The sequence below is a fragment of the Poecile atricapillus genome, chromosome 1, assembly GCF_030490865.1.
Source record: "Poecile atricapillus isolate bPoeAtr1 chromosome 1, bPoeAtr1.hap1, whole genome shotgun sequence".
NCBI lineage: Eukaryota > Metazoa > Chordata > Aves > Passeriformes > Paridae > Poecile > Poecile atricapillus.
In genome coordinates this window covers 119,932,979-120,077,157 of record NC_081249.1, presented here as the reverse complement: position 1 = coordinate 120,077,157, position 144,179 = coordinate 119,932,979, and the positions used below count along the sequence as shown (strand labels likewise).

The window sequence follows — 144,179 nt, the reverse complement described above, 5'->3', positions numbered from 1 at the left end:
CCCCATCCCCATCCCCATCCCCGTCCCCGTCCCCATCCCCATCCCCATCCCCATTCCCATTCCCATTCCCATTCCCATTCCCATTCCCATTCCCATTCCCATTCCCATTCCCATTCCCATTCTATTGCCCTCCCATTCCCATTCTACTGCCCTCCCATTCCCATTCCCATTCCCATCCCCATCCCCATTCGCATTCCATTCCCATTCCCATTCCCATTCCCATCCCCATCCCCATTCCCATTCCATTCCCATTCCCATTCCCATTCCCATCCCCATTCCCATCCCCATTCCCATCCCCATCCCCATTCCATTCCCATCCCCATCCCCATCCCCATCCCCGTCCCCATCCCCATCCCCATCCCCATTCCCATTCCCATTCCCATTCCCATTCCCATTCCCATTCCCATTCCCATTCCCATTCCCATTCCCATTCCCACTCTTCTGCCCTCCCATTCCATCCCTCTCCGCCCCAGAGCAGCTCTGCAGGACACACCTGGGAGAAGGGCACACAGCAAACTGTGCTGAACACCTCTGGCACCTCAGATCCCAACATTCCTCCCGTTTCCTGAGATCCTGGTGCAGCTGAATCCCTCAGTGGAGCTTTCCAGGCAGGGGAGAGGAGAAGCAGGTGCTGAAGGAGATTTTCAGGAAATGTGACATTCCTGTGCTCTCCCAGCACCCTGTGATGTGGAGCTCAGGCAGATTTTGAGGCAGAGAAGATCTTTGTGTTTAGCCCCCAGAGAGTTCCTCGCCCATTCATTTCTTTGATCTGCTCTTGCAAGCTGTGTAAGCTTTCAGAATTTGTGTCATCTTATTTGAAAGGTTTCCACTGCCTGATAACACTGGGTGAAGAACACAGAAGTGAAAATGAACATTAATTTTCTACTGTGGGCTTCTTTTCTCTGAGTGTTCCTTCTACACCTTGATCATCTCCCAGCCTTACCCTCTAGCTTCTTAATTCTGATGTATTTGAAAAAAAATCCATTTATTATTCACCTTTTTACCCCCCTTCCCTCTCTTGTTCTTTTACATTTAACCTGCTGGAGTCCACCAGCCGTTGTATCTTCCCTTTGAAGACAGTTTCACCTCTTGGCAGGGTATTTTCCTGCTTCTTAGAGCCCCCTCCTTCTGCTCTTTAACAATGACACTTTATTTCTGGGGTTGGCTTCTCAAAACATTTTGATAAGTAGGTTAACTCTGTTTTTCTGGTTCAGCATCCTTGGATAGTCCCCATTCTGCCTACAAGATATTTACTTTGGCTTAAAAAACGATTCCACATCCTTTTAAAGTGTTAAGTGTCAGCATTTTAATCACTTTTTAGAGCTCAGCTAAGCCTGTCCCTCCTGTGCAGACTCCCCCTCCTGCAGACAGCTCTCTAACCTTGATGAGATGCTCCCCTCGTGGGCTCTCTCCCACATTCCCACATTCCCAAATTTCCCACATTCCCAGCTCACATGGAGCTTCTGCCATCTCATCTCCTTACCTGTGCTCACTTCCTAAGGGAACCACAGGCTGGACTCTGCAGGAAAAAGCCAAGCACAGTTTGAAAAATCTCATTTCAGCCCTCCAGAGGCCTGGGGTTATGAGGGATAATCCCGGATTTACCACCCCAGTGCAGAATTAATGCAATTCCGGTGAGTTTGTCCAAGCCATGACACCAAGAACTGTGACCTGTCAGTGCCAAGTTTTGCCTGCCTTTGGAAGCAAATCTTAATCCCTTTTTATTTCAACTACCAAGCCACAAGATTCATCTCAAAGGACTGCTAATGACTTGTGTTCCACCAAACATGACCCTGCCAACATCTCAACCTACCAGTTTTATGGGGAAAAATGAAATAAAATAAAATATAGTAAAATAAAATAAAATCATTAAAATAAAATAAAAATAAAAATAAAATTTAAATAAAATAATTTCAAATAAAATAAAATAAAAATAAAATAAAATAAAAAATATAATAAAAATAAAATTAAAATAAAAATAAAATTAAAATAAAATAAATTAAAATAATATTAAATAAAAATAAAATAAAATAAAAATAAAATAAAATAAATTGAAATTGAAATTGAAATAAAAATAAAAATAAAAATAAAAATAAAAATAAAAATAAAAATAAAAATAAAAATAAAAATAAAAATAAAAATAAAAATAAAAATAAAAATAAAAATAAAATAAATAAATAAAAATAAAATAATTAAATTAAAAGAAAGTAAAAATAAAAATTAAATTAAATTAAATTAAAATAAAATAAAATAAAATAAAATAAAATAAAAATAAAATAATTAAATTAAAAGAAAGTAAAAATAAAATTAAAATAAAAATAAAATAAAAATAATAAAATAAATAAAATAAAATAAAATAAAATAAAATAAAATAAAATAAAATAAAATAAAATAAAATAAAATAAAATAAAATAAAATAAAATAAAATAAAATAAAATAAAATAAAATAAAATAAAATAAAATAAAATAGAGTAAAGAGCAGTTTGATGCCTATTGCAAACAAATCATGCTCTGAACTACAGTTTGTACAAAGAATTTAACCAGCAGGGAACATGGTGGCAAATAATAAATAATAAAATTAAGCCCTACATTAATAAATATTAAGCAATCTTCCATTTGTTTCAAAACAGTGGCTTTGCCATCGCTTTCATAGAAGCAGATCATTATTAAAAATATTGCTCTGTATTTAAAACTCTAAAAACACACAGTGCCAGAGGAGGGGTCTAAAGAATACATTCTCCCCCCACCACACCTCTGGATTTGAGACATCCTTATCGACACTTTGTGCTGATTGAACTCTTCCTAAAGCGGAAACTATCCCAAACTCCTCCTGCTGCTTTGGACAGAGCTGGTTTCACATTCATTCCAAATGTGCTTTCCTGAAGCAATCATTACAACATCAAATGAAGAAAAAGGTGGAAGAAAAGTTCAAGCTCTTGTTGATTTTTTGATTTAATGTGCTAGAAAGTCTCTCATGATACATCCAATGTGTGAGCAGAGATTGGATTAGAGCTGGAGTGAATTCTCCCAGCCAAATGCAACATTTGGTAGATACTGAAATGTCATTTGTGAGGCAGCACTATCAGAACAAAACACACACAAAGGAAAAAATTGGGGGGGAAATACGTCAGAGTCTCTGCACACAAAGTAATTCAATATATTGTCCTCTCCATCTGCTTTATTACAGCAACAAGTAGCTGAGGAGGCAGAACTGTGCTTTGCTACTCTTATCCTATTGTATTTTATATTTTATTTTATTTATTTTGCTGTGATTTAAAGGTCTGAGTTAGTGGGCACAAGTAGCAGCACTTCCTGCCTAAGTTTTATCCCACAAATGATTACAGTGAGTGCTCCAGATTTCCCAGACATTAAATGATGCTGAATCTGTGCCTTTCCCTCCATCCTCTCATGGGTTTCACATTTTACTTGCATTTTTCTTACTATCAGGAGATTTACCTTATTTTTTCAAGCACAAATTCTACCAAGCACTCTTTCTCCCACTGCAGGTGCTTCAGTGTCCTGGAAAAACACAACTGGGAATGTGTGGGGTCCTGTCAGGACAAAGCTGGGAGCTGAACACCTGGGTGCTCACCAAAACATCAATACTCCCAAAAATCTCCCGAAATCAAGACAGCAGTCAGATGGATTTCTCCCATCTTTGACTTTGTTTTAGGAGTAATGTCTGAAATACTCCAATAATGCACGAAGAATTTAAAATATTCCAAACTCAAGAGGATTTCTACAGCCCTCAAATTCCACTTCCTAAAATTTTCTTGGGCATTTCTCAAAAAAAAACACCATGAAAAGAATATAAAGGAAGTGGATGCTGTGCTAGGGCCAAGTGGCTCCTGCAGAGCTTGTGCTGTGTGGTTTTCTAGGGTTCTGCAATAAATACAAGCTAAAATGCCCAAAAAAAAGCAAAGATTAGATAATGTACAGCAAAATGCACTACAGAAATAAGGACTTTCCAAAATTAGAACAAAAGAGTAATCTTTGATCTATCAACCCCCTTGCCTTGATGACGAGTCTACTTTCTTGTTTTGAATTTTTTTCCTAAACAGAAGTCCTGTTCCCCCAATAAATCAAATGCTCTTCAGTCTGTTTTAATTCTGAACATTTTTTGCCTATTTTTTGGATTCACACCTCAAGTAAACAGGCTTGTTTTCCCCATGAGTGCTAACAGTCCCCATTAACACAGCCTTTCATGGACTAAATACAACCCTCCGCTGCCATTCAATATTATTTCTTCATTTTAAATAATTAACCTAATTTAAATAATTTACCTAATGTTGAACAACCTTAAAATGCTTTATTACTCTGAAGAGCTTCGCAATGCACTTAGGAAAAATTATCAGAGTGTTTAAAAATATTTATATATTTATATTTATTTATATATTTTATATGTATTTATTTATTTATTTATATAAAAATTTATATTTATATAAAAGTGTGATGCTGCTTTCAGTATGTATTTTTATTTATTTATATTTTTATTTTATATATATATTTATTTAATTTTATTTATAATTAATTTTAAATATCATTATTAATTATATATTTATTATTATTTATTATTATGAAATATAATTAAATATTTATTATAGTTATTTATATATTTTTATTTATTTATATTTATATTTATTTTATATTTATATTTATTTATTTAGATAAAAATATTTATATAAAAGTGTGATGCTGCTTTCAGTATGTATTTTTATTTAACAATTCCAATACTTCTAGCAACAGAAGCCCACGATTATTTAATTAATAATGACTCAGAAAGCCAAAGTATTTTTAGATGATGATATGTGCCTATTCCACGCTGAAAAAATGGTTAAGAAATGATGTCTCTTGCTCACCATAATGGTTTGCATTGAGTATTCAGTCACATCTGCAAGTATTTTATTTATTTATAGAAAATAGCAGCATTGCAGATAAAGTGCAGGTACAAAGGGGTGAAATTAGAGGGGTTTTAGAGTCCTAAAGATGAATAAAAGTAGAGTTATGCCAGCTTAAAAGAATGCAACTGCTTCAGTGCAGGGCTTCTTAACAACCTGGTTTTCATTTATTGATGGGTCTGCAGGGAAAAACTCCCCAAAAAAACATTTGTGAGGCCTAAACTCGGCTTGGCAAGGATTGGCAGACAAAGCAGCACATTTATTTCTCCCTTAATTTTGGCAGCTCATCCTGCCACACGGGGAGTGGTTTTGGCACCCTGACCTTTGGGAAAGCACCAATCCTTTAGAGAGCCTTCCCATCCTGACAGAACACCCAATTCCAAGAGAAAATCCATTCATGTAGCACTCAACAATCAAATATTCTTGCTATATATTTATTTTTTTTTCCCCCACATTTAGAGTGGCTCTGCCAGAAGGCACCAAAGAGGCTCCTCTTTTCTTCCTCTCTTCCAGAAAAATCAAGATTAAAGATTCCTCCTGGACCTTTACCTTCTCCCTCTTCAGCTCTCCAACTCCCTGTGATTTTAATATCAGGTTATTTTCACAGCTCACACCACAAACAAGGTTTAAATGCTTTTCACCCAAACATTTAGAAAGCGAAACAATTTGTGAACAAAAGGTTGAAGCATTTTTATGAGACCAGATAACTAATATTCTTGAAGATTGCTAATATTTGAGGCATAGGTATGCTGCAATATATCTGCTCCTGTCTGCTTCGAGTTAATAAAACAGAGGGAACCAGATGTCTTTGAGATTATTGCAGATTTTCACTGCCAGTAACAATTAAGCCACAGCAGGGAACTCGTGGGGTAGGAGAAAACTGTAAAATTAAATTTCAAGTGCCTACAAACTAATCATACATTTAAAGCATACCCCACCGACATAGTTTGGAAATCATTGTTCGGGTGTATTATTATTTTTTCAAAGAAAATACAGATATCTGATGAAGAGAGTTTTACTTAAATCTTGGCAAGACACCAAGGTTTAGTCCTTCAAAAGAGTATTCTTTTAAAGCTCAGGCTCAGGCCAAAAGTGCCACCCCAGGAGGAAAAGAAGATGCAAAGCTCTTAACATTTTAGGGACAATCTGAGAGCCTATGGGCAAAACTGGGGGGATTTTTAAAAAGCCCAAATTCAAAACGTGTTGTTTACAAGAGAGAAGCAGCCAGCAGTTCTCATACCCAGAGACCATTCAAATATTCTACATTTAGTGTGCTCTTTCCTTGGAAAAATCCATGCAAACTGTCCAATATTCAACAACCTAATAATTCTGGATATTTTTTCCCATTTTCAACCATTTCTTGTAGAAAAAACCCATCAGGCACTTTCCACCTGGCGTGGGTCTGCTCTGCACTCAGAGCTCGAGGGTGGAGTTAAAAGCAGCGCTGTCAGTGGTGCTGAAATAATTTCCCCAAAGGCTGCTCTGGATCCCTGTCTCCAGTCAAAATTAACTTGTCTCAACAGATAAAATGTCCTCAGAACGTGTTGTCTCTCGTGTCAGATGCTGGGAATGTGTTAAGAGATGGATTCCTTCTATAGTAATGGTCTTTCATCAGCAGAATTATGGAAAATTATAATGAATGACAGAAAAAAGTTATGGATTTTACTAATTATAGAAAAAAAAAAAGTCATATGGAGAACCACAACAGCCTTCTGTAAATCCAGCATTTTAAGGATCACAAAGCCATGCAGCACTTCCATCAGATATCTCCAGGAATTCTTTTTGGAAAGAGATAATTTAGCTAATGCAGTTATAGTCTACAAGTACAGGAATTGGAATAACTGCATTTTACTCTAATGTTCCATTTTGGATGCCATTCTTAAAGGGAAAACTGTCTTAGGAACAATTCTGAAATGAATTGAAGATAAAAGTTCACCAAATAAGCTTTGTTGATATTCCTAAAAGAATTCCTCAAGTGCCCAAAAGAAATCCCCCAATGACCTCTCTCACCAAATGTGTAAAGAGCAATAAGAAAGGTGATTTTACCTGAATTAAAACCCAATACCTCCATAGAGAGCAGCACAGTCCTTCCCAAAGGTTTTTTGGCACATTCCCCTGTCCCTGCCTTCATAATACATTGATTAACACAGTGGCTACTTTTATATCTCTGATTAAAGCAAAAACCTTTGGACAGTTTAAACAAATGAGGCTCTACCTGAGCAGCAGGATTTGTTGCAGTGACAATAATTGCTCCTGCCATTGAAATGAATCACGCTCAGCTGGTGCTTTCTATTAAACTGTTACAAAAGAAAACCTTTTTCCCATTTAAATTTTAGCTCTTAAGGCACAGTCAAATTCATTTCTTAGCCAGATCTTTTAAGGAAATGGGATTCACGCATTGAAACCGCATGACTTACAAATCCATCTGCAATTTTTCCTTAAATGCAATGGAGATGTGAAAATCCCCAGGTATTGGAAGTGTTTATAAACTCCATAACATGCTCAGGGAGAGGCTTTTTCAGTCCTCACTGATGGCAGGGCAGGCTGCAGAACAAACTCCCTCTCCAAAACAAAAAACACGAGTTTATTTTTCAGACGTACATTCTACCTATTTAGAAATAAATTGTGTTTTTAAACTTTCTGACCCTACAAACTTTCATCACCAGATGAGGGCTTAGGGACCATCACATGTTTTGCCACTCAGCCAGCAACTGAAATGCATTCTTCATTATTAATTCCAGGTATTTCCTGGAAGCAGTTATCCAAAAGCTGGATACCTGAGCAGCACTCGTGATTTCAGTTCAGCTCGCAGATTGCACATTTCTGTCCTCAATTACATGTCAAGCATCAACAATTTCCTTTCAGAGCTGCAGAGGTGAGCCAAATAAACTCTCAGGTTTTGTTAAGCCCTCCAGATCAAATTGTATAAGGATCACCAAGGACTTAGACTGCACCCACCAAACCAAAAGCTTCTGGACAACTTTTGCTCCCAAGCTCCTCATCCACCCCATCCATGAGCTCTGGATGTGTTTCAATGTTATTTCATAGGAAGGTTCACCCCTGCACCTTTGCAAACAGCCCAAGCTAAAACTTGAACTGTGGAGCAGCACTGACATTTGATGGAATTTCATCACAAGGAAGAAGATAAATGTTTAGTTGAATCAGGAATCCAGGGACCTAAAACATCACTGGAAAGAAAATGACTGTATCTCATAAACCGCTGGATGTATTCTTCACCAAAGAATTTATTTGCATTTTTTTTAAAGAATATAACTGAAAGGCTAATTTTTCTTTAAATTTATCCTTGAGTAGAGTGGAAAAATTCTGTCACAGACTGTACAAACAAAAATCCCTCCAGTTTGCCCCCAAAAGTGAGAGGAAGAAGCATGTGTTCTCATATGTGCACATAAAATGGGAAAATGAAGACAAAACTGATAAAGCAGCTCTTTAAACTTGCTTTAATTGCAGCCCATGTTAATTCATGGATGTTTGCTAGAGGAGAAGGCCAGTTCAGATCAGCCTCTCAGGATCCAGAGATCTGAGCCTAAACATGATGCTAAAACCTGCTATCAAACCCCCTCTGCTGCACACCGCAGCCAAAATGCAAAGAAGGCGGCAAAGTGACATCCAGAATGGTCATTTTCCCCAAAAAAAATGCTGTACCAAGCCAAAATGCCTTTGGAAAAGGAATTTAATATCCATATTGAGATTTTCAAAGTGTTTCTTATCCATTTCAACCAGTAAGGAATAGATTTCAGAGTAAAGAGTTCTAGTTGTGAGCATAATGAGGCCAATGAAAATCACTATTTTTGACCCGTTCCCATACAATGTCTCATATTGCAATAGAGACTAAAATTGTGTGAACCCTTAGCTTCAGGAACCTCTACCTCAATGCAAATCTGCCTCCCAGAGCTATCAGTATCAATATTCAAGTTACTAAAAAATGTTCACAAGCTTCTGCTGACTTCTGATTGCCCAGGATCCCTGGTGGTGATGGCAGCTCTGCATCCACAGGTTTGGGATAAAGCATATTCAGCCCCAAATTAAGCAAATATTTCTGCATCCCAGGGCAAAATCCTCCACAAAAAGTAGTTTTTGTTCTCAAGTAGCCTAGCACAGAAATAGAGGAAGTGTGAGGCGTTAACTTCAAACATTTAAGAGCTTTTCCTGTGCCAGCAGCAGTTCTAGATGCTAACCAATATTTAGTTAATAAATAAAACTCAGGGGTCATCTATAAACAGACTGCAAATGACAGAGTGCAAATACATTAAAATGGTTAAAGTTTCTTATGAATTGACCAAATTCCAAGAACTATAATTTGCTCTTTTTTTTTAATTTAATAACAAAAACATTTGTGCACCAGCAGCAGCAAGGAGTCAATGGCTTAATAGAGAAAAAAATAAAAGTCCTGATATACTATAAAAAATAAAGTAGAAATAACTATACTATATAACTATAACTATAACTATAACTATAACTATAACTATAACTATAAATATAATATAACTATACTATAAAATAGATATAGTAAATAAATATGCTATAAAAAATAAAGTAGAAAATAGAGAAAAAATAAAAGTCCTGATATACTATAAAAAATAAAGTGGAAATAACTATACTATATAAATAAAAATAAAAATAAAAATAAAAATAAAAATAAAAATAAAAATAAAAATAAAAATATAAATATAAATATAAATATAAATAAAACTATAACTAAAACTATAACTATAACTATAACTATAACTATAACTATAACTATAACTATAACTATAAATATAATATAAATATACTATAAAATAGATATAGTAAATAAATATGCTATAAAAAATAAAGTAGAAAATAGAGAAAAAATAAAAGTCCTGATATACTATAAAAAATAAAGTGGAAATAACTATACTATATAAATAAAAATAAAAATAAAAATAAAAATAAAAATAAAAATAAAAATATAAATATAAATATAAATATAAATATAAATAAAACTATAACTAAAACTATAACTATAACTATAACTATAACTATAACTATAACTATAACTATAAATATAAATATAAATATAATATAAATATACTATAAAATAGATATAGTAAATAAATATGCTATAAAAAATAAAGTAGAAAATAGAGAAAAAATAAAAGTCCTGATATACTATAAAAAATAAAGTGGAAATAACCATACAATATAAATATAAATATAAATATAAATATAAATATAAATATAAATATAAATATAAATATAAATATAAATATAAATATAAATATAAATATAAATATAAATATAAATATAAATATAAATATAAATATAAATATAAATATACTATAAAATAAATATAATAAAAAATATACTATAAAAAATAAAGTAGAAAATAGAGAAAAAATAAAAGTACTGATATACTATAAAAAATAAAGTAGAAATAACTATACTATATAAATATACTATAAAATAAATATAGTAAATAAATATACTATAAAAAATAAAGTAGAAAATAGAGAAAAAATAACAGTAGCCAGGAACATTTCCTGCAGGGTTGTTCAGAATACAAAGAAAAAAATGTATTCCTTGCAGCATTCCTCTAAGCCTAGACACTGTAATTTGCTCACTTTCTCCCTCACACAATTAACCTGAGAAAACATTAGTGGTTTTGCAATCCTGCAGGGTTTCTTTATGTACCAATCCATTTCCTGCTATTGGCAGGGTGTGAGGCCAGTAATGCACGTTCAAAGGAATAAAAGCTATATTTAGAAGCCAAAAAGGAACAAACTGACAAGGGGAAAAACTGCAGCTCCAACAGAACTCACGAGAACATGTGCAGTGTGGGACAGCAGAGGTCATCCTTGCTGGGGTGGATGCTAAACAGGAGAGCATTAAGCAGGAAAATATAAGAATATAAGAAAATACATAAGGAAATATATAAGGAAAATATAAGAATATATAAGAATATAAGAAATATAAGAATATAAGAAATGGGGCCACTTGTTCCACGAAGACTGAGCTGCAAGACACCCATTTTTCGCTTCTCAAAGTTTTATATGCATCACAGGATTTTTTCTATTTTATTTTTTTTAATTCATTCCCTCATTTTAAGCTGCTCCCTACAGCTCATTTGGATTCCTGACAGCACCACCTTTCTTTAGCTTTCTTTTCCCAGTTTTCAGGTGATTTTTTTAAACACCCTCTGTTTGATTTAATTTGATTTCTGCTTTATATTCTCATCGTTTTCATACTAATACCACATCTCTGTATTTGCTCTTCCCCCAGATGCCTACATTTTCTCTTTTATCATGGAATTCATCTTTTCATCCTTAAATCCACTGATTTTCTCTCCAGTCTAATTTCTTTTTCTTTCAGTGATGCAGCCTGACCTTTTTATCAGCTATGCCATCACTTTTCTATCATTCTTCTCTCTCTAAAATGACTCCTGAGAGATTGCAGACCTGAAACAGAGACCCCCTGAAGATCATCAGTGTCTGGAGAAGAGATATTACAGTTTTTGACACCAAAAAACACCCAATTCCAAGGCTCTTCCCTCTTAGAGAACCAAAAATTTCACAGCACCAGGAGAGTGCATTTGATATTTTTTTGGGGGATGCCAGGACTCAAAAACTCCTCTGTGAGCTGAAAATCGAAGTATCTGAATGCTGAGAGGTGACTCATTAACCTCTCACAGGACACAGGAGAATCCCAGGAGGCTGGAAGGAGGAGGAAGAGCTAAAAGAGAGAATTCTTGTCTGCCAGCCTCAAAATCCAGGATGTGTGGAAGGCTGCCAGTCAGATGGGAATGAAGAATGTTATAAATGACCTGAGAATGGAATTTCAGGCTACAGGTATGTGAAATGTGCTGCCAGCTTTTAGCCCAAACTCAATAACAAGCCTCAGAAGTGTCTTTAAAGAGAGCAGATGTTTGAGATTACAGTGAGTTATGGCTATAACCAAAGTACAAAGAGAACCTCTTCTGATGACTGAAGGTACACATTAAATGATAAATTTATGGATGTCAATGAATATTTTCAGAAAATACCTTCTATATCAATCAAAGCAGCGCTACCACCCTGAAGAGATGTTATTTCTCAGCACTGAGAACAAAATCACTCCTAATCCTCGCCATAGCTTCCACAACTCAGCTGTTAATCACTGTGTTGTGACATGTATCTCTCTATATGAAAGGCTGAAGTGTTGAAAGAAAACAAAATAAAAATCATAGTTAAATGCATAGCTGAGCAGAGATCTGCTTTGAAATATCCCCACTTGAGGTCTAAACACAACTGCACTTGTCAGTCAGCTTTTCTTCTCTTATTTCACGGCACATAATGGCTAAGAATCCAATCCTTTCAGTTTCTCATCTGGCTGCTCAGTGTAAAATCTTTTTAAATGTCTCCCACAGCAAACTAGGGGTACCAAGATATCACTTGCAGGACCCAAAATACCATTTGGCAATTTTTAACTTCAAACAGAGCAAATCAGATCCACCTTGAGCTCTGGGAACTCTTGCCAAAAGAGCCAGGAACCACTGTTAAGTTTTATAGAACCAAGAAACCTAAAAATAAAGTGAAATGTTCACCCTGCCCCTACCACCCAAATGTGCTGGGGAGAACGAGGCTGTCCCAGTGTGCCCCAAAGCCAGAGCTTGCCAAGGAGCCTCACCTCCCACCAAAGGAAATACCTTCAAAATAAAACCTCAGGCTTTGTTTGACATCCTGGAGTCTGGAGCATCAGAGGGGAAAAAGAGAATTCCTCAGAGAGGTTCAGTGCCACTTGTGGCTCCACAGTCTGAAACATCATCCCAAAACATTGACCCCATCTACACCAAAAGTGATTTTAAATTTAAATTCCGCCAAAGGGCGTAAATTATAATGGTGCTCACACACACATCTACTTCTTCACATAATTAAACAGCCTTCAAATAAAAACCCCATTAACACTTTCTCAAATCCACTTGTGAGGATGAACAGTTGCTAATATTTCTTTCATTCCATAAACATCATCCTCAGTTTCTTCATTTTGCAAGGACTGACCCAGACCTTTCAGGCTGTACCACGATGGAATAAGGCAAACCATCCACAGCACGTTATGTTGACATCAAGTTGTCACTGTTAATACCACTGACACTACACTGATGGTATTGTTACATTAATAAAAAATGAATATAAAATTATTTTTAATTATAAAATTATTTAATCATAATTATATATAATTTATAGATAAATATATAAGATGTATTTTATGTAAAATATAGAAAATATTATATAAATATTTTATAATTTAATAAAAATATTAATCATTGAATGAGAATTGAGAAAATGCATGGATTTAATAGTATGTGGTAAATGTTTACTTTAAAGAAATGTTTTAGTATTGAGTGTTTCAGAAAACATAATGGGGATTATTTTAGGATATGGGATTAATATCTTACCTAGAAAAAAGCCTTATTTCAGGACTTTTTTGCAGTAATTTCTGTCCCCAGGATCCATACCACGGTTCTGGTTATGTCTCTGAGGCTGCAGTGTGCTTTTAAATATCCTGTGAATTGAGAGAAAAGGCTTTCCTGAATATTCTTTCAGAAAGAATAAAAAGAATTCATGTTAGAAGACAATTTTTGATCTATGAATAATTACCCACAGAACTCCCAAGGGGCTGAGTCTCATATTCTAACAACAAAATGACATCTGTTTACTGATATTGATTAAGAGCATACATTGATTTTTGGGTTGATTAACTGGCTGGCAAACTGTTGGGTTAGACAGTGAAGTCACACAATGTGGAGAAAAACACATTCCACACGCTGCAGCTATTTTTCCACAACAATTACTTCCAGGTGAGCAATTACAACCCTTTAAGTTCCAGCCATAAATTTATTAGGATTAGGAAAAATTACTTTGTAATATCTTGACACAACTTCCCCCCACTGTGAAAATAATCTTGCAGCTAAACATCCTTTTTAACCTGGACTTCTGCATTAGCACCTGTTTTGCAGCTAAACCAAGGAAAATGGTTATTTTTATAATAATATATTTATATTTATATTTACATATAAATATATAAATATTTAAAGATTTCCTTATATAGATGTGCAATATTTTATTTACCAATATAAATATATATATTATATTATATTATATTATATTTTTATAATATATTATAAAATAATATAATAAAGATATTATATTTTTATATAAATATATAGATTATTTATATATTATATATAATAATATATAAATATATTATATAAATTTAAATTCAAATATAAATATAAAAATATAAAAATGTAAAAATATATTTATATATAAATATATTTTATATACATATATAAATATGTAAATATATACTAAATATATATAATATAAATATATATTAAATAGATATTAATGTATATTAACATATATTTATTTATATAATGTAAAAATATATTTATATATTTATATAATATATAAAAATATCTATAATATAATGTATAGATAAATAGATAAATAGATAAATAAATAAATAAATAAATAAATAAGTATATAAATATATAAGTATATAATTATATAAGTATATAAATATATAAATATCAATGTAAATGTAAATATAAATATATTTGTATGAAAAGCTTCTTTTGAAGCTTCCTTGAAGTTTCATGAAAAATAAACAACTTTTTGTCCTCTTTGCATTCAAACTCCTTGAAGTATCGTGGTTTTCAACCTTTGGTTGGGGTTCATTGTTGCTGCTGCCCGCTGGATTTTCCAATTCTCTCAAAACATTCTATTTACTATTGTAAAATATAAAATATTCTATTTTCTGTAGATTATTGCATCCTCTAAACACCCAGGGCACGCTCCTGCCCCAGAGATCAGCACGAGAGCTCCCTGTGAAGCTGCCTGATCACGGCACTGGCTCCTGAGAGTGCAATAAAGATTCCTTTGCTGCTGTAAAATGAGCAGTGAGCTCTAGGAACGGGATCTGTGCCTGCTGCAAGGGATGAAGCTGCTCCAGACAGCAGCCAAACCACAGCAGGAGGAAACTACACCAGGTGCTGGCAGGGACAACACCACCAGATGAAGGAGAGGAGGAGGAAACACAACCTCAAAGTGGAATAATCATCATCTTGTCTTCTACACCATCACCCAACGTCCCTGGGCACGCTCTGAAGAGCGGTTTCTGGTCATGGATCCCTGTCACCATGAAAAATAAATCTTCTGATCTTGTTTTTCGTAGTTCCAGCCACTTCCCCAGGAAAGTAGCTGTAAACACAGATGTTCATACATTCCTGTCAGAGTCTGAGGCACAGAGTGTGTGCCCTTATCTCTGATACTGGCTCTGACATCCAAGAAAACACTGAATTTCATACAACATCCTGAAAACAACTGTTAAATAGAAAAGCTGAGAGTGTGAGTGTGTAAATTAGAGAGTTTTCTTGAGTCACTGAGTGAAAAAATTAACATTTGGAGTTTAAACCAGTTTAGAGAACAGGAGACAAGATGGAGGATTTAGGGTGTTGTCTCTTGTCCTTCTTCTTTCTTCTTCTTCTTCCAGAGGTTTTTGGGTAGCAGTTGGTGATTGGATGGAAAATGCCACAGTGCAGCACACAGGTGTTGGGTCATTGGGTCACTAAAAAAAATAATTTACATGTCTATTGTTAATTGGGTGAAAATAAGTATAAAGATAAAAGAACTGCATAGTTTGAGGCCATTTTTTGCTATTAAAGCCAACTTGAGCCAGGCCATGGGGGGTTGAACTTGTGCAAAAAATCTGGGGAGGATTGCCAAATCTTTTAATTATATATGAATAAACATGAGAAACAAGGAGCAAAGGAGCCTTTGGAGAATCTTTCCTGAAACAGAACTGAGATAAGGGAAACTTCCCCGTGGGGGAATATCCAGAGAGAACATGGCCCTGAAGAAACCAAAATACCACAGCAACAAGTAGCGTTACAATTCCTTCTAAGAAATGTCTTTTGATGGACATTTCACATGCCCAGTGGGATTGGGAAGGTGGTAACTTAATTATCCAATCTCTGGTCATTGTCAAGAATCCATAAATACTGGAGTCAGGAAAATAAAGTTCTTTTTTTTCCTATCATCCCACTGAGACGTGTTTGTGTGAATCATTCCTTTAGTGACAGATCCCTTCAGGTGACCATTGCTCCCTGCCAGGTGGTCAGCACTGAGAGCTGTGGAGCTCACGGCAGAGCTCCATCCTGGAGGAGAATCTCCAGGTGGAACCTTGTGGTGGGTAAAATGGACTAACAGGAGTCATCATTTCAACTGCAGAGCTTAAAAATCACCAGCCAAAAAGAAAGAGAAATCGAAAATCTGCCTCCACCTTTCTTCTGGGGAAAATAGGAAAGGGGAAGAGTTAAGGGTAGGGATACAGAAATGCACTTGGTCTGGGATTGAAGGCAGGCAGTGCACCCAGGGAAGGATCTGCCTGAGGCAGAGGAGGAGGAACCACTGCCTTTTAACTAAGAACAAGTAGTTGTAACACAGAGAATTGAGTGGCACAAACACAGGGCTCCCACAGACCCAGCTCCATGAAGCAAACACACCAATGGTCCTTTTCACCCCTCAACCACCTCCTCAAGCAACACTTCTGAGGAAGAGGCAGCTTCAGCCCCTGTTTTTAATGTAATGCACGGGGATTTCACAGCCAGCAAGAGGTTTATTACACAGCAATAAACTTAATTCACAAATGCTTTCTGTCTTTTTCTAGAATTGCTGCACATACATTCTATTTTCATCAGGCGTAAAGAGCTTTTAGGAAAAGTTCACACCCCACGTGCCACTCAGGGGGAACCTGTGCAATCAGCATTTCACCAGGGCTAATTTCTTTCTTCTTTTTGGAACAATATCAGATAACAATTAGACCTCTCTTTCTCCCAGATAAGAGCTTCTTCCAAAGTTTATACCTGACCGGTTTTCCTTGGCAGAAGTGACACGAAACAACAAGAACCTAAGTTATTTTAGCTGTATTCTTTCTTGCCTACAGCACTAAACCACTTATCCAGTATAAAACCATGCTGCAGCTTGGAATATGTTTTTTTTCCTGTTTTTGAATATCAACCTCCCAAAGAAAGAAGCAAAATTTAACTGAAAGCACGGTCTTTGTACCATCACAAAACAGAAAGAAGTGCTTGCTACCCTTGGGGGTGCCAAGAGAATTCAAATGTAGAGTATTTCTTTCACTTCATCTGAAGCATTTGATAGCATTACCTGTTTCCACAGTGTATCTTAAAGACATTTCAGTTTCAGCACGCTTTGCAACAGCCAGATGAGAGCTTAGCAGAGGATTCCCTGTTTTCCTCTGCTGGTTATTCCTCCTCCCCACACCAAGGGCTATTACTGGCAGTGCTGTACAAGCATTACCCATCCTTTTTCTGCTCCCATGGAGTAGCCCCAGCTCTGGAAATCACAGGCAGAAATTCCTCCTGGAGGATTCCCCAGGGGCTGGGCACAGCATCCTGAATCCCAGAGCCATCAGGACGAGGCAGTGGCTGCACAGCACGCTCCGGAGCTGCGGCTCCCACCCAGCACAGCCCTGGCATCACGGAGCAGCACAGCCAGGGGAATGTCTGGCACAGCACAGCTGCTCCTGACAGACCTCCCGGACTCATCTGACACAGAAATTAAAGCAGTGCAGTGCAGAATAATGCAGAAAGCCATATGCCTCTTTCCAGCCCTAAACAAAGGATGTGATCATTTTCAAAAAGCCCCTGTCCAAATCTGCCTGGCTGCTGGATTCACGAGCGACTTCTGGATGCTCACAGGTAGTGCAAAAGCTTTACGGAGAGCTGCAGAGTTCTGTGTGAAGCCCATAATTAAGCAAGCTAATGATCTGAGATGATGGTCCATGGCAGAACTGGTTTGGGTTTATTTTGAATTGCCTTTAGAATTCTCAAAGAAATGTTTTGCATTAGTGGATAAAAGGCCCTGGAAAGCCATTTGTGCTTGCTGATAGATGCTAAATGCCTCTCAGAAAGCAAATAAGTCCCTGAAATGCTACAAATTATTACAGCCAGCATTTCTTCCAGCTAACACATCCAACCAACAGCAAAAAACAGAGAATAATTGTAAGGTTGAAAGGGACCTTTGGGCTTTATCTGATCAAACCCCTTACTTTAAAGCAAACTAAAGTTTGTAAATCAGGACCCTGGAGCAGTCTTTTCAGTCCAACCTCTTGCAGGACTGGAAACAACGATATGCACAAGCCTCAGACATGGCTTTAAAGGCAGAAGATTTCCAAAGGCAAAAAGGGGTTTATTTTACATGGCATCAGCCACAGCAGCTCTAGCCCTTACAAAAACCAGGATGTGGAGAACCGCTGACATTTTGCTCGCACAGACTGCGTCACCCGGCACTCCCAAAACTCTTGAATGGCCTGATTTGAAACTCCCCAGCTGTTCCTCATGGCAGAGAGGGCTCAGCTTCCCCCTGGGCTCCCCTTTTCTCTGGGCCACCTCGGGGGGTGACATTTCCAGCAGCTCATCCTCCCTGGACGGGCGAGCGTTGCACGCCACGCGCATCCACGCAAGCCCTGACCCAGAAAGGGAGAAGGGGCTGAGGAGATGAACCGTGCCTGTCCTGAGTCAAACACCAACACAGCCACGCTGCACTCACAGCATACCCAGAAAAAAAAGATCTCTTCCTTCTGAGGATTTATTTTTGTGCAGCGTTTCCGCAGCAAACAAACGCTCCTGATGGAAACTGCGTCGATGGTGCTGTTGACAAATGTTAGATCAGACACCCTGATCACATTTTCTAACTCCTTTATGTTCCTTTTTCTACAAAAAAATAATGAAAAAGAAGCTTTCAGGATTTATTTCCCATCTGATTGTTACCTCTGTGTTAATTTTTATTTATTATTTGGCTGAGTTTTAAATTTTTATTGAAATCTATTCGAGGTGGAAACATTGTGCTTTGAATAGTTATAATCATGAGGCAGAGTATAAAAGAATGTTTTATCCCACATCTCCCTTTCCCACCCGGATGCTCATAAGCAGGCTTTACTTCCATTAGAATATTCATGGGGTATAAATAATAAAAAGAGCATGAAAGCTGCTGGAGTGTAGGTAGAAAATTTACTCTCCTTGCTGGCTCTTAACTTGCACCTAACTTCCTTCCAACTGGTACAATAACCTGAAGCAAAATCTGTCCTTTGAGAGAAACTCCTAAGCAGTTCACAATGTACTCCATCTTTTAAATCCACACACTGCCACAGGATATTCATGGAACAATCCCATCTCTGATAATGTACACTGCTGCCTGTTAAGAGCAGGAGCTGGGGAAGCTATAGGAATGTTTTTCAAAATTAAGCAAAGGAAAAATTTTTTGTGCTTAAGCAGACATTATGCACAGAAAATTTTAAAACAAACTTATTTCCAGTCTCTCCCAGGACAGGTCTCTCCCCACCAAACAGAGCCTATTTTCCAAAACATTGTTCTCATTTACCTTTCATTAACTGAGTAGTTTTCCACAGGCTCTTGAATTTCCTTTGAGCAGATATTGTGCATATAGTAGACAAAATCTTGAGTTAAAAAAACCCAAAACCACAACAGCAAGAAATGAATATTTATGTTCTAAAAGTTACGGCTCATTATTAGACAGCATTTCCCCCCAAAGTGCTGAGGTTTATTTTAGTAACTAATCAGCAGATATATATTGCCTTATAAAGCATTACTACTCCATCTGCATAATTAATAGTATATACATTTTGTGAATCATTTAAGTATGAACCCTTTTATTTGCATTGTAGGTTTGCTATTTATAGAAACAGGAGCTGAACTAACACAGCTTTGTTTGGAGTTTAATGGCTATGCCTCCTTTACTAACAGAATCTTCAAAGCAGCTACCAAACACTTTAATGAAGACTTGAAAGAACTGGACTATTTCAAAATTCCTCTTTATAAACTTCTTTTGCTCCATGAAACTTTGATTGATGTACCCTCCTCACAGTCCCAGAGCCTATCTTCCAGAAGGAGCTGTCAGCAGTTTAGTGAGGTTATCCATGCTGTGGATATTCTTTCTGGGAGATTTCAGAAGTTGACTGTTGTCTAATTCACAAAGCTTCTTTTGCCAGACTGCTGGTGGATGTTTTTGCCATGTTTGACTCTTCCCTGGCAGACCCAGCACAACAGGACGTGCTGTTTAGTAAGTTAGTCATCTTGAACATCTTTGCCTTTCAGCACAGAACATTAAGCTGAACTAAGCTTGCACTGAAAAAGATGCCAGGGTTTCACCAAAAGAGTTTTACAAGATGCAGTCAACACTTTACATTATTTCTCCTTTTTTCAACTCATGTTTTGACATTATATTGCTACAACAGAATCAGTCACCCACACCCATTTTTAATCTATCCAGGTTTAGAACCAAATGATTCTTCCATTTCTATAAATCAGACTTTTAAACATGGCAACAAGCAAGTGTATTATTAATTCATTCTAATAAAACAAATCTGCTTTCAAAGCAGTGACCCCAATTAATTGGGCAAATGGAAGAGAATGGTATAAAAAACAACCAGACAAACAAAAAACCAAAACCACAAGAAAGATTTGCAATGGGTTTGCCATTAATTATCCAATCCCTTTGGGTTAAATGCTTTGGATCAGCCAGGAGGCCTTGTCTGACCCAACTCAGCTGATTAAAGTCCCCAAGGCATTGAGTTTAACAGACTAAAGTGCACACTTAGAATGATTCTGACAGTTCTCCTGTGCCCCAAATTCAGGATAATATTCAACTGGAAAGCACTATCAGCTATCCTGCTCCATGCTATCCAAGAAAGGAAGGCAACAAACTCCAACTATCTTTTTTTTGCAGGGCTTTGTGTTGTATTTAAGTTTTAGAGCTAAAATATTTCAGACTGCTTTGTAGAATGACAGGGCCTCAAACCCATCACTTATTTTGGAGTGGTTTGGGCTGGCAAGGCCAACATCTCCTCAAAGAGCAGGGATGTCTTCAGCTAGACCAGGTTACTCAGGGCCCCTTCTCCTTGTTCCTGTGTTTCACCACCCTCGTTGTACAAAATTTCTCCTTTATGTCTAATTTTAATTAACCTCTTTCAGTTTGAAACCACCACCCCTTGTCCCATCACAGCACACAATCCTAAAATGTCTGTGACCACCTTCCAGCTGCCCCTCAGGTACTGAAAAGCCACAATGAGGTCTCCCCAGAGCCTTCTTCTCCTCTCCTCTCCTCTCCTCTCCTCTCCTCTCCTCTCCTCTCCTCTCCTCTCCTCTCCTCTCCTCTCCTCTCCTCTCCTCTCCTCTCCTCTCCTCTCCTCTCCTCTCCTCTCCTCTCCTCTCCTCTCCTCTCCTCTCCTCTCCTCTCCTCTCCTCTCCTCTCCTCTCCTCTCCTCTCCTCTCCTCTCCTCTCCTCTCCTCTCCTCTCCTCTCCTCTCCTCTCCTCTCCTCTCCTCTCCTCTCCTCTCCTCTCCTCTCCTCTCCTCTCCTCTCCTCTCCTCTCCTCTCCTCTCCTCTCCTCTCCTCTCCTCTCCTCTCCTCTCCTCTCCTCTCCTCTCTTCTCATGACACAGGGACTGTTCTCTTCTCCCCTGGCTCAATCCCACTCCCCAGCCCCAAACTGGTTACTGTCATCCACATCTTGCAAGCCCTGGACAGCAGGAAGGGTGGGAAGGGTGTCAGCCTCACTCTGATTTACACCAGGTCACAGCTGAGCAGCAGGAAGAAACCAGAACATCCTTTAGGATCCTACATTTGTACTACATTGCAAACACACATCGTTGCTAAACCTTCAAAAAGACATTATTTGAAATAAAGCTATGGCTTGTAATTAATATGAGCAGTTACATTAACAAAAACACATGGAAGGCAAGGGAAAAAAAATGCAACAGACAAAAGGCTGAGCAGCTTTTTCCTCTTGGGCATAGTCCTTAATAAGAGAATCAGTCAATCATTCTTTGAAATTCTGCTATCAGGACAAACAGAACATGTCTCCAGGAAATTTAGGATGATGGTGTCTGGAAAACAAATAAAAAAAAGAGCATTTCCAAAGCATTCATATCTCCATCCAGCATTTAGCAGATGCCTTTATAAGCCTTGAGCTGCAAGGACTGGAACAAGATGCTCTGTGCATTGTTCCCTCACCTCCCCTGTTGAAATCCCTGCCTGTGTTAATATAGGGAAGAGATTTTATGTTCTCACACTGAATCAAAGAGGTTTGAAATACAAGGGTGGTCTTTGCACTGCTTATCCAGCCTAATGGGAATTCACACACACCCCAGAGGAAGTTTTACTACCTTAAGACAGGAGCAGCGTAGAATGTGGTTTAACAACGTTTAGTATTTCCTAAATTTAATTTGATCATTAAAACATTCATCCCCACCACAACAAACTCACATTTTAGACACAGGTGAGCCCAGTGTCCTCACCAGTTTCAGTACCAAAAGTGGCCTGCACACAAGCCAAGGAAAGATGTACAGAAAATAGGAATTACTAAATTATTCTTCATCACATAATAAAGCATTGCCCACCTGCAGGCATGTTTTGATGGTTTTTGATGGTCCAGCAGGTCACAGTTGGACTCTAAAGACACTGAAGATTCCTGGGCAAGTCAGAATCAAAGGTAGATATTCACCAAATCTTTCTTGCACATGCAAGAGAAAATAGTGAGGGGTAAGAAGAGACAGAAGCTTTCAATGTAGAATAAAGGGGGAAAAAAAACAAAACAGCTGGGTTTTTCTTTTTTCCCTTAACAAGACTCCATTACATACTTCTAATTATATTTACTCAGAAATAATGTAGGTATTGAGAATGATAATAAAATTACAAAGGCAGTACATTGCAAAAAGCGTTTCCATAGCTATTGCAGCGTTCTTTCCCGAGATGAATTATTAACATTGGTGTCACTGCATTTTTGAAGTCAGGAATGTGGAATCATGAATTCATCACTGACAAGACAGAGATGCTGCACACATTTGCAAGGAACAGTCTTAAAATGGTGGCCAAAAAAGCAACAGCATCTCTGGTTTGCTGTCATGGAGAGTTTCACCTCATCCTATCAAGTAGGAGCAACTCGTGATTTTGTTTCTTTCTAATGCAGGTAGTTGAAATTCGCAGCGAGAAATACTGTCACCAGCTATTTACAAGTGGCTTGCACAGAATTTCCCTTGCCAAAAAATTGTTCAGCAGATATGTGAATAATTTTGAAAAGCATCTGGCTCAGAGTTAGCAGGTTTTGCACGCGGATGTCACTGGTTGCAAATCACCCCGTAAACACGTCGGTGTGTTTCAAAATAAGACAGAGCAATGGACAAACTGTTCTAACTCAACCAGTTGTGGCAGGATCCAGGATGTCTGGAGCCTGCCAGATCCATGGCTTCATCTGGAGAGGACCACGTGACTGGTATTTCCTTCCCCCCACCATCCTTTTCTCTTTATACCTTCCACATCCAAATCCAGGGAGGGTTAAAAAAGATTAAGGTATGAAAAAAGGATATTTAGATCCAGCCAGGCAGTCCAGCTAAGGACAGGTAAATGACTTAGCAGAGTTATAATTTATATTTTCATCAGATGCTCTCCGACACCAAGAGCGTCTTTGAAGAAAAAAAAATAAAATTAGAAAAACCAAAGTGGGTTTTCTTGACTAGGTTAACTTGCTTCTGGCAATCTGCTGTTTGGATGCCTCTTGAACCTCAGCCTGGGGTTTTTTTTCTCTATAACTGTATCAAATATACTTTCTGAACTCTTAGTTTTGTTCTCTATTGCATCCTGTAAAAGTAAATCTCACAGCTTAACTATAAAAAATAAAATAGCTTAACTAACTATTTTAGGGGAAAACCAGAACAAAACATCCTCAAGAGCTCAAAATTTTTGTTGTGGCAGTATTGGCCAGGAATTTTTACATCGAAGCCCCAGGAAAAGCAGCATTGCCAAACAAAATAAAACAAAACAAAATTAAAAATTAAAAATTAACATAGGATATCTCAAATTAGAAGGGTTCTATAAGGATCATCAAGCCCAACTCCCTGCTGCTCTCAGGACTACAAAAAACTAAAGCATAAAACTAAGAGCAGTCCAGACACTCTGAATTCTGACAAGCCTGGTTAAATTCCACATTTACACTGCACATCTATACAGAACTACTTCAGCATAGCCTTGTGCAGAGCACAAAAAAAACCTCTAAATATTGACTCCAGAGATAGAAACCTTGTAGTTACGGCCCAAAAGTTATGCTCTTTTTCAATTTTAATTGTATTTTTTTCCCCCCATGTATTCAAATGATGTCTATTTCCAAAATACATACCAGAAGAGTCTAGCACAGAGCACTGGCATATTAAGAAAACCCTGCCACTTCGAAGTGGAAGCCTAAAAACTTCGAAGGAGCCTTGCAATGCTTCTCATTCCATGGTTCAATATATTGCAGTACAGATTAAAAATTATAGAATTAAGAGCAAAATAAAGAAACAAAAGAATTCAGTTAGCATTGAGTAGTTATCTCCCTAGTTTTTCAGCTTGCATCTCACACAGCTGGTGCCAAAAGCTCAAGAGGGAGTTGGGCAAGATGAATTTTTTTTCCAAGGACTTTGTGTACTTTGAAGTCAACATAGCTATCATATTCCATTTCTTAATTCCTGCCTTCTGAATGTCTGGGAGCAGCCACTTCTGTTTGATTCCCAAATTGCCTTAAAGGAAGGGGAAAAAAATAGAAAGAGAAAAAAGAGACCAATTTCATTGTAATGGAGAGCAGCACTTTAATCTGATGACTTTCAACTTTTACTACTTTTAGTGCACACTCCATCCAAATGTCTGCATGGGGAGGTTTGATCTTGATATTACAGCATATCTTATGAATTTCCTTTTATATTCATTAAAAAAAAGGAAATTGTCCAAGTATTTTAGATATTTCTCCTGACTCTTCAGCAAATATTCTAGTATTTGATTATTTTTCATATTTATGCTTGCCTAAAGGTGGTTTATGGGCATATAAGAGCTCTGCTGGAGGTCTTGTATCACATTTCGGGAGTGCACTGCTCAGATTTGGTCTAAGTAAAATCCAAATAACATTATCCAAATAAAACTTCTTATCTAATGATTCCTGACTAGTCATGATAAATTATAAAAAGCCACAAGCAAACTTACTCCAGGAGATTGGTGTTAAACAGCAAAAATAACTGCACTTGTTGCCACATTTATTTCCACATGGCAAGGCAAAAGAAGAAGCTGGATGCTATGTTAATGCACTGGCTGTTTCCCAACATCCTCTCAAACATCTGTTGTATCTTTCCCCTATAAAAATGCAAGTAGAATCAGCACTTCCACTGCCTCTTACATTGCAACTTAATCTAGCACTTCTCTTACCCAAAAATGGATTTTAGCAAACAGCCCCAATATCCTAATGCAGCCAAAGTCCTTCCCTGCTCTTTTTAAACCAACAAGAAAGATAAATCTAATATTTCTGAGAACTAGAATATTTCCTACGTTTCTGTAAAACTTACAGAGTCAATAGGTCAATAGGATATGCAACAGTTATTATCTGTTATATATATATAAAATATATAAAATATATATATATAAAATATATTATATATAGTATATTATATATAATATAATATAATATACACTATATATTAATTATATATACTATATATAAATTATATTTTTATCTATAAAATATAAAAATTATATATAAAATATACTATATTATATACATTATATTATATATAATATAATAACACTATATATATTAATTATATCTACTATATATAAATTATATTTTAGCTATAAAATATATAAATTATATTTTATATATATAAAATACATAAATTATATTTTTATATACAAAACACACAAATTATATTTTATGTGTATATAAATTATATTTTATATATAAATATAGAAATTATACATATATGTATATATATATAATATAAATTATCTTCTGGTACTACATTAGCAACAACAAATAAACTGAAAGAACTATAAAATCAGTGGTTTTGTTTGGAAAACAACCCCAATGGAGTCCTGGTTTCCCCAGTAATCTAACAAAATACTATTTGTACAAAGAGATTGTTTTAAAAAATCAGAAGTTTTGTAACGGACTGGTTGGCTTAGAATTTAACAGGCTGCAAGTGAGGATTTAACAGGCTGCAAGTGAGAATTTAACAGGCTGCAAGTGAGGATTTAACAGGCTGCAAGTGATGAAAATGAGTAAGAGGGGATGACTGAAATAATATTATTTCTTTCAGACAATATTAAAACTTCATACATATCCCTAAGGGCCATATTAAAAATGCACATATGCTCAGGAGACCTTTAATCTACGAATAGTTTATCAAAGTCACCAAGTTTTAACGGAGTAGAAGATTTTCCACAGAACCAGGGCTTCCCAATCTGCATTTCCTACACACTTTTATCTATTACATAGGAAATATGAGACATTCTGCATCGAGTTTTACATTCTAATTAATTTCAACTGTATTCACCTCGAGCATTTTGGAGAGCTCACTTGCAGTGTCCTGGAAAAGCTTCTCAGAGATATGCAAAATCTCTCAAAACCTAAGTGTTGGGCTAATCCAATAAAACCCCCAAAGCATCCCAACTGAACAAAAACAAGAGTTTCATGCTGAAAATGCCACCTTGCTGATAAATAACTTCTTGTAAACTTGACTCGTGTCAATAATTCACAGCATTGTGCAGGAAATTGTTTAAAAGTTCCAGGTTTTTTTATAAACTCCAAAGAAAACTATGCATTTGTATTAGAACAAAATGTTTGCTTTTATTTTTCAGCTTCTTTTTCCCAGTTCCCTCTGGGTGGGATAAAAATATTTCAAGCCAAGCTGCAGTTAGTCACTAATATAACTGTGCATACCAAAGGAAAACAGATTCATTAAAATACATCTAGCTGTAGAGATCCTCCACAAAGCAAAGATCTAGTCAAACAGTCCTGACTTCAAAATGAAAGCATTACCCAAACTTTATCTTCAGCTGAAAGTCAAACTATCATTTCAGTACTCTCCTAATACAGAACACTTCCTAATTTTATTATTATTATTATTTAATGCTGCTTGCTTTATGCTGTTGAACACTCACACCATGGACACAAATGGAAAATTTTGCTAAAAATCATAGATGCATAAGGCTGGAGCTTTGTCTGGAAGTGAAGGAACGTCACACCACCTAAAAATAAAATAAAATAAAGCCAGTAAAGGCTTTATTAGCCCATCTCAGCTCCACTTAGTGCACCCATTCAGCTTTCAGGATTATTCCCAACAGGCTAAAATCCTGATGGTATTAGTCAGAAAAATTAAATTAGTCTTTACCAAACCACTTTGATAAAAGTTATTCCAGGGCTCATTAGATCAATCCTGAACCATTAAAACACTTTAGTACTGACCGGGAAAGAGTGAGACAATTCACAATTGATTTCCATGGAAGCTAAATCACATTACATGGAGTTATATGGCTAGTTCAAAAAAGGGCAACAACAAGTCAATCCTGTGTGCTTTTAAAAGAAAAAAAATCTCTAATCTCCACTTGTTACAACAGTCTTTTCCAGTTCCCATAGAGAAAAATCCAACTGATCTAGGTGCCTTGATAGTAGTTTGATGAGATTTTTTTGGTTTTTTGGCAAATATTTAGTGGAAAACTCAGAGCTTTTGATCTTCCTTTCCAGAGAGGCCTAAAAAGATGAGACTCTATCTTGGGCCTTATCAATTCTGCACATAAGACTTTATCCGTGGCAACTTCAGCTTTATTTGGACCATATACAATTTACATGCAGTCTTTTGCTAATTATTGCTTTTTCATTGTTAGCTTCTGTGGCATTTTCCAGCAGCCGTGCACTTGGCTTCCTTTGGATTTTTTTTACTTTTGAAAATATCTCCCTGACAGTTCCTCAGAGTTGAGCACCAAAATTTGATCTAATAATCCACAAACATCATATTCCCTGTCCCTGATGGGGATCCCCAGAGCTCCATCCTTGGCCCTGTGCCCTGCAACATCCTGAGTGACTCGGACACGGGATTTCAGGAGACACTGAGTTTGGAGATGATAAAAAATTGGGAGGAGCTGTTGTCTCCCTTGAGCCAGGGGGGCCCTACAGAGAGACCTTGATAAATTAGAGAGCTGAATTAGAAAATTCAACAATTGTATGAGTTTTAACAAGGACAAGTGCTGGGTTCTGCACCTGTACAGACAGACTGGGGAAGGAGAGGCTGGAGAGCAGTGCCAGGGAAAGGGACCTGGGGGTCCTTGGCAGGCTGGATGGGAGCCAGCAGTGCCCTGAGCCAGCAGGGACATCCCTGGCCTGGGGACATCAGGCACAGCAGGGCCAGCAGGGCAAGGGAGGGGATGGTCCTGCTCTGCTCTGGGCTGGGGCAGCCTCACCTCCAGTGCTGGGGCAGGTTTGGGTGCCACAGTATAAAAAAGGTATAAAGGTACCAGAGAACATGCAGAGGCCTCAAGAATGGGGAAGGTTTTGGAGGAGAAGCCGTGTGAGGAGCAGCTGAGGGCACTGGGTCTGTTCTGCCTGGAGAGGAGGAGACTGGGGTCAGAGAGCAGTGACAATTTCCTGCTGAGGGGAAAAGGAGGGGCAGGCACTGATCTCTGCTCTGTGGTGACAGTGACAGGAACCGAGGGATGGCCTGAAGATGAGTCAGGGAGGTTTAGCTGGGATATGATAAAAAATTTGGGCACTGGAACAGGGTCCCCAGAGCAGTGGTCACGTCACAACACCAAACCTGCCAGAGCTCAGGAGAGGTTTGGACAACGCTCTCAGGCACAGGGTGTGATTTGTGCTTTCCTGTGTAGTCTCAGGAACCACTTCGGGGATACTTGTATGCCCCTTCCAACTCAGAATATTCTGTGAGAATAATAATTGGGAAATGTTTTAGGCATATCTTTCTACATTTAGTGCTACTCAATTTGTTATTCCTTGTTATATTAGAAGTCAGGAAGAACAAGTAGCAGTAACTTGTTCATATAAATGATAAAAGATCACCCCTGTGCAATTTAGTCATCATGCCCATTGCTGTCACTTTGAAACTCACTAACAGTTAACCACAGAAAAATACAGCAGAACATTAAATGCTAATAGAAACTCATGTCCATTTCTCCATGGATAAATTTATCTGAGGACACAGAAATCCCTTAACAAGCTTTGCTTTGCACAAAAAGACACCAAGTAGTTATTTCATATTTTTGTTTCAGATTACAAAAAGCTTCCCTTCAGGAGAATCAATGTAACACTGAAAGTTGAGATCCAGCCATTGTTTATCAGGACACATGAAAGTAACCAAAAATCAGCTGAGAAGGCAGAGAAAAAACACATATGCAAACTATTCCAATGCCAAATCAATTCCTTGCAATCTAACATGTGCCACAAAACTCGCCCAAATACCCAAATTCACTTTCAGATCCAGTTTTTTCTCAAACCATTCCCAGCTCCACAGCAACCTGCTCCAAGCAGAACACAGCAGCACAAAGTCTGAACTTGTAAAATTCAGTGGACACGGTCACAAGATGTTTGATGATATTCAGCACTTGTCCTTGCTAAAATTCAACTGCTGTTGGTGGCATGGGGACAGGAGAAAGTCTGCTGACCAGGAAAAATCAGGGAAGGAGAATCAGAATGCTGCTGGGAGCAGTGTGTCTCCAACTCTGTCATCACCAAGAGCCCAGTAAAAATAAGAGCATACGACCAGAGTGGAAAGGAAAAGCACACTGTATCAGCAAGGCAATTCTTCCTAATTTTTAGTAGCTCAGAAATTTAGCAGAACAGAGCAGCCTTGGAGACTGAATTTTCCACAAGAGACAATGTGGATTGCATGTTACACTAATCACAGAACTGTTATTAGTGCTGGAGAAATAATCTGCCAGTTGGATAGCCTGAGCCCACAATAAAGTGCAATGTGTGAAATAGTCAGCCCATGGGAAAGCACAAACATAGCTGCTGGTCTAGAATGGCGCAGCACACTCCTGGCAATTAAACTGGCTGCTGATAGAGAAAACATTCAGCAATCCATCTGAAGGAAAAAGAAACTATATCCTTTCCCACAGAGATGAACAGGTTCTGTGTGATTTTGTTCCACAGGAGGATTTTCAGACTGTCTTGGCATGTGATTCCTCTGAGCAGCTTCATTTGATACTAGATTTTTGATCACCTGGAATTTTCTCAGGCCAAAATCCATGCCCAACACACTGCTCTGCTCAGTCCCAAAAACGGATTTGTTCTAGTTCTCGTAATAGTCGAGTACAGAAGCAAACCTTGTGGTTCCCCCTCCATAGGCAAAGTAGGTTTAGAGGAAATTAGGAGTTAAGAAGCTCAGGCTTTTGCTGGAACCTGTGTGACACCCCATAAGAGTCACCTGGAAAGGAATCAGGGATGCATCACAAGAGGAAAAAGTGAATTTTTGACATAGCAGGAGCAATTCTATGCTTTAGAGTACATGCATTACACTGCATGTATATGTACATTTTATACTGGAGAAAGTTCCTGTTACACTCTCATCTTTCTAATGCCTGAAACCAAATCATAAGGTCAATTGCTGTGCTACAGATCAAACCCAATTAGGCTCCCTGCAGGTGCTCATTTTTCCCTGCATTAAACACTGCAATGTACAAGAAGTAGTCTAGCAAATAAAGATGCTTAGAGACTAAATCTCCTAAGAGCACATCTGTCTAGTTGCTGCTTTTTACTACAGCTCCCTTAAGTGAAAAATCACTTGTCACACCGTATCTATCGTTTAAAGCAAATACACTTCGTCTATTTTATCTGCTAAAAGTGTTTCTGACCTACAGCTGGTGGACTCTTAGCACCTTCCCATGTTCTTTCTTCTTGCAGTAACTCCATAATAACAGCTGCTTCAGTGACATGGATTATAAATGATCTCTTTACCAGCAGAAGTCGCAAGTTTTATGGAAAGACCATATTCCACAAAGCTTTTATTTAAAGCATTTGCATAGAAATGACCTTGCACTGAAGACTGGACAAAAGACAGAGGAGCTCCACAAACTGCCAGGAGTAAGAGGTGAGGGGAACAGCTTGCAATGCTTTGATTTCTAATTAGAATGCAAGATGCTTGAAGCAAATGGCACAACTGAGATGGTCAATTAAGAGTGCTGTTATTGTTCTTCCACTGTAAGACCCCCTCAACCTTGCAAAAGACAGAAAATCATTACAAAATTGTTAATGCTTCAGTGTTAGGGTAGCTATCCTTTGGAGAAGAAAAAGCTTATTTATATCAAAATACAGATACAAGTAGAGTAATTTTATCTCCTGGTTTCCAAGGAGACAAGTGACCTCTATAGACTTCTCCTAACAAGCGTATCAAAGTCATATCTTAGCAAGTAAAGCCATGAAAGCCGTAAGAAAGTAGCTCAATGCAGAGAAAATCTGCTGCTCAAACCTGAAGTTGAACAACTTGGGTAGCTTGCCAACACAGCTTCGCTATCGGTGTCACTTCCCGAGATTCCTTTCAACAGAGCGCTCTCTCTAACAGATACTGCCAATCTTTACTTCAAGGCAAAATAACAGGCAGGAAAGGCTCCAGGATGGAAGCACAGACAGTATATTACAACCAGCAGTAGTATATGATAATCTACAATAATCTAACTTCAGCACTCATGGGGCAAACCTTCCCGAGATCCAAAATCCGTCCTCTCACAGCCCATCAGCAACGCCTTCAATCCAGCATTAATGTTGTTTCAGCAATTCTCTATTTTAGCATTCTGGAATCTCAGGAGGGTTCTGCTTTCTTCCTCAGCCAAGTTCAGGAAGCCTACTGGAGCCCACAGTATGTATAATCACATTTTCAATGCCTTCCTAATCTACAAAAAGCAGATTTGTTTGGCCAAAGTGCGCAGCTAAAGAGATTCCTCGTCTTTCCCCACGTCCCCATTGAGTGTCACTCACATGTTCTCACAATAGGGAAACACTGAACCAGCCTTTTCTTGGAGAAAATACTTCAAGTTTCTCCAGCTGAAGTTTACCATCCATCCCTGCACACATTTTGGTTTCCTTGTGTGGCTCACCCTCCTTTTCCTGCTGTTGCTCCTCCTTTATTCACTTCATGCAGAATGCTGGAGAGCTGACATGGAGATGGTGAGCTGAAGGGCTGGGAGCAAAGAGCATATCTGGGGTAATTTATGATGAATTTCAGCCTGTCCTGATCTAGCTCAGCTGACAGCAACAATAGGAAGTTAAAAAATAAAAATAAATAAATAAATAATAATAAAAAAACATCATTAAGTGCAGCACTTAATGGGTTCTTTGTGGTATTTCCAAGATCAGCTTTAGATTATTGTACTGTATTGTATTACTTGTGGGGTAGGGCTGGGAAAGTGGCCTTGAGAGATTCACAACTGCGGATGGCAAGTTCCTGCATCCTAAACATCTACCTGGGCACAGGCTAACCAAAAAACATTGAGGAAAAGTGATGAGGGAAAGTTCCTGCATCCTAAACATCTACCTGGGCACAGGCTAACCAAAAAAAAACATTCAGGAAAAGTGATGAGGGAAAGTTTTGATTCGGGAGACAGAAAAAAATAAGGTGAAAGAAACTGTTATTTTAGACCTGCCTAATGAAGCGTTTGAGAATATAAATGTGTGAAGGTGTTTTGAATGAGATCATGAGAGACAGCGCCAATGATTCTGCAGGAAATAAGAAGTGAGAAAAGCTGAACAGGAGCAAGACAGCTCTAGGTCAGACTCACAGGTGCATCAGATGAGGCACAGTGCTGACAATCACGGGGAAAAAAAACCATCAGCATGTAATGCCAGAATTGGGGGTTGCAGTGTGAAATGGATTTTTGGAAAGACACAAATAGCAATAAGAAAGGTGAAAAAGTATACCTAGACAAATGCAAGTCCAGGATTTCTCCAGTAAGACAGACTGCAAGTACAAAACTCCCCAAACACTTTCAGTACCTGTTTTGCTTAAATCTTCAAAGATGACTAGGAGATCAGGTGTTGAGCACAGCTGGTGATAAAAGAAAACAAAATAAAGAAAAGAGTTTAAAATAAAACCAGCAAAATCCCAACACCACACAAAATTCCAACACACACAATGATAAGGGTTATCTTGCTGGAAAATAGATCTAGTTATTCTATCCCCCTTGATCGCACAGCTGAAAAAACACACAGAAGAGAAAGCAAGAGGAGAAAACCCACATGGCAGGGGCCCGGTGAGTGATCAGTGCTTTCATCCCCTACCAGACCAACAGCTGAATTGTCACTCAGGTTTTTTACTCACTGCTATTTGTGACGAGTTTTACAGGCAACCAGCTGCAATCCAGGCTTCTTTCTACTACAGAATTCTACATTTTCACATCCTTTTGTTGCCATATACCTACTGCTCCATCATATTCCACCCCCTGAGCAGTCAAGCATGTCTCACACTCCCATTTGGTTTGCAATCTCTCCTTTCCCACTCTTTGTAATAAAGGATGGTCCTTCACTTTGTTTAGGACAAATAGAATCAGTGCTCACAGGAATTTATTTTTAGAGAAAAAGTGCTGAAGTTACCACTTTTGTGCTTCCCTGTCTAAGAGGTTCTCTGAGAAATTTGCATCGCTCCTCCACAGAGCAACTCCGCGGTATGGCGAGCTCTCATTATGGGGATAGAAAATCAAATGAATCAGAAATCAAGAGTTGAGCATTCACAGCCCTGTGCTGGCTCTTCCTTCTCCTTGGAAGCACAGCCTCACCTAATTGCAAAGCCCCCAGCACTCCCAGCTGTGTGGTACAACGTGACACAGGCGCGCAGCATCGCTTCAGAAGCAAGATGAGAAACACGGGTAGCTCTGTGACAGGGCATTTTCCACAATTCCCCTGCTGATAAGCATCTGATGATGCAGAAGGTTACATAAATAGACAGAGGGATGAAGGTAGATAAGAACAGATGTGACAGAGATTGACAAGCACATTTCGGGGTACAGGTCTTACAGCACAGTCGGCAGAAGGCCCGAGGCAAAGTGGTATTTTATTAAAGTAAATCACATAGCGTGGAGAAAGGCTAAGCAGGGTTATCAAACCTTCTCCTTTCATCACACATAACAAGAAAAAAAAGACTGCTGCTTACAATTTAAAGAAAGGTCTGACTCTTATGAACCTTAGCCATGGAATTCTCACTAAAACCGCTGCTTTTACAAAAGGTCTTCTCTCTCCCACTGGCAAACAACAAAGCATCGGACTGTGCTCAAAAGTCCTCAAACTAAAAGCAAAGTAAGAGATTCAAAACCAAAATTCAAGCATGTCATAGAGCTAGAAATCAAGAAGCTGCGGTATAATTTGGCTGAGTGTATGGGATTTGGGTTTTTTTTTACTACAATCAAAGCTCTTCAGGTCCATGCCCTTTGTGATTTATTGATAAACAGGTGAGTTCTATTTGCAGCTGCTCAGTCGTAACTCAGGGGAAGTAAAGGACCTACTTTACCTGCCATAATGTAAATTTATTATGGAATTGCCTATTTTATATCTAATTTATCGTGGGAGAGCACAGGATCCCTGCAGCAGAAAGTCTTCCAGTGACTCACAGCTGCTGGGTGTAAGCACTGAGCTTAACATCACTGAACACCATGGTTTTCAACCAGCAGCCTGCTGATCTTCCAGGGATGCTGGCCAGACCTCAGCACTCAGAACATCTGGAGCACTCCAGGTATCTTAGGTGTTTCCAGACTTCTTCTGCTCTTCTCCTCATACCTTTTGGAAAAAGAGTTTAAAGCTGACAATAACCATGTGCACACAGTTAGCCGTGACATAAAAAGCATTCCCTGAAATCTCTTAATAAAACAAATATCAACCAACAGTTTGTCATTCAAGTCTGATAAGGTCCCATTCAGTCTGAAAACTCAAGATCTTGAAACAGACTCTGAAAATTCAAGACCTGAAAATGGATTTTGTGATAAACAGAGACCCTTTTGTTCGACTAAACATGTAGATATGATATTCTGTAATATTAAGTTCTGTAAAATCAAGATTGTTACTTACCCTGTACCTACTTACGATAGTTACTTACGTATGTATAGTATCTGATGCTTGTATAGCTACTGACGTTTATTATGTCCTTGCTAAGATTCCTTGAATTCAAAAAATTACTGAGCTAAGCCTTTACAGGGAATAGTGAAGAAAGGTTACAGGAAGATAAGGAAAAGACCGAACGAGCAGACCCATAGACCGATGAAGGAGCATGCGTAGAAAGACCCGAGGAAGGACACGTCATCGGGGAAGCCCGGAGAGCCGGACTGATTAAAAGGAGACACACGAAAAACGGAGGCACGGCCGTGGAAAAGCGGGATCGCTTTCCGGCTGTCCAGCGCTGTATTTTGCTTATTGCTTGCTTGCTATAATTAATAAAATTTCCCTTTATTAACTTTAAACACTCTCTCGAGTGAATTTATAACAATTTGGTGCCGTGACTCGGATGCAATTAGGAGGACGGATCGCGGCACTTCCGGGAAGGCGCCTCCGCTAAAGTTTAGCGGCCCGGGGGGGGGCCGGGTCCTCCCTCGATTGCACCGACGAACCTAAAGTTAAAGCAATAAGCAAAAGGAGACCGGTCGACCCCTTAAAATTCTGTGCACAGAGTCCGGACGAAGACGCGGGACGTGGGACGCGTGAGTAGTGTAACGGGGATCCGTCTGGGCGGGGTCGGGATCCCGGAGTGTGGTGAGTGTGTGTGAGTCTGAGAGGGGAACCGGTAGCCGGATTCCCCAGGCGAGAGCGGACCCCCTATTAGTGCGGTTCCCATTGGCCCGCGAGGACCTGGGCCACGAACGGGGGGAAGCGAAAGGAATTGTGTGATTGAAAACACTCCGGAAGAATGGGACTGGGGAGAAGCAAGCCCTCTGTACCTGTTAAACTCCCACCAATACCTAAGGATAGTCCGTTGGGCTTTATACTAGATAATTGGGAACATTTCCCGGGGACAGAAAATAAAGATAAGGCAAAAATGATTCACTATTGTGTAGTAGTATGGGGAGGAAAGGAAATTTCAAGGAAAATATTTTGGCCTATATTTGGATCATCTGAAGAGTGGGTTAAACAAAAGTTAAATTCCTGGGTAAAAACAAAGATCCCTTTTAACCCAGAGGAGAGTGCTTATGCAAAAATCTGGGTAGAAAATCCCGATGTTCATTTATTTGAATTAACAGAAAATTCAGAAAATTCGGGGGAAAGGAAAAGAAAGAAAAAGAAATCCCGAAAGGAAGATACTATGATAATGCCCCCTCCTCCATTTGTGCCACCACCACCTCCCCCTCGAGCACCTCCCCCTCCCCCTCGAGCACCTCCCCCTCCCCCTCGAGCCCCCTCCCCTCCCTCTCGAGCCCCTTCCCCTCCCCCTCAGAATTCTGAGGAGGAGGATTCAGACATGCCAGACCTGTCAGAAGTGGGGCCAGTCACCAGGAATAGAGCCAGAAGGAAACGGGAACATTTATTCCCACTAAGAGAAATGCCCATGGGTGGCCCCCAACCTGGAATAGGGTTTATATCTGTCCCTCTTAGTTCAGGGGATGTCAGAGACTTTAAAAAGGAGATGGGGCGTTTACTGGAAGATCCTTTGGGGGTTGCAGAAAGAGTTGATCAATTTTTAGGACCTAATATATACACATGGGAGGAATTACAATCTATCCTAAATATTCTATTTACTGCAGAAGAGAGGAACATGATTAGAAGGGAAGGCATGCGTATTTGGGATGCCCAGCATGCTCAGGGACCATTGGCAGATGTAAAATGGCCCCTCCAGAATCCCCATTGGGATCATCAGAATCCAGCCCACAGAGCAAATATGCAGGATTTGAGAACTATTATAATTCAAGGAATTAGGGAGGCAGTCCCAAGGGGTCATAATATTAATAAAGCATTCAATGAGAGGCAAAAGAAAGATGAAACTCCCACGGAATGGTTGGAAAGGTTAAGAAAAAATTTTCAACTATATTCCGGAATGGATCCAGATACACAATTGGGGCAAGCACTGCTTAAAGCACAATTTGTGGCAAAATCCTCGGAGGATATTCGGAGAAAGATAGAAAAATTAGATGGGTGGCAAGATAGGGGTTTGGATGAGCTTTTGAGGGAGGCCCAAAAAGTGTATGTCAGGAGAGAAGAAGAGGCTCAGAAGCGGCAATATAAAATGATGGTGGCTGCTGTAAGAGAAGGTGGAAATCAAACATGGAAAGAGAAACAACAGAGATCGATTAGAAATTCAAAGGAGGGACAGAACACTAAAACTTGTTTTTACTGTGGAAAGAAAGGACATATTAGGAGAGAATGTAGGGTGAGGATCCAGGATGAAAAGATGTTTAAAGAAGACTAGGGGTGTCAGGGGCTCTTTATATTTATAGGGGACAAAAAACATCAGAAAGAGCCCTTGATAAAGTTAAAAGTGGGTCCCCAACAAGAAGAAATAACCTTTTTGGTAGATACTGGAGCGGAAAAATCAACTATTCAGTTTTTACCTAAAGGATGTAGTCTATCCAAAGAAACTGCCACAGTAGTGGGGGCAAAGGGAGAACCCTTTAAGGTGGGGGTTATTAAAGATGTGATGATAGAATCAGATTCAAAAGTCGGGTTGGGAAATTTTTTGTTAGTGCCAGAAGCAGATTATAATTTGTTAGGACGGGATTTAATCATTGAATTGGGAATGCATTTAGATATAGTTGATAAGGAGTGGAAAATAAAGCTATGCCCTTTAAGAGTAGAAGATGAAGACAAAATAAATCCAGAAGTGTGGTATACCCCTGAGAGTGTGGGACAGTTGAAGATAACTCCATTCTCGGTCACTATTAAAAACCCAGAAATCCCAGTTAGAATAAAACAATATCCCCTGTCACTTGAGGGACGAAAAGGGTTGAAACCAGAAATTGATAGATTGTTAAGTAAGGGACTATTGGAACCATGTATGTCACCTTTTAACACACCCATATTACCAATAAAGAAACCAGATGGGACTTATCGCTTAGTGCAAGATTTAAGAGAAATTAATAAACGTACAGTGGCACGGTTCCCCGTAGTAGCAAATCCGTATACATTATTAAGCAAACTGGGACCTGACAGTCAGTGGTACAGTGTTATAGATTTAAAGGATGCATTCTGGGCCTGCCCTCTTGATGAGGCTAGCCGAAATTATTTTGCATTTGAATGGGAAGATCCAGACACAGGGAGGAGACAACAACTGAGATGGACAGTATTGCCCCAGGGATTTACAGAATCTCCCAATTTGTTTGGGCAAGCATTAGAACAAATTTTACAGGATTATCAGACGGACCCAGGAGTGACCTTGATACAATACGTGGATGATTTGCTTTTAGCTGGGAAAGAGGAAGAAGATGTAAGGAGAGAGAGTATTAAATTGTTAAATTTCCTGGGTCTAAAGGGATTGAAAGTATCCAAAGCAAAGCTTCAATTTGTAGAAGAAGAGGTGAAATATTTAGGTCATTATCTTAAAAGAGGGGAGAAAAGAATAGATCCTGAAAGAATACAGGGGATTTTATCACTACCAACTCCTAAAAATAAAAGACAGATACGTCAAATTTTGGGATTAACAGGGTATTGTAGACAGTGGATTGAAAATTATAGCAGTAAAGTTAAATTCTTATATCAGAAATTGACACAGGAAGGATTAATAAAATGGAGTTCAGAAGATACAGAAAAACTCCGGGAACTACAAGAGAGTTTAATTCATGCTCCTGTTTTGAGTCTCCCAGATTTGAGGAGACCCTTTTACTTGTTTGTAAATGTAGAAAATGGAATTGCCTTTGGAGTCCTAACTCAGGAGTGGGCAGGGAGGAAGAAGCCAATAGGGTATTTATCAAAGATTTTAGACCCTGTGAGTAAAGGTTGGCCAGCCTGTCTACAAGCAGTAGCAGGATGTGCCCTACTGGTGGAGAAAGCTAGAAAAATCACCTTTAATAGCAACTTGAAAGTAATATCCCCCCATAATATTCGAGGTGTGCTACAACAAAAGGCGGAAAAATGGATTTCCGATGCTAGACTTTTAAAATATGAAGGAATTTTAATTGAAGCCCCAAACTTAATATTAGAAACTACAACTGTACAAAATCCGGCTGCATTTTTGTATGGAGAACCTGAAAGTGAATCTTTGATACATGACTGTATAACTACAATTGAAGAACAAACCAAAATTAGACCTGATCTGGAAGAAGAGGAATTAGAAAGCGGAGAAAAATTGTTTGTGGATGGGTCCTCCAGAGTAATAGAAGGAAAAAGGAAAACAGGATATGCTGTAATAAGAGGACCAGATATGCGAGTTTTGGAATCAGGTCCATTAGACAAATCTTGGTCAGCCCAAGCCTGTGAATTGTATGCGGTATTAAGGGCATTGAAATTACTAGAAGGAAAGGAGGGGACAATATATACAGATTCCAGATATAGTTATGGGGTGGTGCATACGTTTGGTAAACTGTGGGAAGAAAGAGGTTTAATAAACTCTCAAGGGAAAGATCTGGTTCATCAAAAACTTATAATGGCAGTTTTAAAAGCCCTGAGAAAACCCAAGAGGTTAGCCGTGGTTTATTTAAAGGGACACCAGAAGGGAATAGACTTAAGGAGTAGAGGAAATAATGCTGCCGATCAAGAGGCAAAACAGGCAGCATTACGAATAATGGTCCTAAAAGAAAAAGGGGGGGAGGAAAAAACTTTAGAACATAAAGATAATGACTTGAGAATTAGATTTACTGAAGAAGAAAAGTTAAAACTCCCAGAGACAGGAGCAATAGAAAGCTCAGAGGGGAGATGGTTTCTCCCAGATGGCCGGGAAGTACTACCAAAAGCCATAGCACAAAGAATATTAGAAAAGATACATCAAAAAACACATTGGGGCACACAGGGGTTAATAGACTATTTTGCAGCAAAGTATATGAGCACAGGTATTCGAGATTTGGCTAAGCAAATTACTAGAAGTTGTCTCCCATGTTTAAAAACAAATAGGAAAAATCTTAGAAAATTACCTTATGGAGGGAGACCCTTAGCAAAAAGACCCTTTGCAAATATTCAGATTGATTTCACAGAACTACCAAAGGTAGGGAGATTTAAATACCTCCTAGTCTTAGTGGATCATCTCACTCATTTCGTGGAAGCTTTCCCAACATCTAGGGAAACTTCACGAACAGTTGTAAAAGTGTTACTAGAAGAAATAATTCCCAGATATGGGGTACCAGAGACAATAGATTCGGATAAAGGTCCCCATTTTACATCCAAAATAACTCAAGAAGTTTCAGAAGCATTAGGAATAAAGTGGGAACAACACACCCCTTGGCACCCTCAAAGTTCTGGAAGAGTAGAAAGGATGAATGGAGAAATAAAAAAACAACTCACTAAGCTAGTGATGGAAACAAAATTATCATGGGTTAAATGTGTTCCACTAGCCCTTCTGAATATTCGAACCCAGCCAAGGGCAGATTTAGGAATTTCCCCTTTTGAGATGTTATATGGTATGCCTTATAATATAGAGGAAGTCCAAACACATCCAAATGTAAGTGATCAATATATCAATAAGTATTTAATAAAATTAATGCAATTTAAAAAAGCATTGTGGGAAAAAGGAATGCTGGCTCAGAGACCACCATTGGATTTTATATTACACCAGGTACAACCTGGAGAGTGGGTGTTGATAAGAAGCTGGAAAGAAAATCCCTTAACACCGAAGTGGGAGGGACCGTATCAAGTCCTATTAACAACAGACTCTGCAGTTCGAACAGCTGAGAAGGGGTGGACACATGCCAGTCGGATAAAGGGACCTGTGAAGCCACCAGAAGATAAGGACTGAGAAGCAGTTAGCCCGGCTGGGAACTTGAGACTTAAAACAAAGTAACATCCAAGGACTATTAACCGGTTTAGAAGCTTATGAATAGTAACTTTTATAAAGGTTTTTATATAGAATATAAAATACCCTCATCTAGTGGTAGAGAAATATATAATAGAAGTGTTAAAATAGGCTGTGCTTTATGTCAGAACTGTTATCCTTTTGTTTGTTTTAAATGTATAGTATGTGAAGAATATTGGTGGACCCACTGTCATAGAGGCTACCCACCGAGAGGGGTGTGTAGATCTTGCTACATAGCCCAGAGAAAACTCACTAATTGGGCCTTAATAACTAGAATACAAGCAGGAGAATTTGAAAAAGGATCAGAGGAGTGGTGGACTATTTATGCAAAAGGAGTTAATCCCTTGTATTATTGTTATCATCCAAACGAACCTTCACTTTTTGTAACAAACATAGTAGCTGGGTTGTGTAGACAGAGGCTCCCGGAATTAAGATGTAATATCCCTTTAATAAAGCATAAAAGTTGGAAAAAATACATACAAAGAATTAATAAGAGAAGGAGTAATTTCCCTCCCGAAGAATACTCTTGCTGCCGAGAAGATGGTACACCCCGTGTCCCGCAGCAAACGGGTCGACGATGGGAGAGGCAGAGGAGTAATAAACTGTGGAGGGAAACACTCCAATATACATGGGACCAAAAGGTCATGGACCTGGAAATGCCACAAGAATGGGAATGATACAACCCAGCAAAATAATTTTTGGGAAATCCAAACTGACACTATACAAAAGAAAAGCCTCTATTATAGCAGGGGAAGCCAATACTCATTTAAGAAATCAATAATAGTTACAATCTTAATTAGCACATTTGACATTTGTATAGGCAAGACTCACGAACCCTTTAATTGGTCTATAATTCGATGGGAAGACCAGGCTATTATCCAATCACAGATCGTCTCTGGAGACCCTAGCTTTCAAGTTACACTGGACTCTCTTATTAAATGGAAGAGTACTAGTCATATCCCGCTCGGGAGAGTACTATATATGTGCCCAGCTTCTAATCCAGGCAGAGGATATTGTAATTACCCTGGGGAATTTTACTGTAGATATTGGGGCTGTGAAACAATTTCCATGGGGTGGAAAGTACAAAACCCAGATAAGTATCTAAAGGTTGAACGGGGTCCACATGGATGTATAAAGCCCTGGATAGGCCCCTCGGGAGAAGTAACATATACTGGGACTTGCAAATTTCATTACATCAATATTACACAGTCCCAAGACCCTGGGTGGTTATTGGGACGAACCTGGGGTCTCAGGATATGGGAACCTGGAAAAGATCGGGGAGTGCACATTCTTATAAAGAAAGAAATAGTTCTACATGATTCGGGATCTGTTGGGCCAAATCCAGTGGTATGGGGAGTAATAGACCCCAAAGTAAGAGATCAGAGTAATTATTCAGAAAAATTAGAAAATAACACACAAGTAACAACTACAGTAGAGACACCCCAAGAATATGGAAATGAAGTTCTTTGGAAAATATTGCAAGCTACCTTTAAAGTATTAAATGATACACACCCAAATTTAACTAGAGAATGTTGGTTATGCTATAACATTAACCCACCCTTTTATGAGGCCATAGGTTCCACAGCAGAACCAAAAAGAGTAAATGGCACTAATCCTGCTGCCTGTTTATGGAAATCGGGAAGAGAAAACACTCCAGGAATAACATTATCTAGAGTCACTGGAAAAGGTAAATGCGTGGGAAATGTGCCCCCAGATAAGAAACATTTATGTCAGACAAAATTACAGGTTAAAGATCCTCGTAAGCCAGCTCAGTGGCTGATTCCAGCACCTAATACTAAATGGGTTTGTAACACTTTAGGAGTAACCCCATGTGTTTCTGTAACAGTCTTTAATGAAACTTATGAATTTTGCATACAAGTTATAATAGTTCCCCGGATTATTTATCATCCTGAAGAATATATGTATACACAATACCAGAACACAGAACACCATTTGATGAAACGAGAACCCCTCACAGTATTAACAGTAGCCGTATTACTAGGTATAGGAGGGGCTGGATTAGGAACAGGTATAGCATCCTTAGTTCATCAACACCAGGGACTTAAAGAGCTTAGAATTTCAGTAGATGAGGATTTAAGGAGAATTGATGAATCCATAAAAGACCTCACAGACTCCCTAGACTCATTGGCAGAAGTGGCTTTGCAAAACAGAAGAGGATTAAACTTATTATTTTTACAACAAGGGGGCCTGTGTGCTGCACTTAAAGAAGAGTGTTGTGTATATGTAAACAAAAGTGGGATAGTAAGAGAAACCATGGCTAAATTACAGGAAGGACTGGAAAAGAGAAAGAAAGAACAAGAAATGCAACAGAGTTGGTACGAATCCTGGTTTAATTATTTTCCCTGGCAAACAACTTTACTATCTACTATAGCCGGACCACTGATTTTACTAATTTTAGGACTTACTTTTGGCCCTTGCATTCTTAATAAAGTTATTAACATCGTAAAAAGCAGGTTAGAGGCAGCTCATCTTATGTTAATACAGACCAAATATGAACCCTTAAATGGAGAAGAAACCGAAGATTATCTAGAACTAAGTAAAAGGGAATTGCAAAGATTTAACGAACAAAAGTAGGGAATAGAAAAAGGGGGGATTGTGATAAACAGAGACCCTTTTGTTCGACTAAACATGTAGATATGATATTCTGTAATATTAAGTTCTGTAAAATCAAGATTGTTACTTACCCTGTACCTACTTACGATAGTTACTTACGTATGTATAGTATCTGATGCTTGTATAGCTACTGACGTTTATTATGTCCTTGCTAAGATTCCTTGAATTCAAAAAATTACTGAGCTAAGCCTTTACAGGGAATAGTGAAGAAAGGTTACAGGAAGATAAGGAAAAGACCGAACGAGCAGACCCATAGACCGATGAAGGAGCATGCGTAGAAAGACCCGAGGAAGGACACGTCATCGGGGAAGCCCGGAGAGCCGGACTGATTAAAAGGAGACACACGAAAAACGGAGGCACGGCCGTGGAAAAGCGGGATCGCTTTCCGGCTGTCCAGCGCTGTATTTTGCTTATTGCTTGCTTGCTATAATTAATAAAATTTCCCTTTATTAACTTTAAACACTCTCTCGAGTGAATTTATAACAGATTTCCCACTACTGATGTTGCATTAGCAAACTGTGTTTATAGATTCACTCTAATCTGGGTTTTCTGCTCCCAGTTTACTCTGAGAACATCAACCTTCCAACCTAAATTCTGCTATTTGCAGGTAGGATATTGCATTAAATTCACTATGATTCCTTTGTGAAATTGATAAACTTTGTTTTTTCAAGAGAGAATAGCTTTTATAAATATCCCTCATCATCAAAAGGGATAAATAATTTTAAAAATTCTGCCCTTCAAGTGGTTGGAGATACACACCTGGGTAGCTGCCTAGAAACATCCCTTCCTGGGAAGTGTTTGAATGCATGTGGTGAAAGCGTGCTTGGACTGAATTTAATCCCTCTGAAGAGTCATGTGTACAGCTTTTTTTGATGAGCTGATGGTGAGGAAGGCTTCACCACACACTTCCATGCTGGCTCACTTGGATGGGAGCCAGGCTTTCCAAGAGATCTGCTGCCATGGAGAGAGATCATAGCAGGTTGACACATTTTCCAAGAGAGCACAGCACACAAAGTACTCCCTGTGCTTCTAAAGAGAGGCTTTCCTTGGAAAAATCCAGCCCAAAGGGAAGGGTGGGGGTGGATGGAGAGCTTGAGCCTTTCTCCTTACACTCTGAAAATGTAATTTCACAGGGAAAGGCTACACACAATCACAGTGCCATTAGTGAATAGGTCAGCTTTCTGTGAAATAATAGCCATCCCTGAGAGACAAAATGTGTGTATGTATATCGAGCTGCTTATGTAAATGCATTATTTCAACAGCCTTTCCAATCAAAATTCTAGTTAGGATTTGTCCTGCTTAGGTATAAACTCGATTTATCTACCAAAGTAAACACAGCATAGAAATTATGTTATAGATTTCTAGGCTAGAGGTGTCAAGCAGAAAGTCTGAAGTGCATAAAACAGAATAAAGAATTAAATTCAGTAATCCATACACAACTGCCTGAAGGTTGGGAAGAGCAGGTGGACTAAACAGTACTAAGGATCACGCTAGGGAGGCCTGTAAAGCTGGAATTGTTTCTGGATTAGATCTCTATTTTGGATAAAAATGACTTGACTGGCTACACTAGAGGATCAGGTTGGTATCACTTGGCTAGGTTTACTACTTGCAGTAAGGCTCAGACTATGAGCAGGGATCAGGAAAGCAGCGGCTAAAGCCCTAAGATGATTCTGGATTCTAGTGATGATAAATGAGAAAAAAAAATATCTCTTTATACAGGAATTCAGAGCATATTTAATCTGGACCCATTGCTCCAGATGGACATTTTACAGAGGATGGTATTCCTAAATGTAACTCAAATTCCTCAAAATCCAACCTGAGTAAGATATATCTTAGTTCCATCTGATACATTTATGGCACAAGCACAAGTTAACGATTTATTAATGATTTATAATTTAAATGGGAATTGTGAGTCACATGGCCAGGGATATATTAAGGGATGAGGGGAAAAACCTCCTCAGGACTAGACCCTAAAAGAGTTTCTAGCATGGGAAGACAAATGACAGCCCAATGGTCACAGCTGAGACTGTAGTCAGGGGTGGCTCAAGAGAGGAGAACTCATGAAGCTGAAGCAGGCACTAAATCATAAAAGACACGCAAGACCACAGGTAAAAACATGATAAAAACATATAAGTAAGGTAGATACCTGAAATACATCTTGTACCAGCCCTGTAGGTCTTAGAAAGTCCAGCAGGCATTTTTGCCTCTCCCAAAGCCTGCAGAATGGACTGTGCCCTCCTGTCCACAGCACTCTCTCCACCCCTGCCAGCCCTTCGAGAGTCAGCCCTGCTCTCGGCTGGGCAGATGCTCCCAAAATGAGAGCTGGAGGAAGCAGGGCTAAACCAGCTGTCACTCCAGCTCAGGCAAGCACCAAGCAGCCCCACAACTGGGATGCAGCTTTCAGGAGAGCAGGGAAGCAGGAGTGAGATGAGTGCTGCAGGCTGAGAGCCTTCCAGGTGACCTGGGGACTGCGGACAGAGGTGGAAACAAGCAAGTCCCACTGCCAGGCTGAAAGATGGAATTTAGGTTAAGGCTAGAGCTTGGAAAAGGAGAGCATATGCAGCTGAGTGATAGAGCTTGACATGCTCACACAGCTAAAATAAGAGCTGGAAGAAGCAGGAAGGAGTGTAATGTCACTCCTTCTAAAGCTGGTATGAGACTCGTGGGTGCAGCTTGGGCTGTGGCTGGCCAGGTGAAGAGAAACTCCAGAGGTGAAAATAGCCATGGGCTGTCAGAGATGGGAAATCAAGACACAGGAATGAAACCATAGAGGAATTACTACTCCTGCTACAGCAGGTACAGAGCCCCTGGCAATAATCCAGAGGAGAGGTTAGGCTGGTTTAAAGTTAGGAATGCAGAGCTGGGAAGCTGAAATTGATGGTGATTGTTTAAAACCTCACATGGTAAAAATGAAGACTGCGGGGAGGAGAGGGAATTAATCTATCACTCTGTTTAAGACAGATACCAATTTATGGTAGCAAAAAGGCTGGATTTAGAAATAAGAGCCCCCAGAAGGCTGCTATTGCTCTTTGAGTGCTGAGCACAGCTAATTCAGTTTGCATTTGTCCAACAGCACAGGCTCTGCCTTCCCAAAAACCAAGCACAGTGGGAAAGGTCTAAAGGCCCGACAGAAATATCTGCCATAGACGACTAAACTTCAGACTCAAGTAATTCTCCACACAAATATCACACAAAATCAATGCTTCCTAAAAAAGCAAGTAATCACCAGCAGTCTCCAATAAAGTGCTCTTCTTTTTACCAGCTAACAGAGGTCTTCATCCATCATAAGTAGTGCAGATGGTAAAAAAACACTGGCTTCAGATTTCAAGTACTACCTCTCTGGAATTTTTAAGCATCTCTCAAAAGGTTGACCTTGTGAGGTTGAAGTAGTTAAAGGCTTGGACTGAGAAGAAAGAAGGGAACTGCTCGCCTTGGAAGGGAAAACCCTCAAATTCTCTCCCAAAAGAGCTCTGAACCATCCTCATTTTAGGCAGGGGACACTGCTAAAGGCTGTCTGCTACTGAGATCTGCAGGTGGACACAGCACCAGAGCTGCCTGTAACCTCAGGCTTCTGTGAACTCACCAAGATGAGTGATAAAATGCTTTTCTTTAGTTAGAGACTGAACAGTAAGTTAGCTGCAGTTTGGCTAAAATTAGGTTAATTATGGTTACCTCCCTCATGATTTGGTAAGGTTAACAGTAAGAAAACATACTGTAATAGCCAGATGTTCTCTCTAAATGCAGGGTTTTTTGTGCTTGGCAATGAGAAAGAAAAACTCATGGTATTCGTAGCACCTTACATTTCAGAAAGAAAATTTCTACGATTATTAGTGGGAAAAAAAGAAGGAATTACAGAATTGCCTTAAAAAGAAGGCTGTCAGAACCCTTTAGATTTCCACACACAGAAGCAGACACACAGATGACAATCCCATTCTAAAGTTTCACTCGTTAATCTGACACCACATGAGGATATTATGGTATTATGATGTTTTAGTCCTTTCTGTTGGCATTTTCAGCTCTCCTGATTATCCACCCACCTTCTCTTCCCCCAAGCCCCTGAGTACCAGTGTTCACATTGGTTTATAATCCAGTCTGCTGTAGTGTAGTTAAATACATCTCGCTGTTTTTAATTTCACAACAGTTTCTTTCATAGTTCCAATGCTCTTAGACTCACAGTGCTTCCTCTGTGTCGCCCTGCACACTCCCTGTCCCTACTGATTTTACTCAGAGTTGATGCTCAGCATCTTTCAGAACATAATCTTATTTTATAGACACAGGCTGTAATACCTCCTTGGGGTTGGTCTGGTTATTTCTGTTTGCTATGAGATGAGCAGGCAGCGCTCACAAAGGCTGCTGTGGAACCACAGGGTCTCTCCTGCAGCAAGGAGGGATGAGAGGAACCAGAGCAGAGCAGCTTGTTCCCCCCTCCATCCCATGCCACAGAACATCTGCTGAACCTGCTGCACTGGACACAAATGGGAATTCAGCAGCTCCCAAAAGGAGACCACAAGACTTTTACAATTTACCCACACCTCTGGTTATCTTTGCTGTGTCCAAAGCAGCACTGTGCTGCCCCAGATAGCCCAGTCCCTCTCGAGTCCAGCTTGTTCTGAGTTTAGGAACCTCCCTCACCTTTACAAATCTCCCATAACAGCCAGAGTGCTATATTCCTAACCTCTCTTCATTAGGCTGTTGGCACCACTCTGGGAGATAGCAGAGATGGCTTTGAGAGAACAAATTTCAGTGTTAAAGGCAGGATTGTGCAGATTTGAGATGGAGGAGCACAATTTTGGTAACAAGAAGTACATTGCATAATCTCGATATCAAGTATTCTTTCTGATAAGTCTGAAACATCATCTGGCAGGGAGAAGAGAAGTCTATCCATCATTCCAATAATAATTTGAGATACAATAATTGGAGATACATTGCCACTGTTATGTTCACAGCATAACTGTAAGGAAACTGGTTTATGGCTGTCCACAGCCATACATAAAATGCATGAGCAGAGTCTGAAAATCTTAAGTGCAATCAGAGGAAGACAAAATACTGAAAGCCACCCATTTCCTGCAGCTATATGAAGATATTATGAGCAAGACAAAGAATACTAGAAACTATAAAAGTAGGGTGTAAAATGATATTTGAAACTGTTTCATTTGCAACCCTGCACCCTTTTAATTTTTTTTTTCCCTAGGGTAACAAATGCTATAACACTCCACGGCTTCAGTTTAAAACAAAGAAGTAAAATCTGCAAACTGCACAATATTTTGTTGCCTTAGATCTACAAGGCATATCAGAAAGCCACAAATTCCACGAGGAAATTAGAGTGTAAGTTGACATGGAGAGCTGAGAGGAACAGCAAGCACGATGGACGCTGAAATGAATCCTCATTTGTATTTGCTAGAGTAAAGCAAGGTGTACTGAAAGAAGCCTCCCTGTTATGTTCTGTTTCTCCCCCTGACAAAAAATAATGAAGGTGATCCTCTCCACGCATATGGAATTATAAAGAATTGGTCTGGATGGTGTCTTTGAATATTTAATCCCTTTACATCATCAAAGGGATTCGCTCCCAGAGAAAGCACGCAGCAGAGTAAACGCTGTAATCTTATTCTTTAAAAACATGGTTGGCACAGGAATTGTCCATTTCACTCAGGAGGATGCAATTACATTTCAGCTTTCACGTAAAGCTGCTTCATGAAATTGAAAAGCCTGCGCATGAACAGAAACAGAACAGCAGGGAAAAAACAAAGCCCGTGCCTGGCTATGGATCATTTCTCCTTTTCCACAGGGTTTGAGGGAAAAATAGCTGGCTGCACTGGGTGAAGATAACCTGCAGGAAGCAGGCTGGGACCAGGCTGATGACTTAATGGCAACAAGGAGTTTAGGACTGAAGAGTTCAGACCCCTGGGGAAAGCAGATAATCCAACCACTCGTGTCTGTGAGTAAAGACTTTATGAGCTACACAAGAGGAAAACAAAAACAAAACCAAAGAACAACCACAATAAAAAACCAGCAGAAGATACAGAGAAATGGGAAGTCATCTTAGGTCTCAAGGGAAGAAGAAGAATCTTGTTAGTCAACCCTAATCCAGATGCTGGGACAAAAATAGAGAAGTCCCACTCACTGCTCTCTGTGCCAAAGCCTTCGAGAGACGGCAACACAAACTGCCAGGAATGCTTTAACTGAACAGGTTTCTGTCAGGAAATGCCAGTGTGTTCATTTGCCTTAGGAATGCTCATAAGAAAAATAAACTTTCTGAAACAGTCAAGGAGAATTCCAAAGGTGGGGCTTTGTTCCTCCCTCCCAGCTGGATATGGGAATGGGAGGAAATTCCTATAGAAGGAGGAGGAATCAGGCATTTGCTTCAGGGTGCTCTCTTCCCACAGTCTTTGGTTTGATTAAGACAGTCCCACTTTTATCAGCAAAACCAAAAAACTGCAAAACACTCACAAAAAACGCCTATTTTCTGCCCATGCTGGGACAGGAGCTGTCATGGAAGTCCTCCAGATTTCTAAGACATTTCACATTCATCTCTGGTTGCATGATTATGAAAAAAAGGAAAGTTTAAATTCAGATACAAACTGTAAATATAACTTTCAGGTCAGAAACTCTCAGCTTAAGAAATTACACTCTGATTATGTAAAGCTACAGTAAGTTAATTAACGTTTATTAATCAATGTTAGTTTCAATGTGAAAAGCAGCAAATCCAGTCCTCAGAGACTGTTTCTGCATTCACACAAATATGGCTTATGTAAATCTAAATATATACAAATCTTGACCTGTTAATTATCAAGGTCTTCACTGTGCAGTTTTAGATACTTTGATCAAAGGTTAAAAAACTCCTGTGAGAGACAGATGAGCTTTTGGAAAAAAACACAGTGATTATATTTTATTATAATTTCTCCTTGTTTTCTGAGTGTCAAGTTGTTGGACAGAACAAAAAATTCAAATATCTTTTTGATGAATATCTTAAAAATGTCCTGTTGCCATCAATAATGAGATTAAACTCGTGTACCCTTGGCATGTCTGCCAAGGAAGAGCAAAGTTATTACCAATAACATCTTTGTTATGTAACCTAGAGAAATTTCAGTCATCATTGACAGTCCAGTGAGGAGAATTATAGATAAAAAATCCTATCACACATTCTTTAGTATGCTCACATTTGTACTTTGGTGAAGTATACACAGAGAGGTAGACATCCCTGACTGGTTCAATCATTTTGCATTTTTGGAGTAAAAATGAAAGAAGAGAAAGTGTGCAGAGTTCACTGTGTGGTTCAGAGGAGCTGTAAAGGTTTCACCTGCTAATCCTTTGGTTCTGTGCCACACTGCAGTGCTGAAGTGAACCCAGAGCTACAATGGAAACCCGAGATGTAGGGGACAAGATGAGATCCCTGGAGCTAAGGGATTTAGCTAATTGAACTAATTTAGCTTGATCTAAAACCCCCAGACCCCACACAGACAAATTTCAGAACTGAGTGCTGCACTGCACTGGAACACACCAAACAAAGGCACCCCACAGATCTCTTTGTTTTTACCCAAATTTGGGAGTAAAGGCCGCTGTACAGTGTGGAGAAAGTCACCTCAGTCTTCACTGCTCCTCAAGGAATTTGGTGGGAGTTGCACTGGATATTCAATTACCTGATGAGAGCTGCATTTGGGAGAATTAAGATGACCTTTTATGTTTTCTCTAAACTTAATACACATTCAACAGCAACTGCAAAGGCATGCTTATTTATTCGAGAAAAAAAGATTGTAAATCAAAATAAATTTTTGCTAAGCTAAACCACTTTTGGGACATCAATGTAAAATGCTTTTGCATGATTTTCATTCAAGACAAAAATGTGTTCTCACTTAAATTCTTTTCTTATCTGGTTAGATTACCTTCTATTGCATAGAAAACTGCTTTTACTCTGCTGTGTGTTGTGTTGATTATATTTTGCCCCATTTTTCTATGTAATCATACTCAATTTCTATTTGAAGAAGCCAGAAAACCTGGCCAGAAAACCAACAATTTTTTCCACAGTCATAACATCATTCTCTTTTAGAAAAGCTTGTGAAACCTATTTCTTTTAGCTTTTTCTCAATGCTTCCCAATCATTGTTTTGTAAGATTTTTTTTTTTTTTTTTTTTTTCTTCCTGGAGACTCTTCAGCTCATCTCTATCTGAAATTGCAATATCCAAAACTTGCATTAGATGAAGCGTCAGCAGTTTTGAAGCGGGATGATTACGTCCTTTGTCTTTCATGCAATATTCCTCCCCATAAACTGCAGAGTCACATTTGTCTCTTTTTGCAATAGCTTCACGTTGTCAGCTCACTGTTTGTTTTCCCCCACGAGCCCGTGCTTGTGCTCCAAGCCCTGCAGCAGCCAGCACAGCACGGGGTGGATAACGCATTCCTCACCTTCTATTTTCTATCATGGGGGCAAGAGGCCACTGATTTCCACACACAATCCATGGAGCCAGGCACATGCCTCAGCAAAATTCAAACTAAGGAGATTGCTGGCATCAACCCACTCCAAACACCGCTGCAGACACAGCCCAAGGGAATACTGGCACCATACTTTACATTTCCCCTCTTTCCCCCAGGCTGAAAGGTGGGCTCCATCCCTGGAATAGTGTTTAGAATCCTCTCCCAAAGGCAGGCACTGTTCCAGGGAGGTTAAAATCAAAAGCCATAGCAGGCAAAATGGCAGGATTTCGGTCTAACAGTACCTCACATAGATCACATTTGAAAAGGTGAGGCCAGGAGTTATTTCATCGCAGAAAATGTGTTTTTTCCCACAGGTTCTGGCTCACAGAACAACTTAACTTAGAGATGGCCTGTGCCCTCTGCCTTGCTAAAGCAACCTGAACTCTTCTGGCTGCAGAGATATTACTGTGGTAAAAAGAAATTAAAATCTCAGTGCCTAAAGAAGAATGAACACGACTCTGAAAGCTAACAGCAGCTGACATAGGCTGGAGAACATTTCTGTGACAGCTCCAACATTTTACCAGAGAAATATGGAACATGAATCTCAATTTCCTGTGTAGTGTTTTAGTGTGGACTTTAGTTCCTGGAGTAATTAATGGCAAGAGAAACCCTCACACAGGGTTTACTAGGTGCTTACCTAGCTCCTTTGCAAGCAACTCATGTTTTCCTGAGAGTAATCACTTGTCAGAATTTATTTTTACCATAAATTCTGCTGTAATATGAAAGTTCAACTGCTAACGATTGTCAGTTTTCCCTAGATTTAGGCAACAATGTATTTTGGGAGTATGACTCAGGAAAACATTCACATGACCGAGAAAAGCAGGTGGCCAGGACCTACCACATAGCATCAGCTTCATCAGAACATCCTCAGAGAAGGAAAAATAGCTCCTAGCTGTTTTTGGGAGATGATCACAGGGTGGAAGAAAGAACTGTCCTAAGGTATAGATTATAATTATTACAACAAATAAAGCAAACTGCAGGGACTTTTGCCTCAGCATCACAAAGACTTATATATATTTTAAAAGCACTACTCTGCTGATGGAAGTGTTTCTGTTGTGTTGTCATAAGTCTTGAAAAAACTCATTTACATAAGGGTCATAAGTTTAAATTATCCTGTGCCAAAGAAACAGCTTACCTGGTTCTCCCTCAAAAGTATCACAGCTCTGGGCATAAATGCCCATTGAAACTGCCCAGCTTTTATTTCAGCTGGAGAAAAGGGATTTCTTATTCCTGTCATCGCCTTGCCCAGAGAAAAGGCTGTGCCCAAGCCAGCTGAAATAAAAGCTGGGCAGTTTCAAGGTGGGTTTTTCACTCTTAGCCAGAGGTTTGAGGAAAGGATTCTGCCTCGGGATCAGCACTCCAGGAGCTCTCCATGGACAGTCCTGCCTCACACTGACAGCTGGGAAATATCTGACTTTAGGGCCATGGGCTGCTCCCTTTAACTACAACCAGAGGTGTTCTGGTGCTTGAAACTTTGTGCATGCACGTGCTTCAACCCTGATATGAATTCCTGCTCGTGGCAAAAGGGATTGCACACCCAACCTCTGCCTTGAGCCCAGAACAGACACCATTTCTACATTTCCTACCTCAAGAATACCTAGCAGAAAGCATATTCTTGACTATTTTTAACCAATTCTGTCCTCTGGATGGACTCTAGTTTATTTGATTATATGCTGATCAGATCTAAAAGGAATAAAAAATTTTCATCCATCCAAAAGGAGACTCATGGATGTGTTTTACTTCCAAGCAGAACCCATCTGACCTGTCACTTAATTTAAAGTTTTCTAGATTTAGCTATCTTTTCAAAGTTCATGACTACAGAAACACTAGTGACATCTTTAAGTTACAAAGCATTAACTTACATGAATCAAAATGAGGGTTTTTTTCCTTGGGTATTAAGAATTTGGTTTGGGTTTTGGGTTGGTTTGTTGTTTTTTTTCCTTTTTTAGGTTAAGGTTCTGTTATCTCTTAAAGTTCAAGGATAAGGGGCCATATCCCCCTCACTGAAAGTTACTCCCTTAGCATTCTCTTACAAATTCATCATAAAACCACCAAACATTTTTATTTCTTGCTTTTGGTTAGGAAATGTTAAATGTTAATATTCAAGCAGCTGAGTGGAAATACATTAGCAGAGCTTTCCTGCAGTCCACATGATGACTGAGCTCAGATATTTACTCATATGAACTCTTCCACTCAGTGAGGTTGTCAATAAGAGTTAATTAGATATAAAAGTTCTATTAGACAGTGTGAAAACAATTTTCAGACATTATATATATATATTTTTTTTTCTGGTTTTTGAATTAGGAAAAAAGTGTTTTAGAGGTAATAGCATTTACTTTATTCAGTGGTTTTAAGAAATGATGAGCATGGCTCAGGTTTTATAAAGAGTCCTGAATACTGGCTAGAGTCTTACAATTTTAATATTTTTCTGGGCAAGCTACTTTCAGTGACAGGTATTGCATCATCATTCCATCTTGCAAAAAAATGGGCTCTATATTTTATAAATATACAAATTCACAAATGATATTGTTTTTATATTATTTATTGGCTGCCAATGCATAAAATACAGGACCAGCTCCTGTTGTTATTGTCTGGCTCCCACTAGCATGGGATAAATAACAAATACATAAATAACAATAAATAACAAATAAATAACAAATTTCAGGGTAAGTTAAGACACCCCATTTTCCAGAGGTTGTTTTCTAATATCAAACTTTTATCTTCCTTAAGAATTTGGGTATTCCAGCAGGTGAGGGGAGGAGAGTAGGAAGAGTGTCTCACACTTAGCATGATGACTCCATCAACTTTCATTGGGCTATCTTCAACATTCAGGTCCAAAGTGAAATTCTGATTTATTAGTGCAGCAGTCTATCTATGGCTCCCCTTGGAAGCAGGAACGTCCTTCAATGGTTCTTGTGTGTTTATTTGCAAGAACAGAGAGCTGGGGCTCAGAGATGGAAAGCCAGACAAAATTGCAGAATCCAAAGGGGAGATAAAAACCACCGACTGCAGAGACAGGACTTTAAATCCATGTGAGCAGTCAATAACAAAAACCACAAACCACAGACTTGGGAATTCGACAATTCTCCTCAAGCTCAATTCACTCTCAAGGCTGAATTATTCAGTACATGTCTTTTTTTTCTCCCAGCAGAGTTTGCAAAAGCTGTCAAGGAAGAGATTGTCAAATTAGAAGGCAAATCAGAAGAGATGTGTTTTCCTCCCTCTTTCCCAAGTTTTAAGGAAGCTTTCTTAAGATAGATTAAAATTGCATGTGACAAGCTACAGCACCCAGAGTAGTCTCTATTAACAATGTGAATGGTATAAAGATCAAGGAAAAAATGGTAATCTGTTGTAAAGAGGTCATGAAAGCAGTCCATCATATTGAAGAGCTTGTGCTCATGTTAAGCTGTTTACAGTTTTCTGGGCAGTATCTCTTACTTTGAGCTTGCAGCTTTTCCTTAGGCAGTGAAGTTTTGTCCAATGCCCAAAAGAATGACAGAACAAGGGAAAAAAAATGAAACAAAAAAACTCCCTGATGAGCTGCAGTCTTGTTTTTGCTCATAACCTTCATTCAGACAACTCATCCATTATCCACACCCCTTCAGCTCACTCTGCACGACGTAGCTGAGTCCCAGTTGTACCAGGACATTGGCTGTCAGATGTACACTCCGAATCCTCTGCTACAGCACAGCTTCTAGTGACACTTGATGGCATCTCAGTGCTTTGACACACTTTTCCTCTGCTCAGGAGGGACACTCTGCTCTTCCTTCAGGACCTGCTGTCAGGAAGCTCCCTACCATCACTCAGAAAAGCCCAAAATGACATTTTACTCATTCTGACATGGGAACAGCTCACAGGCCTCCTGCAGAGGAAACTACAAAGATCAGTACTATCCTAGTACTTAACACTGTTTTATGCATTAAAAATCTGAACAGATGCCAATAAACGACATGTGAGTACAAATAAAAAGCCCCAAGATTTTATAAAAACCGTGATGAGGATACACTACTATCCCTTCCTTCGTCAGAGTATGTAATTCTGATCTCAAAATCTTCAAATGACTCCATTGTACTCAAGGACAGCTATTTTTTCATGTCAACATCATCAAAGTGATGATACCACCTTCCCTTTAGTTCACACTAACCTATTTCCATATGACCTCTAGAAGTCAGCGATGAGGGGAAGCCCAAATGGGGACATCCCTATTTTCTAACTAGCCTCCCTTTAAAAGCATCCCTAAAACCTTCTGTGAAGAATAACTAACTCATCTCAGGAATGACACTGCTCAGAAAAGCATCACTTAAAACAACTCAGTTGTAGTTACCCAGATTTCCATTTCTTGTATCTTTACCTAAGCATTTTCTACTTTTCAGCAGCAGCAGAAGATACATCCATTAAGAACAGAAGGGTAACTGTGTATGAGAGGGAGAGTGAGGCAGAAAGCCTGGCACAGCCAGTGACAGAAAGGTTTTTGATAGATGTATCAATCCTTGAACCTACCATGGCATTTCCCTTCTCCAGCTTGGACTACAGGTGAGGCCTTTGGTGAAACAGCCTCCTTTAACCACAGCAATGTTCTCCTTGTTTTCAATCATTTTGTCCTCCTATTTCACTACAGATTCACAAACTTTGATTTCTTGGGGTGGAAAAAAAAATAAATTGTGTTTGTTGTGCTCTGTTAGTGACTTAGTTGCTCTGTGTGTTTTCTTGATTTCCTGAAGTACCCCTGGCCTCCCTTCCTCCCTTTTTTTTTAAAGAAAAAGGTATTCCCATGATGAGCTATGCCCAAATGGGCAAATATATATCAAACAATTATAAATACTCAACACAAATGCTTGATAAGTTCTGCTTGCAGCATAGCCATAACAAATATTCTGATGCAAGCTGCCTTACTTGCTGCCAAAGATGCATTTGTTTCATGAATGCCTCAGCTTTGAAGGTGACTTCATTGCCAGCAATCTTTGTGTTGCCGCCAGAACACTGGGGAAAAGCTTCATTTCAAGAAAAGAAAGACGAACGTGTCAATTGATGATGACAGAACTGCTGTAGGTCAAACAGTTAAACTTATTCTGGCTATGTGTGTAGCAGGCTTGGGGAAATCTTTTTCTAACTTCTGAGTATTGTGTGAGGGCAGCTCTGAGCTAAACAGAAAAGAAATAGACTTACTGTGGTCAGTACAGGTTGTAGCTCTCGGGATAAGGTTAGTAAGAGCATCCCACTGCATCATTCAATGACCTTCTAGGACCAAAGTTAATTAGTGCAGCACTCATTAGGGATCTCAAACGTAACCTGGTCCCCTCGGCTGGGGAAATCTGCAGCTGACATAGGAGTGAACCAGGAGTGCCTGCAAGAACACAAACACACACTCAATGATGAGAAAATGGCAGATATAACCCTGTTCTCACAGGCAAGATCAGGAAGGAAATGTTGCACTTGCTTTGAGACACAGCTGATTACATTCACTGCTCTTGTCTCCAGAGACACGGGCATTTGCTCACATGGTGCACTTAGAGCTCAGAGCTTTGGACAATAGACGCTTTTATTTACAATCAGTGATGTCCAAATAGTTTCTCTCCTCCACCAGACTGAAAAATTTCCATCTCCCAGCACCTCTATTATCTCAGCACCTTCAAATTGCTGCTATTTAAAAAAATGAAGCAAGATTTTAGTTAGCAGAAGGATAAAGAAATTGTGGCTTCACCACCAGGCTGTCCAGAGCTCAGTCTGCAGCAAGCCCAGAACCCAAGCTAGCAATGAGCTTGTGGTCCCACAGGATAAAAACCACACTCTGGTAAATGCATTAATATCACTTTGTAGTTGATATATTTGTGTGTCCTGGACAGAGGTCAAGCTACAGAACAGCACAACCCTCTTGGTCAATGCCAAACTACCAAATTACAGCCAAATAATATGTAAAGTAATATAAAAATTATAGTCAAATTGTATACAGTAATTCAAAATGTGGTCACACGTGACCACTGGCCTTTGTGCTTTTCAGATCTCTGTCAGTGATCTTCGATAGCTCTTCTGTCCTCCCTCCTCTTGGACATATCACCAGCATTGGCCTGGACTTGATTTTGTGTTACAAATGAGAAAGTTTATATATGAGCCTCTAGAGAGTTTATATACATATGAATAATTTAATAACCCTCTTGAACCTGTCTTTTCCCTAAAAGACATTCTCTAGCTCTACCAAGTCCTTTAAAATTTGCCCCTTTTTCACTGCAGCAGGTTAAGCAGCAGGAGTGCTGAAGCCCGATCCTTGTGTTTCAAAGAGCTGTGACTGACAGTACCTCTTACCAATTGTCTTTCTCCCTGCATGCTTGGAGAAACAAACAAATGGCACTGTTTTTTCCAGCACCAAGACGAATATTTGTGTGGCATTTATTGAGACAAGTAGAGAGTTTCTTACAATTATGATGGGAAAACATACACTGATGTCATCAAAATCTCTGGCCCTCAAAAATATGATTACAATGGTAACAACTGCAACAGCTACACATTATTTTATTGTCTATTATTAATTCTTAACAACAACAAGCCAGCCTGAGCGAGCTGCCTGATTACTGGTGGAATTATGCCTGGCTTATACAATTGTGTTTTGCAAATATCATTTTTCTAATAAAAAGGGGGGGTGGAAGGGGGAATGCCTTTCAGACAAAAGCTATGTTGCCAAAGCAGTAGGAGGCAAGTTGTATTGGTAAATAACTTTTCTTATTAATACCCTCTCCTTTCCCAAAATGCATCTCATTTCGATGATACACTTTTTTTTCTTTAAGAAGGAAAAAAGCTTCTACTAGAAGACGATGCTATTTCTAGAACCGTTATCAGCAGTCTTTAAACAGGAGGCTGAACATCCACACCAGTCTGAACTTTCTGAGCTCACCGCGGCCTTTGATATTTGCCTAAACTATTATAAAAGGGAAAGAGAGGGGAAAAAAAAAGGAAGTTAAATGGAGCAGCCAGTTCTCAGCTTCTCCCCTCATGACACCCACCAGCCTCCCAGCCTACAAACCCAGAAAGCGAAGCAGCACCTTACGAATCTCCTACTTGTCAGGATAAACATGCCTAATGGCAGACATCTCCTCAGCCCCCACCTCCTCCGGGAGGGCTCTCCTGCCCTCCCCTCCAGCTATGCCTGGGTCCCAAGCGCCTGAGCTTTCCCAGCCATGCTTCCAACTCTTTTTCAACCCGTCAACATCAATCTGCTGAATGGAGACCGCCGTTCCGCCCGGGCTACACCCCTGACATCTTCCCCTCCCGCCTGCGAGGGCAAGCGTTCCGGATAGCGAGGGGTTCGGATAGCGAGGGGTTCGGATAGCGAGGGGTTCGGATAGCGAGGGGTTCGGATACCGAAAGGTTCGGATAGCGAGGGGTTCGGACAGCGAGAGGTTCGGATACCGAGGTGTACCGCAGCCCAGCGCCCGAGCCACCGCTCCCGAGCAGGAGCCGAAGCCGCAAGGGCGCCCGGCCCGGGACGAGCCGGCTGAGGGCCGGGCCTGCCCGCCGTGTGGAGGCGGGGGCCGGGGCGCTGCCCGTCAGGACCCGCTCCCCGCTCCGCTCTCCGCCAGCCGCCGCTCCGCCTCTGAAGTTTGGGAGCGTGTGCGCCCGAGCCGCGGGGCCGTCCTGCCCCCGGGGCGGAGAGGGGCGCGGCGGCCCCCGCCCGCTCCCCCTCAGGCAGCGCTGCGCCAGCGCGCCTGGGCGGCCGCGGCTCGGAGCTCCCCGCCCTCGCGTTCAACTGGTGGGACCCCCGTGCGGCCCCGGCCGCGGCAGCGGGAGAGCGGCCCTGCCCGGCCCTGCCCGGCCCGGCCCGGCCCGGCGGGGCGGGCGCCGCCGCTGAGGAGGATGCGGGCGGCGGCGCGGCGGCCGCAGGCGGGCGGCGGGCAGCGGCGCGGCGCCTGACCGCGGGGCTCCGCTCCGCTCCCGAGGATGCTGCGGGGCGATGCCCGGCGACAGGGAGGACGAGATCTGCCAGAAAGCGCTGCAGCTGCTGGCCGAGCTGTGCTCCGTCGGGGCGGTGGAGAACGAGAACTGCCGGGATTTCATCTACTACCTGCGGGACAGAGCCCGGCCCCGCCTCAGCGACTCAGGTACGGCCGCCGCCCTCGGGAGCGCGGGCAGCGGCGGCCTCCCTCCGGCCCCGGCCGCGGGAGGAGGGCGAGCTGCCCCGAGCATCCCCGGGCTGCCGGGAGCCGCGGGGAGAGGCCTGCCGGCAGCGGGCGGCCGCGCAGGGAAGGAGCTGGCGGGGGATGCTCGGGTGCCGTGGGGCTGGGGAGGAGGCTTTGCCTGGCGCGGCCCGGGGGAGCACGGCGCTCCGGGCTCGGTGCCGCCGGGCTCGGTTGTGGCCGGCCGAGATGCGGAGCCCGAGCCCGCGGCGGGTGCGGCAGCGCGGGGGGCGGGCGCGGAACTTCGCGCGGAGCTGCTCGGAGCCGCCCTGGCCGGAGCCGCCCTGGCCGTGCTGCAGTGCCGGGCAGCCGGGGCTGCCCCGCTGCCCCCCCGGCACCCGCGGAGCTCGGGGTGAAGCGCCCGGGAGCTTCGTAGCTCGGTTTAAGCGGAACGCGGTGTAACCCAGCTCCCCTGTTTCCCTATGTCGCGAGATAAAAAAACCCGTTCCTCGCAGTTCTGTCGCAGATATTGGGTTGTCGGTCTGACAGGATGCACACCGGGGTGGTTTCTGTGGGTTTGTCAGATTTATCGTGGCATAACGCTCTTACTTAAAAACTTTAACTTAAGGCAGCTTTCTCATAAGGAAGCTGAGCTCCAGCTGCACAGAAATGTGAAAAAAATTGAGGATCTGTCTCTGGACGCAAGGGAAAGGCAAATTGCAGTTTAGAGTCGGAGCTTATTGTATTTATTTTTGCATCATCGAGTTGAGTTTGCTCAGTGTGAGGAGAAATTTAGTGAGTTAAGGCAGAAGTTGATAGACATTTGCAGTGCTGGGAAGCCTTGCTGTTAGATCAGCCAGTCATCGCAGCACAGTGTTCACTGCTTCATTATTCTCTGAAATAAATCAGTCCCTTCAGCACAGGGCAGCCTAACGACACTCTGTTCTTAAATACTTTCCTGTAATTCGGTAGCCTGAAGTAACACTCAGAGTGCAACTTCCTGACAAATCCTCGGATATGCAGAAGGCCTGGAGAAAACAAGTACAACTAAGTGAAAAAAAAAAAAAATGTGGAGGAAAAAGATGTGCTGTCACAATAAATGAATAAGGAATTTTCCATCATTCAGTTTGCTTGTATCCATAGCTATTTGCAGCCGCTCTGGCTTTTCACTACTTAAAATATTCAAATTGGAGTGATTCATGCAATGTTTGATAGGGATTCTTTAAAAGTAGGCAAATTTAATTGTTTGGTTCATATAGGCAGATTTAATTACTTTGTTCATATAAGCAGTAATTTTTAAGACAGACACCTGTGATTTTCTGTAATTTTCATTTACTAAAGGATCAGGCACGTATTTTTATATCAGGTCATGATTCCAAAGCCGTCTGCTTAAGTCAGTGCTCACTTTGGATACGAAACTACTTGAGATGCATATGGAGACTTTAACCTCCGCCACTTGGATAACAGCTTTTCGGATTTCTTTCAGAAGCTACCTGCTTCTTTTTTTTTTTTTTTTTTTTTTTTCATCAGCCTCGGGCAAAAAGAGTACCTGGCATCTGTTTGGGAGTGATTTTAAAACACGGTGTGCTCAGTAAAAATTTATCACCTCTACCTAAAGACGAAGGGAAAAAAAAAAAAAAGATAAAAAAAAAAAGTGTGTTTATTTCTACCTGTTTTGCTTGAACTGTTATTATACAACAGCCTGCTGGTGTTGTTGTGAACCTGCTCGATTACACAGAGCATCAATCCCTAACCTTCAGCAGCCAACGTGCAACAGCAGTGAGCAATTCTGCTGCAGGCAGCATCTTCCCATTGGCCTCAATCTGGACCTTTTCATTTTTTTGCAGCTGCAGCCGCTCTCAGAGGGTCTTAGCAGGCAACGTGTTACCCATAAACCCTGACTTGGGAAATACTTCTGCCAGGCAGGAATTTGTTCATTTACCTAATCTCCTGTTTCTGTGGTTAGAATGTGTTTATTGTCCCGGTTTGGCTGTGCAGGTGGTTTGTTTAGCTGGTGCTTAGCTGTGGGCTGTAAGGAGACAGCGCACATGACTTCCAATGTCAAAATCTTCCAAAATGAAGCAACGCACAGTGAAAGGGCAGGAAATACGCTGAGCAAACCCAGCTTGCTTTTATGTAGTGAGTTTCATTGACTTAACAAGGGCAGAACGGCATTAAAAAGCCCTGACAGCTGATCCATTCCCTTTGCAGCCGCTAGAGGCTCAAACAGGGATGTGAGGAAAAGTGGTGCTGAAGGACAGCGTCTCCTTATTTCAGAACTGGGCAAAAGATGAGGCTGCCTGTCCTTGTTGCAGCTTCGTGCCCCGCTGGGTGGGAGGCTTTAGTCACACCGGGTAACTCTTAGGCCACCCAAAGCAGCAGCCTGAAAAGATCTGCAGCATCAGAGTGGAGAAAAGCACACGGTTAAGTGTCTGAAGAGGTGCACGACTGGGTATGGTATGGGGGTTAATGCATGGGGACACGCTTTGAAAAGTGTTGCTGAAATAAAGTCACCACTCACCTAAACCCAGGGACATGGTGGGTACAGACAGTTCTGCAACACCTTTGGCCGAAGCCAGCCGTGGATTTTGGCTCTGTGCCCTGCCAGGACCTGTTAGAAAAACGCACCCCTAACTGAGGGAATGAGGGAGCCGAGGGGCTGCTGAGCCTGGTACCAGCGCTGGTGTCCAGGCTCGGGCTCCTGGTGCCCCTCAGTCCCATCACAGAGCAGCCAGGTCCCGGGAGATGCTCTCCTCTCTTGCTGACATCTGATGCACTCTGTGCCTCCCTGGGTGGCTCGGCCAGGAGGGGACTGGATGCTCCTGGTGCGCGCCACATCTTTCTTTTTTGGTTTTTCAGTAGATTTCAGCAGTATTCCCCTGTTGTGGGGAGTGCTGTGCGTGCTTCGAGCTCCAGTTTAGGGGCTACTGAAATGTGGGTTTAACACTCTGGTCCACTGGATTTCAAGGGTGACACGAGTGAGTCAGATTTTAAAGCTTTCCAGAAAACTAAAGATGCAAATTAGGCATTTAGTGAAAAATCTTCAATTAGTTCAGTAAGACTTATATGTCAGAGCAACCTTGAAAATCCCAAAAGGCATCCTTAAGCATTTAGATACCTTAATAAGCTGACTCGTTTTCTGTTCCATTGTAAAATGTCAATAATATTTCTGTATCACAGAAGGGCTTTATGAGGGTAAATTGCAAAGTCTGAAAACATTAAGTGTGTAATACATTCATAAAGGAGAGTCAGATGGACCTCTCAGAGATACTCAAGTAAAAACAATGTTTGTCGTATGGGCATTTGAAAACAATCACTCAAGATCGTGGAATATCACCCCATGACACATGATAAAGCAAATATTGTAAAGGAGGAGTGAGCAGAAGAATTCCTTCAACGTGTAAAAAAAATGAAAAATCCAGTAAAACCAAAAGAGCAACAACAAAACCATGAAAGCAGAAAATCTTGATAGAGGGACTGACCATTAAAAGAAGAATTAAGACAAAAAAGCTGCTGATGAAGATGAGGGTTCTAACAAAAGTCCAGACCACTAATCGTAGTGAATTTTCATTAATTTTGTAGTGGAAAAATGAATATAAATACAAAGTAAAGTTTTCTGTTGCTTTGGATTGCATGTCTTGGCGATGAGCCATCAAGGTCTTACAATATTCTTAATTATGTTCTTTCAAATTGACTAATAGATGCTAAAGCAGAACACATGATGAATATTGTGGGCATAGTGATGGCCATTAGGCAGAAAGTGTTTTACACTTTACATGAGACCAATATTTCACAGTGACAGAAAGCCAGATTTTAGTACTTGATGGTGGTAAAGATAGTTGATAGTCAAGAAATAAAAACACATGGGAGTGGAAATGGGATGGATATTGAAGACAAAGTGTCGGAGAAACTGCAGTTACGGTCTTGCAGTAGAATTTAAGCATTTTTTGAATCAGTACTTTACTTTTTAATGTCTCCTTTCAACTTCAGGACAGAGAAAAAAAAAGCACAAAGAAACAAAAAGCCAAAGAGGCACAAAGGTGGACTCCCAGACCTTTTTGGAATGTGAGAGCCAAGGTTTTCTGTGGAGAGTGTTTTTCCAGTAGACTGCTCATTCCCTACAAAGCAATTAAATCGTACCCCAGAAGGTTTCCCTTCAATTCAGAACCGAGTTGAAAAGCAAAACCTGTCTTCAGAAAGTAGTTTGATTCCTTAAAAAGGTATTTTTAAATCTTCATACCTTAAATTACTTCCTGATTTATTCCCACCTCACCCCCCAAGTCTTCCAGGAGCATGTCAAGCTGCAGGGTTGCATCAAGACGCTAAGATTTGTCTAGATAAATGCAAAAAGCGTTTACAAGTTTTAAAGACATGAAGAACATTTGAGTGGGTGAAATAACTTCCAGTGTGTTTTTTCCTTTTATTTTCCTCACTGTCAGCCATTGCTTTCCATAGTTTTTAATTTCCTTTTCCTGATTGTATTCAATGTGTCCCACTAGTGCAAGACTTTGTAGGGTAGAGGACAAGTGAATGATATTTCCTCTCATGAGGTCAAATGAATGAACACATGTGAAGCCCAAGTTCCTTTGGGTTTTGAGAACCAAAGTGCTCTTTCCAGAGCTGAGAAAAATACAGCACTGTTATGTATTTTTGACTAAAAATAGGTATTCATTTTCTCTTTCAAAAGTCAGGTACAGGTCTCAAGAAGGTAAGAACAATTACTTCCTGTTGCTTGCATTCTAAAACGTTCTGCTAGTTTAATTCTCTCTAAAGAAGGAAGCTCTCAGAGACTTTCTTGACATACTGGAAGAGTTTAAAATAAGTTTTTTTTCCTTCAAATCTGTTTTAGAGAGCTAAATTCTGAAATAAATTATAGGAAAGAGAAAATCATGTTCAAAGTAAATGGGCTACCTGTGCACTTAATAATGTCTTGAAACTATAATTAAGGTAAATTAATTTAAAGAAAAGTAAAGATTTTAACTTATTGCAACCGCATGTAACATTTTCCTGGAATGCATTTTTGTTCTTTTTGTGGGTAACCTAAAGACTTAGAGGTGTTTATGTTATGATTTCCTCTTCAGAACCAGAGAAAAGAACGACTGTAAAGATTTTCCTCATGATAAAACCGAGCTTTGATCAGGCTGGAGCACACTCACGTTAAATACTCTTCAGATATGAAAGAGCCCTGCTCTGCTGAGATCACTTTATATTTTCCAGCCCTGCAAAGCACCTGCAGTAGCAGCACTTTAACCTGAGAGGCCAAACATGAGGAGGTTTTCTGTAGTCCCTGTGAGCAAACCTCCCTCCACTGCTGTCCTGTGGCTGCTCCTGGACACTGTGGGGAGCAGAAATGCTTCAGTCTACGAGAAAAAGGCAAAAAGAAGGCGGCTTCCAGCCCTCCTTGGCCTCCACATCCAGATTCAGTGCAGGTGTGGAAAGCAGGAGCTTTCTGGGGCTTCCATTTCCATTTTGGTTTTAGTCCTCCCTTGTGTGGGGACTTTACCAAATGTTTGTTGTTTACGGTCTGCCCTTACACCCCAAAACTTTACCAATGTGTGACACTGTGCTAAATCGACTGATGCCAGCTACACCTCTCTGTATTTAACAGAAAAAAATGTGTTTACTGCTAGAGGGCACATATATAAAAATAATACTGATTTCCTGAAGCCATTGCAAGCCCATTTTGTGGAGTAATGCTGCAAGTTAGAATAACATGCTAACTGAATCAGAAATCAGTTATCTCTACACAGTTTATGCAAGTCTCTTCCAAGTGTGCAGTGAACGTTAAGGAAAACGGGTTATTTGCGAGTAACAAAAATATCTATCACTGAAATCAGCCTGGAGAGTAATGACCTTCGAAAATCAGGATGCCTGGACAGCATCCAGTCTGTCTTACACCTGAATTCCCATCCTAAGTGCCGGTTTTGCTGATGAAGAGCAGGAGGTTAATCCAGCCCTTGGACATACAAACTGGTTTTGCCGCTAAATCTTGATTTGTCATAGCTCCTATTTCAATGGGATTTGTCCATTCCTCATAGATGGGGCTGGAGAGGAAGGAATTTTCTAATTATGCTTCCCTTTCGAGTTCCCCTTAATGTTTGGGCAGGCCACAGTTTACATTTGTCACAAAAAGCTCTGGTTGCTTAAGCAGAGGTGTTACTGGAACAGATTTATGGGTTATTAATCCCTAAAAACCCCATGAACTTGTGTTACAACAATGACACTTTTAGAATTTTATGATGGTAGAACACTGAATTGTTAGGTATTTGTGTGATCCATGCATTTAGTGACCCAACTACTAATGATCAGCCATGCATTCCCCCAGATAGCTTTCTGGAAAATTCCTTTCCAAACTAATTTGTGTGAGTTTAATTACACTGACAATTCAGAGACCTAGAAATGTAAGTCCAAAATTATTGCTGTCATAACAGCAGATCTGCTTCAACTCGGTCTCGAGGCTGTGCAGCTCTGTACCAACTTTGATGTGCAATATGTAGAGGCTGAGCACAAACTGCAATTTATGTATTTTTCTTTCAAACCACATTTCTAGGGTTTAGCTCTTCCCTCGCTGAAAATAATGATCATTGTTGATGTAGTGCAAATCTGTACTTAAGAACATTGCACTGTACATCTTTTGCTATATTTTGTCATTCATTTAAGCTCTTCTGTGGCTTTATTTAAACCAAAGAGATAAAGAGAGATTATTTTGACCTAAAGCTTTATGTCCCTTTCATATCGCTAACAAAATTTTAGCCCAAAGGATAAGAATTTATAATAATTAATTACAGATGCTGTCAGTTGCAACTGCAGCTCCTAAAGTTCATTATCTTACAAGATCAATCTTTTTTGCATGCTTTGTGGTACTGCTAAATAGAGAGTACTTGATCCATTTATTTGGGGAGTACAAAAAGAAGGTGCTATGTACAACAGGTGGCGTTTTGCACATTTCTTGCATTTGCTATTGTGATCACACTGGGTATTGTGTGGCTTAAGCTGCTCAAGACGTTCAGCTGCCTCTCTTTTTTGGGATTTAGGCATTCATTAGCCCAGTGAGATCACTTTGGCTTCCTCTGGCAGGATTTGATCCTGTGTATCTCCCAAGGTTAGCTGGAATTCAGAAATACAGTAAACACAGTTGAAACTGGCCTCTGTGTGTGTGTGTGTTTTAAGCCAATTTACAGTTGATGTGTGTCTACTAAAGATAAATGTCGGAAGAGTCTATAATCTGTCAGAAAAAGCTTTCAGATTATTGCTCTAAATCCACCATGCTAACAACAACAACAAAAAATCAGGCACTAATGAATTTGGAGTAAAAATTTTCAAAGGGCTTTTTTAAAAACCTTCCAAATTTCTTTTTAAAATAAGAAGAATGAGGATTTGAAATAGGATAAAATAAAAATAAGAAATAGGATATTTTCTAGAATAGGAAATAGGATAATTCCTGCCAGGTTACTTTCTCACGTCTTTTTTGTTTTAGATGCACATAAAAAGAAAGCTTTGCTGACTTCCCATGGATATATGGCTCTTTGTACACATGTCCATCAGGGAGTTTGTTTAGAGTATCCTAATTCTGTTTTACAATCTGTGAAACTCCCTAAATACTTCCTTTCCCCCTGTGATGGACCTTTCCTGTGTGTATACAAAACACTAAATATTTATCTTTGAAAATTTCCTCTGGACAGCCAGTCTTCATGGTTGCCATCCAGGTTACTTTGTGCCTGGCTTCTCCATCCCTGTCCCTAATTCTGGGTGTATGTACACCAGGGTTCCACCTGTTTGTCCATTGGGGTCTTCCCACTCCATTTCTCAAGCGGCATCTCATTTTTACTGCCCCATTTTTAATCTCTTTAATTCATCTCTGGTTTAGTTCTCTGGCTTCAGCAATATGGTTCATTTTCTTCTCACATTTAGCTAACTTTCAGAATTTAGTGAGAGTTTCAGTAGCTGTGCAATCAGTCAGTGTATAGAGTTTGAAGCATCTTGCACACTTATCTCAGCTATATAAAATCCCTTTAGAGTTCCCTTTTAAAACTTTCTGCTGCTTTTGTCTTTTGCGAGAGGTTCATGGCAATGGAGCTCATGGTTTCACCAGTACATATTAAGACATTCCAAAATCTAAGACTTTCTCACATCTATCCAATTTTATAAATAATTATGACTTGTAATTCCATACAAATTATCCTACTCTTAGAGAAGGGAATGTACAATGCAAATTAGAAAATGATCAATGAGACCGACAGTCTTACGGTCTTCTGTTGCTATTTGTAGCAGATGTTTTACCCATTTAAAAGTTTATTTTTTTCCCCTAGAGAAGTGAAACAGATAAGATTAATGCCGTGCTATTCCATCTCTTTTTGGGAAGCCCACCCTAAACAGGCTGATCTCAAGTATTCACTGTGCTAAGTTCTCTCTGCACAGCAGAAAGGAGAAGAGAGTTTCTGGAGGCTGGCTGCAGGGAAATGCAGCAGATATTGAGATGTTCTCGCTGAGCTCTGTCCTACTCCCTGTAGTAAGGCTGATCTAAGATGTGTGTAGCGGCAGCATTACCTGCTGTAAAGAGATTTTAGGTCCATTAGCAACTAAATACAAGAGAAAACAGATCTGGTATTGCTGCAAAAATATGTAAAGCTCTAAAGAGAAAATTCTCTTATCAATACAATTCCATTTTTTTAAAGCTATACCAATTTACTAGAGGTAATACAAGACGCAAATCTAAACCAGTTGCTCAGATTTTGCTTAATTATGTGACTGTGCTCTCTCCTGCAATAGCTCATGCCATCAAGAATGATTCCTAATTCTCCAGATGCCACTAAGGCATCCATGATAACAAAAAACTCCAATGGAAACTTTCCTTCCTTTTTAAGTTGAGAAATATTAAAGATGAGTGTAACGAGTTAAAAAATAAAAAAAATAGAGAAATTAGGCTTAGCAGGTAAAGGGGAGGTGCGGAGCTGAGCCGGTTTTGTCCATTTGGTTTGTTTGTTCCAAGTTTTGAGGTGTTCAACAAACCAAGAGTGGAGAAACCTCGAGGCGCAGCGGGCGCGCATAGGGAATGGAGCCGGTGCGAGGGGAAACACGGACTGGCTCACTCCCGGAGCACGGAATGGAGTCGGTAACTCGGAAAACACGGACTGGATTACTCGCGGAGTACAGAATGGAGTCAATTGGCGGGAAAACCCGGATTGGATCTTTCCCGGAGTACAGAATGGAGTCAGTTGGTAACTCAGAAAACACGGACTGGATTTCTCGCGGAGTACAGAATAGAGTCAGTCAGTAAACTTGGAAAACCCGGACTAGAGTTCTCCCGGGGTACAGAATGGGGTTGGTTGTAGGGAAAACCCAGACTGGATTTCTCCCGGGGTACAGAATGGAGTCGGCTGTAGGGAAAACCCGGACTGGATTTCTCCCGGGGTACAGAATGGAGTTGGTTGTAGGGAAAACCCAGACTAGATTTCTCCCGGAGTGCCAAATGGAGTCAGTAACTCAGAAAACCCGGACAGGATTTATCCCGGAGTACCGAATGGAGTCAGTAACTCAGAAAACATGGAGAGGATTTCTCCCGGAGTATGGAATTTGCAGAGCACGGTGCCTGTCACTTGTTCTGCTCAGGAGATGGACCCGAGGAGCAGAACAGGCAGCCAGGCCTCTGAAGGGAGACACAAAACTCATATTCCCGAGGGATCAAAGAGCACCGAGCACACTTGCTGTCACTTGGAAATTAGAGCAAGCCTGGGCTTCTGAGGACCTGCCTGTGGGGACATAGTGGACAGGAGAGGCTGTGGATATACCGTGTTATACCTCTGTTGGAAGAATTTCTATTTCTCTTTTATATTACACTAAAACTTGCCTTTTCTGTCCTGATTTTTGAAGCCTTTTGAGCTTCTGTATGGAGTTTGCTGTAGGAAAAAAAAAAAAATAGATAAAGCAGATCTGTCCAAATTCTTTGTCAGTCCTGGGGTCCCATCACTTGTTCGTTGACTGGTGTTTTTTTTGTGGGTTCAGCAGCTTTCTAAGGCAGCAGAGAAATCATGACTTGATGCTGACATTTGGGCCGTGGCTAATGAGGAAAGAGAAAGCTTGGCCATGGTGGCTTCCGCTAATATGGAAAAGCTGTCACCTTGACTCTTCCCTGTGCAGCAGCCCCACTGTTCCTGCCAGCTTCTCTTAGCTGCAGAAAGTGAAACATTTTTATATCTGCTCTCGTTCTCAAGTTAATGTCTTGTTCCTGCCTACCTTATTCGTTCTGTACCTGTCTCTTATTCTGTTGTCATTGTGTTATAAAGAGAGAATTGACTAGTCAAGATGATTTCTTCCCTGCTGCTGCCAGGAGCCAGTGATGATAAAATAGCTAAAAGCAGTTCCCAAAATAGCAGTGCACAGGTATAAGTTTGCCAGAGCGATTTGATAGCGATTACTCTATCGGTCCTTCTGTAGTGTTACAAGTCAGACCCAGCACTGTGAACAAAAAGTGCTCTTTCTTCCTTTGATGGATTTTTCTTCTTCCTCTTCTCTTTTTCTCCAGAGCTGAAAACCAGAACAGACCTTAATAGCAAAAGGACTGGCAGCATCTTCAGCCACTTCAACTTTTCTTTCCTTCACAGATTAGAGGGAAGCAATTTTTTCACCTTCAGGAACATCCAAAGTTCAGTCTCAGGACTCAGGTCTTGTCCTAAAGGCTCTTTAATTTTGTTAAAATGGAGGGCTTTGGATTTAACATTTTTAGTCATTTACCTCCCTGTTTTCTGTACCCCTCTCTGTGTGGAAGATTTCCAGTGGTAGTTGTTGCCATGGCACTAAGCAGGACGAGGTGTCTACTCCAGTCTCAAAACTGGATGTTTACAGCCGTATTGTGAAAAATTATCCCTTCTGACAACTCGGGGTTGTTTATGCGGAATTAACACACTGCTCCTCTTCTTCCAAAGTGGAGAGAGGCTCTTCAGGTCATTCCCTGTGTGTCAAGACAAATGTGAGCTTCAGCAGTGCTGGAAGAGCCTCAGAATTAGCTCTGTCCTTCCACTCCCTCGTTAGCTGTTCAAATGAACAACCGCTTCACGCCCTGCCGAGCAGCTGATTGGCCTTGGAGGGCAGAAGCATCTGAAGCAGTATTAATGTTTCATTCAAAATCCTGAGAGCCAGGGAGGAAGGGAATTAGGGAATTCAAAACCCCAAATCAGCACTGCCTTTTATTTCACCAGGTCCTGTTCTCTTGAGCAGCATCCCTAATTTTCTTCCACACTGGATTTCCTCTCAGGATGGTCTCTGCTGCCTTTGTGAGATGTTTTTGCCAAGAGAAAATTTAACAGCTCCCTTCTCTTTGTTTTCCTTTCTCCATTGTCTGCTCCTTCTCCCCAGCCCTGTTGACAGTATCTGCTATGACATATGCTGTACAGGAGATGGAGAGACAAAGAAACTGTGCAAGTCCCTTCATCCTCTCCTCTTTTCCTTTCTCAAGTCTTCACTGATGCATCAAGGCTGGTGAAATTCCCTTTTTATTTTCTCACCAAGCAAAGCAGATCAGAAAGCTGAAAAATTAGTGCCTTAAAATACTATCTCAAAGATATGTGAGCAAAGTGGATGTGATAAAGCAATCAGTAAAGGAGTGTAGAGGATTGCATGACAGCAAGAACAGCCAGCTGCATCTGGGAAATATGTAAGTCCTTGGACTTCAGCAGTATAAAACTTCCCAAGCTGTAAAAGAAGAGCAATTCCTTCTTTTTTTTGTGTGGCAGTCCCAGAGGTTTGAAACATGGTTGGCAACTAATAATTGCAACCATAGAGTCATTGACTTTAAAAGAAACATCTCCTCACAGTGGGCATTCACCTAAGATCTTGGATTAATTGTACATAGTATAGCACATTCTGGGGTTGTTAAATTTGCAGATGCTGCTAACAAATAAAAATAGTTTTATTAGGACAGGAATAGAAAAAATGTTAGATACAGAAGTGTTGCATAACCAACCTTGATGAGCAGGGAAGCACCCCTTTTGCAGCATTTCAGAAAGTACTGTTCCCAGTAAATGCCAGCAAATAGATCCTAAATCCCTAGGTCCATCCTGAGATGAATATTAATACTGTTGTTTTTAAAAACCCAAACGTTGCTTATTCTATTACCTGTTAGCCTTTGGGGAAGAAAAAAAAATCAGGGGAAAAAGCCAGCTTTGACAGAGTATTTCCTGACTCAGCAGTTGAATGAAGGTATCAAGGTTGAATCAAGGTAATGGAAGGACTTCACCCCAGCTGAGGAGGACTGTGAACACACAAAACAGCACAGGAGGTGCCTGCCTGTAAATCCTGCTAATCAAATATTACTCAACAGTGTGTCAAGACAAATGTGTTTGGCTCAGGGATGTTTTTTAGAGACAGGAATCGTGTTTTAGCTGGCTGCAATAGATTACTAGTTGAGGACTGTGAAAACTAAGGCTGTTTTTTTAATTGTGCCAGGCACTTGAGATGTGATCTTGTAGGAATCTATCAGTGCTGGTTTTCCCCGCCCTTTCAGCTGTTTTTTCAGTACTGATATGCAGTAAAAATTCCATCTAGTGCCCTGTCTGTAATCAGCAGAGAAAGCAGGGCATGTCTCAAGTGTGATGCCAGTAAAGCATTGAGCAGAAAATGGCCCAAAAAGCAGCCAAAACAGTGGGCCCAAGGATTTAGGTGGAAAGTAGCCTGTGTGAATATGGCTCACTCTATTTCCATAGCAAACACAAAATAACAGCCTAGGCTTTGTTGGGGCCTCTCAGCACTTTACTCTTATAAATAATAAACAGAATATATTTTCTCCTGTGTGGGTTAGCAAATAGAAATGTGCCTCTGTTATCAGCAAGGAAGCCATAATTGAGAGGCAGTGATTTTGTGGAATACACATTCAAAAATGGGACTAAATAAAAGCATGAGGAGGATTTCAAAACTTCCATTTCTGTGCTGGTTTTCATGTTTAGCTGTGGAATTTATTCATTATACTTTTTTGCAAGCTTGGATTTATGTTCTCAGACTCAAATCATGCCACTTACTTCAGCCTGTGTCTGACACAGCAACAGCTCTAACAGGGTAACTTTAGGTAATCTCTTGCATATCCCAGCATTTTGCCATTTACTGCCCCATTTTCAGCATGATTTCAGAGTTTTGAGCGTTTGCTTTCATGGCCTGGCTTGGATTGCAAGTGCACATCTTGGCGTGACACCATTTGAGACTGAAACTGAAAGGAATGTGGTCATGGTAATCCTCTTCACATTTTTGTAGCAGAAATGTAGAATAAAACATATTTTTCTTGGAGAGGGACACAATTCTAATGTGCCCCATTTCCATTTTGTGTCCCCCTCACATTTGGGATTAAAGAGTATATTTTTACTGGCTCTATTTACTTGTTCTTAAGGATATCTATTTCTTTATTCATTTCAGTGTACCTCAATGTATGTTGTGTTTCATGTTCAGGAAACTCACAGTATTAATTACCCTTGCTTCAAAGTCCTCTAGAGAAATTAAAATGGGTGAGTTTACTCAACAGCCCACTAACAGCACAACTTTCACAAGTCTGGAAGTTTGGAACATGCAATTCTTGGAAGTGCTTGATCTTTTTCTCTTCTTCTTCTTCTTTTTTGTCAGTTTTTTTCTTAATTAACGTAATCACATGCTTACAAGTGGAAAGTTTTCTGTTTTCTTAAAATTCACATTTAGTCATTCAAAAAAATTATTCTTTCTTTTCTTGCAATCACCTGAGTCAACCCAATGGTGGGAATCATTTTGATTTTAAGGACACGGGATCACAGGGACTTCCTGAGAAAAGGATGTGTACAAGTACCTGAGTCTAAAGAAAAACTTCAATGTTCATGTAATTCAGTTTTAGGTATGGTTTTTTTTTTTGTAATACATTCAAGCTATTAGACAAGTGATTTTATTTTATTCTTTCAACCTCATTTTCTTTATTTATTTTGAGGTGCCATGTGGAACCAGGATAAGAAGTAGATACTGGTGGGTGTCTTATCCACCTGTGTTGGATGACAAGGAGGAAAGTACGGAGTTCTCAAAAAAAAAAAAAATTATCCTAAAATCATTCCACTGAAGTGGCTGAAAAGTTAGCAGATCCCACCAGTGTATTCCAGCTAGCAAGAAAAGTGGGATGTAGCTGTCTCTGGAGAAATCAGAGCCCCATTACTATTTTTAGAGACCAGAAGATGAAAAAAAACTGTGGCTATAAATTTACAATCCATTCTGTTTGCTTTTCCCTTGGAAATAGCAGAACTTTGTAAGTTTTTCAAAGTCAAGGAATCCCCCAAATCTGAGAGCAAATCTTGGGGTAGGAGAGATGTGAAAGCTCAGTGTTTCCATGCTGTTCTCTTCAGCATCCTGCAGCAGTGCTCTGGTTTCTGGGAACAAGGGGCTGACACCAACATCTCCCTTGAACTCCCTGTAACTCTGGGAGGGAGATGATGAGAGCAGTGGTTCTCCCCTTGGAACAGGCCCAAGGAAGAGCAGCCATGGGTCTGCAAGAAGAAGATTTCAAGGCTGATGGTCCCTTCTCTACATCCCATTTGTTTGTGTGCATCCACCTGGAGAGAGCCTGCTGCGTGCATCATGTGAAAAGCATATCACTGATTGTAATTGAACTCATCTTGAAAAAACTCTGCCAAACCCCTGATCATAATTTCTCTCCCTGGTAAGGTTGTTTATCTTCTCTTCCTTGTTTATTGCTTGAGTGAAGCTAGCTAGGACATTTGAAATTCTGGTTTAGAAGAAGTAGGATACTGTGCAAGTGGTGGTGTTTCGCTGCAGAATAACCCCCAGAGGGATTTGTAATCCCCTGGTGCTATCATCCAGTGGGGAGCCAAACTGAATAATAAGCTCAGTGCTATGAATTCAGCCTCATACTCAGCCTCATTCTGCATTGGTTAGCATTGCCTAGAAATTAATTAGTGCTCTGTATTTATGCTATCAATGGCATCCAGAGGCTGGCCTAAACACGCTGGAGCTGCTGGCAGCAGCTATATGTACGTGCAGATATTTTTTTCTCCCTCTATAAATATGTGCTGTAGACTGTCTTTTAAAGGAGTTGTTACTTCAACTTCCCCACAGCTAAACACAACCAGACAGCACCTGCTGGACATCAGTCAAAGATGCACAATGACACATAGTTTTCTATTAATGTTTACAGGATTTGGAATGCTGTAATTGATTTTGGCACTGAAAGTGCAGTCTGGTAAATTGCTTGTCACCCTTGTTTCATCCCCGGTCTCATTGAGAATCTCATATACAATTAACCATAATTGCTATACTGTATTTATTCTAAAGCACACAGCACATTGCTGGTTTGCTGTTTGGTTCTCAGAAATGGTGAGTTAATTGCTTACAAAAACACGACTCAAACTAAGGGCACCTCTGTGGCGAGGGACTTTCCTTCAGAGCAGAAAACTATGGAGCCTTTAACACTGTTCATGTTCCAAACTCATGGCCCTCCTGTACTTGAGATCTCCCTGACTGCAGGGACAGTCACTTGTGCATAAAGGCACGAGTCAATCTCCATTTCCAGCTCGTGGGACACAGCAAGAGGAGCTGGATTCCCACCTGGGTGGTTATGGACTGAAGTTAACAAGTTCTTGTGCTGTCTGTATGACAGAGCAGTTCCTTCTGCATGTGGAATTGGGCAGGAATTCTTTAAAGGAGCGTATTTGCTCCACATCCTCTGGGTCACAAGGTGGAAGCAGCACTGAATGGCTCACATGAATTCCTCTGCCAGTTTATCCTGGCAATATTTTCTATTTAAACAGCCAAGGCTCCAGAATTAGCATGGACTGTCTAGAAACCTCAATAAAACAAAGAGCTTTGCCAAGAAACAGACTAGGACAGAAAAAAACCAAGCAAAAAAAAAAAGGGTGAAACCCTTCTCACAGATCAACAACGGGAATCTGCAAAATCTTCCTTCCCAGGAATGAAGAGCTGCATTGTCTCCTGCTGTCATCCAGGGGCTGGATGCTGGAGGACAGCTCCAGTTCTCAAGTTTAGAATGGGAGCACCTGCTCTTTTCATGTGGTGGTGGATTGTTCAAGGGGGACCTAAATCAGAAAGTTCCTTGCTGTCCTTGCTAAAGCAGAGGATACTCTTCTGTTCTTCATGTTAAGAAACTAGCTGTTCTGTCTTTTTCTGGAGAAAATAATTTCAGGAGGTAAGATACAGATCGAGCTAAATTAACTTAATTAAAGGGAATGCAAATTCAGTAGAATGCATTTTCTAAGATTCTACTTGCTGCAAGCACAAAATATCTCCAACAGTCTGGCTGTGACAAATAGTGGCAATAATTGTACGTCTAAAACGTTAAAAATATCTTCTATCAGAATGCTGGATGAAAAGAGGAATTTTTAATTTCCTTTTTTAACTCTTGCAAATTAAAAAACAAGCCTAAGTACCATGGACTGATTTCCAGGATATTCAAACTAGTTTAGATCTGACTTTTAATCCAGTTAATTATTTTGCTATTCTCCATTCAATTAATTATCAGATTAAGGTTCTTATGTAATATGTAAAATGGTCTTTTGATAATGAAAGATTATGAAAGAAACGCTGCAGAGTTTGCTTCAGAAGAAAGCACAGCAAGATTGAAATCTGCAGAATTCCAACTTGAAAGAGGCTATTAACTTTGATAGCAATTGCATGTGCCATTACAATTCCATATTCCACAAGAAAATGGGGTGCATCACTTGGGGCATGGAAGACAACCATAAATCTTCAGTGTAGGAAACATTTAAGATTTATATATATATATATATATATATACATACAGAAATACCATCCCTCAGATTTTCTGCTTAGATCTTCTGGAATTGCTGCATTTATCAAAACCTCTATTTCATTTTTTTTTATTACAGATGTCGGTTATAATTGATTTGGAAAGTTGTGGTTGCACAGGAAGGACAGAGAAAGGCCAACAAGATGATTAGAGAGATGGAGCATCTCTCCTACAAGGAAAAGCTGAGAAAATGGAGTTTGTTCAGCCCAAAAAGAGGAGGTGACCTAATTGTGGCCTTCCAGCACCTGAAGGGAGCCCACAGGAAAGAGGGAGAGGTGACAGGACAAGGGGAAATGACTTCACACTGAAGGAGAGTAGGTTTAGATGAGATATTAAGAAAAATTTCTTTTCTGTGAGGGTGGTGAGGCCCAGAGAAGTTGTGGGTGACTCATCTCTGGAAGTGTCCCAGGCCAGGTTGGATAGAGCTCTGAGCAACCTGCTCTGTTGGAAAGTGTCCCTGCCCTTGGCAGATGGTTTGGAAAGCAGATGAATTTTAAGGTCCCATCCAACTCAAACCATCCTATGATTCATGGTATTTCAGTCTTCCTGGAATCCACTCTGGAAAAAAAAAAGAAATTCTTCTGTTTTACAACCTAAGAATTGATGCTCAGCATGAGTTTTTTTCACTCTGCAGGGTTGGTGACGTGGCTTTTCAGCTGCCTGTGTCACTTTCCTCCTCCAAAATCTGTTCATCCTCTCAGTCCTTCACGTGTTGGCCGTGTGCCTGCGGCTCCCAGGAAGCAGGTGCATTTGGAGAGATGACAGCTTTCTCCAGACTCAGTTATTTAATTAACTCCTTCTTAACTGGGTTATTTGAAAAAGCTGTCCCATCTTCCTGGTGGGCAATACCTTGCTTGTCAAACTCCCTACATCCCTTCCATTCAGTTGTGTCACGCCTCTCTGGGAGTGCAGGGGAGCTGCTGGACTCACAGTGAGGAGTGAGAAGATCCAGGTTCCATCTTTAACTTTTCAAACCGTTTTACAAAGGCTCTCCTTGAGAACTGTGCCACATCTTGGGTTTCTGCTCCTATTTCTAAAAAGGCATTTAAGTAACTCTGACATTTTTAGAGGGAAAAGCTACTTAGTGATAAATGGTTTAATCACTGAGATAATTTAACAGCTTTGTTCTACAGTCTACTTGGTACTGTGAATAGAAAAACAAACAATTCTTCAAATATCCACTAGGGTCTCTGAGCACATTTCTGCACTGTTTACATTCCATTAACATTCTTCAGATAGAGATTTACTCACAGTGGTTTTAACTGTGTATGTCCAGACACATTTTATTGCTTTCTTGCAGCTTTCATGAGTAAAACTTGAGTAAAAAATAAAAATAAAAATTACTCACCCCATCGACAACGGCAGATTCATTGATTATTTAAATAAGGACAGAAAGCTGTCACTTATATCTCAGATACATAGCAGAGGTCACTGAACTTAAATAAAGACTGAAAAAAATCAGCTTACAAATTGCTCTTTAAGACACCTTTTAAACACCTCCAGGGATGGTGGCTCAGCACCTGTAAGGTCAAGGAGGGAAGTTTGCATTTGGCTTTCCCACGCAGCTCCTTAGAGCTCGATCAAAACTGGGCAAGCAGCCGTGGCTCCAGCCATGCAGATCTGTCCTGCTCATCATTAGTCAATTTTTAAACCACCAAAGCCCTACAGGCAATGTCATTTGTTAAGCTTATGTCAGTGGTCATTTTATATGTGTTTGATACATCAGAATTTTATCTTTCCACCCATGCTGATGTAACTTAGGCTTGGGGTGGTCATGGGTGAGTGTGTATGTCAGAGGGAAGGGATGGAGAGAGGACCAGGAGGCAAAGGAACACAAAAACCAGTGGAAATGGGTGTGGATCGTTGGAAAAACGGAGTGTGTGAAGTGTTCTGTTCATTGGCATAGAGGGAAATAGATTAAAATCTTCAGGGCAGTTTTAAAATATTAACCATTCGTATTTTAATTGCTGGATATTTTTAAATGCATTGAATAAACACACTTCTTTAAAGTGGTTGGTACTCTTAAATAGGGTTCAAGATGCAGCCACTGCTATAAATGACTTTTTGTATGAGCATGGAAGCCTCTGAATCTTTCTCTGGCCTTAGTCTCTGGTGTTCACAGGTTTCTTGAGTTGTGGCTCACAGTGATTTTAAATATCTAAAATAAAAACACCTCCTGCTTTTCTTAGGTACAAAATCCACCACAATGCCCCTTGCAGCTTTTGAAACCTCTAGACAGATGCAAGGCTAATGCCTTTGGTGAAGTTACTATCAGCCTTAAAACCCTGAAATGCTGAAGCATTACTATCTTGACCTTTATGTCAAGATGAATGAAAAGAAAATTAACTTCTAAGACAGCAGGCCATTCTGCAGGACTGCATTTGTTGGAAAATGTCTGGTTTAGCATAGAGGCAGAAGGGCAAAAATAGGCTGTTTTTCAGAGATGCTGAAATATCTTAATCTTGATGGTTGCCAGAATTTCTGTCCTTAAAGAACTGGTTATTGACGCTGTTCTGTGGCATTTCTGTTTTATTATTCTGTGGGTACAAAGCTCTGGATGTTGTTAAGAGGAGAGATCTGCAAATGTGGAAGTTGGCAGCACGTAGCGTTGTATCAACGTTCATCTTTGTCCCGTGTCCCCCACCTGTCTCCTCCTAAAGATTTCATTTTTTTTAGGAATGCAGGAGGTTCTCAGAGCTCCTGACCTTTTCACAGTGGATGATTTGTTGAGCCTGCCCCTTTGGCTCTGTGGCAGGGCAATGTCTCTCCAGGTGCAGGTGCCCAGTTTGACTCAGGGAATTTAAGGGCACATTAATACATTAATCTTCCTGAGCCACTGACAGAAGTTTCCCATCCCATCCGTGAACTTTGACATTTATTGGAGAGCAGCAACCCCACGGTTGCTTCACTGATGCTGAAGTGCATGGCCCAGATCTTGATTTTTTTTTTTGTCCTCTTTTTAATCTGTCATAGCTCAATCAAAGTGCTTAAATCAGCAGCTGTGGAGAGTAAAGCCCTGAATTCATCCCTCAGTGAACCACCGTACCTTCAGTTTGCTGCTCCCTGAGAAAGCTGCACATTTGGATGCCTCCTGCCCACTGTGGAGTGAAAAAATACAGGGAGAAAAACCCCTCGAGCTGTCCAGTTTCAATTTTACATTCATGACTAAGTACAACATGAAATTATTTCAGTTCATAAGAAATTGCTCTGTTCTTAAGAGCTGCTGCTACTTGTTCTTTCTACAGATTTCTTTTAATAAAATGTCTTGCATGGCTGTTCAATTAAACCCAAGAAAACAGAAATCCAGATAGATTCAAATCTTACCCAAAGCATACATTCTTTAGTATATGCTTAGCAAAAACAAGCAAGTTGAAGTTATTTTCCATATTCAGATTTGCCAAAATTAGGAAGGCTTCCAAGACCATCTCAGCTTTAAAATAATCCATGTCTAGGAATGAAAAAGCAGAAGAGCAGTCTGAATGATAATTTTATCATATCTGTTTCTCATTTCTGTTCTTTAGCTTCTGTTCTTTAGCTGCTAACATTCCTAAGATGTTTCACTTTAGATTTCTCATGATTTTCTCTGTTTTCATATCTGTTCTACAGTTTTCTTTTAGACAGTGCTGTCGACAGACAAGACATTTGGACTTGATCTTAAGGATCTTTTCCAAACCAAGTGATTCTATTATTTTATGACTTCCAGAATTACCCACTCCTAAGTCTGAAAGTCTTAAGTTGTTTTTTTTTTTGCTGTCTAGTAAGGGAGTATGAATGGGAAAAAAAAATAAATAAATTCCATATTTTTTTTCCTAACAGTGAATTCATAGTAGGCATGACTTGATGGTAAATTATTAATTCATTATCTTTCCTAGTAGTAAATATTCCTGCCAGTAAGGCTTCCATCACACCCTAATACTTTTGGCTCTTCCTTAAATGTAAATCAAGTATTGTAAATATTGAACCACTGTGAATTGCCAAACTCCCATAATGTAGACTTGGAGTAGTTGGTTCTGAAAAGGAAGCTAATTAAATAATTGACCTCGTTTCCATTGCAAGCAATCTGACTTTAAAAAGAAGCTTCCACTTCTACTCTGTGTAAATTGTCCAGAAAAGTAATACTGTCTTTTTATTTCTTACATAATTATTTTAAAAAAGAAAACAGAACCAAAATATCCAAACAGATTATGAAAGATTCAAAAATAGATATTTTTTGTTAGGTTATTCAAAATCAGAAAGGTTAAGGGTTTCCACAAGATTTAATAAGATTATAGAGAAGGGGAGACCACTGGTATGTGAAATTCAATCCTTCTAGTGGGAAAAAGATTGGAAGTTTGAAAGAAAAATACAGATTCTGACTAGAACTATATGAGCAACACAAATCCTGTTAACCATTTGTCAGTCTCTGTGAAAGGATCTTTTAATCATATTCATCCCATTCTAGATTTGTGTGTCTGTATTTAGGAATTAGTGTGAAACTTAAATTCTGCTGAAGCTCCAACAGCCCTTCACCCTCTTTAGTGCTCTGTCCACATCTCCCAGTCCTTCATATTCATTTAATTTCACAAATTTGGTGTCCCTGCCCCTGGCAGAGGGGTTGGAATGGGATGATCTTTAAGGTTTCTCCCAACCCAATCCATCCTATGATTTTATGATCTCTCTAGCTGTTGTTTTGAGCACTTTGGTAGAATATTATTGTACAGTTTTATACAAATGGGAAATGAAATGCTGCTCTGTCATTTCCTTTAGTACTCTAAAACACTTTACTATTATTGCAACTTACTGGGCTTTCAAGGACTATAATGGAAGTTGGAGCTTATTGGTGTGGTTCAAAAAAGCTGTTTGCTCTTCCATAACCTGGGGACTTCCTGCTGCAGGCTCTATACTGCAGAAATAAGTGGCAATTTCTCCTCATTATTATTCACAGGGTCATAATATTCAAGAGTAATGTGTGCTTGGATGGCTTAGTCATTAAAATATTCACAAATCTTGACGGTTTCATAATTTTTAACACACGCAATTTGTCCAGAGAAACTTCTACTCGAAAATTTCTCCTACATTATTCTTTATTCATTCTCCATCATTTGTTTTGCTCTTAAAACCTTTCATTCTGCTAATGAGGGAGCATACACAGTATTTTCCAAAAGTGACTAGTCATTTTGTACAACTAGATGAGAAGTTAAACTCTTCAATTACTGCATGAACTCCTATTTTGCATAATAAAAAAAAATAAAAATAAAAAGCCAGGATAAACACTTGCAAAACATTAATTAACAGCTCCGCTCACAGCAAAGGATCCTGCAAGAAAAGGAAAAGTCTATCATGTGAATTGTTTTCTTGGAATAAATAATCTGATTCTGTGATTTAACACACGCAAAGAAGAAGCAGAAAAAGTCACTTTGCTCCTACAAAACACGACTGCTCGCTGTGAAGGACCTCCCAGGCCTGATGCTCACAGGAATTTGCAGTGTGAGTTTCTAACCCCAGAATTTCTTTCCCAGGTGTAACATCAGCAGCTTTCCCTTTTAGCTAACAAGACACAAGCATGCCTCAAATGCCAAATGGCTTTTAGAAGATTTCGTGTTCCTTTACTCCAGCTACCTTTCCTGTCCTGTAAATGTATCACTCTCCATGATTCTGCCTAACAGGGTAAAATAGAGCCATTAAAGCCCTCTCCATACACAGAGTGCTTGAAAGTCTGGCATGGTATCTTTACAGCTGCTGTCCTCTCTTTTGTTGTATTTTCATTTATGGATTTTTTTTTTCTTTTTCTTAGTGTGTAATATTTTACACTCGGTGTTAGAAAACCAGAGGTATACATATATATATAATTTCGCACATTTTATCACTTGTGTGAAGTGTGCATGGAAAAAGAATTCATTAATAAGCAAAAAGAACCAAGAATGAGGCACGAGAACCTGGAAAAACCTTATTGCAGTCGTGATTATGCAGATATGAAAAAATCTTTTTTTTCCTACTGCACATTGTGTCTGTGTCACTTGTGGAGCAGAAGCTTCAGTTCCCACCAGAGGAAAACATCATTTTTTGTCAGTAGATACTGCTGCAGGATGGCAGGGAAAGATGCAAGCTGCTGTCCTCTCTTCTGTTATATTTTCATTTATGGATTTATTTTTTTTCTTTTTCCCAGTGTGTAATATTTTACACTCAGTGTTAGAAAACCAGAGGTATGTATATATATATATATATATATATATATATATGTATATATAATTTTGCACATTTTATCACTTGTGTGAAGTGTGCATGGAAAAAGAATTCATTAATAAGCAAAAAGAACCAAGAATGAGGCACAAGCACCTGGAAAAACCTTATTGCAGTCGTGATTATGCAGATATGAAAAATTATTTTCCTTTTTTCTACTGTCCGTGTCACTTGTGGAGCAGAAGCTTCAGTTTCCACTGGAGGAAAAGATCATTTTTTGTCAGTAGATACTGCTGCAGGATGGCAGGGAAAGATGCAAGCCCTTGGACATACGACTCCTCTCAAGTCTGTCTTTAAAAATCACTGCTCATCCAGCCAGCTGTCTGATTAGCAAAGGCTTTCTTGTCACTTACAAACTGTAGCACAATATTATCTGTCAGCTGAGTTGTCAAAGAAATTCACATTAATGCAGACTAAATATATTAGAGAGCTGGTGTGCAAACAGTAATAAATTCTTCTTAGAACAAGTTCACATACAATTTTTACTGTAATGAATCAGCTAAGTACGAATTGACCTTACCTGAATTGCAAACAAGACATTCTGCTTACATAAGTTTCCTTCTTAATAAGCAAAACTTTTGCAAAACAAAAGAAAAGTGTAATTTACTATACTTTGAGTACATTTTTCTTGTTATTTAATGTCCATGAACGATTTCCTTCAGGGTTTGTTGATTCGAGGTTTGTTTTTTTTTGCTTAAAGCTTTGGTTTAGTGATCTTATCAATAAACTATGATGTCAATCTTATGTCAGTTTTGAGCTGTGTCACAAAAATACTCTGCACAGACAAATCTCTTACTGCTTTTGCACTTGTTATTGTATTTTATAAGTAATTATGTATTTTTTCTGTTTAGTAATTCTGATTTCACGTTGAAATCGTGCTGTGAAATTTGTGCAGATTTAAACTAATTGACAAGTACCTCGGTGAAGTCGTAGGATTACATTTATGAGATTTAGTTAACGTTAAGCAATGTCTGAAAAAAACATGAAACAAATTTGTAACCGAAGCAAAGCCCATGAAGTGAAAGCACACACTGGCAAACTGGAATTTGTAACACTTTTCAGGAATAAAAAGACATGCAAGCCACTCAGAGGATTAGAACAGTATCTTAACCAACACAAGAGCTTTCCATACCCTAAAGCCTACCTAGAAGATGTAGAACAGACAACCAGGGAATAAAAAAAAAATCACTAAAAGCTAATAACAGCCTCAAATACCAGTGAGACCCAGCTTCAAATACATTTTCAGGGCATGGAGAATGTTCCTACCATGTGAAGCCCTGACACTGATCTCATTTAGGCCGGTTTTGTTGATCCACACACGCAGATTTCAGGGTGAGACGCAGTTGGAGCATGCATGTGTTATAAAATGAATAGAATTTCAGATTCATTCCCTTGGTTTTCTTGGCCTCTTTCTTGGCCTTCCTTTAAAGAATTGCACTGAAGGTTTCTAAACACAGTATTAAGGATAATTAACAGCATTTCAGAGAAGAATACATTAGCTGAGAATTATTCCTCTGTCCCAGGAGTCTTTGCCAAGGGACACCTTCCATCCTGAACAAGTGCCAGTTATGTTAATTAAGGAAAACTTGTGAAGCACAGAGGAAACTACAGGATAAAGCTGCTTCAGGTACTTGATCCTACACTTTCTCTCTGGAAAACTTAGACTCTTAGATGTATTTGCACAAAGGAAAAACAATTTAGATTGTCAAAAGCACAGCTAGGATTTAAGCAGTGGGCACTGAATGTTTTCATTGTTTTTTAAGAAACTTCTAAATATATTCCTTAAAAGATAATATATAAATAAGACTTGATATGATATGATATGATATGATATGATATAATATGATGTAATATGATATGATATGATATGATATGATATGATATGATATGATATGATATGATATGATATAATATAATATAATATAATATAATATAATATAATATAATATAATATAATATAATATAATATAATATAATATAATATAATATAATATAATATAATATATAATGTAATATAATATATAAATATAATATATAAATATAGTATAAATATATTCCTTAAAATCTACCCCCCAAACAATAAAAAAGTAATGAAAGTAGGATTATTTTTCCCCCCTCAGGAAATGACAGCTTGAAATTTCAGCTGAATTTAGACAGAGCCATATTCACAAAGATTGGTCTGTCCCAATGTATCCTATAGTCTAGTAATAAGATTATTCAGAAAAAAGAAATATTAACCTTTTTTTTAATTTGAAATTTGTTGTGTATAAATAGGGAAAGATTGCTTCTCATGGACTAAAAATATCTGTATTGCAAGCTGTTGAATTGCTGAGATTTGTTTCATCACTCGTTAGCCAAACTTCACCCAACATCTCTACTGTGTATTACAGTAATGCTGGAATATTGGAATAGTCATTTTAATAAGAACAGGAGAGTAAATCAGCACAGAGAAGAAAGCTTCTTTTACAAGATAAAAATGTGTGAAAGAACTCTCCCACTTAGGATTTCTAGTAGAACTCATTAAGCCTCAAGTTAAACCAAATGACAGCCAGTTTGTCAGGAGGGGAGTTCATTTGGTAGAACACCAGGCACATCCAGGCAACCATCAACTTGATTGTCTAAATAATTACATTTTTGGTCAGCAGTTCCTTCTCTGTGCCTGACTGATGAGAAATTCCCAGTTCAGTTATTTCTTTTTTATCATATGTTGGGTCTTACTTGAATCTTTTGGAGTCAGATGAATCCAAAGAGTATAATTTGTGCTTTTTGACTTCATAACTTTAGTTCCATGTCTAGACACATAAATTGATCTGTGTTAGCTATTGAGAATTGTTGGCTCATTTAGATATTTTATTTTGTATAAAATTTAGCAATCCAAATTATAACTTTGTAAGTACAAAAAGGGGAAAAAAAAAAAGGTACTTCTTGTTTCAGATGTGAAAAGACAAAGCCACCTCATTTCTGTTATTTTTTCTATCTAATTTTTTGGTGAGACTTTTCAGCATCAGGGTTTCAGAGGATAAAGCACAACCATTTATTTCAGAAAAAACAAATCACCTGCAATGTGGTACTGTCAGTATTTGAATGGAATCATTATACATTTGTCTGTGCTCTTACAGCCCCCCATACTGAACAGCTCTCATGCAACATGTATGTAAAAGTTCAAGACAATTCAAATTCTTCTAAAACAATCTATGATTTTATTCAAAGTCAGTATAAAAGTTTTTGTTCAATGGATCCATACTAAAATAATTTGAAATGTAAATAGAAGCATAATTTTCTTTCCTTTTTTATTGGCTAATCTACGAAGTGCAGTTATATCTTACAACTTTACTGGAATTTTGGTTATTGTGATTTAAAAAGTGCTCCCCACTTGATATTTTATCCCTACCAAAGTAACATTATGCTCTTAACCTGCTTGGTGGTTCTCAAACATTGCAATAGGTTGCCCACAGAGGTTGGGGAGGTTTCCATCCTTGGAGAAATTTCATCTGGGTATATTCTATGTGAGGAGACATTGCTTGGGCAAAGTGTTGAACTAAATTATCTGAAGAGTCCGTTCCCCAAAGGTTCTGTGATTCTCTTTAATAGGAGAATCCAAAGACAAGATAATTTATATTCCTATCATACAGTCTCTTGACATAAAAAGTGGGATTTTTCTTCTCTGTGTAACAGATCTACTTTAAAATGGAAGTAAAAAAATGTAAAAATATTCCAAATTCAGCAATGACCAAACTGAGTCTTTTTGATAAAAGGCCTGAGGGTTTTTTTTATCTCACTGATTGTAATAAGACCTGTCACAGACAGAAGGGCCATGCTCATCTCTCCAGTTTATGGTAACAAAACCTGTGATCCACAGGTAGAAAACTCCATTTCACTTGCAATTTCCATATCATTTTTAACCTTGTGATTGCTACCAAAAAACAAAACAAAACCAAAAAACCAACAAATAAAAAAAACCCACCAGAACAACAAAAAAAATCAAACAAAAAAAATAAAAACACCAGAAAAAATTATTTTGATAAGCATAGTAGAGTGAAAGGGATTGAGACATTGAAATTGGGTGGAAAACTGATTATTTCATCAGAATATCTGTAAGACAATGCCATGAGCAAGATGTTCAGAAAGCCTGTGTTCTTCCTGGAAACCAGAGCTGAATTCCTGGCTGTTGGAGCTGCATGGAAGGAACGGCAGTGCCTCCTGAGTCCTCTAACAATGGTATCATGGTCTCAGTAGACAAAGAATTAGAGGCAGCTACCAAACCTCAAGGATGTTTAATCAAGGGCCACCCTGAAGGTCTTTCCTCTTGTTTTCTGTCCAAGGGCCTCCTTTGCTAGTGGGGAACACATTGTCCAGCATCAGCTGGGATTTGGGAGCTCTGCTCTTAGTGCAGCCATGATGACAAAAGTAGAATTGGGAAATTTTGACTTGGGTTCATAGCAAGATGCTTGGTTGGTGTCATGGCATTCACAGAGGGAATTTAGAAGCAGCTGGATTTCTGGGGAACACTTTCTGTGCTGCAGATCTCATTTCTGTGAGGACAAAAAAGTAAAGACTTACCCTGCTCTCATTACAAAGCAGAGGAAATCACTGGCATCAGATGAGTACTGCTACCACAGGAGAATACAGATAAACAGGCTTAGAAAAACTGAGACATCTGGAAAGATGGAGTAAAAATTGTACAGAAAATACAGTGTGTAACAGTACAAGTGGCTAATGGAAAAGCAGCCAAAAATCTCTTCACGTGGGACTGTGCTCACCTCAGCTATTCACAATGGATCTGCACCTTCGTTGAAAATTGCCAGCCAGGCATGCAGGATGTGAAAATTACTGTCTGATGGAAGGGAAAAGCTTAGAGCACTACCCTTTAGTCTACTGTCTTTCACAGAAGCAAGACAGATACTTATGATGGCTCCTTTTCCACCCACAGAAACAAAAAATTTCATACAAAACCTTCTCCCTGACACAAAGGAGTCAGGAAGAAATGAAATGGAGCTGATGGATAAACACTCCCCTCTCATGCTGTGACCTGCAGTTTACTGCCCAGCTTCTCTGCAGCAAGCTGTGAGATAATGATGTTACATATGTCATTAAAGCCCCCCAAACTCTCCAGCTGAAAAACTGTTCATGTTGTCCTCACGTGTTTTTTCTCACGGTGTTTGCTCTCTAGAAAACTTCCTCTCATCTTCAAGGTAGGCTAGGGGACTGCTGGTCTGCTTTTCAAATTGTTCCTCACCTTCATATTCACAAGCCCTTATCGTTGGGCAGTCGTCTGTTCTCACCTTGTAATCTTCTGGCTGCTTCTGATAACTCCAGATTTCTCATTTTTTTCAGTGTTGGGCCATTTACTTGAATCAGTTTTTTGAAAGAAATGGCCTTTTTGCAGACCTCTGATGTATTTCTTGCTTCTTCTCCAGGGAATGCAAGACAAATTGCTTTATTCTAAAGGCCTTCTTTCACTTCTGCATCCTTGATCCTCAGCTTTTTAATCAAAAAGAGGTTGTGCTCTGCCTCCACTGCCAGACTTGTTTACCAATAAATATTCAAAAATTATCAAGAGCTACCATTCTGCTCTCTCCCAGATTCCCTTTTATGCATGGGAGGAATTTCTTTAATTAATTTCAGCTCTGAAAAACTCTTTGCTGTAGTTCCAAGCAGCTGCTGTGCTGTCCCCACTGCTAATGAGCTTTGTCTTCATATGACTTGGAGAAGGACAGAAAGGGCCATGCTGGCTAAAATTGTTTGAAATTGGATTGCAGCATGCAAAATAAAGTGGACAGCTCCTGTGTGAAATGGATTGCAGTGTCACTCCCCCCACTGTGGAAATTTAATCTGTCTGGCTGGTGAGAATGAGACTCACAGTAGGGGCAGAAGGTATTGACTTTACCACTTTTTTAAGAAAAATGTTTGGTTTTTTTTTTTTATTTTGGGATGAACTGGGGCTGTTTCATCTGAATTGTCATTTTTAAATAATTGTCTTTGTAGAAGCAGTACATTTCAACCTTCTGCCATCCTTTGAGAATTCAGGCTAGCTGTTTGCTTAGAGAGATGCAGCCTGACACTCTGAACCTACACACAGTGTGAAAAATTGCTTTGATCAGCTTGTGTTTATAATTTAAGGCAGTAAAATAGAATCCTCACTAATTGTGTTTAAGGCATGATGTATTGTGTAATCCACAGAGAGATTCATTTCAAAAACACTGTAACCACAAAAACAGCTGTTCCACTGAGTCATTTTCCTAACGTGCAATTTAAAGCAAAACAGAGCAAAACCCACTCCCAGTTGTAACTTATTTGTGTTGATGGAGTACGATAATGCTGGGAATGTGGGGAAAAACAACAGAAAACTCATCTCCACGTTCCTTTTTGTACCAGAAATATGGAAAAAGAAAAGGAAGAGACTTTGGAGCTAAAAAAAACCAGAAAAAACTCAGTTTTGAAGAGATATTTGTGTCCTAATTAAATTACGAAGAGCAAGCCATGCATTGACAGTCAAAAATAATTTACAAAGATAGAAATGAGTCTAAAGTTAGATGGAATGGAATTAAAATAACAAACCAAGATACATCAGTGAAATACCTAAAAAAATCATGTCACAGAGGTGCTTGTGTGCATATTTTCTTGGTGTTTAAGCCCAATACAGGCTCTGGAAGAGAAGCTAGTAAGAACTGTTAAAACAGGTGGAGGAAACTGCACTACATGAAATGAAAAAGCAAAAAAAAAGACAACATGTGCTGCAGGCACGGCTCTGTCATTAATAGGAAGTTGAGTGAGCAAGTGAACAAGCCTTTTCACATTTAGAAGAGCTCTTTTCACATTTAGAAGAACCCTTTTCACATTTTCACCTTTCACCCCACCCCGCTTTTGGAGGGAAATTATACGCTAGGCCCAAGTCTTATGCTGAATTCCAAAGTTTTTCTTTTCCCTTGGTGGGGAAAGAGACCTGAACTTTTAATAAGTTTGTATTTTATGGCTGTTTCAGGGAGCAGAATTTAATTTGGAATCCAGAGGCGTTTGCCTCGCGCACCGGCGCTCCGGAGATGCCGAGCTCCAGCGAGCGCCGAGGTGTGACACGGACGCGCTTCTCTCCTTTGCAGATATCTCCATCAGCTTGCTGTCCCTGGTTGTCACTGCCTGTGGCCTGGCCCTGTTCGGCGTGTCCCTGTTCGTGTCCTGGAAGCTGTGCTGGATCCCCTGGCGGGAGCGGGGCTTGCCCTTTGGGAACAAGGACAGCAAGCAGGAGCCGCTGCACTACGCGGACGCGGATGCCAATGACCGCGACTACAGCGAGGATTACCTGGGGCAGCCCGCCACCTTCCCCGAGGCCTCCATGAAGATCAGCCACACCTCCCCTGACCTCCCGCTGGACACACAGGCGGGCACCAAGGAGAACTGCGTGCCCAATGTGCGGATGCAGCGCCAGATCACCGAGCCCACCTCGTCTGACCGGTCAGTAACTCCCATTTCTCTCCGTTACTCATGAATATGGGCCAAAAAGCACGGCACGCTGATCTAAGAGATATATATATCATCTTCTAGCCATGTTCCTTTTAAAAAAAATGTTAAATATACAAAAGTTATTCACTGAGGTGCACAAACCTTGTAGGTTGAAGTGACAGCATCACAATCCTATTCCATTCTTCTCCCAACTGATGCCTTGTTGGGACTGCCTAAAAACAGAGGCCAGGCAAAACTAAGGGAATAAAAACCATGTCTATTTATTGAAGAGCCTTCAGGTACATTTTGGGCAGACAAAGCCCTCCCCCCCAGGGGCTACACCCAAAAAAATTGACCATGGGTCACAGGTTTTCACACTTTGGTGAGTTTGTTTGAGTAAGTTTGGTCCATTTGCATATTGGGGATTAATCTTCCAATTACAGCTTCAGGTAATGAAGTCATTTACCACAAATTTGCTCCCTCCAACTCACTTTTGTTTGCATTTCCCAGGGCCTGAGACAGTGAGGTGTCCTGGATTCCCAGGCCTGGAGGGGAATTGTTCTGTCTGACCAAACTGGGAGAACAGCAGCTAACACTCTATATGGAGTTTAGAGGTAGACACTAAAGAATTGCAGGACTGCAAATACATGGAAAATATAAAAGCTGAAATCCTAAGGCATCACAACTACTGTCTCATCGTTGCTTTTCCCTCAGGAGCTGGATAACACAGAGCCCTGCGTCCCTTAAAAGCACCAGGACAGCCTAGATTTAGCTTGTAAAGCATATTCATTTGCACTTAGCACTGGTGCTGAACACTCAGTAATATCTCCTCAAAGATTCTTCCAAAAAGAAAAGTAGGGCAAGCTAATGCAACTCTTGCAAGAGCTAGAAACAGGATTAAAAAATCGTAGATTTTAGCCACAGTCATGGCTGTGGGGTGAAGAGTGGCTGAACAGGAGTCAGTGAAGTGTCCGGGGGAGCTGGAGAACCAGTACAGGAGGGGAGAGAAGAGGGGGAGGCTGAGAGTTTGTGCAGGGGCAGGTGATAAAAGGATTATTTTTTATACAGCAAGAATAAGGATCAGCATGTGAAGAGCCAGGAAATATCTGAGTCAAAGCAGAGGCACTTCAGTGGGAGAAGGTACAGCACTAGCCCAGTGGCTCTTTGCAAGCCTCTTCTTTTTATTCCTCCACAGGATATTCTGCACCTCTCACTGCCATGAGGAGCTTAAGGGCTGAATTTTATTTTTTCTCTTTGGTGACATGATAATATTTTATCCTGGAAATGACTAATGGAGAGCCATAAGATTATGTATTTATTATACAACAAGAGGAAAAAAAAATTAGAATAGCACATAAGAGGCTGTTCCTGCTTTAAGCATGGGTAAACAGATATTTACCAGGAATGAATGAACAATTATAGCAGAGGAGCTATTGCTGATTACATTCAATATAAATAGCTTTAGATTAATCCTGTGCAGGCATTTTACACGTGATTTTTCTGTGTTCAACCTGAGCTCCTGGTGCTCCAATGCACAGAGTGATGGCTGCATAGAAATAGGACAATAAAATGGAAGTCATAGAAGATTAGGGTTTTGCCTAATCCAACATCCACATCTCCCCACCTCAACAGGAATTGCAAATTTGATTTTTGTTACCATCCAGGAGGGAGAAATTTCAGTCACAGTAAGCGTGAATTATTAAATTTCACTGGACCAAAGCTAAAAGCAGCTTCTTATCCTCAGCTAATGAAAGTAGAGGAGCTTTGCAGCCAAAGTGCCACAGAGTTTATTACATCAGGTGGGAGAGAAAAAAGGAAAACGATTGTTGGGGTGGTCAGCAAACCATTTCAGCCCAGCTTGGGACGTGGGAGCAGAAAATGACGTGACATTAGCAGTGTGGTGCTGAAGGTGGGCTCTCAGAACGTTGGGTCTCACGGTTTATGTTAAACACCCGGCCCCGCCGCGCGTCGCGGAAACGCGCCAGGTGCCAGCAGGATCTTGGGTGTGCGTGCACAGCCTGTTTCAACTCTTTCCTTTTCACTTTAAGGCACAATTCACTCCGGAGACAGCTCAACCTGTCCAACCCTGACTTCAACATCCAGCAGGTTCAGAAGCAGGAGCAGCTGACGGGCATCGGCCGCATCAAGCCGGAGCTGTACAAGCAGCGGTCGCTGGACACGGACGACGGGCGCAGGAGCAACAGCAAGGCCTGTGGAAAACTCAACTTCATCCTCAAGTATGACTGTGATTTAGAGCAGCTGATTGTGAAGATTCACAAGGCCGTCAACCTGCCGGCAAAGGACTTCTCTGGAACTTCAGATCCGTACGTGAAGATCTATCTGCTCCCCGACAGGAAAACAAAACACCAGACTAAAGTGCACAGAAAGACCCTAAATCCAGTGTTTGATGAAGTTTTTTTATTTACTGTCCCATACAATGATCTCAACGCGAGGAAACTCCATTTCTCTGTGTATGACTTTGACAGATTCTCCAGGCACGACTTGATTGGCCAAGTGGTAGTGGATAATTTTTTAGATTTGGCAGATTTTCCCAGGGAATGTAATATTTGGAAGGATATTGAATATGTCACCAATGTAAGTATTATATTTTTTTTTCTTTTTGAATTTTATTTGTTTCTGACTTTATTTCCCTAATCTGATTATAACTGAAATTGTCTGTTGAATTTGTGAAGGAAAATACTCTATCCTCTCACTTTCTCAAGCTTTGACCTTAATCCAGGGAAATTGACAATACATTTTCAGTCCTCATTTCTTGTTCTTTGGTTATATTAAAGAATGTTTTATGTGGAGACAGTGGGTTTAGTCATTGCTCTGCTGATAGGGCAGAAACGCTGGAGAATGTTTTAATCTTACTTAATCTGAAATTTACTTAAGGAAATATTGCTTTTCTTATTTTGCCTGTCTTCCTGTTTTGCATGATTTTTTATGTAAGTTACAGCACGCTAATCAGCCAGAACTGCAGATTCAACATTTCTTATGTAGCGATCTTCAGTTCTTCAAAAGACTATTCTCATAAAGTCAGAAAAGCCCACAGCTATAATCCAGCCAAACAGAGTTCAGACAATGCTGCTCCATGAGAGAGTGAAACACACTGAATTGCTTTAACTCTTTCTTTGTCTTTGCTGTGTTCCCAGGGAAATGAGGAATGTATTTTAGCAGTCTGTATTTCAGTTATCTGTTAGCAACTTCTGTGCAGGAATCCAAACAGTGATTAGGTATAAAATCATGGAAATTGCTTCCAAAAGAGAAGGAGCTTTCTACTCAGAGCAGGAGCCTTGTAATGCCATTAGAGATGAATCCCACCTCAGGAGGACAGACCTTCAGTGGGAATGATCCATTACAGAAATCCACAGGGGTGAAGGCACCGGTGCCAAGTGTCAGTAAATATTTCATTTGCTATGTCAAACCATACTCCAGTGGAGTGCACATTTTAAAGTCAAATCAACCAGACATCATTAGCAGTAAGATCAAAGGGTAAGTTTGCTAGACCTCAGTTCAGGAAAGTGCTGAAGCATCTGCTTAGCTGAGAATGAGAAGTCATTGAAAGGTAAAGGATGTTCTGAGACAAATAACTTGCCTGAATTCAGACCCTCACCTTATACCTCTGTGGTCTGGTAACATGCCCGTATTATACACCAAAATGATTAATTTTATTTATATTTTTTTCCCTTGGAAAATTCTTTATGAAAATGGATATTTTCCTAGTTTTAAGGTGAATTCTCTGCACAATCCTGTCCCACACGAGGATGGAAGTGCAGCAGCAGCACAAGCAGTGCCTCACTCAGGGTACAGGCAGGGGCAGGGACACTTGGTGTCAGGGAGGACAAACCTGGCTTTTGTGGCAGAAGTTACTGCTTTTCAGCTGCAAGGGAAAAGTAAGGATGTGACAGAGCAGCTGACAGTTATTCCAAGTGAAAGGCTGCCTTCATACAGCATTAAGTGTCCAAAGATCAACTTCATTTTTTACAGTCAGCTGAAAGCTGAATGTGCATGCACGCTGGGGCTGCTTTGGTATGAAGGGGTCCTTTTTCCCTGCTTTAACTTAGGCAAAAGATTGACTCTGGTATTTTCTTTTGAATCAATTCTTCCAAATTTCAGAAGTGATATGGATACATATCATTTGTATTCAGATTTTCTGTAATATCTGAAATGAAATTCAGGACTTGAGTCATTTATTAATTCCTCCTGATACCAATTCTCCCATGAAGTGTAACCCTGTTTATCCAAACAGAGCACACAAACTGCCACCCAGCCTTGTCACTGCCTCTCCAGCTACCAGAGGCCTTTTCAAAGCAGGTGACTCATGGTGCAGAGGAGACACATCCCATTTTGGGTAATGTGACTTCTGAGATAAGAGTATCAGATAAATGAAAGTGTGGCTTACCAATTCACATTTCCAGAACTTCAAAGGTTAGAATTCATTCTGTGAAGTTATGAGAAATACTCCATGCATCATTAAAGAAACCAAGTTTCAGCCTCTTCTCTTGTCTGTACAGCTGAGATATCTCTCAGCCTGACAGCAGAAGCTGGATCCTCATCCAGGGCTACTCTGTGAGCATTAGTGAAACTCAGAAAGAAATGTTGGCAAAGTTTTGAGCCCCGTTGGGCAGTTTAAGGTTGGAAATCAAAACTGTGTCAACTGTAACAGGTTTTCAATAATTCATATTTGAGCGTCGTCTTGTTTCAAATAATAATTAAGGAACAGAAAAATGCTGGGCAAAGTCACTGAAGGGAATTCACTTTATGTAGGTCAACAAAAAGTGCACACAGGAAGGGGAAACCTAGGAAATGAATGACAAGAAGGGAAGCTCCACACAAACTCCACATGACAAGTTTGTCATACTTCTGAAGAGTACAGTTCATTTTAATTCCTTGTGCATCTTATTACACTGCCTCACCAGCCAGCCCAAAGGCCTTTATTTTACATTCTCCATTTTATTATGTTCTAATCCAATTTGACACAGCAATATAAAAGAATGTATCAAATCCTTCTCTGCCCAGCAAAATGTCCTACTTCAAATGGGCACTGCAGATTATGCCTGAAATGTCAGCTTTACTGCAAACAATGCCATTAACTGACCTATTATGGCATGTGCTTTCTTCTGTTTTTTAATAACACTGGAAGATTTTTTTATCCTTAACCAGCAGTTTTCATTCTTTGGACTACAACATCTGCTACCATCCCAGAGTTTGAAATTATTTCATAACACGGACACAAGTCAGCATAAACACTTCTTTATGTGCTAAAAGCAGTCTGGTGCCAAAGATGAATCTCCAATATCAAAATGACTGTTTTTCTAATCCCAGGTCCTCTGAGCATAAAAATCTCTCTCCTGTAACACTGACACTTTTTTCAAGCAGATAAAAAGCAGCAGTGGGTTGTATAATAATGGTAGAAATAATTAGGTGTATCAACTTTAGCATGAGCATGAAGTGAACTAGATAAGCTTTTTTTTTTTGCTTTTTTTTTAATATCTACCAGTCATATTACAACTGGTTTCTGGCTTATCAAGAGGAAAAGATACTTTTTAATTATTATTTTTATTTTTTATTTTTAGCCTGGATTTCTCTTGTTGGCATGTTTTTTTTAGTAGCATCTAAAACATAATCAGGGCTTGGGGTGGGGGTTTTTGGATGCATTTGTTCATGAACTGATGGCTTGTTTGAAGAGGAAAAACAAGTGGTTGATATTTCCTTGGTTGCCATCTTCAGACTCAGATGGGCTCAAGCTAAAACACACGGCTTTGTCACAAGATAAAATGGAAAACCATGAAAGAAGAAGGTGTCAGATATAAAACAGGAAAGTCTGTTTTGGATAAAGGAAAACCTTCTCTTTCAGAAGGTGCCAAGTATCCTCTTACATAACCTGCTGAGCCCCTGGGAAGGAAAATCCTTTGTCAAGAATTGCTTGTTAAACATCACTAGGCCCATGCAGGGCACAGAGAACGTTCCTGCCAGCTGGAAATGCAGCTCTGCTTCATCCTGCCTCTTGGGATTCTCCATGTGCTCAGCACTTGAGAAGCAGGTGAACTTCCTTGGGGAGTTTTCTCAACTCAGATGAAGGGGATAACTGGAGTAAGGAAGTGCTTTTAGCAGGCAGATTTGTGGCTCTGGTCTTAGAGTGTAATAACTTCTGCCACTGATGCTCTTTGCAGTTGTCAAATATAGTTATGTTTAATATCTAAATATAATTATGTTTAATATCTAGGCATGGAACAACAAAAACTGCTCTTTCTTCAGAGTGTTTAAGTTCACATATACACTCAAAAAAAAATTGTGTTCCTAACACCCCATTGGCAGCTTTCTCTCAAGAGATCAAGGTGCAAAAGGAAATGGAAATATAGGGAAATATTTCTGAATCTAAGAGAGAGGAGAGTACAGGAACAAGACCCAGGGCAATACAGATAAAATTGGAGAAGTAACATGCCACAGACTTTAAGGAATGTGTTTACTAAAACCCAAAAGAGAGTTATGGATAGTTCAAAGCTATGAATGGACATGAGCTGTATATCAAGTTGTTCATTTTCACATTCAGAAAGAACCACAATATGCCAGAAATTTCAAAGCTAAGAAATTGATTTTGTCTGTTTGTAAGAATCTTCAAGCTCTGTTAGGGCCTGGGTCAAAAATACAACAGTGTGTCAGATAATGCTGAATTCCTTTTGCACAGATTCAGGAGGTAAAAACATATTGAAGACAAAATAATTAATTTAAAATGCATGTTGAAATGCATGTTAGTGTTTTGACAAGGAGAGAGTTAAAAATCAGGGTGACTGTAAGTATTTGAAATTCTGCATTCTGAAAATGCTAATTGTTCACTGCTGTTGTTCTTGAGTTTGCCAGAGCAAGAAAGATTTGAGAATTTGTATTTTTAGGCATTTATGTTGTGTAAGTGAGATGCAGCTGGAATCATAACATCACCAGAAGGAAGTTTCAAGTTCCCTGTTTGGGAGATGTTCATGCCAACCACAGAACGTGTGGAAGAGAGATGAAAATAGGCTAATTTTTTTCAGTCAGTTCATGGAAAGCATAATAAAAACACAAAACAGAGAAATCTGACTGAACTGAAAACAACTTCCTCAAAGGCTGCGTTGCTCAGGTCCGTTCCTGCTGAGAGGATCTGCCAAACGCTCCTGAATAGGTGCAGGTCATAAAGCTGAGCTGAAACCCTCAGAGCTGGAGGAAAACACACATTGTTTGAAAGGAACAGGGAGATTGTGGGGCTCAGCCAGAGAAGGCTGGCTCAGGACACGGCGCTGCTGTGGCAGGGATGAGAGCAGGTCCGGGATGTGCGGATCCCTGGCACCGGCGTTAATCCGCTCTGCTCCCTCTGCTTCATCTCCCTCGACAGCGTGCAGGCTCTGGAGCTGAGCCCACCTACTCCACTTCTGAAAAATGGTTAGCTTGTCAAGATGTTTTAGCTAGTGCTTCTGAAATCCCTGTTCTGGCAACTCACAGGGTTTGGAGAAGCGATGGCATTGAGCTCAGAAAAGCCTTTAAAATATTTACAGTGGTTAACAAAATTTTGGAGTTTGAGGAGGAGCAGAAACAAACCAAGTCTCTGTCTCTGTTTATGAATCAAATCCAACCCCTCAATGTCAAGTGCCATATCTACCTTTTTTGTGTATCAGAAAAAAGGAAAAAAAAGGGGATTTTTATTATTGTATTATTTTATTTATTATTTTATTATTTTATTATTGTTTTATTGTATAATTTTATTTATTATTGTATTTTATTATTTTATTTATTATTTTATTTTTTATTATTTCATTTATTATTTTTATTTTACTTTATTGCTATTTTTATTTATTTATTATTTTTATATTTTATTTTTATTATTTAATTAATTATTTTTATTTTACTTTATTTCATTATTACTTATTTTTATTTATTCTTTTTATTTATTATTTTAATTTTTATTATTTCTATTATTTATTTTTTATTTTTAATTTAATTTATTATTTTTATTTTATGTTATTTTTTATTATTTTATTTATTCTTTTTATTTATTCTTTATATTTATTATTTTATTTTTTATTATTTCTATTAGTTTTTTATTTTCTTTTTTTAATATAGAAAACCTATCCTATATGAACCTGGTGCTCTGTTTCTTTAGGCTTTAGTTATGGTTGTGAAGATGTACCTATTTAATTGATTTGCAAATGCAAGTCTCTTTCGAAGAGACAGATTTGCAAACCCATGAATCTTGTTTTAAAACATGGCAAAAGTTTGGCAGCAACAGCAGCTATTCCATGGTGATTTTAAGGCAGTAAACACAAGGGATAGGATTCATCTCGTTTAATGAATTTGTTTAAAAATTAAAATAAAAATAATAATAATTTAAAAAAAACCAGCAAAACACAATCAAAACCAGAAGTACTCAAAAAACTCTAAACCAGAAAGCATAATTGCCTTTGAGAGGCAGATCAGTGAATATTCATCTTCTCCTGAGTCACAAGGTCACCTTTTGTTGCATGGTTTTTTCTGTCTATTCTTAATCAACTGTACAGAAAAAAATGAAAGTGCATGTGTAATGAATAATTTCATAGCCAAAAGGTGCTGGAAAGTCATAGATCTTTAATCCATCCAGTTCCTGAGGGTCACCACAGTGAGGATGAAATAGAAATTAATTAGGCTTCAGCACAACAGGTATAGTACTCAGTGTACAGCAGAGAACAGCTGCAGCCAGTGTTTTCCTTTTTAAATACCTTTCTACTATTTAAATTTACTATTTAAATGCATTCATTTTCAAAACTGGGCTTTTCCTTTTGTCTTTTGGGGTTTTCTTCTTTGCAAATGTAATAATTGTTTTGTAGGAGAAGGTTTGTCAGGAATGCCATCCATTTAAATGATCAAGAGCCAGCACTCAGCATGGCTGACCAAAGGATGGGCACGGTTATGTGCAACCACACAGGGCAGAGAGAAAATTCTAACAGGTTTGCAGAAAATTAGAGGCAACAAATGCCTAATTCTGCTGGAGCAGCTGGCTCATGGTGAGAATAACAAACAACAGAACTTGGGAAGGGTCAGGAGTTTATAAAAAAAGTCAAATGTAGTGGTTTGATAAGGAATTTTTGTTCTCTTGGTCCCGAGACAGTGGTACAAGCACTGCAAGCTTGGCTCTAAAAGCAGGGGAGATATTTCATGTGAGGGATTTCCCAACAGCCTGGTAATTCCACAGAAACAGGATGGTTTATCACTCTGATATCACTGAGGCTCCAGCTCCCATTTGCTGGGGGTTTGGGAGCAGGTTTAAGGAAATAATAATTCAGAATTGTGTCTGTGTGGATTCAATGTGTGAAGTTTGCAGGGCCTGGGAGCGTGGCCATCTGAATTTCCAAGGGAGCTTTTTCAGCATGGATATTTCTCTACAAAAAAAAGCCCTCCATACATACCACCAACCAAGCAAACAAAAGAAACTAAAGGAAACAAAATAATAAAAATAAAAGTTGTGTAATGGAAATGGCATCATTCCAGTTAAAAAATTCAGTAGAAAAGAAGGTATTTGGAAGTTAGTATTTTGAGAAAACTGAAATTTCAAAATAAGATATTATGATTTCTCATTTGGAATGCCCTTCTATGACTATATTTTAAAATATTTTGAAAGCAAATTGTTTCAAGACAAGTGATGGGTATTCTGCTTCCAAATGGAAATAACTCAAGATTCCTTATGAAATTAGAATGCTGCTTTCTAAACTGATACCTTCCCTGCCCATGAGTGCTGAATCTTCTTGAGTCCACATTTCCCTGGTACAACAGCCCCAGAACAGCAGCAGTGTATGGAGAATATTTTCTTCCAGACATTAGCTGCATGCTGAGAAAGGTCAGACACCATCCTAAATTCCTGCTTTCCTGTTAGTGAAAGTGTCTCTACACATCTCCCTTCTCCTTTCTTCTCACCCTCCTCTGCCAATCCTTTTTTTTTCCCCCAGAATTCTCTCTCAAAGAAGGTTCTGGGAGAGAAAAAGCTCACAGCAACATTGACTGCACATAAACCAAAGTCAAAATGTGATCCCGGTCAGCCAAGCCTGTCCTTCAATTATACCATCCAAAATTGTCAGTGGGAGCTGCAAATACCAAAAAGATCCTGCTCCAGTATTTTACAATTCATAGGCAGCAATTCTTGAAGACAAGCAAAGAGCATTTGCACAGCACTAAGACTAAAATAGCTGTATTAAAGGGATCTTGGTTGTAACCATTCTGCACATAATTCAGGATTAGACTGTGCCATAGCCTTTTTTCTACAGGGTTATATAACTTTCAATTTAAACATGTATTTAGCCAGGCAGGGGGAAAAAAAAATTCGCTTCAAACATGTATTTAATTATTGAACAGTTTTGGGAATGCTTACTCTGTCTTTTTTTTTTTTTTTTTTTTCCCTAGCAGAGGTCACAAAAAGCATTTCAATAGCTTATGGATTTATCAAAATTTCTGCAAAATCCTACTCTTTAAATTAAGTTTCAATATTTGGAGCCAAACTTGAAAGTATTCTTCCCTCTGAACATACTGTGCTTATGTGAAAAGCCTCAAGCCATTTTTAGCCTTTAATCCCCACTAGATATCACAGCCATCAGGCATCTTTCTCCACCAAACAGGGTATTTCAGAGTTTTACAGTTCCCTCTCTGTGCAGTCTGTTTACCCAGCTCTCATGTTATTTTCCCTTCTGTTTAAGGGGAAATGGACTTTTTCTGTTACAATTTCCTTGGGGATTCGCTGTGACTGTGCCCTGAACTGGAGCAGGATATCCTGGTTGTTGGGGCAAGGGATGGCAGAGCTATTTGGGAAGCTGCACTCCTGACTTCATCTTTTCTAGATGAAGATCTTTTTCTAGGTAAACAGCAGAGAAAGTGCCACTGCACACAGGCTCTCTTCTCACCAAAAGATTTGTCTGGCCCCCTTCAAAGTCTTGTTAGAGGATGTCAGCTGTCTCACTCTTGAACCTCTCAGGATTCCAGGATCTGTAACAGCAGACTAAATACTCATTTGTACCAAAAGGAGGAATTACTGGATCGTAACTAGTGCTAGGAGGCATGAGATTAAATTATAGATCTTGCCAAAATTAAGGTAAGGCTGTACCATTTGCTAAATAATCACATGAGATTAAATTATAGATCTTGCCAAAATTAAGGTAAGGCTGTACCATTTGCTAAATAATCACATCAGGACTGTCTTCAGACCTCTCCACTGCCTTTGTAGGGGGAAAACATTAGAAGCTGCAGCTGGAGAGGGAGCTGACCTGTGGAAAAACACATATTATTTCCACAGTATGTATCTATAAATGTATCTATAGCTTCTCTAGCTGTTCTCCTCATCCAGGAAACTTTGAACTGCCATAAACGACAGTGAAAACTTCAAAGGACCCACAAAGCATTTTTCCTATGATTTAGGGCAGGGTTAACTCTGCTGCTCAGAGCATGGTGCTGAGCAGGGCTCAGTCCCTGTAAGAGCTGCTCACTGGGTGATGCTTGTGGGCTCCTTCCAACTCAGAATATCCTGTCCTGCTGTGGGAAATACAATTCCAGATATTGTGGAGGCCCTGTTTGTGCCTGGGTGGCCGTGGAGGTGTGTGGCAGCTTCTCAGTGCTCAGCCACGGCCCCGTGGAGAACCTTGCTTGGGGCATCACAGAAACATCCACAGCTCTGCTCCTCCATTCCTTCACCTGGTGAAAAACAGGCAGCCAAACCATCCAGGGGAGGAGGGCTGGGAATGCATCACTCTTTCATGCTAAGTGAGCTGTTTTTCTGAGAGCAGAGCTAAAGGAACAGTGGCAAAACTGAGGACCTGACTGAAAGCTTTTCCATCGAGATTTATCAGCCCCGAGTTTACATCTCCGCAGCAGAGAACTTCATTTTAGCTCACATTTCCTGTCATGTCGGCTCTCTTCTCTAAAGAATTCTCTCTCAGAATAAAGAACATTCTGAATACATGTGTATCGGGAACAGCATAAAAAATGTGGTGTTTCCTGCAAAAAATCCAACGGGCCACGGCAGCATCGCTTTGTGCTTGCCTGGGGAAGATTAAATGACAGACACACAAATCTCTGAATTCTGCACTGCTTCTCACAAGGCAATGCACGCTCAGTGCACACTCCAGTTCTAAAATCGTGGATATTATGACTCTTGTAGTCTTGCTGAAGTTACTGGAAGTATTCACAGGGGTAAATGAGGCAGAGAGGCTTTTGCAGTGTCTGAGCCTTCCTGTGGCTCCCTGACAGAGATTTAGAGTGAGCATTTCACACCATGTACTCTGGAGAAGTGACAGGCCCAGCTGATGGGAATGCATTAGCAGTGTCTGTGCTATCATGACATTTGAGATTTGTGTAGTTACATCCTTCTGGCCCTTCATTGCTTGATTAAACACCTTGCTCTATTTACTCAAGAAAACAGGAGTCACAAGCTACTTCTTACCTTAGTGAGTGCTTAATCATTTTCCACTCCCTTCACCAGGCAAACTTCACATTAAAGCTCTGTACACCATCTGGAAGAAGATTCCTGACTAGTGATGGGATCTTGCTTGTGATGGGCAGAGAAGCAGGAAACAACTGACAGCTGGAGCTTTTCACAGTCTATTATATGAGCTCTTGGGGAAAAAAATTCCCCCACTCAGATATTTAGGGTAAATCTGGCATCTAAGAAATAGCAGTTTGTCACTACATCAGGAAACATCACCTTGCTTGCCAGACAACCAATTACTGACATCCCCAGAAATTGAAGTTATTGCTCCTCCTAACATCTCCTCCTGTTTCCTGCAGTAAAATTATTTGGGAAGGAGCAGTGAATAGGAGAAACACTTTGAAGGTGAACTCCAAAGAACAAAAGAGCAATTCTCCATACTGTACTTTGTACATCTGTTTTCAGAATTCATTGAACTCTGTATGTGTTTTCCTCTTTAAAAGCATGCTGGGGTTTTATAAGTATTCTTAAAAGCCAGCTGTGATTTAATCAACCATCTGATCTGCATTATGATAACTCTTCTGAATAATCCCAACAATAAAATAAATATGTATGCAGTAAAGTGAAACAAAAGTGTGTACAAAAATGATTAGAAAAAAACAGTAGACATTGGTTTCAAGCACCCTGGAGAGTTATTTATGATCATCGGGAAGAAATGAATCACTTTAAAATAATGAAAACCTTTCAATATCTGCAACTCCACTGAGCACAGAATCTTACAGTAAATGCTAATTTAACTATGAACTTCACTCTGTTGGGACCACAACACTTTATATGCAGGTAGAAACGAGTAGTGCTCAGGATTAGATCCTGACTCTACTGTAAAGTCAGGGAAAGGATTCCCACTGAAGCTGAGATTTCATGCACATCATCTTGCTGTAGTCTGGAAATAGTATCTTGTAAACAAAGAACCAAGTGAAATTGTGTTAACAGGTAACCTGAGCCAGACACTGAAGAACAAGCAAATTACCATCCTTTTATTCCTCTTGCAAAAGAAACACCTGGCAGTGACCTACCCAGCAAAGATTTGAACCGACACCTCCTCCCCTCAAATCTGACAATTGAAATGTGAGCGAGTTATCACCTTTGGTTTTGCAGAAAGCAGACAGAGATCTCTCCATCAGAAATAACCTGAGTTTGACATCTGCTTCTTCAGTTTCTGTCTGGCTGCAGACATCCTAAGCGAATGAAGACAGAGTATTTTCCCCTGAGGTTTCTGCTGTGAGCACCCCAACCCATTCCTTTCAGTAGTTCAGCATCATTTCTCATTTTCCAACTCCTTTTCCAAATCCTTCACTTTATTTAATGTATGGAGCACCAGCATTCTTGGGAAAGCCATGAAAAACACTTTATTCAACACAATTTTTTTAAAATTTTTTTTATCATAAAAGGACATAAAGTTTGTTATCATATCTGTAACAGTAATATTTTTTTGTTACAATACAGATATTTTATAAACAAATGTATCTATAGAATTAGATGCTCACTGTTTTCATCCCCATCATCCTGTTCTTCTCAAAAGTTGCTTATTTTGGGACACCTTTCAGTGCTAAATCAGGGCACAGATCCTTCTTTTCTGGCAGTTTTGAGTCAGGATGGTCAGAGATAACTACACTAAATCCTTGCAAAATCATACTTCCAAAAAATTGAAGTTGGGTCCTTTTAAGGTATCAGATCAAGTACCCAAAATCAGACTAACAGAGTTCTAAAGTACACTCATAATTTAGGACAAGCCAGTTCACACCTTTGATTTCATCTTAAAACCACCAAATTATTTAAATTACAAAACTAATCGAACTGATTCAACTAAACTGAACACTGGAGAAGGCATCAAAGTGACCATGAGATTTTGAGTCACAGGCTGCCTAACAGTGCTACTTTTTTTTTTTTCCCTACCCATAAGTGAGTGTGTACTGAATAATACCATTTATTCTGAACACAGTCATAACCAGCTGGAAGTCTGGGCAGCTCACCACACTCATCTCTTAATTGCATGAGGAAGAACAGAGCAAGCTGCAGAAAACAGTCATTTTCCTCTCCAGGTGTGTTTCACATGTAGCACGTGGAAGGTAAAACAAGTTAGAAGAGAAGTCTGCTCGGAGGGACTTGTGTTGACTCATCTTTATGGACTTAAAGCACTTCTATATTTAATTTAGTGCTCTCTTTGTCTCACATCTTACACTACCCTTTGTGCATTCTTCAGGAGAAACAACATGCTCACTGGAGTGGCCCTAAAATCACTTCCAGTGCACGTCTAAACAAACAGGGAGGCACGAACACATCTGATAGAGAACAAGTGTTGCAGAAAAAGAACTGCTATCACACTCTGCACAATCATATCTTCCCCTGCTCCCGCTGCAGACACCTGCATGGATGATACACACGATTTCAGAGCCTGCATTTTCTAAAATGGGTTCTTGTCTTTGCTCTTCACCTTCCTTCAGCTTCCTCACAGTTTCTTGTTTCGGTTTAAGGCTCTTTTTTTTTCTGTAGTAGATGTAGTGCTGGGTTGGCAAACTGCCCAGCAGCTTCATGATTAAAATATTCTGTTTATTTGTAAGGTAGGTGGAGGATACACAGCAGCAGCATAAATTCTCCATGACCAGATCCACATATCTCAGTTTGTGTCCTAATGACAGCAGCCCAGAGCTGTCTCTGAAGAAGAGCAGGCAGCTGGATCTGCATGAACTTCTGGGCAGCACCAGCCACGGAGATACCAAGAATCAGTGAGGTGTTCCTGGTGCTGCCTGGGAGAAGGGGATCCCCACGGGTTCCTTGGCATTGGTTTGGGAGGTGAGGCAGGGAGGCTCGTCCTGGCAGGGTTAGACACCCACAGCATCCCAGCACCACGGGCAGTCAAGTTCTTCAGCCTTGGAATGGTCAGTAGAACCTCTAGGAGGAAACAGAAGAGCCTTCTCTCCCATGGCTCCTGTTGGAGCCTGGAATACAGAGTGTGTGCCCTTGTTTCTGGTACTTAGTTATAAGATCCAGAAAAACACTGAATTTCATATAATATATAAATATATAAACTCTAATCTACACACTCACACTTTTAGCTTTTTCCATCTAACTTTAACATTTGTTCTCATGTATCACCATGAAAACATGCTCATGAATTTCATATTATATGAAATTCAGTGTTCTTCTGGATCTTATAACTAAGTATCAGAAACAAGGGCACACACCCTGTATTCCAGACTCCAACATTTCCCCACTATGCCTCAAAAAACCATCACCAAAACCCCAACATCTCTCCTGATTCAAATGTGGACTTCTCTTTTTAGCATGGTTGGAGAACCAAAGGGTGAAAGCTGTCCTCTTGTCCACACATCTGGAATGGTGCTGCCTGGTTATCATTAATTTTATTGGCATCCTCTTCCTTCCTCCCTCTACTGCTTTAGTTCCTTTTGTATTTGGAAACCAGAGAGATTCTAAGTTAGAAAATGAGTTAGTTTTGCAGTATTGAAGACATGGGAGTTTTGTCCATATTAACTTATTTAATAATTGGGTTTTATAGGATTAAAGTCCATGATTTTAATGTTCCATTTAAGCTGCAATTAAAATGGAATGGCTGTGCAGGCAGAACAGCTGCACACCTTTGCACCCCATCCATTAACAGAATTCTGCCAGCAGTGAAGTACTGTCTTTACCTTGGCTGCTTCACTTTGAAATTTGCAGGTATTTTCTTTTCCCTATTACCCATATAAAGGAGGAAATGAAACTTCTATGGAAATTGTTTTCTCTGTTTTTAAAAGTGGGCAGTTTTTATAGAGGAGTGTTACTGGTGAAATGCATGTTGTGAAATTTAGCTGTGCATTCGTTCCAGTGGAAGGTCACATGAAATGCTCTCAGGGTTGGTTTTAAGTCATAATGATCCCTTTTCATCTTTTCTCTGGGGGAGGAAACTTTGTGTGGATGTTGCACTGTTAGTGTTATACAACTGTTACTGTCATTTAGGTTATTAACAGGTTACTGTTACACAGGTGACACATCAGAAAATGTATTTTTTTATATTTAGTGGCACCACTTAATAGCAACCAAGTCAAAAGTAACAGAATTTCAGCATCAGGGAACTCTAGAAATTAAATTCCTTCTTGGCAGCAAGCAGGTGAAGTATTCTCACTGGTGCCTGACCTGAGGGCATACATGACACCATGTGAAAAAGTTGTCCCCAGAGAAACAAAACCCAAGGAGAAATTCCAGGAGAAAAACATTTGATTATTTGCTTTAGAATCACAAGGATGCCTAGGAAAAATACCTATTGAAAAGAAAAAAAAAGAAAGCCAACTTTAAATAGCAATGAAGAAAATCGCTTTGTAACTCATAAGAAAAAAAAGAGTAGGAGAAATAGATTCATAAGCTCATGCTTCTTTCCCCACCTGCTAAATTGATGCTGGACTTAAAAGGAGCTGATCACAGAAAATATTGCTTTTGACAAGTCCAGCTTAGGTAATAATACTTGTATTACTTTTTAGTGGGATGAGAAGCCAAAAAGGATCAGAGAGAGACAGAGAAAAGGCACACCAGGGATTTCATTGAACGTGGATATCAATTATATCCAATTCAATTTTATATATATATAATTCAATATCCAAAGCAATTATATCAAAATATTCTGTGGTATCACAGAATTGTTTAGGTTGGAAAAGACCCTTCAGATGATGTAGTCCAACCATTAACCCAGCAGTGCCAAGGCCACCACTAAACCCTGAGTGCCACATCTCCACATCTTCTAAATCCTCCCAGGGATGGGTGATTCCACCACTTCCCTGGGAAGCCTCTTCCACTCTGTAGAATTTCTAAATGATCAGACATTTGGATTTATTTTACTTATTTTTTTTTTAATGGCAGCAAAGTTCTTTTTGTGGTCTGTGAGGGCAGCACATTTTATCCAAGGGGTCAGGATCTAGGGGCAAAGTGCTGCTGTTTGCAGGGAGCAAGGCACATGTGCTTCTGCAGCTGCTGCATTCTCTACCCTGGCCACCATATCCCCCACTGAAATCACAGCTGGAGTGGAATTCCACCACAGCTGGAAAAATCTATCAAGAGACTTATTGAATCAAAAAATGAAGCATAACTCAGAGAAAAATTCTACAATGGCAGGCTACTGCAGCATAGAGTTTGACATGAACTTTCTATTTTTCAAGCATGATACTATTTGGCCTACTGTCTTCTTTGTATTGATTTCTGCAAAATTGTAGAGAAAGCTCAGACTAATAGCAGATCCAGATTTGTGAAAATGGCCTTCCCTCATTGCCCATTTTGTGAACACCCTGTGCTAAGCCTGAGCAGCAAAGTCAGTAGAGAACACCTAATGTGAGTGTAATGAATACATCCGCAACATATTACAGGTGCATCTGCACACTGAAAAGAACATTTTTTCCCCTGATACTGTGACTTTCTCCATCTTTTTCCAGCATTACCCAGGTACTTAGTTTCCTTCTCAGAGTGATGTGCTCAGAATCCACGATGTAACAGCTGCTCTGCACAACACAAAATGCCTGCTCTGAGAATGACATTGATATTTCAGTGGAGCTCTAAGTTCACGTGCAGCCATTTTAACTCAAGGTGGAGGGAAAGGCCAATCCATTCATTTGCATACAGATCTGGTTTAAATTGACATTTTCATTTGAAAACACTAGGGGGAAAAAAATTAACAGGCAAGACATTTTGGATTAAAACATTTTGATTAGTTAACTTCCTGTTAGAACCAGCTTCCCCCCTTGCAATCTTTCTTGGATGGATTTGAAATTTTCATTATTAGTGGTATATGGAGATAATTGAACATATCTTTCAACTCATGTCAGAATGGAAGCAAGAGGTAACTGGCAAATAATTTCTGCTAGAAATAATTTTATGCATTAGAATGGATTTGCTGCTTCATTTTCTTTGAGCTCACATTTTCTTAGAGATACTGAACACTTAACACATAATTTAGCCTCCACTTCATGAAACAAACCAGCCTTTAGCCTTGAAACCATGGGGGTTTGTTTTCTCTTCTCTTTCCATCTCTGTGATGTTCACCAGAAGTTTTCTTTTACATCTGGTTGGCCCCCCCAGGTTAAATTGCTTTAAGGTAATGCATAACGTAATGCCATTAACCTCTCCTTCACTTTGGTCTTTTCAGTCTCCCTGTTTCACAAAAAATACAGGTCTAATCCAAACCAGTAACAGCCTGTGGAAAAATTACTGAAAAAATACAAAAAGATCCTGCTCCAGTATTTTTCAGTTCATAGGCAGCAATTCTTGAAGACAAGCAAAGAGCATTTGCACAGCACTAAAACTAAAATAGCTTAAATACTATACTAAAGTCTAAATACTGTACTAAAGACTAAAATACTTAAGGGATCTTGATTGTGTGGACATTCATAAGAACTTTTGTCCTTCATTTAGGCAATGAATGCTTCAGCACAAATCCAGTCAATGTCCTGCTTTGCCAGATTGCGCCGTTCAGCTGGCTTGTGACTCTGCCCTGCATGAAACAGTCCCTGTCTGCCCATCCTTCCATTCCTACCACCTTCACCTGACATCAAAACTCTTCTTTTTCCCACTGGAAGCTCCCTCCTCATTCCCTTTGGAGAAAGCACTTGCCCTCCAAACACATATTCCTACCTAGGGCAATTTGCATTTCACTGCTGTTCCCAAGCTTGTCAACATTTCTGAAGCCAGCACTAACTTCCCTGCAGAGGGGAAGGTCTGGGTCAGCTCTGTGCCACAGTGCTCCCCTTAAAGCTCCAGCAGTGGGGAGTCCAGCCCAGCCTCAGGAGACTCTGGAAGTGTTGTTCCAAAGGTGGCAAGGTGTGAACACTGGCACCTTTGGGGTGGAGGTGGGATACCTGGAGCTGGGAGAAGAGGAGAAGCCAGTTTCTCCGCAGCACCTTGCCTGTAAGCTCACGTCTTGCAGGTTGTGACATTTTTATACACTCCATCCTGAAGGTGCAGTTAATTCCTCTGCTTTTCCAGCCTTCCCTGTCCTACACCCACCCACAACCCACCCCCACACACACACACGTGCACCTCCTGTCTCCCAGCACCATCCAAAATTATCCAAGGCAGCCTGCAATGCCTGCCAAACAAGGGCCAGGGCAGAAATTTTTACATTATTAAATATATCCTGAACTTTCCATTTTCTAGAAAGTGACAAGCTATAGAATAATAATAAAAAAAGCAGTAAGAATTTGAGAAACTAAAATATCTTTCAGAGGAATAGATTAATTTGCAAGGAGAAATTTAAACTTCAATTAACTTTTCTCTCTGGCCAGCAATGCCATCTAGCAAGCCTTCAGAGCCAAATCTGTACTCACTCTTTCCTTAATAAGTGATGAGGAAATTAAAAATGACTTCTATTAACTTTCTACAGAAGTTTCCCTTTTAGAAGGCCTCATTTCTGTTTTTCCCATGAAATCAATTTCTGACACAGGCACACACACATAAACAGGACAAGTGCTCCAGCTTTTCCACTCATGTCTCTGCTAATTTCCATTAGCTCAACTCAGACTATCGCTGCAGTTCATCAATTTGGTTTGGAACAAATTAAGACATTATTTCTATCTCAGTAGCTACAGGATAATTCATTAGATTCACTGTTAGGCCCAAATTCAAACCACTCTAGTTCTGAATTGAAAATCTTCATAAAGGGTTCAAAGCCAGTAAAATCTATAGGATTTAATCTATATATCTATAAAATCTATAGGATTTAAGCATATGTTTAACAACAGGTATGGGATAAAGTTTATCTATACTGAATGGAGGCTTTTTTAAAAGGATCTTAATACAGAATAATTTATCAACAAAGTCTTAAATGACTCTAAGAACACATATACCCTGTAAATGCAGCTTACCACTGGAAAGTTTCAGTTAATCACTGCCACCCTGTTTGTAGAATATAAATAATATATTATTTATATATTATTATATAAAATATAATAACAATACATGATGTGATAAAGGATATAAATGATGACAGTGGAGATGTTGGGTCTTTAGAGAGATAAGTACATTGAGTGCCTACAGGAAAAGGTTTCTGTCCTTGATTCTACTGGGGACACTGTGACAAGAGAAAGTTATGAGTATTTTCTCCTCAAGGACACTGACTGGATTTGTTCTGGAGCATTCATGGAGTAACAGGCTCCTACTTTGGCTCCCACTACCTCATTTCTGAGGCATCTTGAATCACTGGCACAGCACAGAGTTGTGGCTGGAGAATCCTTACGTGGCCTGGATTAAAGAAAAGCAGTCATGACACAAGAACCATGGAATCAGGAGAGGAAAAAACCCAAACAGCCCCAAAACACAAACTCTAAAAATCCATGTTAAAAGATCTTCACGCTCTGAAGACAGAGGATACTCTATTGGATTTATTTTTGTTACTATCTTTATAGAGAAGTTGCCAAAATGCTTGGGAAACTGGGAGTGCAAAGTCCAGAGTGAATTACATGCAAACAATTCAGCTTTCTCATATTCCTTCACTGCAGTGAAACCAAGCTTCTGAATTGTTTGTTGATGTTCTTTCCCAGTAAGTGAAATCAGACATACCAAGCTCAAAAGGCTTCTTTACTTACTTGCTTTCATTTTTTAAGAAAAGCATAAAGAAAAGAAATAGAGGCAATGAAATACAAAAATAAATAAAAAATAAATCACAGTGAGAAAATGGTGCCACTTGAAAATTAACTTAAAACATGAAATACAGCCTGACATTGATGTATTGAAAGAATAATTATAAAAGATAGGCCATTCCCGTTTTCCACTTACTTTACTTAATCACATCTCTGTAGATATGGATTGATTCAGGCATTAATAAATATCTGCTTTACTAGAGTTCATTTCTTTGATTTGAGGCATCATGAAAATAGAATTTTCCAGTCATATCTTTTCTATTCATCTCAAAATGTGTAATGAGAAGCAACTGGCGCTCTTTGCATGCAATTTCAATTAAAATCCAACATTTCAAAAGAGGTTTTATCAGTATATATTTCTCATAGATATAACTCAAAATGACTCTGTGATGAAATTATAAAAAATGTAGAGCTAACTTCACAAATTCTTCATGTTAGATACTTTAGATTTACCATCATTGCCAAACAGATTGTAGTCTGTGGGATTCACATAATATTTGTGTCCTGGACCTGTTCCTCAGCAGCATTAGTATCTTATCACTCAAATCTTATTCCAGGCTTCTCAACACAGATGAGCAATTTAATAAATGTGTATCCCAAAAAGCAGATAACACTGCTTAAAGCATGTCTCAGTCATTTGGGGTTAACACATATACCTGGTATACTTAACTCATCCTTGTCTTAGCTGAGTGAACCTCCTCTGAAGTAAATCCTTGCAAAATTCAAATCCCCACATTAGCAAATATTAGAATGATGTACAGTGAAACTTATCTTGCACTGTAGCAGTGTAATTCCCTTAATTCCAGGAAAGATTTGGAAGTAACTAGGAATAAATTTTTGTTGTTTAAAATGCAACCAATGCTTCTCAGCTTGTAGGGGAGAAGAAGGAGAGACTTTAATAAAACAGTGGCAATCCGTCCTTGCTGTGCTTCAGAAACTCAAGTGATACCATCTCATCCCATGACACCTCTGCTGTTCCTGTTTTCCTGTGCCCTTTGCAGAGACAGGTCCAGCTGCTGAAGGAGCCACTGCCTGAGCTCTGACACAGCAGCAGGAATTCAGCAAATCTCTAAAACCACTTCTGCCTGGAAAACCTCTCTCAAGAGTTACCAATTTAATAGGAAATAAGCAAGGCCATCAGTGCCTGCTAAGTGCCCCAGTTAATGCTAGGTTGGTGAGATGCATAAAAATACACGTGGGCACCTCACAACCCATAATTAGTTTCGCAACACAGCAGAAAAGTGAAAAAGTAGTGTCTGCCTTTTTATAGCTGGAGAACTGAGGAACCTGGTATAATTGAGACATATGCTTTAATTAGAGTGGCACAGGCACTGCGTGGTGCAGGCCTATCACAGCTCCTCTGCTCCAGAAATACAAAACTCCAGTTGCCAAAGGAATGGGCACAAACCTTATGAGTGCCTAACTCGGGGACAGCCAATCTCCTTCCAGATCAGAGGCAGAAGCAGAAGATACAACCTATAAATTGTCTTGTTTCCTTCCACCCCCTGCTGCCTGTTTTACATGCCCATTTTCTGCACTCAGATGTATTTATGAGAAGGAAGAGGAGGGCTCTGATCCCAAATGTCATTGCCAGTTGTCAGAATACCCTTAACAAGCAGGTGAATTAGAGGTTTCACTGGGAAGGTTTGATCCAGCCTGAGCTGCTTAGTGCAGCCTCAAAGGCATCAAAGGTGAGGCCATTTAGGGGCCCTTAGTCACCATCCTCTTTGAGGTTACACATCTCCCTGTTTAATATGCTGAGTTATACTCACCAAGCAACAGCATGGAGCTGCTGACACAGTACTGGGGAGTGATTTATCCTGCAGGCTAATCTCCAGCAAAATGGAATGGTTTTAAAATCTATAAATACTGGGTGATTATAGACTGAAGACCTGCTTATGGTACTATTAGAATTCAGCTTTTTCAAAGGTGTATTTATTTTGGGTTAGTTTTACATTGGGGGAACCTGAAATGTGTTCTGGGAAAAGCAGGAACGGTAACCCTTTCAATAGAAGCCACTGAAAATTATTCAAAAATGGGATTTTTATAGTGTATCAAGTATTTCCACCAGGAATGGAGCAAGAATGAAGCATAATACGAGAGGGGGGCATGTCTCCATGCTCCTAATAGCAATCTTACTTACCTTGAGGTTTCATGGATTAAGGAATTCATCCTGTTTGCAGTTTTCAGTGAGAAACCTTGTGATTTACTCCTCTGGCTTGAGCTCTCCCAGGCAACACTGGGACATTTTCAAGGAAGAAGCTTCGTGCTGTTGCTCTGTTGAATAAAGAACTGCATGAACACAGCAAGAGCTCAGAGACAAATCCGGGTGGGATTATCAGAGACTCCCTGCAAGGCACAGCTCACAACATCAAGGCACTCAGCCCTCACCCTGAGCCTGGAGCCCAAGCCTGGGCCACTGGAAAAGCAAAGCCAGTCCAAATCTTATTTTTTAGAATACAGGAAGAGGCAGGTTACAGATTAAAAATAAAGGCTGTGTTTCTACCTCTGAAGCTGGGCAGTTTGTGAGGACAATGGGAGCCTGGTATGTTTGTTTGAGGATATTTATTCAGTTATGCTTCCTTCTGAATGGGACCACAAGAAAAATAATATGGGGCATGCACATATAAGTGAATTACAATTTCAGTTTAATTATCTGCTGATTATTTTCTTTTGAGTCATTAATAAAACTGACCAGTATTTTGGTCTGGTTACATTCGGGCTCTCATGGTTGCACTGGAACACGCCCACTATGGAATGGAACATAACCACTATGGTTAATGAACTCAGTTCATTAACACTGAATGAGGTTAGGCACAAATTTGGAAAGTGCAACATGCACGACTTGATAACCTGCATTATTTATGAAATCTTTTCCTAGGCAGGCATTCCAAAATATCTCTGGAAGTGCAATGCCTGTAGTGCCACGTGTTGTGGAGCGTACACAGCAATGCACAGGCACTCAGTTTGAACAGGAACTAATCCGTGCAGAAGATCCTGCCCTCTGTGCTTGTTAATTCTGTTCCTCCAAGCGATTTCTTGCTAATACAGCACACCTTTAGTGACAATCCGTGGCTTAAGCCGTGTAGCTCAGTGGTTTTAAACTCGTGAAGATGTGCACTAATCCTCTCTGCGCTCTGATAAATTGGCTTTGGTTCTGTTAAAAAGCTGAATTTGTGGAGGAGACCTGTGTTTGCTGGATGTCAGGGTCGTGCCTGTGCCAACGCTGCTCTCCAGTCAGAGGTTGTTCCATGGTGCCCTGCAGTCACCCAGAGAGGTGAACACAGCCCTGTACCTTCTGGGGGGCAGTCACGGTTTGTGGGGCTCTCTGAAGAGCATTCCCTCATTGAACCTTCCTGACTGGACCTTGAGGACCCATTGGTAGCAGAAATTTTCAATGTTGCCCTCTCATTACAGAAAATAGGGGTAAGAGAGGGAGGAATAACCAGGGCAAGGGGAAAGGCTCTCCCTGTTGTAAAAATGCCTTCCAAACTTTAGAAAATTTTTACAAGTAGCCAGTGTGATGGAGTAGTCCTTAATTCCCTACAATTTCAAATGAAATTATCAGAAGACAAGGCTTCTTTTTCAGACTGAGAAGGATTTGAATGGCTGAAGTGTCTTCCCTGCTGCTGCCTGCAAGCTTCCCTTCAGTCACATTCTCAGGCACTGCCTTGTGAACAGACAAACTCAGCATCATCTGTGACCTATTGCTACAACACCTACACCTTCTAGAACTGGAAATGACTAATGAAATCAAAGGCTCTGAGTCCAGTAGACCTCAGGGTTTTTTTCCCAGTGCAGTTTTTCAAAAAGCATTAAGTTGTGTCACAGCATTTGCTAAAAAATATCCGTCACAGTGCAGGTGACAATTACTTTTCAGTTGTAAGGCAAAGCTTGTGGGTAAGTGTATTATGGCCTAATTCCTAATAGTGCATTCAGCACATGTGATCCATTCTTTTCCTGGGCAGTTCATTGATGCAGTTCATTAATGCAGTTCTGTTTTAGCTCTTAGTTACCAGTGATGGCACAGGAGGGGATGGCAGGAGGCTGTTCCAGGGGAGATTTGGGCTGGACATCAGGAAAGAGGCTTCACACCAGGGGTGGCTGGGCACTGGAACAGGCTCCCCAGAGAAGAGGTCACAGCACCAGCCTGGCAGAGTTCCAGAAGTGTTTAGACAAAGCTCTCAGGCACAGGGTGTGACTCTTGTTGCTGTTCTGTGCTGGGACAGGAGCTGGACACTGTGATCCTCGTGGGTCCCTTCCAAATCAGGATATTCTATGATCCTCTGATTTTTCTTTGGCATCTGAATTCAGCTCCTAAAATATTTGTATAACAATTCATTTACCTATAAACTTCTTGATAAAAATTGGATAAAAGTCTTTAAAATGTTCACTCAGGATGATCGGGTCTGGAATGGAAACTTTTGTATTTGGTAGTGGCAGTAAATTTAGAGTAGTCACAGAATGAATTCCTAGTCACCACGTGGAGCACTGGAGCCGAATACACGGTGACTTTGCCACAGCTCACAATGAGAAGGATGCCAAAATACACAGTTAAAACAACAGATAGCTGGTGGGATTCTTTGTGGTCAGGGAAAACCTGATTCAACAATACTGCCTTCTTCTGAAGGGTGGTGACCAATTCAGGAAAAAACAACCTCTCAACGTTTGCAAGACTGACAAATTCCCAAAAGGTGGCTTCAGTCAATAATATCTTTAAATGGCTTATGAAATTCTGGTCCCCTCAGAGTTGCAGCACAAGAGAGAATTTCACAGCTACCAATGTTCAGCACCTTGGAGCTGGGGAAATACATTTGCATGTACATTTACATTTACATTTACATTTACGTCTTAGAAGTTGCTCTCACAGCAGGAAGGACAAGTGAAAACTTTGTTTCCTGTTTCCCTGGTTATGTGTATCAAGCTGATCCCTGGGAAAATTTCAGAGATCAGTTATTTTCTTGTAATGTTAAGGGCAGGTGTTAGCCAAGGGAAATTTCTCCTGGCTGTGCTGACGCCTCTTTAACCTGCAGGACTTCTCACAGCATCCCAAGCAGGGATATTTTGCACTCTGATCCTCCCACCAAGTGAGTCAGTGCCACAGTTTGTTGCAGCAGGTTTGCTTCCAAGTGGGAGCTATCAAGAGGCACTGAACAGTCTGAGTCATAGCAGCCACCTCAATATTATCCCAGCCTTTATTAGCTTTCCAGCCACCTGAAACGCTGATCTTCAGAATGGAAAAGGTGATGGGGTTAAAAGCTGGTTATTCCTGACAAATAGCTCATAATATCAGCCTTTTCCTTCTTTGCCTGCATCTCTTAAACAATAACACAAGCACCTACTTTTGAATGCCTGAATGTGTTTGGTTTTTTCTTTGCATGAGCTGTGAGCTAAAGCAAAGATGCCTCTCTTGAGCAAGGATCAAGTGACCTGTAGAATTCCCTCCTGACACACCATTTCTCTACAGCTCTGTGCCAGCAATGCTTTTTGTCCTGCTTCTGTCCCCTGCTAACTCATGAGGTGACAGAAAGTGGCTGCACAGGCTCTGGGCATTGATCTGAGCAGCTGCCTCAGAGACAAACCTGGGCCAGCTCTTTCCAGGTCTTTTCCCTCTCCTCCTGTGTCATCCCTTCAGCTTTTGGAGAGAAGGAGCCAGCTTGGGAAAGATGGGAAGCTATTGCACAAAGCTAAGTAAGCAAGATAAACATACTCCACAACAGCTGCACTTCCCTTCCCTATAAATCTTGGAATGTGGCCTTGAAATTGTTAATTTCAAGGATCAGGTAGTTTTTTTTTAATTTTTTTCAGTCAAGGATGAAATATTAAGTTACAGGCAGCAGGTCTGTGAAAGCGTGAATTCACTGCTCAGTCAAAAAAAATGCAAATCAAATCAAAGAAATAATTTAATACAATCTTTCCTTTGCAATTTTTTAATGAAAGAGCTGGATTTCCCTCTTAAAAAAAAAAAATTAAAAATTTATGCTTTGTAACTGCATACAGGGTTTGCAGACTTTTTAGTGCTTTTCTGGAACCCTGATGCCATCAACACAGGAAAGGGTTGCAAATTGTTTTGTCAGTGAAGCAGATGGATAAGTACTGGAGGGAGCTTGTCTGTGTGAGGCACAGGGAGCTGATGTTGTTATTATTGTTATTATTGTTATTATTGTTATTATTGTTATTATTGTTATTATTATGATGGACAATTAATAACAACCCTTGCTCTGCTTCTGGTGGAGACTTTCCTGTTGCCATAGACACTTCAGACCTGTCACACCTGAGTTCATGCAAACCTGAGAGTTGCACAAAGCTTTGTCCTGCCCAAACCATTTCTAATTTTTTTCTCTGTGAATGGCTCCGTGGGTTTCCTCCTGCAGGCCAGAAGGAAAGGCAGAGGCATTCATGGCTGCTTGTCAGAGAAACAGGCAAATCACTGAAAAACAGAATAGAACAAAGCTTTTCCAGTCCCTCACAGGGCACTCCATCATTTAAATGTGTGTCATCTGCAAGGTCTGAGTGCTCTTTAACCTCATTTACCCCGGAGAACTTTGGTGGTCTAGCAGCAGAGTGACTCGAGTTTTGTGTGCACATGGATGGCTGTTTTATCAGATATGCTCCAGAATGAGAATTCAGGTTTTACTGCATAACTGTAGATCCCTAAAGGTATATTTTTGGCTTTTAATCCTGCTAGGAGTAGAAAAATTGTTATTATTTCTTCACATTATCTTTCTTTTCTTGGAACAGGATAACGTGGATCTTGGTGACCTGATGTTTTCACTCTGCTACCTTCCAACAGCTGGTAGACTAACTATTACAATAATAAAGGCAAGAAATTTAAAGGCAATGGATATCACAGGAGCATCAGGTAGGAATGAATTTAATGCTCAGTGTGGATTTCTATCCCATTTCCCTCCCAAGGCACAGAATTCTACCCTGTCCAAATCCCAGAATGATTCTTGAGAGGAGGGTTGTTACACTGCAAGCTCTGCTTGAGTACAGGAGTTGATGAGAAATAAATAATACATTTTAGTTTGCTTAGCTCCAAGCAACAGTTTAAAGTAAGTTGCTCTCTCGAAGAGACTGCGAGATTATTATTTCCAATGCCCCTGTAATTCAGAGCTGGCCAAAATGCATTCCCAAGGCTGGGAATTTGTGCGGCAGACTGTTAGAGCTGTGACACAGAGGCAGACTGGCCCTCTCTGGCAGCCCCCAAGAGCCACTGAGCCAGCTCTGCTGTTGCTGGCATGTGGAGAAAGCAGTGATCACCCCAGAATCCTTTCAGCAACCCTTTCAAAAGCCCACAATAAAAATTATAAACATAAATAAGGTTTCATAGACGACTTTTAAATACTAGCAGGGAGCTGTAGAGCTCTCAGAAAGGAGCTACAAAGAAGCAGCTCTCTTTATTCTACCTGCAGGACTCTAAAAATAATTATAATTCTCTTGAGAAATACAAGCCACTAATTGTTGCCCTTTGAATTGTATTTAACCATACATCAGTAAATCCCGTTGTGAAAAAGATTGTCATCTTCTGTCTGTCCTACAAATCTAACAAGTAATTAGGCTGCTATAAATAGGTTGATACACAGGCTGTTGTATAAAATAGTCATGTATAACACGCTTCAGTGAATATTTTAATACCCTTTGAGGAGCTGGTACACAACAAAGAGCTTCTTGAACCTAAAAAGTTCATTATAAGCAGGTAAAGCTTTCAAAGCTGCACTGCCTGCCGTGCATTCCACAGTAACAGAGAAGCTCAGATCCCAGTCAGGTCCAGGAGATCAATCCTGCAAGCAGGTATGGGCACACAAGAAGTGTCCCTTCACTTTCCATCTGCATTTGTCGAAAATCAACGTTGTTCTTGTGACCCACACAGATCCCTACGTGAAGGTTTCTTTAATGTGTGAAGGAAGGCGGCTAAAGAAAAGGAAAACTTCCACCAAGAGGAACACCCTAAATCCCGTTTACAATGAAGCCATAGTCTTTGATGTCCCTCCAGAAAACATTGACCAAATTAACTTGTCGATAGCTGTTATGGATTATGACCGGTGAGATGCCTGTAGCTGTCGAATGTTGGCTGGGAAAGTCTTGCACGCTAGATTTGCACCCAGAAAGAAAGTTGGTTTTATTTTCCCTGTAAGTGGGGAATTTGTGTTGCGTTGAGCTTGGTAGAAGCCTCCAATTTATTTTGTTTTGTCGGGCAGAATTTCCTTACTAGATTTTTAAATATAGATTAGTGATGAGTGACATCAGGAAGCTGCATCTGTGCCCAGCAGAACTGAGGTGACTGGGCATTTAATCGTTCTGTTTGTGCATTTCTGCCAAGCCTTTGCACACACTCCCCATTTATAAAGTTGTGTCTCAGAGCCTGCTTGCCTTTGCAGCTAATTACAGAGCACGGGCAAAGAGCCTTCTGTGTGCTACAGTGGGGGGGGATATCAAATTGTTCTGAGCAGTGGGCAGCGCAAAGAGCAAACCTACGCATTTCCTAGCGCACTATAGTCTCCAGGCAAGCATTAATCCTAAAAATCCACAGCTGATATTTCTGATGAAATATACCAACGGTGTGGTTCCGAAGGTAAAATTTTAAGAAACAAATATTATGGACCATTTTCACAGTGTAGGTCACAATGAGGTCATTGGAGTTTGTCAAGTAGGCAACGATGCAGAGAGCCTAGGTCGCGACCACTGGAACGAAATGCTCTCGTACCCTCGGAAGCCCATCGCTCACTGGCATCCTCTTGTGGAGGTAAGGCTTTGATTTGTTGCTTCCCCCCTGCAGCACTTGTGAATATTCTCCCACACGGCATTAGAAGTTGGACAGAATTTTGTGAGCGAGCTCGAGATCCGCGCGCGTGAGGTAAATCCTAGAAAAGGGTTTGGAAACGCTTTAAAATTGAAAGGTGACGCATGAGTTAAGTCTGCTCCTTTCCATGTTAGGGAGACAGAAGGTTATTTTTGTCTATAATATATAGACATGAAAACACCAAACATTGCACAGTTGAGGGTTTGGTTTTGCCTTTTAAATAAGATCTTGGGTAACTTTCACTGTTAATTGATGGAAAGAAAAGGACCTTGTTTACAGAACAATCAAGACCAATTTTCTTTTTATATGCAACAGCCTAATTTGACTTCTTTTCTTGTAACAATATATCATCCATGGCACTAGCACATCTCAAAGGATGCCTAACTGCACTGAAAAAAAATATGTTTAAGTATCTCTGGAGATCTGAGGCGCTGATAAGAAGCGACACAATCAGAAAAGCTTTTCAAGGTTCCTATGTTTTTTTTTGTTTTGTTTTGTTTTGTTTTTTGTCTTTAGGGCCCTATTCAGCAGGAATGTTATGCAGGTCTTCTGCGCTTGGATGGCTGCCGAAGAGGCTTCCTCACCCTTTTAACCTATTCAGCAGAAATTTGGCATTCCTGTTGAACTCTTTCTTAGCCATATCCTCAGGGGCTATTCCACAGAGTCCAGTGGGGTAAAGATGTCCTTTTAATCCCTCTGTCTAATCCTCTCCCCAATACAGGGAACACTAATCCTGGTTCATGAGACACAGAAATTCATCAAAGACCGAACTAAATTGCTTCCTAAAGTTACCCTGGCTTATTCCCGTTGTTGCTCTCACTGGCTGAGTCAGGCAGTACTCCCAGTCAAAGGGAAATATCTTGTTTATGAGCAGCCCCAGAGTTCTCCTCAGTGCTGAAAGACAGGAAAGAGCACAGCACCCACACCAAGCCAGGAATGATGCTGTGGGCACTACGAGGCAGGCAGTTCTCAGCCCCTCTGAGTTCACTTTCTGCACCAGAGTGCAGCTGGGTTACCACAGTGCCACTGAAGATTTCCCTGCCTGAAATGAGCACCGGCCATAGGCAGTTCCAGAAAAGATTGGCAGGCATTATGAAGATGCTGCAAGCCAGGAGGAATCCCACAGTCTTGTCCTGTGTCCGTAAGGAATTGCGTTTCCTGGTGCCTGGGCTCCAGGGCAGCACAGCTGGAGCAGGGAGTGCCCAGGGGCTGTGTGGCAGGAGGAGAGCTCCATGCCCTTTCAGCACAGCCAGCAGTGGGGCAGCTCTGCCCAGGGCTGTGCCCCCAGAGCCAGGGCAGATGCTGGCTGAAGTGCCACGCTTGAAATGCTGACCTGGGCATTTGGGAGCTCTCAGCTGTGGCCAAGAGTTGATAGGAATGTTCTGGCACAGCACACGAGGTGTAGTGTAAGGGCTGCTATTGCCCAGAGCACAACAAGTGTCTCTTAACAGAAGTTGTCTACATCCTTATATCCAACCTGTCTTCCCTCTTTGATAAATTTCATTGCAGCCAGAGCCCACAATTAGGTTTTGACAGCTCTTCCCTTTTCGCAGGCATCCTGTTCTTTTCATACATGCCTGGCTAACTTCTTTAGATTTCATTACTGTGGATTGCTTTTCATGTCACTGAAAGCTAAACAGAGCCATATTTTTTTTTCCTTCCCAGGAATCAAGTGGGGGAGGGTGTCCAGCGCATCCAGGCTGTGCAGAGAAATATATACACAGCATATCATTTTGGTTCCTGAATCAGGACTAGACTCAGCGAGAGCTTCTGGAACCTCTGTGGCCACAGCCATAGGACCCTGAATATTTGCTGAATAGGACCCTCAGTCTTCTACTGTGTGAAGAGCTATTGGTTTCAAGTAGCGTGATGTTATCCACTTGTAGCATTAATTCTCCAGCTGACACTTCTGCTACTGATAGATTATTTGTATGGTCGTAAGCATTACCCAAATTCAAGTCTTCATTTCTGTTTGGTAGAATAACCCAGGTTCCACAAGCAAAATGACAGCAGTGTAAACCAACAAATATGGGAAGCAGCAACAAATATTGTCCTTGTATTTGCAAAAAAGGTGCAGTATTGTGAATGGTTAGCTTTCTGAGTATTTTTTTTTTTTCAAGAATGATTGCCATCAGATATTTATTTTTTGATGACAAGTTGTGTCCTCAGTGTCAGCTGGTGCCTCCTTTCACCTGACATGAAAACAAATTAATACGGTTCCTTGCAGAAACCCTTCAAATCAGAAAAACTGTAAAAAAAGTTCTGCTGGGTGAGAACAAGATGCATATGGTATTTGAAATGACAGCATGTTCTTTGAGAAAGGAGATAGCCATCTGTACAACATGGAGGTTGTTAGTCCTCAACCTTTGGAGATGATTTTCCAGTCGACGTTTCTGAGTCGTGTCCACGGCGCTGCAAACTGTTGGGAGCGTGTCCCAGGTGGCAATGATGGATCATACAAACAAGCACACACACCCCATGTCCTTTGAAAATGCTGTTCCAAGTCTATAGTGCCTGTGAAGACTTCCTTTATTATTTGTGGTAGAATTAGCAGGGCTGTTTTACATGATGGTATGTTGTAAATTCTGACAAATTCTGACCATTAAAAGAAAATGAATCTGAGCACTGCATTCTGTCATGTAATGAAATTTGTGCCCCAAAGCAGGAGACCCTGGGATAAATTTTTTCCCCACTTATTTAGCCACGCATGGAGTTCTCTCATCCTCCAGTGTTTTCTACAGAGAACTTGACTCACGTCTTTACCTGGGAATTTTTTGTTTAAAAGATGCAAAGTATGGATGTTTTCTACAACAGAGCTGTCTGCTGTGTGCTTACAGAGAGGGAGCCCTAGTTGTTAAGTAGAGTTCGGATAAATTAATGTGCACACACATTGCTTCACATCTTGTATGTGACGAATGTTCACCAAGAGTTTTGGATCTGCAGCTCTGCTGACACAAATTATGCATGCACAGATTGAAGAAATATCTGAAATTTTGGCCTCAAGTCTGAAAAGTTAGTCCCATAACCTATCAGTGTGGATCTTCAGAATTCAGAAAATCAGAATTACTTGTGAGTAAAGAATGTCTTGGAACTTGCAGGAGATCTTGGATCTGCTGTGAATGTATGCTGCAGGTATAAATCCAAATTCCTGTATGCACAGCGGTTTTCAGAAATCTCTTGCCATGCTGTGCAGAGCACAGCTGCCACAGGCAAGGATATACCTGGCAAACTAAACAGCACTTCCAAACCTGCCCAAGCACAATTTCAGGAGGACAACCGCTGGGCATTTCCAAAAGAATGAAAATAATGTTGCCATGGCAGAACTGTTCCACTGCACCTTCAGCTTTCTATCAGGAGGCCGGTGGTACATGACAATGTGCATATCTGCTCATGCATGAGCCTCCCCTGGGGCAGAATCCTGTGCTCTTTACCCAGGCTCATCTCCCAGGAGCCACAGAGAGGAGATGGGCCTGAGCAAAGCAGGAGGAGCTCTTCCTTTGGAGTGGAGTTCTGTGATTTCCCGGATAAATCATTTCTGCATCTCACCTCTGCCCGGAATGCAGAGCCAGGCACGCTTCCCACGGCAGCATTAGCAACAGAAACTGCTGGGAAGGGGAGAACTCCTACACAACAGGCTCAGTGTGTCCCTGGAAAAGTGCAGGAGCCTTTCTAGGATTTGTCCCCAGCAGCTCAAAGGGGCATCAGCTGAAAAGTGGTATCATTATAATTGCCAGTGGGTTGCAGTTCTTCTATTTTATTGCCATGCTCGGTTTATTTAATGCTCCAGGGTCTGGCATCAAAAGAATTATTTTGAATGGCGTTCTACTAAAACAGGGAAAGAAATCTTTGTGACAGTGAGCGTTTAAAGTGGAATCCAGCAGACTTCAAAGGCTTAGAGATGAGGAAAACCCCCTAAATTTATTGAATTCTCAGAATTTTTGCTCATGACTTGCAAATTGTAACTCAGGCTGTGGCATTACTATGTGCTTTTTACAAATACCTGCCTTACCATAGTAGTGCATCTATGGAATGATAGATATTTTCTATATTTGGATACTTCACTCTTCACCTTTATACTCCACTTTACCAGTGATATTCTCTAGATCCAAAATATTTTTGTGTTCTGGTTGGCCAGTAGACTGCTGCTGCTGCTGTCTTCAGACTGTATTACAAAAATACCACAGCCTGCTGGAAGGACCAGAGGATGGATAATTCTGCTACAAACTCAACTGGAAACCCGGGGAAAGCTATGGTCCCAATGCCGCTCAGTCTCTCTTTTCTGAGCTGTGATCCTCAGTGGTAAATTAGCAGCAGACTCACAAGAATGATTTCAAAGCTGAAACCCTCATTTGTTTTCTTATTTGCTGTGAATGCATTATTACACTGTATGACAAGTATCATAACTCTAAAATAGAAGAGAAAATTGCTTAGAAATGCATCTCAGCAAGATCTTAATCCCATTTTGCTCTTTAACAACGTGCTATTAAATGGTTACTTTTAGTTTTCCATAACGAGCCCCGGTGCCAGGTGTTGTTCTGTGGAAAAGCAGTGAGTGGCAATGGGAAAACCTCCCAAGTTTCTGACAGTGAGGCCGAGTCCCACGAACAGTGGCCTGATAATCCCATGACAAAACACTCACAGCGCAGCTGAGTGCTCAAATATTTCTTTATCTGCTTCCACTGAAATCACAAGACATGAAAAGCATTGCTCTTTCCTTTTATTTCGCTTTTCCCTGCAAATAGCCCCGGCAGTGGATGAGCAAACATTCATCTCAATCTGGGGAAGTGGGGACTACAGAAAACAGAACAGAAAACCAATATGTAGCACAGAAGACCTGGTGTTCAAACTGTTGTTACCAACCATTGCATGGCTCAGTTTTCCATGCCAGCAGGTCCATAAAACACAAAAGCAGCAGGTATGAGACACTTGTTACATCGAGGTCCAATTTAACAATTTAACCCCTGGTAGGGGAACTCCTGGATCAACACAAAATGAAACAACAGCAAAGGGCAATGCAAAAGAGTGAAAAAAATAGAGGTTATTTTAGTCCACCCTTCTTGGCTTGAGAGGATTGTTGTTGAGGGGGCTTTTGGGTTGTTTTCATTCTTTGGTTTGGTTTGGTTTCATGTGTTTTAAGCACCAAGCGTGGTATGTAGCTATATTAACATGAGAACCCAGAGCCACAGGAGATATATTGATTTACATGTTTATCACCTGGCAACATTTGAGCACCTGAGGGGATGTGTCTGCAATTGAAATTTAAAAAAAAAAAAAATAGTTGAAAACTCTTTTGGTTTAAAAGTAACAAACAACAAACGGGGACCAGGAAATTCAGTTGAAAAATCTGTTTGGCCCAGCTAGAAATCCATCTGAAATGACTTTGCTGTTATTACATTTTGTTTGAACAGAAGGAAGTGAAAAAAGTAGATCAGGTGACTCCATCTGAAGTTTCATTGATGAAATGCTTTTTTTCCCCCTTTAGAACAGTGCATTGCCAAATGATGGCATCTCAGTATCAGAAGGGAAAACAATGGATTTCTTACCTAGTAGGGGGAAATAAAAAAGCGTGTAGAGAAGGGAATCCACAATACTGTAGAACTGAAGAGAAGGCCCCCGTGCTGCAAGAAAGGGCAGCAGGACGGACTTGGTGACAGCATCACCTGGAATCCTGGTGCCAGCATCACCTGGAATCCTGGTGACAGCATCACCTGGAATCTTGGTGACAGCATCACCTGGAATCCTGGTGCCAGCATCACCTGGAATCTTGGTGACAGCATCACCTGGAATCTTGGTGACAGCATCACCTGGAATCCTGGTGACAGAACCAGCTGGAATCCTGGTGACAGCATCACCTGGAATCCTGGTGACAGCATCACCTGGAATCCTGGTGACAGCATCACCTGGAATCTTGGTGACAGCATCACCTGGAATCCTGGTGACAGCATCACCTGGAATCCTGGTGCCAGCATGGTTCAGAGCTGAAGTGACAGCCCTGCTGTGCCAGGTGCCCAGGGCTGGCCAGTTCCAAGGGCTGTGCTCACAGCTCCCCTGCCATGGCTGGGGTGGGCAGGGAGCCCCAGCTGGAAGTTCTCCAGGGCCCTGCAGTTCTCCAGGAGCGCATCCATCTCCTCGGAGACCCGCCAAGGGCGGGGAAGGTGCCGCCGGCGGAGCGAAGGCACGGAGGGGAAGGGGATGTGAGGGTTTGAAAACATCTGAGCTCTTCATTTGTTCATTCTGCCTGGGCTCTCTGGTTCCTGCTCCTTTCTGCTCAAACCTGGACGTTGTCCAGGGGAGGTGTTTCACTCATCCCCGTGGCAAAGGCGCCTGGAGAGAGCTGCGCCGTTTGGGTATAATTTTGGTTTTGATAACACATGAGCATTGTACTATACTTTATTATTTCTTGTTCAATAAATAGTCCTGGTATCTCTATGTTTCATGTCTAATTTTGGAGAGCAGGGCCGTACCTGTATCAAGGCTCTCTCAGTTAGGGTGGGCATTTTGTTCGTTTAGTAGAAATAATGCATGATTCCTTTCGCAGTGGTGGTTTGAGGGACAAAAGAATTCTTAATTTTGTAATATGTATTACAATCTTCTAAACACGAGTTAAAATGTACTGTGATTTATTTATATAAATCTAGTCTGAACAAATAAGTTTTGATCTTAATAAAAACTGTAAGAAATTGTGCAATTGTAATTTATTACTATTTTGTATTTAATAAATATTAAAGTTCAATTCATTATTCAGAAAGCCAGCAAACACTTTGGGAACGTTTTTGCTCAGTTTTTCTCCACAGATAATGTGCTTTGATAAAGTACAGGAGGCCAGAGAGAGAAAAAGCTTTTAAATTTACAGCACTCACACATAATTTAGGAATTTGGATACTGAAACCTCCTCGTGTTTCATCCCATGTCGAAAGTCATCGTGGCAGAAAGATTATTTGACATATCAGTGGTGAATCTCATCTATGTTTCATATTAAGAAGAAAATTAAGGAGCTACAGAAGTGCCTCTATCAAGTGACTTTGTGTTAAATTACCAAAATTGGTGTTTAGCATGGCATGCTGGCAAAATTAGCAATCCTCCTGTCAACACGCAGCTCCAGGACATTCCAAGAGGTCCCCTGGCAGAGCCCAGAAACAAATGGAGAAGGGCAAAAATATATCTGGTGTGACCACACAAACTGCACCCAGAAAGGCATCACTCTTGTCCTTTTTCCTTCTCTTTTACACCAAGTGAGCTTGCACAGCATCAGCAAGAGCCCTACCTGTGCATGACCTATGAGTCAGGAAGAGCCTCTCTGTGTCTTTAGGGATAAGCTCAGCCTGTCCTCATTTGGAAGGTCTGTCCTGCTTGCACACACCACGTTAATAAAAGGCTGCTGACGTGTGACACGAGGCACAGAACAATATTTCATGCCATCTGAGAAATTAATTTGGTTCTGCTCTCTTCTCTTAGGGAATATTCCATCGCGGGTGCATGGAAAAGAAATGAGAGCAGGCCTGGAGTTTGGTAGTTGATGCTGTTCTTAATAATAGGGATTTTTAGTGCTCTGAATGAAAAGGGAACATCTTTAGGCCCTGAACAGACTCCTGTTTTTCCATGGGTGTGCTGGGCTACTGGGAGATGGAAGATAGACCAGGGGCACCTCTACAGGCATTTTGTCCCTGGCAGTGAATGTAGTGATAATTACCCCTCTCTGTCCCAAAAATCACCACAAAATGCACCTCAGCAGAGGAGGTGTATGAACTTCAAAGCTGTTTTTAATGTCTTTCAGTAATACTGGTTTGCATGTCTCTATTTCTTCCTTAATAAGCAAGCAAAAGCCTCTTCCTCTGTCAAAACAGGCCCACACATCTCTCCTTTCCAGACACTTTTCCAGCAGAATCATCCTTTAAGACTTGGAAAAAAGGAAAAAAGGGGCAGTGGTTGCAACACCCTGCTAATGACTGCAAGGCAAGGCTTGGGAATCCTCCCTGGAAAAGCCTGATCAACAGCAAGCCCTGTGATCCTGCATGGCTCATCAGCCAGGAGATGGAAATTAATGGAGGTGCCTCATTAGCCAGGAGCTTTCCTGGCCTCTGCCCATGAGTTCCCTCAGGGGGAATGTCTGGTGAGGCCACAGCACATCCCAAGGAGCACCAGCACCAGGAGGGACAGCAGTGGCATGTCCCCAGGAGCTGAGGACAGGAGTGTTAGAGGGAAATCTGCACCTCAGGAAGGAGCAGAGAGCTTCTAAAGATCCTGTCAGGAAACCTGGTGACTGCAAAAGTAACCTTCCCAGGGAAGGCAATCACAGAGTTTCTTCTTCTGAGAGCTAATTCCATCCACCTCTGACACTGGAATTTGTCCCAGTGGGCCCTAGCAGAGGTTTCTCATGTAAGCAACACTTGGTTTTTATTCCCTGATTGGTGTTTTTATATTTCCATTTAAATAGAATCACATCATTCTCTGGGTGCACTTATGCATTTATCAATGCCATATTAATTAACCACACACTTCAGTCTAGCCCACCACACCATCCAAAAGGTCATGGCTTTAAACCACTTCATAACATGCCAAAAAACATTCAGTGAATTCATGTTCCAGTACCAGCACGTGTAGGAAAATCTGGTAATGTTCCAAGACATCAGAAGTGCCTGAACAGTCTGGTCCAAAGAGCTTGACTAAAGCTCATATTTAATATCTGATATTAAATTCATTTAGAAGTGTCAGAAATGTCAGCAAAGCTAACTACTGTTAGGTCCTCACTCAAAGATAAAACTGGCAATAAAAGTATTTTTGTTGGAAAAACTATTCTTAATAATAACAACAAATTCCATACTGAACCTTTATTTTGTGATTTTCAATTTAGCAGGCAAAATCCCGTTTCAAGAATGTTACTGTAATCCTATCATTTATATCCTGGTAACTGACACAAAAACAGTTTTAAAACAATATATTAAATAGAGTTCACCTACATTAGGTCTCCCAAAAATGGGATATAGTTTTAATAACCATCTTTTCCAAATGCAACAGTTTGGATCCTTTCCAATAACTTTTGCCTTCTTAAAAAAAAGAAATAAAATAAATAATAATATATCATTCCCAACATAAAATAGTGTTAAAAATAACCTGGATAATATTTGAAGAATAATCTCAGAAAACAACCTTTGATACTGGGGTTTCCTCACTTCACAACCTCAGCTCTCCAAACATGTTGGCATTTTCCTTTCAGTTCAAATGGCTTTAATACAGACCAAGTTTCAGGAAAAGAACAATAAACCCTCAGAACATCTTTTGTAAGTCTGGCCCTGAATCAATTAGAAATACAGGTACAATTTTGGACAACAAAGAAGTTTTTCTATTCTTAGCAGGAGCTGAGGTTTGCTGTCAGATTTCCCCCAAATTAATTCATTTCTTGCATCTTTACATCTTTACATCTTTACATCTTTACAATTGTTTGTAAATGCTCCAAGACTTTTTCCCTTTCTACACTACTTAAATTACTTGAAAAGTTAAAGTGGATTGAAACAGGAGCAGTTTCCAATATGACATTGGAGCTGTATCAAGGAGGTTACTTCCTCCTACTTTTACTATAAATCCATTTTAAATAAAAATTCACTGTTCCAAATAATAGGTTGAGATAACTCAAAAAATAAAATAAAATAAAATAAAATAAAATAAAATAAAATAAAATAAAATAAAATAAAATAAAATAAAATAAAATAAAATAAAATAAAATAAAATAAAATAAAATAAAATAAGTCCTTCCTTCCATCAGGAGCTTCTTTCTGATTGGGTGTGGGGCTCTGCTGAATTGCTGTTCCATTTCCTCCAATGTGCAGTGCCACTCTGTCCCACTCCCTTTTCTGCCCCTGTCCTGCCAAGGCAGAGCAGCACATTTCAGCTGAACCTTCCAAATTCCTGCAGCTTCTCTGAGACCATTCCCCTTGGAAATTCCATTGCAAGCAGAAATAACTTCTGAGTTGCATCTAGATACCTGCCTGATGGATTTTCATTTTAATTTTTCATTTTAATTGTTGACTCGTTTGGTTTTTTGGTTTTTTTGTTGTTTGTTTTTTTTTACTTCCAATATCTGCGTTTTTGCCTCCTCCTGTCCTCAAAATCTTTCCCTCATCCTCTTCCCCTCAGTGATGTTTGCTGGACTGATGGGTTCAGCTCTTCTCATTCTTCACATGTAAAGATCCTGGCAGTGAGCTGCTCCAGCCTTTACTCCCGTTTCATCTGCCACTCACTCACTCACTCACTCACAGCAATAACATTTTCATTACAAAGGTGGGTATTTTCTCCTCAGGTAACAGCCCAGAACTGTAGGGATGTAAGGGCTGCCTGCAGAAGGTGAGGACATGATGGAATTAAGTTGCCAGTTTTCAATTTAATGATTTAATAGTAATGGCCGGGCCTGAAACACTTTTGAGGAATGCTGCAAAATCCAAGGTGACAGCAAATCACAAAATCAATAGCTACTCATGTCTCCTCCTAAAGACATCAAACATTTGGTGTCCTCAGTGTTTGAATAAGCACCTTAATAAAATGTTTGAGGCCATAACACAGCCTGAGATGTCAGAACATCCTGACACCTGTCTAATGCAATGTTCAGCCACACAGAGAGCAAACAGACAAGTGAGAGAACTGTGTTTATAAAAGAGTTACCAGAGGATTCAGTGAGCAGACACAACTACCCAGCTATCCCAAATAACAACAGTTAATTGAGAAATGTCTTCTGGAAGTTTCATTTAAACCAAAGTCACAGCTAACTCTAATGTTGCTGTCTTTTAAGAGAAAGGATCTCTGAAGAAAGGAGATTTGCATTTACAGCTCTGTATTAATTCCCTTTCTCCTTTGGCACCTGCTGTGAGCTGTTTCAAGAAGGGTAATTACTTGTGACAAAGAAAATAGAAAATAATAAAGGAAAATAATAAAGGAAGCTGTAAATCTTTATTTGTTTTGGCTGCTGAGTAACCCCCACATTTCAGGGTTTAGGACGAGTCAGCAGCACTTCAGTGTGCTGTGCTCAGAGCTAAGGACTCCTGGCTCCTCACAGAAGTGAAACATCTCAGAGTAAGGCATTATCCTGTTCCAAACCTGCCTCCTTTCTCTTACCCACACTCTGCTGTTCCAGGAGTGTTTCCCACAGCCTCATGTTCTCTCGGTGGGCTCTGTTTGCTGGCAGATGCAGGGAGCAGCTCCTCTGGGTGCCTGAGCTCCCACCAGGGCCAAACCTCCAAAGCAGGAAACAATTGTCTAATTGTCTTTTTTTTTTTTTTCTTTTTTTTGGGTTTTTTTTGGGTGCTTCTTTTCCAAGCATATAAAATAAATATCAAGTAAACATCCAAATAAAACCTGAACTTGCTGAGGCAGAAGGTTCAACGCAAAACATTAAAAAAAAAAAGAGAATAATTCCACCCAAGCCACTCATGCTCCATGACAGAGACCCCAGGTAGAAATTATTATATCTACATAGAATATCTACATATTATATATGTATGGATATATATATATATGCATATTATATCTACATAGAATATCTACAACACTCTTCCAGCAGTTCATGTGTGATACCACATTACCTCAGTTTAATTCACCTTTCTGCCTCAAGTGTTCCAGCAGTGGTTTTGTGTTTGTTTTGAATTTCCTGGTGAGTACCAAGAGTGTGCTGCAGACTATGCCCAAAATAGCATCTGGTTTGTAATTACTGTCTGGAACCTAAATTGCAAAAACCTGTTGCTCCATGAAAAGATATAATTATTGAAAGGATCTTTTATGCATGGTTTGTCTGCATGCTCAACCATCAATTAAATCATTACCATCTAATCCTGCTCATAAATAGAATCGCACAGATTCCCAAATTCCTGAACCTACAAAAAATTTGTTTCCAAGTGAAAAATTACCACTTTTATTGAGCAACTAAAGAAAAGCATAATTCCTCTGGAGGTTGAAGCTCCAAGCAGAGCCTTTTATCTCTTTTCTTCATGGAGGGCTATACAATCACCAAGTCATTAATTGAGGGGTAAAATCAAGTCTGGTTTATCCTCTGCAGGTACGTGGGATAAAAGTTAATTGATCCCAAACTTGTTTTGTGGGTACCAACCTCCACCTGCTATTACAACTTTTTGCTCTATAGTTTTATCCAGACTTCCCAATTTTGGCTTTCACTAGTATATTATTTTTTCCTGCAAGCAGAGAAACACCTCAGACACTCATAAAACTTCTGAGTTTCTTCATCCTGATCTGCTTACCAAAGGAGCAGGACAGTGCAGGGGGTGCATGAACACACATTTTTGTGCTGCCCAGGGCTGTGTGTCAAGCAAAATCAAAGGAGTGGTGTGTATTTCATGGGCTTAAAAAAAAAAAAAACAGAAATGTTTCGTATCCTCTTGATCTCCTTCCACCTCCTGACACAATTCCTGTGCCAAGTGTGACAGCGTTGTGCCAGGGATGCTCTGCAGGGAGCCAGAGAAGAACTCAGTGTTCCCTTTTGGGGATCTGATGGAAAGAGGAGCAGAGGGAATGCAGGAGGCACTCACCCTTCCCTGATGGATCCTTCCTACCATCAGCACTGCCTCCAAGCTGATGGACAAGCTGTGTGAGACCTTGATTTTCTAACCTTTTCCCTTATGCTGCAGTGCCTTAAGGACAGCTCATGTCTGATACAAACACTTATTTTCCTCCAATGTACAGATTTCTTCATCCCTCTGCTGGTGTTACAGGAATTCTGAGTATCATGGATGTAAAGGCCCCATTTCCCCATCCCCAGCAGGGCTCAGGGCTTTGCAGCATTTCCTTTGATCTGTCTGTAACTATAAATCACAGCCTGGGTAATCCTACCAACAAATCCTCCTTAATGTTGTATGTTTTAATTAGCAGAGCCATAAACACGTTTTCCAGCCAAATATGTCATTTCATGCTGGTGTGGTGAGTGGTGGGCATCACTCCCGATTATGCAGAGGATACTGAGCAAACCCAGCCAAGGAAAATGACCTTCTTCTATCATGGATCCTCACATCATTCACTGTGTCTCTGGGAAAAGCCCTGCATTGGCTTTAGAAAGATAAAGGTTTGGGTTTTACTGAACTGGATGAATGAATTCCAGTATCACTTTAGACAAAAGAATGCAATCTGATATGAGAATTTTGCCTTCAGTCCTTGACATTTCCTTCTGCACTGCCTGCTCTGGGCATTCCTCTTCCATGCCTTGGTTTGTGTTCTGGAAATAAAAGCATTTCCCTTAAGCCAAGAAAATGAAAAACAGAGGGCATACCCTGGGAAATGCTAAGAAAACTACAGTGTAGATCTATTTCTCATCTCCAAAATAATCTTACTTCATACATCCTCTTAAAAGTAATTTCCTCCTTCCTCTGCCTTCCTGTAGCTCCTTTGGCTGCACTTACATAGAAGGTTTTCCCTGGGTGTTTATATTTTTCATTAGAAGTGTATTTCTCCTTCAGACACAGAGAATTTATTCAAAACGTGTCCCGCTAATCATATCTACTCTAGAAAAATGTATTTTAAAGGATCAGCCATTTATTTCATCTTCTCAGCAAGGAGCATCACTGCCCTAATGCAGCAGGAAATGTCTCCCAGAATGTCACCTTTATTTATTATTATTTATTATTATATTTATTTATTATTTATTTATATTTTACTTTATTTATTATTATTAGGCTGGATTTTGTGTGCAAATGTGAATATTGATATAAATCCACATGGCTGGGTCTGAGGCTCTAATCCCTGAACATAACCAGGGAAATTAAGATCAAGGAGAAATCACTTCCAAGTGGCACAGAGTCTGTTTCTACCCCTTCCTACCCCTGGAAATGGACTTTGGATGCAATTCAAGACTAAGTTTAGTTCCAGGTCAAAGCCTATCTGTGGAAGTTCCCAGGTATTTGTTCTGCCTCACAGCTGATGGGCAAAGCTTCAGCTGGAATCCCATCAGATGGTTTTGTTTCTGCAAAGATGGTGGAGTGGACAAGGTGCCTGGAATGGTAAATAAAGTCTTGAGTATTTGGGTGAGAGTTTATTTTAGGTCTAATTTTTAAAAAAATGCTATTTTTGCCTTTTTAATCTAAATTACTCCTGAAATCATATTTAGAGAAAATGGAGATATTTCCAATAGCCTTTCATTATGTTTTCCCAATTGTAAATAAGCCACTATAAAATGCCAAAAAAATGTGAAAAGGGAACATTTACATAACATGGTAAGCATCATTTAAGAAGTTGTAATCTTCAAAATTTTGTTCAAGTATGATTATCTAAATTACTGACAATGCCAAAGAACAGTAATGAAAGAAATCCTAAAAGTACTTGGAAACCTATAAATCTAAATACAATGCTTTTTTTTAGAGAATTTGTGTCATTTTATATTATTTCCTGCATAAGCTGTAATTATTTGAGCAAGACCTGCCAGTGCACAGTCAGGAACATCCAGGACTGTTTCCTCTCCCTTTTATTTCCAGCAGACATCTGTTCAGCTGAAGGCCAAGGCTTTTTCTCTATTTTCTTCATTTTTCATATAAAATATAACTGGGTATCCAGGTCTTCTTCAGACACTGATTCTCCACTGATTCAGTTTTGATAAATTGCTTAAACTCTTGTCACCTCCCAGATCTAATCCTGTTGCAAATCTCACATAAATACATCAATAGCACTGAAAGATTCAAAACTTTGGATTTGGGCACCAAAATTCCATCCAAAAGCTTTGGTTATGCCTTTAAATGCACTCTGGTTTTTAGTGGCACCAAATATCACATTTATTTTTGTCAGTGTTACACCTTCAGAATCTTTTCTTGCAGTCAAGGTAGAACCAAGGCACTGGATGAGCAGCTTGGCTTTCACTTTGTTTCTGGGAAAGTATCTGGGGAATTCAGAATGTTCAGGATGAGAGAGTATAAATGAACCCATCCATATTAATTATGTTTAGGCTTCAAGAGATTTTTCATATGGCCTTCACATGATCTATGGTTTTTGAATTTGTGACTTCTAATATACCTCACCATTTCTTTTATTTATATTTATCATTTCCTGTGGTTTTGGGGGTCTGGTGGAGCTCACCTGGCAGATTCCACGGTGCTCTCAGGCAGTGCTGTAACCTTGGCACAGCCACAGATTTGAAATGGAGACAATTAAAGCCCTTCTTTCAGCTTTAATATCTGGAGACCTTCTGGCCATCTGCTGAGAAACCACAAAGTGCTGCTGGCTCCATCCAATCCCTGAGGGAAACTTTCCATTAGGTTTTCTGGAAGGCTCCTAGTCCAGACTAAGCTGGAATCTGTGTCTTTCCAAGTGCTGCTGCTCCCTCACTGCAGAACAATTCCTGTTACAGCTTTACATTGTGATTTAAGCAGAGTTTGCATGGCACAGTCCCTCCTTTTGCATATAATCTAACCCAGGAAGGCATTAGTGCAGTCCCTCAGTGACTCATTAAAAATATTTTAATCAAGTTCTAGTGCACTTGCCATGCAAAGAATGAGTGCACTATGCTATCTCATTAAAAACAAAACAAAATCAAAAAATCAACAACAAAATCCCAATTTAGAAAAAATAAAAATGTTTTAAATAGGGCTCCAAAGTCTTGAAAGAATAATCTATTGTACCCTTATTTAATTCAGGCACCACCAGGTGCTTTCTGGCCTGTTCTTGTGTTTAATAACGCTGCTGGGAATATTGCCATTGACTACAATGAGGAAAAATAATACCTGGTTTAATATATGCTTCATCTTATAAAATAATAACAGGTTGCTCAACATGGTTGTGCTGAACCTGTTCATTTATTTTCATACCTAAAATACAAGGACCAGAACACACAGAAAATTAACAAAAGAGGGCAGTGCTTCTTGTTCAGTATTAAAAAAAAATAAATCCTCTTTTAAGGATGTTATTAACTTGTGTAAATCATCCTTTTTTGGAGGGACGTGTCATGGATGTCAGAAATGTAGAATTGGCTGGGTGGTAGCAAAGTGTTCATGGTTTCTGTCAGGACCATTATGAACCACGGGGAACTTCTGCCACCTCACAGTTTTAACCTTTCAACATCTCTATTAGAATCAGGGAATCATGTAATTTATAGAATTATAGGATTAGAGTATTACAGAACGGTGGGGCCTGAAAGTTCAACCACTTCCAGCCCCCTGCCATGGTTCCACTGGCCCAGCTTGCTCAGAGCCCCACCCAGCCTTGGACATTTCCAGGATGGAGCAGCCACAGCTTCTCCGGGCAACCAGGGCCTCCCCACCCCCAGAGGAAAGAATTTCTCCCCAATATCCCATCTCACCCTGCCCTCTGGCAGTTTAAAGCCATTACTGCTGGTCCTGTCACCACAAAGCCCTGCCCAAAGCCCCTCTCCAGGTGTCCAGGCTGCTGGGAGATCTCCCTGGGGCCTCATCTTCTCCAGGCTGGGCAGTGCCAGGCACAAAGGGACCTGGGGTGCTGGTGACAGCAGCTGAACATGGGCCAGCAGAGTGGCCTGGTGGCCAAAAAGGCCAATGGCCCCTGGGCTGGATCAGGAATGGTGTGGGCAGCAGGAGCAGGGAGCTCATTCTGCCCCTGTGCTCGGCACTGCTGAGGCCACACCTCGAGTGCTGTGTCCAGTCCTGGCCCCTCAGTTCTGGAAGGACATTGAGACACTTGAACACATCCAGAGGAGGCAACAAGGCTGGTGAGGGGCTGGGAACACAAACCCTGTGAGGAACCACTGAGGGAGCTGGGGGTGTTTATCCTGGAGAAAAGGAGACCCAGAGGTGACCTGATCACTCTCCACAACCTCCTGAAAGGTGGCTGTGGGCAGCTGGGGTCGGTCTCTTGCACCAGACAACAACCAACAGAACCAGAGGACACAGTCCCAAGCTGTGCCAAGGGAAATTTAGGTTGAATGTTAGGAAAAAGTTCTTGATGGAAAGAGTGATAAAACACTGGAATGATCTGCCTGGGGAGGTGCTGCAGTCACCATCCCTGGATGTGTTTAAAAAAAGACTGGAGGTGGCACTCGGTGCCGTGGTTGAGTTGAGGTGTCAGGGCTGGGCTGGACTCGGTGATCTTGGAGGTCTCTTCCATCCCAGTGATTCTGGGATTCTGGGATTCTGGGATTCTGTGATTCTGGGATTCTGTGGTTCTGTGATTCTGGGATTCTGTGATTCTGGGATTCTGTGAATTTGTGATTCTGTGAATTCTGGGATTCTGGGATTCTGTGATTCTGTGAATTCTGGGATTCTGTGATTCTGGGATTCTGTGGTTCTGTGATTCTGGGATTCTGTGAATTCTGGGATTCTGGGATTCTGTGATCCTGGGATTCTGGGATTCTGTGAATTCTGGGATTCTGGGATTCTGGGATTCTGTGAATTCTGTGAGTCTGGGATTCTGTGAATTCTGTTATTCTGTCAATTCTGTGATTCTGTGAATTCTGTGATTTTGTGATTTTGTGATTCTGTGATTCAGTCCCAAGGTGTGCTGCCCCAGCCCAGCAGAGGCTGGAATGAGAGTGCTCAATTCTGCATTAATCACTTCCCAAACTCAGCCAGGAGCCAGCGGTGGGAGCAGCTCTGTCATTACTGAGTCCCTCCTCTCCCCTGTGCTTTCAGACAAGCTGCACTCCTGTGGCAGCTGCACTGCACAATCTCCTGTCCCTTTATCCTCTGGAAACGCTGTTAAATGGAATTGTGCCCCTCTCCTGCCAAGGCACCGCTGGAGGAACAGTAATTAATGCTGCTGGTTCTCATTCTCTCGTTATGGAGCCCCTTATCCTGACCCTTCTCCATCAGAAGGCCCCAGGTGAGGAGGCTGAATTTCCTCCAGAAGAATTCCTTTCAAAGCAGAATGAGCAGGTTTTACTGATCCAGAGGGCCTCTGGTTTTGGTGCCTAGCTGGGAATACATCTAGGGGAAGAGACAAATGTAATTTACAGCAGGAGCTTAGAGCAGGTCCCCCTGTGACATCAGAATGTAAACACTCAAGGTTACTCATTACTTCTGGAAATCTTGTCCCATCTAAGTGCAACAAATTCAGGGGCATGATTGCAAACAGCTCCCATTGCTCTAGACACTTGAAATCTATTTATCTGTCTGTCTATATTAGCTATAAACAGCTTTTATTTGATGTATTTCCCAGTTATTCAAGAGATCAGGAGTGAAAATCAGCGTTGAGCCTCTCCACCATAAATACACCCCCAGCTTTTAGCCTTGTTTATTTTTACAAGGCTTTTCTTTTAAGGGATTTTATTTTGTTCCAGTGTACTTTCTCCTCACATCAAATTCAGAGTGGTCTTCCACTTAACTTATCTTTCCTGCGTTGCTGACAGTCCTGAGCTTGAACAACATTATCAGAGAAGTAATCAAGGTTCTGCTGGAGCTGAGGGGATTCAGCAGATACTCTGAAACCACATCACTCAGAAGCTCCTGCCTGCCACTTGGGATAAATGTCTGTGTTTGAGGAAAGAATATATCACATAATTTGTGCCCATGATTCTTCATCATATGGAGAAAGTTCTACTTCAAATAAAGAATCAGAAAGCAAAGCAGCAAGAGGGCTGTAAAGAAAAAAAAAAAAAAGTAGACAACAGCAAGAGAGAGGGAGAGGAGAGGGAAAATGTGATGGGGAAAAAATGAGACAGGACTGGAATTAAAGGCAATGATGTAGAAAAAAATCCTGACAGCTTTAATGGGTTGTCAAAGAAGATCTGCAAAGGCTCCAAAACAAATGAAACAAAAAAAGCAGAGCCATATACATAGATATAAAAATGAAAATGGAGCAGTGTATCATCTGTTATTCCAGGATGACAAAATTAAACTACTCTAATAAACTAAAATTGCTGTTTGTGAAATGCTGCTTTAGTTTATGACATATACAGCCTGTACTTGTTCTAAAGATTAACCTGCATCCAAATCTCCAGTCTGTTTGTCCTGGAAAATTCCCTTAGCTTCCATGGCCTCTGATGCTAAGGAACCATAATGTCATGGTTTCCATTATCCTGGGTGAAATCAAATTCATTATTTGCTTGGTTTAACAGGACTACATGCAATTAATGTGTGTGCACGTGAGTGGCTTCTTCCCGGGCTGGTAAACAGGAGGAACAAGTTTTCTTCATATTCCCAGTTTAATCAATATATCTACAGCAGCAAAGGAGAACATTTCAGAAGTGAAAAGTGCAAATCATGCAGTGAGGACTCTGCTGTGGCCCCTAAGCCCTGACCTACATCAGGATGTTGTGGCACCTTCAAAGGAATGTGGGATCAATTGGATCTTCTGATTCTCCACTTCATCTCCAGGCACATCAGGAGAAATATTCTTCTTTCTTTACCTAAAAGGGAGGATGGAAATATCAGCTTTTATGTGCCTCTGTGGTACAGAATAAACAACCCCAGGTAGGTTTAAATTAGCAGATGGTATTTGTGACTAGGGAAAAAAACAATCTTTCTAGAGAAACGTAGCTTTAAAAAAAAACATGATTAAATAAAGTTTAAATGGGAATTAATGTATGCACTAAATGACTGATGCCACGCTAAAAATCTTCCACTATTAGCCCTGTATGCATATTTGTACTCACACACACATCATATTGAGAAAAAGTGTACTAGAGAAGCTGTTTTTCCAAATTGTCACCAATGAAAAGTGCCAAAAATACAGCCACTGCTTTTTGCAATCTGTTTCTCTGAGTTCTGTGTTTCTTTTCCTGCTATTTTTTAAAATGAATGTTTTTTTATGGAAACCATTTTTTTTTTCATTTATTTTTTTTTTCCTTATGAGTTAATCTATTCCTGCAGCTCCTTTGCTGCCTTTGGTTGCAGTCCCTGGAATTTCTGCACCCATGAATTGTGTGGGATAATGGCTGGAATATTGAAGGTCCTCCAGGGGTTCTGCTCCCACACTAAGACCCAAATGTTGCCACATAATTACATTTCCTCCATAAACCTCCTCTTAAACCTAACATCAACATATCTCTTTGAGGCTCTTTGTCAATTAATGGAAATCATAGAAATCAACTTATCATTTTAGGACCTGGACAAAAGGGATGGAAAATTAAAAAAGTGCTGGGGAAAAGAAGCTGTAACCCTCTGTTCCCCATTTTCTGCATTTTCCTGTCATCATCTTTCACAGCCCTCCCACAATTCCTGCCCCAAAATTTGGTGCTGTTTCCTTGTAATCCACAGAAGTTTTTGCTTAGGAAAAAAGGTTATATCCCTATTTCTTATAATTCTGATTTGTTCAATATCTCTGACTGGAATCTTTTCAATTCATATTTACAATATACAATAATTCATTAATTGTCAATGATCATTCCTCTTTGTACCTTGCATACTTATTTTTTAGTTGATATCTCAATTCTTAATTTGAAATCCCCTAACCTGATCAAATATTACTCAAAATATTGAAAGAGAGATTTCCATCAGCTACCCCACTTCTTTTTGTTTCAGGTTAAGCCTAGAGGGCTCAGCACAGTGTAAGAGCCATGCTTGAAATAATTGCTGAAATCAACCTTTGTGTTTCTGGGACTGGATTTTCACCAGAGGAGTTAAAATTGCTGCTGGGAGAGGATTATGCATTCTGGAATGCTTCTCATTTTCACTTCTTTTTTAAATTTAAATTTTAATTTTTTTTTTTTTTTTCAATTTGGAAACAGCCTCTATATTACAAGGGACAAGCCCCAGCATTTCTGTAGACGTGGAACCCATTAGGATCACTAAAAATATTAATACTAGTGGATATGACCATTAATTCTGAAAGCAGATTCTCCATTATTATCCTGCAGTATTGTTATTTTGCACTGAGGATGCACCAGAAAGCAGCCAGGTTTTTCCTACCAGGATTTCTGCCTGCAGACACGAGTCCTTAGGAGGTGTCAGTATTTATAATTACCCATCTGACAAAGGGTGTGCAACTCCTCTGTTCTCTTTGGGTTTCTTTAGGAGCCCTAAAAGCTCCTACAAAAGATCCTACTTTATTTTTTTATTATTTTTTTATATATATTTCTATATATTATTTTATATATATATAAATATATATATAAACAAAAGCTGAAGGCTTAGCTCTGAATGCTTCTGATCCAAAGGAAGACTTCAGAGATGGAGATGTCAAATATAAGAAATGTCTTCTGTAATAAGTCAAGAGAATGAACAAATCACAATTGGATGAAAAAGGTCTGAGAAGCCCCAAGCAAAGACTGTTGCTATGTATTTGTAATAATCCTAGAAAGTTATAGCTCATCTTTTTAGTGATGTTGAAGGTGAACATGGAATAAATTCCACCCATGCTGTTGTTATTAGGATTTGGAAAAAATGCCATTATGGATGGGATGCAGTCACTCTACAGCCCCTTCTTGCTATTTACTGCAGGTGGGAAAAACAAATCCAAGAAAGAGCACAACAAACTCTCTTTAAGGCAATACTTCTCTCTCCTGCCTGCTGGTACTGAGGAACTGGTGCTCAGTTTCATGGCAATACACAGATTTATGGCTTTTTGTGCCATAAAACACAAGCAGGGTGTTCACCTGTTTGAATGGAAGCAGCTGAATGCCTGGATCAGCTGGCACACAATTCATGTCTAAATCTGCTTTTCCAGTATTTCCTCTGGAAACTGGAAGTTCTCAGTACGAGCTAGAACTTAGACTGGCTCTTTGTTATTTTACAGGTGCCATGGATAAATTAATTGTTACCCTGGCACAGTTGGGGAAAGGGTGTTGTTTGTATATTTTCCATTAAAACCACTTATAAATTCTTTATAGATGTGACCATTACTGGGTGATTCTTCTGGACCAGCAATTTATCCTCTCCAAACTGTCTGGGAGCTGCTTTCTCCATGTTAGGTTGTTGAAGTGTGTTATTTTTGGTCAAGGTCACACAGCACTTTTGCCTTTTCTTGATTTACTGAAGCTTAATTGAAACAATAGGAAATGTTCTTAAAAATGTTCCTCACTGATCCAAACACCACCAGAACAACAGCAGCAGTTTAGTCATCACCATTCTGGGATCATATTCCTCAAGGAGAGGGGGAAGAACCAGAATGGAACACTGAGAGGGCAGACTTCAATTCCATCAAGCATCTAAATCAATTCTTGCCTTAAAGCTTGACATTATGTGGAGTTTTATGCACACAAACTTCAAACTCAAATGTTTGAAGGGGAAAAAAAAAAATTGTCACTAAAGTAAAAATTTAAAAATAAAATATAAAAGTAATTAAAAAAAAATATTCTTATTGGAAAGTACCAGAAAGTTGTAGAAATAAGTTTGGAGGGGACCTTAACAGGTTAAATAGATCTCTTGCCTGTCCTTGCACAATTCTAGCTTTGAGTTAAAGTACAGGTAGTGACAGCTGCCCTGGAGCTCTGCAGCCTGCTCTGGGTCAAATAAAAAGAAATACAATTCTGTAGCCCTGGCAAAAGGCTGGGTTGGAAAAAATGAGAAGGTAAAACTGAACCAGCTGGAAAAGTCACTACAAGAACTGCAATTACAAGAGCTGTGCAGGTGACTGGAATGGCCACAGAGCCCTGGGATCATCAGTGGAAATAAAAACTAACAAACAAGGGCTCAAAATGGCAAAATATTTCCAGAAAGCCGCTGGGTTTGTGTTCAGCAAGAGCCAAAAGCCTTGAGCTGAGCCAATCTCTTTGCCAAAGTGCAGATGTTTCAGTGTTTTGGAAAAACAAATCATTAGTGCCACCTCTGGATGCAGGAGCTGAGTTAGAGAGGTAGAATGTTTTTAAATGTAAAATTGTTTGCATTCGTTTTGTGAGTTCATTTGAAAGGCAAATACAGAGCCAAGGTGTTCATCTCCTGAGCCTGACCAGCAGGGGCAGCAGGCTCCTACTCACTACCAGGAACTCCTTTTCCCTGTGTTAGACCTAACTCTGCACCAGTTTGTAGCTGGTGAAGTAGCTCCTAAACTGTTGGGGGCAGAAATGCAAGATATTTACCTTTATCTAACTGTGGCAGCCAAGAAAGCACTGAATTCCACACAGCACCATGGAGACAACTGCTAGAGTTTAGAGAAACTGAAAATGTAAGTGTGTAAATTAGAAAGTTTCTTAAGTCACTGGGTGAAAAAGTTAAAGTTCAGAGTTTAAACCAGGTTAGAGAACAGAAAACAAGATAGAGGATTTAGGGTGTTGTCTCTTGTCTTCTTCATCTTCTTCTTCTTCTTCTTCTGGAGGAAGTTTGTTTGTTAAACTTGTTTAAGTTTGGAGTTTAAACCAGTTTAGAGAACAGAAGACAAGATGGAGGATTTAGGGTGTTGTCTCTTGTCCTTCTTCATCTTCTTCATCTTCTTCTCCTGGGGGTTTTTGGGTAGCAATGAGTGATTGGATAGAGAATGCTGCAGTGCAGCACACAGGTGTTGGGTCATTGGGTCACTAAGGAAAATAATTTACTTGGCATTTGTTAATTGGGTAAATAGAAATATAAAAGACTTTGAAGAAGATCTTTGTTGGCCATTTTACACCTTTCTATCTTAGTGCACTCAGCTCCTTGTACCCTGTATCCATGTAATGTAGATAAGAGAAGAATAAACAATGAAGTCTGAACAAGAGCAAACTGCCTCTCTCTCATCAATCTCAGTCCTGGGGAAGAGAACCCAGCCATGAGGTCCATATTGAGACAGCCAGGTACTAATCACATGGCATGGATTAAAAAAATAAAAAATAATGTGGTTCCTCGTGCTCAGATTTGGTGTCGATGTCAACCCCTGCCACAGCTCTGCCACCTCTGCTAAATAAACATGGAACTTGCACACACAACAAGGGCAGCTCCAATCTGCTGAGTTTTCACTGCAATATTGCAAGAAAATGAGCCATCTTTATTTTTTGTCGTTATTAGGTAGGTGTTTACCAACACAAAACTGAAACTTAATGACTGCTGCGCTAAGAAAATGAAGTTAGGATCAAAAAACACAACTCTGGTATCCACACTAAGTGAAACACTGGAAAAGGAAAAGCTGCTGATTATTAAAATGCTCCAGTATGACGTTTCCCCCATACCTGGAAATATGTGAAGTATG

The 144,179-nt window shown here is 40.2% G+C and overlaps 1 protein-coding gene across 3 annotated transcripts; it reads left to right on the top strand.

The window, feature by feature from the left end:
* The first annotated feature begins 59,430 nt into the window (after window positions 1-59,430).
* SYT9 (synaptotagmin 9) lies at window positions 59,431-122,819 on the top strand. Of its 3 annotated transcripts, XM_058830206.1 has the most exons (8): window positions 59,431-59,859; window positions 89,968-90,319; window positions 92,356-92,902; window positions 118,139-118,259; window positions 119,271-119,442; window positions 120,014-120,143; window positions 120,717-120,873; window positions 121,866-121,969. In XM_058830206.1, the coding sequence occupies exons 1-7, from the start codon at window positions 59,712-59,714 to the stop codon at window positions 120,822-120,824; spliced, it is 1,578 nt and encodes a 525-aa protein (XP_058686189.1). In that variant the 5' UTR covers window positions 59,431-59,711; the 3' UTR covers window positions 120,825-120,873; window positions 121,866-121,969. The 3 variants fall into 3 exon arrangements, with proteins under 3 accessions (XP_058686189.1, XP_058686198.1, XP_058686207.1); XM_058830215.1 differs by lacking the exon at window positions 120,717-120,873 and having other exon boundaries at window positions 121,866-122,819; XM_058830224.1 differs by lacking the exons at window positions 120,717-120,873; window positions 121,866-121,969 and having other exon boundaries at window positions 120,019-120,143.
* Window positions 122,820-144,179: the final 21,360 nt, after the last annotated feature.

What these genes read in the sequence shown, in the direction of transcription:
- SYT9 (XM_058830206.1), top strand. Translation starts at nt 59,712, where the DNA reads ATGCCCGGCGACAGGGAGGACGAGATCTGCCAGAAAGCGCTGCAGCTG. An exon ending in GCCCCGCCTCAGCGACTCAG is followed by an intron (nt 59,860 to 89,967) that starts GTACGGCCGCCG and finishes TCTCCTTTGCAG; the next exon opens with ATATCTCCATCAGCTTGCTG. An exon ending in ACTGGCATCCTCTTGTGGAG is followed by an intron (nt 120,144 to 120,716) that starts GTAAGGCTTTGA and finishes TTTTGTCTTTAG; the next exon opens with GGCCCTATTCAGCAGGAATG.